This window comes from Hemitrygon akajei, chromosome 26, assembly GCF_048418815.1.
Source record: "Hemitrygon akajei chromosome 26, sHemAka1.3, whole genome shotgun sequence".
NCBI lineage: Eukaryota > Metazoa > Chordata > Chondrichthyes > Myliobatiformes > Dasyatidae > Hemitrygon > Hemitrygon akajei.
The window spans coordinates 21,633,948-21,763,391 of record NC_133149.1 but is presented as its reverse complement, the minus strand read 5'-3'; the positions used below and the strand labels follow the sequence as shown (position 1 = coordinate 21,763,391).

The window sequence follows — 129,444 nt, the reverse complement described above, 5'->3', positions numbered from 1 at the left end:
GGATAGGAGTACAAAGTTGTGAATTAAATTAACGGACTTTGTGACTAAGCTGACTTTATGATGATTACTGTGTAACTCCAGAATAATCTTGGACTCAAATTTTTTAAAGAATGTTTCACAGCCAGATCTCACTTAAGGTCACTTAAGGTAATGCACCCGAACTGCTCATGATGCTATTTCACTTCAAATCCTGCTGATGGTCCTCACTGACAAGTCTACAATGGATTAATTTGATGAAGTGAACTGGTTTCAATTCTTTCATTGTATGGTAAGACTGCTTTCAAAGTCACTGGTATGCAGTGACTGTCATTTGTTTATTGTGGTTGCTCCGCAGCCTATCTACAAGTCAAGAAGATAAAAGAAATTCTTATTTGTTCCTTGTGAATTTCTCAACAAGCTCTCAGATCAATTAGACACACAATACACTTCCTCATTGTTGTTGTTTTTTTCTATCGATTGCGGTTGTTCTCCATACTCCAGCTTTCTCTCTTGCTCTTCCAAAGGCAGCAATTCTGCTGAAGAATGGCGTTACTGTGTTATTCTTCTCCAAGCATCAGCACCTTGTCATGGTGGAGAGGCTTGTGATTTCCTGGCTCCTGGCAGGGTCACCCATGGAGCTAAGGTCAAGGGGGTAGGTCCCAGGCAAAGAACAACCCAATCAAGAACTCAATAGTGGAGCTGGTGGAAGATGATAACACATCACAACAGCAGTGAAAGAGGAGGAAGGTTGAAGCAATGAAAGGTCCCTAGTCATCTTGGATGCCATGCCACTGGGCCCTAACCCTTATCTGTCAAAGACCATGCGTTGACCTCCCCATATTAAATAAAATCATGCACAGGCGTCCTTCATTAAGGGAATAACCCCTTGAGAGAACATCATACTCAACTCATGTGATTACATTAATGCTCTATTGGCCATGTCTGTCCTTCCTGTAGGTGTCTTATTCACCAAGTATGAATGTGTGACTCTACAAAGTCTGCCAAGTCTGTTTAAAATTTAACGTCATTAAATGAGATGACATTCTATTTTTGCTTTTATTGATTATTTGTGTTTAGGAATAAAATGCAAACTGGTTTGGTCTGCAGAGCTGGAAGGTTTAACATAACATAACTTGTGCATGCAGTTGGAATCAATGTACACTTAGAGGCCACTTTATTAGGTACACCTGTACACCTGCTTGTTAATGCAAATATCTAATCAGCCAATCATGTGGCAACAACTCAATGCATAAAAACATGTAGATATGGCCAAGAGGTTCAGTTATTGCTCAGACCAAACATCAGAATGGGGAAGAAATGTGATCTAAGTGACTTTGACTGTGGAATGGTTGTTGGTGCCAGACAGGGTGGTTTGAGTATCTCAGAAACTGCTGACAGGAATGTGACAGTAACATGCGCAGAAGAGCACTTCTGGACACATAACACGTTGAAACTTGAAGTGGGTGAGCTACAGCAGCAGAGGACCATGAACAGACGTTCAAAGTGATCACGTTATTAGGTACAAGAGATGCCATAAAGTGGCAACTGAACGTATGTCAATGAGTGAAAAAGAGGTTAGAAAGCAGGTGAAAGAATAAAATAGTGACAGACATGTTCAGTGAATGTGATTTTTTAAAAACTTGTTTAACAAGAACTAGCAGTATTGATGGATTTAGTGCTTCAAGGTTCTCACCAATGTAGAATGGCAACTGAATAAGCAAACCTAATAGTTGAACTTTAAAAGTACAAATAAATAGAAGCTATAAGCAATGACATGTTCATGCTGTGCCCAAATCTGGGCACTAGGGAGCAATATTAGGACTGGTAGAAGGAGCAGCTACAAGAATCTAAAGGTGGAGTATGGTGTGACTGGAGTCCTGAGTGGTGTATATTACAATGCAAAAAAGGCAGGTGAGCCCAGGGCATGGATCAACACAAGGAATTATGATATTGTAACCATTGGTGAGCTTAGTTGCAGGAGGCCCGGGACTGTCAGCTCAATATTCCAGGGTTCCTCTGTTTTAGACACGACAAAGCAGGAGGGATTAAGGTGCCATTACTAGTCAGGGAAAATGTCACAGCAGCGCTCAGTCAGGACAGACTGGAGAACTCGTCGAGTGAGGCGTTATGGGTGGAACTGAGATATATGAAAAGTATGACTACGTTAATGGGGCTATATTACAGACCACCCAACAGTTGGCGGGATTTAAAGGCACAAATTTGTAAAGAGGAACTCAGCAGGCCTGGCAGCATTTCTACCAGTGGCAGCATCTTTCAATATGTAAATAGAAGCTCACCAGGCCTCTGACCACCAGAAGACTCTCCCTGATGGTACTTAGACATGACAGCCACATTCAAATAATTAAATTTGTTTCAATGTTTATTAAACACTTTAATTTATGGATTGCAAAAATACTGCAAACAGTGTGGGGGGAACGCTGCTTTCCAAGTGGGGCGGTTGAAGGTTACTATAATGAACATTTCTATTTAGAGTTGGCAACCCTAGCAGCAAATGGCTTCGGTAAGAGCCCCACTGATTGGCTCCTGTCATGAATAGATCTGCAATTTGTTCCGTGTCCTCCAGGATCATTGGTACCATGGCAGACTGTTATATTGTACTGCACTAAATTGCTGTTTACATCAGTAAGCTAAATGAGTTGAGCAGTATGGTTAAGTAATTGTGTTTACCTGTATCTGCTCAATATTCTGACTACCACTTTCCGGACTCTAGTTAAGATTCATTTTCCAATACACTGATCTATGCTGCAAGATTTGTAGCCAAAATCTATCCCACTGTGTCATTTAATTCGATCCTAAACAATTGTACTAAAGCCAGTGCCTGTTAGGTGAATGTGCACTGGAAGAATATTTATAAAACTGTAACCTTGGCTGTCACTCTTGCAAATGTATAACACAGCGAGGGCTTTGATTTTATTGCAGGGTTTGTGGAAACATGGCATCTGATGATACATTTCTCACAGCACCCATCCAGCATCAAAGTGCACAATGGTTGAACATGACAAAAACTGAAGGGGGCCTTTTGTCTCTTCTGCCAGTTAATATGATCATGTGTGATATTTTACACCTGTACCACTCGTAGAGTTCTACAGCACAGAAACAAGCCCTTTGGCCCATCTAGTCCATGACAACCTGGTCTTCTGCCAAGCCCCATCAACCCACACCTGGTCCATAGCCCTCCATACCCCTCTCATGCTTGTACCTATGCAAACTTTTCTTAGAAGTTACAATTGAACTAGCATCTACCACTTCTATTGGCAGATTGTTCCACACTCACACCTTCCTCTGAGTGAAGAAGTTCCTCCTCAGATTCCCATTAAATATTTCACCTTTCACTCTAGTCCTATGACCTCTTGTTCTGCTCTCTCACAACCCTAGGGGGAAAAGCCTGCAAGCCTTTGCCCTATTTATAAGCCTCATAATTTTGTATAAGAGTTTCCCTCATTCTCCAGCGTTCTTGCTGATTCTCGAGTTGGAGTTGGAGAACTGGGGTGGGGGAGGGAGTGACATGGAAGACTTTAACATCGCAAATTACTAAGTTGTTAGTCTCCCCTCTTGCCGCGTGACACCGCTCTTCCCCTTTATTAGGGAGAGCGAGAGAAGTCGAATTGTCTGGGGACCGATTGCTTTTGTTGTTGTACTGCAGATCATGGCCTTTCCTGGGGGCTGTGCTATTGTTGCTTGGTGGGTGGAGGGTGCTGATGCTTTTAGCTGAAGTAAGTGGGGAGGGGAAGGGCTCATGCTTGCTGCTGCTTGTGCAAGGGAGGGGGGAAAAGAGGGGGCTTTCAGGTTCTAATATTTTTTCTGTTACTCATTCTTTGGGATACCCTTCTGTTTTTGTGAGTGTCTGCGAAGAGCAAGAATTTCAGGTTGTATAATGTATACATTCTCTGATATTAAATGAAACTATTGAACTATTGAATAAAGCCCTAACCTATTCATCTTTCCCTATAACTCAGGTCCTTGAGTACTGGCAACATTCATATCATTTTTTCTCTGAATTCTTTCAAGCTTATTGATATTTTCTGCATGAATTCCAAATCCCTCAATTTCCCTAGCATCTAAGATTCTTCAGTCTCTCTCTTAATATAATAATCCTCTCTAGCCTTTTTTTCCCTCCCATCTCCCATTGAACAGAAGATGCATCAACTTGGGAACATGTGGCCCCATGGTCAATGTCATTTTTTATTCCATAGTTATAAGAGTCTTAAACAAATCTCTTATTCAATAAAAATGATCCTCATCTCTCAATCTAGTTTGTCAAGAGTATTGCTTTTCAATTGCTGCCCACGTTGCACTTTCTCTGTAACTGTGACACTATATTTTGCATTCTGCTTCTATTTTACTTTGTACTATTCCCTTGTTCTTGTGTATGAAATACACTGTTTGGATAGCATGCTTATCCACTATACTTCAGCACGTGTGACAACAATAAACCAATTCCAATTCCTTTGGATCAAGAATTCCCTAGATTTACTCCTGTCTGGGTAGAGAGATTTCTTCAACACTATCATTTTAAAAATGTAGCTCCTGGTTCTTGACACCCCAGCCAGGGGAAGCAGCGATTTGTCATCTACCCTGCCAAGTTCTGTATGAATTTTCTACAGTACAGTGCAGCATCTTGCCAAAGCTTCTTCAGGAGTGCTTGGGAGACTTGTGACCTTTGGCCTTGGAAGACTAAGATAATGATGCATGGGAATAATACCAACAGTTGGCTCCCCTACAACTCACTCTGCATCTTGACCTGGAAATATATCACCATTCCTCTAATATCACTGGACCCATCCTGCAATGTTTCCCAACGACAGGAGGGAGACGATGGCTATGCTTCATTAGGAGTTTGAGGAGATTTTGTATGTCACCAAAGAGTCTGGCAAGTTTCTACAGATGTACTGTGGAGAGCGTTCTTACTGGGTGGCGTCACCTTCTGGTATGGAGGCTCCAATGCCCGGGATCACAAGGGGTTAAAGAGGGTAATAGACACAGTCATTTCCATCATGGGCATTAGCCTCCCCACCGTCAAGGACAAGTCCAATAAGGTGGCATCCATCATTAAGGACCTCACCACCCAGGGCATGCCTCTTCTCGTTACTACCATCAGGTAGAAGGTAGGAGCCTAAAGATACATGCTCAATATGTTAAGAACAGTTTCTTCCCCTCTGCTATCAGATTTCTGAATGGTCCCTGAACCCATGAACGCCACCTCACTATTTATTTATTTTATGCTTTTACTGTAAGTTACATTAAGTCTTTGTTCTACACTGCACTACTGCCACAAAGCAACAGCTTTCATGACGTGAATATGCCAGTGATAGTAAACCTGATTCTAATTCTAATGAGTACAAGAATTCCAGGGGCTCAAGATATTAATTCATTACCACCCTCTCAGGAGAAATCAGAGGTGGCCATTAAATGTTGACCCTTTGAGAGGTGCACTCACTCAGTGACAGAATGCATGTCACTTAACCAGTTATTAAGCTGTCCGTTGTTTAACTATATGGTGCTGGTAGGGCACAAGTGAGCAAACACTGACTGCATTAGAATAGCTGACTGCTACATACAGCACTGACTTCCATCTTTATACATAGACACTATCGTTTTACATGGCTGTGTCAACATTGAATTATTATTATTATTATTATCTAGCATTTGTCTCTCACTCAGAACTAAAGACAGGTAATTTTGTATTTTATTATATTTTGTCTAATAAAAACATATCAAAGTGTTCTTACAAAAGCACAATCAAACAAAATATGACACAGGAAATTAGGATGTAAAGGCAACTCAGGGCTCATTGGGTCAGAAGGGCGTGTTACCGTATTGAATCTCTAAATAAATAAAATAAGTTTTTTTCTGTCTTTTTATTACCTCCTGAATTGCCTAGTTCTAATTTTCAGGACAGGATCCCAGTCCTAGATTTGACATCCAGGAGAACTTGTTTCTCTTTATGCATACTTTCAGTTCCATATCTTAAGTGAAATTTTCCTTTAGGCCTGGAAATCCTTAGTTTGAAGATTCTATCTTCATAAAGTAACAATGGAGAGGCGAGCGGTGGCGATGGCAGAGGCGCAGGTGAGAGATGGCCGAGGAAAGGAGAGGCCAGTGGTGGCGGAGGTGCAGGAGAGGCATGGTCGAGGCAAGCGAAGGTGCAGGAGGGGTCGAAGCAGAGACATGGTGTCCCCGAGCGTGAGAAAAGTCCAGATCTCTGATCGATCTAAATGCCGGGGCAAATTGGAAAGGTCGCGTACAGGCTGAATCATGGTGGTGGGGTTCAGGCCCAGGAGTGGCTCAGTAGTGAGGAACAACCCGAGTTTTGGATGATTTAAGCACCGGGCCATATTGAAAAGGTCAGGTTGTTGGGACTGGAGCCAGTTCTGTTTGCTGCTCTATGACATTTACTCGGCTCTGTGATGAACTGAGGCTGAAGTGATGCCTGGCTTTGTGCCTTTTGTAAGACTTCAGTTCTGAATGCTATTTGCTTACTTCTATTGTTTGTATGATTTTTTTCTCGTTCTCTCCAGTGTTTGACATTTTTTAATGGGTTCTTTTGAGGGTTTTGTTTTGTGGCTGCCTGTAAGGATACGAATCTCAAGGTTGTATAATGTATACATACTTTGAAAATAAATATACTTTGAACTTTGAGCCTTTGGAGTCTAGTTGTCATTCTGGTATTCTGGGCAGCTTCATATTCCAATGTGCAACGTCGTTCTTCATACCCTAGCATTCATTATCACAGAACATACAACAGTACAGCACTGGCCAGGCTATTTAACCCACAATATTGTGCTGATCTTGATGACAATTTATACTAAATGTTCTTTCCTTCTCTATCATCTGTATCTCTCATACCCTTCATAATCATATGTTCATCTAAGAAGCCTCTTAATCTTCGCCAAACTGCCTGTTTCCACTATTACCCCAGTAACCAAAAATCTCTGTGTTTTTAGAAACAAAACATGACCCACACATCACTTTTAGATTCTAGCACCCCCCCCCCCCCCCCAACCTTAAATCATGTCATCTGGTGTTTGACATTACTATCCTGGGGAGCAGATTCTAATTTTAAAACGCTCTATCCTGTCTCCCCTCAACTTCCAATGATCTAAGGAGATCAACACAAGTTTGTCCAACCTTTACTCCAAGCAGCATCCTGGCAACCATCTTCTGCACCCTCTCCACAGTCTCCACATCCTTTCTATAATGGGACAACCAGCACGGCACACAATACTCAAAGTGCGGTCTAACTAAAGTTTTATACAGCTGTAGAATGACTTCCTTACTCTTATTCTCAACAGCATTACCAATGAGGGTAAGCATTCTATGTGCCTTCTTTACCATCTTATCACTTCACACTTCTTGTTACTCATCCACAAGGTGTGCTGCCGCAAGAAAGCGGCACCCATCATCAAGGACCCCACCATCCAGGCCGTGCTCTCTTCTCACTGCTGCCATCAGGCAGGGGGCACAGGAGCCTCAGGTCCCACACCACCAGTTTCAGGAACAGTCCATACCCCTCAACCATCCTGAACCAACGTGGATAACTGCACTCACCTCAACTCTGAACTGATTCCACAACCTATAGACTCACTTTCAAGGACTCTATACTCCTATCCTCAGAAACATTTATTTACCTTTTTTTGTGTTTGCACAGATTGTTGACTTTTGCACAATGGTTACTTGTCAAGCTGTTGTGTGCAGTTTTTCATTGATTCCACTGTATTCCTTTGTTCTACTGTGAATGCCTGCAAGAAAATGAAGCTCAGGATATCATATGGCAAAATATACACTCATCGGAGCCCGATGGCTGAAGCCTGGAGAATGGAGGCCAGAGACCTGTCCTGGAGTTGGGGTCTGTCTGTGTGTGTGAGAAGGAGGGTGGGAGGGAGGAACAGGGCTTGCTTTACTGTTGCTGTTTTGTTACTTGTGTTCTGTCTTGTTCTGCTGAGCCTTTTGGACATGCCATGTTTGCACTGTGGTGATTTTGCTGGGACTTGAGGACCTGAGTTCTAGGAAAGGATGAATAGGTTACAACTTTATTCCTTGGAACGTAGAAGATTGAGAGAAGATTCAACAGAGTATACAAAATTATGAGGGGTGTAGATAGGATAAATGCAAGCAGGTTTTTTTTCCCCACAGAGGTTGGGTGAAACTAGAACTAGAGGCCATAGTTTAAGGACAAAAGATGAAAAATTTAAGGGGAACTGGAGGGGCTGGTGAGTGTGTGGAATGAGCTGCCAGCAGAAGTAGTGGATGCAGATTCAATTTCGAGGTTTAAGAGGATTTTTGATAAGTACATGGCTGGGAAGGACATGGAGAGTTATGGTCCAGGTGCAAGTCGATGGAACTAGGCAGAACAATAGTCCAGCACAGACTAGATGGGCTGTGGGGCCTGTTTCTGTGACTCTGACTTGTGGGCTGCCCCCAGCACATCCCTAGGTGTGTTGGTTATTAATGAAAACCGACATGTCCATTGTACGTTTTGATAAATAAATCTGAAACTGAATCAATAAAGGGAGAGGTGTCACACCTCCAGTTAATGGGGAATGTGTCACAGGACAGACAGGGGTTGGTAGGGAGGGAGAAGTTGACGGGAGAGTCATTGGAAAAGTGGTCCCAGCGGCAAGCAGAAAGGGGAAGACGTGCCTGCTATTGGGAGAATGTGTTCGATACGGATGCCACTGGGGTGAAAGGTGAGGACTAAAGCAACTTGGTTGTTGTTCTCCCTGGGGGGAGTGGTGGAGATGGGGGTGTTGGAGTAGGCAAGTGGCAAATTGAAGAAATATGTGTGAGGGCTTCATTGACAGAGGAGAAGCCACGCTTCCGAAGCTTTTTTGTTCTAGATACCAAATCCTAATCAGAATCAGCTTTATTATCACTTATATGATGTGAAATTTGTTGTTCTGCAGCAATGCCTGCAGTCTCTTTTGTCTTCCATGTTCTGCTGTCTAGATATGTAACCCTGACTAAACAACCTCTGAACATATTTTACTTTTTACACAGTGCTGAAAAAAGCATTTCAACACTGCTACGAGACACACAGATCTGGTACTGGAAGCAAGTGACAACATGCCAGTAAACTGTGCATACTCCACACTGTACTGTCTACACTTCTTTTTTGTTCACTCTGTTTCTTTGATTTCTGTTATGGATTAATGACCACCTCAAAAAAATAAATCCAACCTCAAAAACTGCAATTAATAAAGGGGAAAGTTATGACATCATCATAGCTCAGGCAAAACCTGACTCCCTGCCTGAAGGTACATAACGCGGGGCAGTGATATCTCACTTGGGCCATGGGCTAGAGAAATGTGGTCAAGGCTATTTGAAATGGCAGATTCTGACCTTTACCCCGTTGAATGTCATACCTTCATTCACAGGAGTTACATCACTGTGTGACAAAAGCAGGGGAATCATACTAGCTAACAATGTACTACAGTCGTGAACAGGAATAATGTGCGGACCAGGCCCAGAAATAACACAATTTCTTCAGTCCAGATTTCTCATGATATACCACATTGCTTTTCAACAACTTCAGTGTGCTTCAAGCAAATTCTAAGAGATCGGTGTATTAGTAAGAAATGAAATGATCATTGTAGTCACTTATGAGGCACTGAGGATCAAATGCTTATAATAAGTAATTCATTTCTTAAACTCAGCCTGTAATCCCTCTGCTGCCCCCCTTGCTACCAATCATCCCTCCACCACCACCATCTTTACCTTTACCGCCCCCTTAGAAATTTCCACCAGCCCCGTGAAGGTGAATATAGCCTACTTTGCTAATCGCTGGTATAGATCGTACTCAAAGGATGACCTAGAAATGGTGGGCCGAAGGGCCTGTTCTGTGCTGTGGGAATCCAAGAACCTACGACTTCTTTCCCATTTTTCATTGAATTCCTTTGCTGATCAAATAATCAACACTACTCTCTGTTCAACAAAAATTTCATTTAGACCACTCTGGATCTCAGTGTAAATCGCTTATTTTATAATAGCTGTCCAAGCTGCGCTCAAGATAAAGCCACAACTCAGCTATCTGCTTTCAAATCTAAGGAAGATTTGATGGGACCGAATCCACATCTAACATCAAGCCCTGCTTCTACTCATCCCTCACTCATCCTATTGTGTTATCCCCACCTTCCAATCGATGTTCCCCACATTCTACCACTCACAATCACACTAGGTCCATTGGTCTACACAACTTGCACATTTTTGGGAACGTGGGACGAAACCTGGGCACCCAGAAACACCTACTGAGTCACAGGGAGAACATGCAAACTCCACATAGACAGCACCTGAGATCAAGATTGAACACAATCTCTGAAGCTGTGTGGCAGCTACTCTACTATAATCTATTAAAGGTGAGTAGATCTCAGCTCCACTCCCTATTCCTCCCCCAAACGGTGGAATCTGTCTTGTCATCTTACACCCCTCCTTATTCCACCAATTAAGTTCAAAGTTTCAAAGTAGATATTTGTCACCAGATGCTACCCTGAAATTCATTTTCTTGTGGGCAATGACAACAAACTGTGCAAATAAAGAGAAGAGAATAAAGTAATTATAATAATAAATAAATAAGCAATAAATATTGAGAAAATGAGTTGCAAAGTGCTTAAAAGTGTGTCCATGGGTTGTGTAATCAGTTCAGTGTAATTATCCCCCCCTGGTTCAAGAGCCTGATGGTTGAGGGGTAATAACTGTTCCTGAACCTGATGGTGTGAGTCCTGAGGCTCCTGTGCCGCCTTGCCCATGGTAGCAGTGAGAAGAGAGCATGGCCTAGGTGGTGAGGATCCCCGATGATGGATGCTCTGTGTAGATGTGCTCAGTGGTGGGGAGAGCTTTACCTGTGATGGACTGGGCTGCATTCCACTACCTTTTGAAGGCTTTTCTGTTCAAGGGCATTGGTGTTACCCTACCACCTCAGACTCCTGCCTGACCATTTCTCTCTTCTTTACACTGGCCAACTCAACTCTGTCCTCAGTCCTGGTGGAGGGTTTTAACCCCAATCGTCGACAGCTACTTTTTTCCCCACAGATGCTGCTCGACCTGCTGCGTTCCTCCAGCAGTTTGTTTATGGCTGAGAGGGGAAAGGGGTGTTTGTTCACCTACTTTATGTAGTTGGGTCTCAAATTTTGTTATAAACACTCTTGAAGTCTTCTGGGATGCTTTAAGAAATTAAAGGCCCTACATAAATGCAATACACACAAAATGTTGGAGGAACTCAGCAGGTCAGGTAGTATCTATAGAGGGAAGTGAGGAGTTTACATTTTGAGCTGAGACCCTTCATCCGGACTGAGTTTCAACCAGAAATGTCAGCTGAGTTCCTGCAGTGATTTGTGTGTTGCTCCAGGTTCTCAGCATCTGCTGTCTCTCTTGGATCTACACGAATGCAAGCTGTTTCTTTTTGTACCTAACTGATCCTCCAGATTGAAGAAGGAGTAGTTTAGTGTTTCTCCTCTTGTCCATCATGCAGTCACCTTCATAGGATGTAGAGGGAATACTGGGAAGGTCACTATGAAAAGCCTCCCTCCAACTTGTCAAAATCATGGGCGTACAGCCGATGAGTTTATCCTGTGCCCCACAGATTAGGATGAACATGAATGGGTTTATGATGGAGGGTGCGGACAGTGTGCAGTTCCACTGGTTTAACTCTCTCCTGTGGACCAGCACTCTACCAAGGCAAGGAGAGATCAGAGGGGAAAATTATTGAAAAGGGCAACGAATAACCTGCAGGAAGAACTCAGCTGGCCGAGCAGCATTTGTGGGGAAAAAGGAAAGTATAGATGTTACTCGACCCTCTAAGTCCCTCCAGTAGATTATTACTCAGATTCAACCATCTACCGTCTCTCATATCCCCTAATTATGAAAAACGATGGGGACCAGAGGAATAGATCTAATGGAATTGCTCTCCTGTGAGCTGGCATGGACCCGATGGGCCGAAAAATCTCCTTCTGCTCTGTTACCGGGGATGGGTTATGGGTTTGGGGGAGAGATGTGAACTCCCTGCTCTTTTTTTCTGGAGCGGAGATGATCTCACCTTCTCCAATGCGCAGTCTCTCCGCAGTCCTCCGCTCCTGAGCACTCGCCTCTCGCTCTCCGGTTCGATGGCAGCTCCGCTCGTCACCCTCGATGAAGAATGGCAGGATTTCTACGAGCTGAAACCCGACCGAGCCGGGGGACGGGGGCAGCTGGAAGAGGAGAACCTGAACGAGTTGGGATCGGTGAGAACGGCGGGAGTCTCCCACTTTGAAGACCTAAGCGAGCTGGACAATTTCACCACGGAAATTATGAGCTTCAAATCCATGGAGGATCTGGTGAACGATTTCGATGAGAAACTCAACGTTTGTTTCCGAAATTACAACGAGAAGACGGAGAATTTGGCTCCGGTAATAAAGCAGATGGCGGAAGAGGAGGAAGAATTAATCAGGGATGATGAGTAAGTGGTTTGTAAATTCTCAACAATATAATTAACAATGAGCAATTGAGACAAAAAATCTGAGCATTTCGATTAATCACAAAAGTGAAATGAACGCCGCTGTGGCGGATTTTATTTTTAAATGTCCTACAAAATGATTTTATTGTTGATTCATCCTTGCAGTTGAATTTAATGAAGCGGCGTTTGCTTTATGTAAGAATGAAGCTGCTGCGCGTTGTTACAGGGATACCTTTTGTTAGACGTTTTCGCAGTGACCCGACACTCAGCTCCATCACCTGCAGAACACTGCTGGATTTCCTCTCACTTCTCAAAAGGTTTGACCAAAAAAAGACCCACACCAGAATGCACAAATTCACATCACAAAATCCTGATCCTGACCATTATTGCAATGGGATTTCAGTGTTTTAGATTAAAATACTGGGCAGGATAATTTAAATATTGTGCAGCCACGGAAGTCTGTTTTCTAAATTTTAAAAAAATTGAGTAGGTCTGGACCAGAAGGTCCAGGGTTGTTGCTGCATTTGAAGGTGCAGTAAAACACAAAGCTGTTCGAATGGATGTGGATGTGGAGAAAGAGAGATGAGAGCGATTTCAGGGATAATTACTGCACCAGGCAAACCCAGTTTTTCCCATAGTCCATCATGTAATGGTCAAAGGATGATGCCCTGATTACCCACGAGGCTATTTTGCTACCCGAACGGCGATCACTTCCCATTATCGTTGGTTGCCACTGTCTTCAGCTCAGGCACTTGAGGCAGGTTCCGCAGAACTGGACCTGGTGCTGGGGTGGCATTCGCAACGAAAGTGCAATGTTGTCACGTGCATCTAATCCACAATGGCCAGATGTGTCCACATTCATATTCACTGGGAAATCTGTGCCCTCAGTCTGGGGCATGTTGCAGTCCTGCCCGTGGTTCTGTACATATTCAGATGTCTCCAATTAGTGGGAAATGATGAGAATTAATGGCTCAGTGAGCAAGTACATTACTGAGTAGAGTACAGCACTGAGCATATCACCCAGAAGACTGCTTGGCTTCATTCCTGTGTGGAATTAGCTGGTTTCACCTGATGCTAGAGTAAAGTAGACATGGTTGTCCCCGAGCCTTTTGGATAAAGTGTCTCTTCGTGTGTGTGTGTGTGTGTGTGTGTGTGTGTGTGTGTGTGTGTGTGTGTGTGTGTGTGTGTGTGTGTGTGTGTGTGTGTGTGTGTGTGTGTGTGTGTGTGTGTGTGTGTGTGTGTGTGTGTGTGTGTGTAAACACGCATACCCCTCCCCACCGCCAATTCAAGTGCTTTGATATCCACAGGCAAATTGACCTGTATTGTCATGGTTTAACCATAGGTTTGTGATACCACAGAGAGACCATTCAGCCCATCAAGTCAGTACCATTTCTCTGCTCTTTCTCCATAGCCCTGCAATTTCCCATCAGAAATATATCCAAGTGAAAGCTACAATGGAATTTGCATCCACCACACTGTCAGTGCACACTAATTATTTGCCATGTTAATAAAACATATTTTTCTCATCTTACTCCAATGTTTTAAATCTGTGACCTTCTCTGCTAATGGCAATAGCTTCTCTCTCTCTCTCTCTCTCTCTCTCTCTCTCTCTCTCTCTCTCTCTCTCTCTCTCTCTCTCTCTTATTTATAAATATATATATACATATATATACACACATATATATATATATACCTGCCTTAATTTTTTATGTCTTATCTTCGGAAGCAGGATGTCACCAGAACCTAAAAATTGTTCCTTGAGGAAAGATAGGAAAAGCTGAGATTGGAAAAAAAGCCACTGAGAGAGATTTACTTATGGTGAATAACATTCTGAGGAGAATAAATAGGAAGTAGATATTTCCTTGAGTAAGAAAAGCAGGGAATCATCTGCTAAAGGCTAGATCTATGGCATTCAAGTCTGGTAACCCAGGCCTGTAGTAGAAAAGCAGGTATGATTTGCGGAGGGCTATTTCAAGGGTGAAGAGACAATTTTGAATGAGGATGGATGCGTCATCAGATGCATGGCAACTCTGACAGGGTTTGCAAGACATTACTTCCTACAAAGTGAAAACCAATAGTATGAATGACAGCGATGCTTCACTACCAGATGAACTCAACGCCTTCTATGCACACTTTGAAAGGGAGAACACAACTACAGCTGTGAAGATCCCTGCTGCACCTGATAACCCTGTGATCTCTGTCTCAGAGGCCGACGTTGGGCTGTCTTTAAAGAGAGTGAACCCTCGCAAGGCAGAAGGTCCCAATGGAGTACCTGGTAGGGCCCTGAAAACCTATGCCAACTAACTAGTGGGAATATTCAAGAACATTTTCAACCTCTCACTGCTACGGGCAGAAGTTCCCACTTGCTTCAAAAAGGCAACAATTATACCAGTGCCGAAGAAGAATAATTTGGGCTGCCTTAATGACTATCACCTGGGAGCACTCACATCAACAGTGATGAAACACTTTGAGAAGTTGGACATGACTAGACTGAACTCCTGCCTCAGCAAGGACCTGGACCCATTGCAATTTGCCTATCGCCCCAATAGGTCAATGACAGATGCAGTCTCAATGACTCTCCAAACAGCTTTAGACCACCTGAACAACACAAACACCTACGTCAGGATGCTGTTCATCGACTATAGCTCAGCATTTAATACCATCATTCCCACAATTATGATTGAGAAGTTGCAGAACCTGGGCCTCTGTACCTCCCACTGCAATTGGATCCTCGACTTCCTAACTGGAAGACCACAATCTGTGTGGCTGACAATCAACACTAGCACACCTCAGGGGTGTGTGCTTAGCCCACTGCTCTACTCCCTATATACACATGACTGTGTGGCTAGGCATAGCTCAAATACCATCTATAAATTTGCTGATGATACAACCATTGTTGGTAGAATCTCAGGTGGTGACGAGAGGGTGTACAGGAGTGAGATACGCCAACTAGTGGAATGGTGCCGCAGCAACAACCTGGCACTCAACGTCAGTAAGACGAAAGAGCTGATTGTGGACTTCAGGAAGGGTGAGACAAAGGAACACATACCAATCCTCATAGAGGGATCAGAAGTGGAGAGGAAGGTCCCGGTGGAGTACCTGGTAAGGCTCTGAAAACCTGTGGCAACCAACTAGCGGGAGTACTCAAGGACATTTTCACTGGCGGAAGTTCCCACTTGCTTTAAAAAGGCAACAATTATACCAGTGCCTAAGAAGAATAATCTGAGCAGCCTTAATGACTATCGCCCAGAGGCACTCACGTCTACAGTGATGAAGCGCTTTGAGAGGTTGGTCATGACTAGACGGAACTCCTGCCCCAGCAAGGACCTAGCCCCGTTGCAACTTGCTTATCACCACAATAGGTCAATGGCTCTCCACATGGTTTTAGACCACCTGGACAACACAAACACCTTTGTCAGGATGCTGTTCATCGACTATAGCTCAGCATTTAATACCATCATTCCCACAATCCTGATTGAGAAGTTGCAGAACCTGGGCCTCTGTACCTCCCTCTGCAATTGGATCCTCGACTTCCTAACTGGAAGACCACAGTCTGTGCAGATTGGTGATAACATCTCCTCCTCGCTGATGATCAACACTGGTACACCCCTGGGGTGGGTGTTTAGCCCACTGCTCTACTCTCTTTATACACATGACTGTGTTGCTAGACATAGCTCAAACCCCATCTATAAATTTGCTGATGATACATCCATTGTTGGTAGAATCTCAGGTGGTGACGAGAGGGCATACAGGAGTGAGATATGCCAACTAGCAGAGTGGTGCCGCAGCAACAACCTGGCACTCAACGTCAGTAAGACAAAAGAGTTGATTGTGGACTTCAGGAAGGGTAAGGCGAAGTACCAATCCTCATAGAGGGATCAGAAGTGGAGAGAGTGAGCAGCTTCAAGTTCCTGGGTGTCAAGATCTCTGAGGATCTAACCTGGTCCCAACATATCGATGTAGTTATAAAGAAGGCAAGACAGTGGCTATACTTCATTAGGAGTTTGAAAAGATTTGGCATGTCAACAAATACACTCAAAAACTTCTATAGTTGTACCGTGGATCGTATTCTGACAGGCTGCATCATTGTCTGGTATGGGGTGGGGGGGTGGGGGGGCTACTGCACAGGACCGAAAGACGCTGCAGAGGGTTGTAAATCTAGTCAGCTCCATCTTGGGTACTAGCCTACAAAGTACCCAGGACATCTTCAGGGAACAGTGTCTCAGAAATCGGCGTCCATTATTAAGGACCTCGAGCACCAAGGGCATGCTCTTTTCTCACTGATACCATCAGGTAGGAGTTATAAAAGCCTGAAGGCACACACTCAATGATTCAGGAACAGCTTCTTCCCCTCTGCCATCCGATTCCTAAATGGACATTGAATCTTTGGACACTACCTCACTTTAATATACAGTATTTCTGTTTTTTGCATGTTTTTCAATCTATTCAATATACAGTCGGCCCTCCTTATCCGCGGGTTCCGCATGCATGGATTCAACCAACTGTGGACCGGGAAAACCCGGAAGTTCTCTCTCCAGCACTCGTTGTTTAAGCATGTACAGACTTTTTTTTCTTGTCATTATTTCCTAAACAATACAGTATAACAACTATTTACATAGTATTTACATTGTATTAGGTATTATAAGTAATCTAGAGATGATTTAAAGTATACAGGAGAATGTGCGTAGGTTACCGCGGATCAGGAATCGAAAAAAATACCCGAAGTTCTCTAAGTTGGAATGAGGAGGGACCTCATAGAAACATTTTGAATGTTGAAAGGCATGGACAGAGTGGATGTGGCAAAGTTGTTTCCCATGGTGGGGGAGTCTGGTATGAGAGGGCATGACTTATGGATTGAAGGGCACCATTCAGAACAGAGATGCGAAGAAATTTTTTTAGCCAGAGGGTGGTGAATCCATGGAATTTGTTGCCATGGGCGGCAGTGGAGGCCAAGTCATTGGGTGTATTTAAGGCAGAGATTGATAGGTATCTGAGTAGTCAGGGCATCAAAGGTTATAGTGAGAAGGCGTGGGAGTGGGACTAAAGGGGAGAATGGATCAGCTCATGATAGAATGGCAGAGCAGACTCGCTGGGCCAAATGGCCGACTTCTGCTCCTTTATCTTATGGTCTTATAGGTAGATCCGGTATTATTTAGTGTCAATTAGTCAAACGTTTGTCTCAGTATATTTTACCTTTCTATGCATCTAAAACACTTAAGAAACGTATGTATTTCAATAATTAAACCACTGCGTTGCTTAGTAATAATTGTAGCTTTCATCGGGGCAGGGCCTTCAGATGCTGCATTATTCTTACTTTATCCTTTAAGATTGTTCTGATCATTGACCGACTGTAGCCTAACGCTTTTAGATAGATAGTTCAAATCCATTTGCACAGTGGAAGTCAGTAATGATGTTTAGAATATTTTGGAAAGTGTTCTGTAAATTTATCTCCTGCGATCAAATTCAAAGTGGTCACTTGAAGGTTCCTGGCAGTGCAATAGGTGGTTTGAAGCTTCCTGAGTTAATCAAGCATTAACATCACTTCCAAAAAAAAAACTATGCAATTACCTACATGCCATCTAATGTGAACTGGCTTGGTTCAGTCGGTAGCTTTAATTTCCTTAAGTCAGTAGGGTTAGATTCATGTTGATTTTACTATCCAATATGAGGCCTTATATGGTTAGAGAAAGTATCCTTCAAATGGATCAGGCACACCTATCTCTTCCAGTTGTTCAGCAAAGGTCTCAGAACTATTTAAAAAAGAACAGTTCTTACTAGGTGGCCTGACCAAAAGTCCATTTCCAAAAAGAACTCACTAAGTAAAAATGAGACCCATCAGTGCAAGAAGAATTGTGTTCTTTGTTTGCTCGACCAGGTTTTGGTTTTAGTTTATTACATGTGCCAAAATACAGTGAAAAGCTTGTCTTGGGTACTGTTCATGCAGCTCACATCATTACACAGCGCATTGAGCTAGAACAAGGTAAAACAATAACCATGCAGAGTGAAGTGTCAAAGCTATCAAAAGAGTGCAGTGCAGTGCAAGATTGAGAGGTAGATTGAGAGGCCAAGAGTCCATCTTATCATACAAAAGTCTGTTCAAAAGTCTTATAACTCCCTTTCTTTTTGATTTGGCTGTAGAGCCTCTGGCTACTGCATTTCTAAGCTGTCCTGAATTGACAGGGATCCGAAGGGGAGGTGTTGAGCATAAAGTTTCTCTTTATGCTGATGATCTATTACTTTTTCTTTCAAATCCATCCACATCCTTACCTCCAATGTTTTCACTTCTTGATCAATTTAGCCAGTTCTCTGGCTATAAACTTAATTTACATAAGAGTGAACTTTTCCCAATTAATAAAGAAGCACAATTATTAGCATTTTGCGACCTCCCCTTTAAAGTAGTTGATAATCAATTTACCTACCTTGGTATTACAGTTACAAGGAAGTTTAAAGATCTTGTTCGTGAAAATTTTGCTAATCTTTTGTACTCTACAAAACAGAGTTTGTCACAATGGTCACCTCTATCTATGTCCTTGGTAGGTCGTATTAATATTATTAAAATGTATGTTCTCCCTAAATTTTTATATTTATTTCAATCTATTCCAATTTTCATTTCTAAAACCTTTTTTGATTCCTTAGACTATTATTTTGTCCTATCTGTGGAAGAGTAAGCGTTCTAGAATTAATAAAGTTTATCTTCAAAAATCTAAAAAAGAGGGTGGCATGGCCTTACCTAATTTTCGTCTATACTACTGGGCAGCTAACATTCGTTGTCTTATCTTCTGGTCTTTTTTCCATAGCCAGTCTGACCGCCCTAAATGGGTAGCAATGGAGCTGAATTCCACTAAAGATCTATCTATTTCTGCACTTCTTGGTTCTGCACTCCCTAGTAGTTTGTCTAGACTAATTGTTAATCCTCTAGTTAGACATACTTTGCGAATATGGGCCCAGTTTAGGAAATTTTATGTTTTTTATGGTTTTTCCCTTTCTATTTTACATAATCATCTTTTTCTACCTACTATGTATGAGTCAACATTCTATGATTGGTATAGGAAGGGCATTAGGTATTTTGAAGATCTTTTTATCGATAATCGCTTCGCATCCTTTCAACAGCTCTCTGCTAAGTTCAATCTACCTAATGCCCATTTCTTTAGATATCTCCAAATTAGACATTTTATCAATCCTTTATTTCCCAACTTCCCTGAAATGCCCAAGAAAAATGCTATGGACTTATTTCTTTCTATTAATCCATTGGGTAAAGGTTTAATATCTTCTATTCATGATAAATAAGTATCCTTACGGCGTGCCCCTGTGGATAAAATCAGAATGGCTTGGGAGCATGACTTAAATATCCCTTTATCTGATGAGGTTTGGGACTCGATTCTCAAATCGGTTAATTCAACTTCTCTTTGTGCTCGCCACAGTCTTTTACAGTTTAAGATAGGGCCCATATGTCCAAATCTAAACTATCTCGATTTTACCCTAATATTAGTCCTCTTTGTGATAAATGCAAAAGTGGCGAGGCTTCTCTTAATCATATGTATTGGGCCTGTCCTAGTCTAGAGAAATTTTGGAGAGATGTTTTTATAACTTTATCCTGTATTCTGAATCGCCACTTAGAACCTAACCCTTTAATTGCTCTGTTTGGTTTCTTGGGTGAGACAGATATACGCTTGAGTTCGACTAAATGTCGAATATTATCTTTTGCTTCTCTCCTGGCTAGACGTCTAATTCTTCTTAGATGGAGAGATGTTGCCCCGCCCATGCATGTTCAATGGCTTAACGATATCATGTCCTGTTTAGACCTTGAAAAAATTTATTATTCAATTCTTAATTCGGATATAAAGTTTCATAAGGTCTGGGGACCTTTTATTGAGTATTTTCATAACTTTACTTTTAGTTAAGTTTTTTTTCGGTCCCTTGCTTTCAGCTTTTTTTGGTAGTAGGCATTATTATCTTCTGTTTTCAAGTGTATTTACAGTTTTGGGGGTTTGAATGTTCTGATTTATATTTTCTACATTTTGTTTTGGTTGGTCTGGAGTTTTTTGTGGGGTTGGGGGTGGACACTAACTTTACACGACTTCGACTTGGGTGCTTTTTCAATTATTTTATTTTGTATTATATTACTATTGTATGCTTATCTTGCACTGTACTAATTTCCTATTTTGTTTTTGGGTTTTTTTTTGTTTGTAGTGTTGTAGAAAATGCATAAAAAACAATTAAAAAAAAGAACAAAAGTCTTATAACTCGGTTTGAAGCTGTCCTTGAACCTGATGGTAGGTGCTTTCAGACTGCAACTGCTTTCCTGTCTGTTCTCTTTAAAGCACATGATAATGGCAGCAGGTGTGGAATAAACTGGGTCACATCCTTCACCATCCAGGTATTCACTGCAGAAATTTGAACTATTTTGACAGGATCGTTTTATGGCTAGTTTGGCACCAGATTTATATTCAGCTAAATTAGCATTGAGTAATATTATGTGGATTTAAAACTGGTGTTCTATCTGCTCCTGTGGGTTATCTCCATGCCAAGCTCGATTAAGTTTACTCCATCTAGTAATTCATTTGATAATCAGAATGATGTGGGGCAACACAGGTTAGGAATGCCCTGATTAATAATCTGAGCTGTTGGTTCATCAGTGAGGTGAGAGTATTAGACATCCAGGGCTGGGTGACTAAGTTATCTGGTTAAACTGAACAATCGAATGATGCAAAATGTCCTATGAACAAATTTTGAAGAAAAAATTGGGAATTTAGCTTATTCACATTCCACATCAGAAACCAATGACTTGGGCAATGTTACAGTGTTAGCACTGGTGACATTTCACAGCAAAACCTTCTATCAAATGGTACAAGGTGCCTTCAGATGTGCCTAAGTCTGGAGACGTGCTATATAAATGCAACTCCATTTGTTTGCTCCAGAAAGAAAAATGGAACTCTCCCTATAAAGCCTGTTATCCCTTTTTAGAAATAAACAGAACAGAGATATTTCAAGTAATCTATACAACTTGATATTAATATGATGTTCACTAAACACTTAAGTTTTGTCCCTATCATTTATGATGTTATTTCAACTCATTATGCCCACATTCCATCTCATAGAGTCATAGAACATGACAGTACAGAAACAGGCCCTTCAGTCTATCTAGTCCATGCAAACCATTAATCTGCCTAGTCCCATTGATCTGTACCCAAAACATAGTCCTCTATACCCTCCCCATCCATGTACCTATCCAACTTTCCCTTCAATGTTGAAATAGATCCTGCATCCACCACTTATGCTGGCAGCTGGTTCCACACTCTCTCCACTCTCTGAAAAAGTTCTCCCTCATGTTCCCCTTAAACCGTTCACCTTTCACACTTAACCCATGACCTCTAGTTCTAGTCTCACCCAACCACAATGGAAAAAGCCTGCTTGAATTTGCCCTATCTATATCCTTTATAATTTTGCATGCCTCTATCAAATCTCCCCTCAGTTCCAATAAATAATGTCCTAACCTATTTAATCTTTCCTTATAATTCAGGTCCTCCAGACCCGGCAACATCCTTGTAAATTTTCTCTGTACTCGTTCAACCTTATTTACATCTTTCCTGTAGGTAGGTGACCAAAACTGGACACAATAATCCAAATTGGGCCTCACCAACATCTTGTACAACTTCAACATAACATCCCATCTCCTGTACTCAATACAGTGATTTATGAAGGCCAGTGTGCCAAAAGCTTTCTTTAGAACCCTATTTACCTGTGATGCCATTTTCAATGAATTATGGACCCGTATTCCCAGATCCCTTTGTTCTACAGCATTCCTCAGTGCCCTACCACTCACTGTGTAAGGCCTACTCTGATTGGTCCTTCCAAAGTGCAACACCTCACACTTGTCTGCATTAAATTCCAACCGCCATTTTTTAACCCATTTCACCAGCTGGTTCGGATCCCACTGCAAGCTGTGATCGTCTTCTTTGCTGTCCATTACACCCCCAATCTTGGTGTCATCTGCAAATTTGCTGATCCAGTTAACCACGTTATCATCCAGATCATTGATATGGATGACAAACAGCAACGGACCCAGCTTCAATCTATGTGGCTCACCACTCAGAGGCCTCCAATCAGAGAAGCAACCATCTACTACCACTGTAGATTGGCTTCTTCTGTGAAGCCAAAGTCCAATCCAATTTACTACCTCATCTTGAATGTCGAGCGACTGAACTTTCTTGACCAAACTCACATGCAGAACCTTGTCAGATGCCTTGTTAAAGCCCATATAGACAACATCCACTGCCTTGTCTTCATCAACTTTTCTAGTAACTTCTTTGAAAAAACTCTGTTAGATTGGTTGGATATGACATATCACACACAAAGCTATACTGACTATCTCTAATCATGCCATGTCTATTCAAATGTGAAAGCCCATATAGACAACATCCACTGCCTTGCCTTCATCAACTTTCCTGGTAACCTCCTTGAAAAACTCTAAGATTGGTTAGACATGACTTATCATACACAAAGTCCTGTTGACTAACCCTAATCAGTGTCTGTCTATTCAAATACTTATATATCTGGTCCATCCCAATAACATTCCCACTTACTGATGTCAAGCTCACCAGCCTATAATTTCCTGACTTACTCTTAGAGATTTTCTTAAACAATTAAAGAACATTAGCTGTCCTCCAATCATCTGGAACCACACCCATGGCTAAGGATGTTTTAAAAATCTCTGCTGGGGCCCCTGCAATTTCAGCACTAGCCTCCCACGGGTTCCAAAAGAACACATTGTCAAGCCCTGGGGATTTATCCACCCTAATTTGCCTCAAGACAGCAAACACCTCCTCCTGTGTAATCTGTATGAAGTCTATGACCTTGCTGCTGCATTGCCTCATTTCTATAGACTCTGCATCTGCCTTCCAAATGAATACAGATGCAAAAATCTTGGATCTTGGACCTCCAGAAAGTGCCCACAGCAGGGGTGTTTGATAAGTTTGTGGCCTAGGTACCTTTCTAGCCTTTTGCTTTTAATATATTGGTAGAAGCCCTTAGGATTCTCCTTCATCACCTTGTCTTCTAGAGCAACCTTATGTCTTCATTTAGCACTCTTAATTTCCTTCTTATGCGTTCTCTTGCATTTCTTATGCTCCATAAGTCCTCGTTTGTTCCTACCTGCTTCTACCTGCTACGCACCTCCTTTTTTCTTAACTAGGGCCTCAATATCTCTCAAAAATCAAGGTTCCCTAAACCTGTTAACTTTACCTTTTATTCTGACAGGTACATGCAAGCTTTGTACTCCTAAGATTTCACTTTTGTAGGCCTCCTACATACTAAGTACACCTTTGCCAGAAAACAGCCTGTCCAGATCCTTTCTGATACCATCAAAATTGGCCTTTTTCCAGTTTGGAATCTCACCTCGAGGACCAGACCCATCCTTTTCCACAATTACCTTGAAACTAATGGCATTATGATCACTAGATGCAAAATGTTCCTCTACACAAATTTCTGTCACCTGCCCTGTCTCATTCCCTAATAGGAGATCTAGTACCATACCGTCTCTGGTTGGGACTTCTATGTACTGATTATTTCCTGAGTACATTTAACAAACTCATTCCCATCCAGCCCTTTACAGTATGGGAGTCCAAATCAATACGTTCATTCATTTTGTGCTGCGTTGAAAAAATCAATATGTGGAAAGTTAAAATCACCTGCTATCACAACCTTGTTTCTTGCTACATTCTGCGATCTCTCTACAAATTTGCTCCTTTATTTAAAGTGTATTTTAATGTGTTGTCTATAATCCCATTATCGTGATCATACCTTTCTTATCCCTCAGTTCTACCCATAAAGCTTCACTAGATGAGCTCTTCAGTCTGTCCTGTCTGAGTACTGCTGTGACATTTCCCTGACTGGGAATGGCCCCCTTCCTTCTTGAATCCGTCCCACTCTATCATATTTAAAACAACGGAACCCTGGAATATTGAGCTGCCAATGCTGCCCCTCCTGCGACCAAGTCTCACTCATGGCTACAATGTCATAATTCCACATGCTGATCCATGCCCTAAGCTCATCTACTTTTCCTATAATACTCCTGGTATTGAGATATATGCAGCTCACAACATTAGTCCCACCATGCCCAATCTTTCAATTCCTGACTTTATATGTAGGCTTAGCAACATCTTTCTCCATTACCACTTCAATATCCGTTCTCGTGCTCTGGATCCCATCCTCTTACAACTCTAAGTTAAGCACCACCGTTGCAGCACTAGAAAACCTTACTGCAAGGGAAGGTTTATTTCTGTGCCTTTATTTTTGAGTTATATAATGTGGTATGTCTTCAGTTCTCTGCTGCAGTTATGTAAGAGTTAATTCCATTAGTCCAAAGTCTCAGTCAATGTGAATGAAGACAGATGAATGAGTTAGAGGTGGCTTCCTATTTTCCCTGATTTTCCCATTTATTTCTTCGCATGATGGCATTGCAGAATTGTTGAATTTCACCATTCACACTGATTAATTCACATTGATAAGATTGTATTTCTATATTATATTGACTGTCGTGGTGTACATACTATTTATTACAAATGACTATAAATTGCACATTGCACATTTAGACAGATGTAACGTAAAGATTTTTACTCCTCATGTATGTGAAGGATGTAAGAAATAAAGTCAAGTCAATTCAATTCAACAAAATACTAGCAGGAGCAGAGATGTTGAAATGTAGCTTTTGGAACAACATGAACCAACAAAAGTGTTGCCAAAAGTGAAACAGGCTGTGTTTATTATTCATGAGTGGAATTTTTGATCAATTATTTTCATCTGTACTGGCAGCAAATTATAGGTCTTTCATCTTCACGGCTAACATTTGTATTGTGCCTTTAATATAGTAAAGCACCATCAAATGAAATCTGATATTGGTACATAAGGGAGGAAGAACAAGCGATCAATAGCTCTGACAAGATTGGGAAATGACCTAGATGGAGAGGGGGAGAGAGGGTGGGAAGGTCTTTAAATGTCAAAAAAAAAATGATTCAGAACAAGAAGGCAGCAGGAGAGCATCTAAGAATTTCCAACGGGAAGACATTTTGAGTTCTTGGGGGAAGAGAGAGGCCAGACTGCGCAGGCGCGTGACGTCCACCGATTGAGCGCGAACAGTTTAAAAAGTGCAAGGAATCTACAGAAGTTTTTGATTCAGAACAAGGAAGGCAGTGGGAGAGCATCTAAGGATTTCCAGCGGAAAGACATTTTGAGTTCTCAGGGGAAGAGAGAGGCCAGAGTGCGCAGGCGCACGTCAGCCAGTTGAGCGCGAACAGTTTAAAAAGGGCAAAGAATCTGCAGAAGTTTTTGATTCGGAACAAGGAGGGCAGCGGGAGAGTACCTAAGGATTTCCAGTGGGAAGACATTTTGAGTTCTCGGGGAAAGAGAGAGGCCAGACTGCGCAGGCGCGTGACGTCCGCCTGTTGAGCGCGAACAGTTTAAAAAGAAAGGCAGCCATATCCAGCGGGCAGCAGAGTGAAAGGGCTTTGGCTCCATGGGCTTCGGCAGTAACAAGACGAGGTGAGGCAGTTGTTCATTGCAAAAGGAGGTAGTGTGTGTGAGGCCAGTTTTCTGCAGTCGGTGTCAGGTGTGGGAGGTCCTGGAGTCTCCCGGCGTCCCGGACGGCCACATCTGCACCCGGTGCATCGAGATGCAACTCCTAAGGGACATTATTAGGGAACTGGAGCTGCAGCTCAATGACCTTCGTCTGGACAGGGAGGGTGAGGAGGTGATAGAGAGGAGTTACAGACAGGTGGTCACTCCAGGGCCACGGGGGACAGAGAAATGGGTCACAGTCAGAAGAGGGAAGGGGAAGAGTCAGGTACTAGAGAGTACCCCTGTGGCTGTACCCCTTGACAATAAGTACTCCTGTTTGAGTACTGTTGGTGGGAACACCCTACCTGGGGGAAGCAACAGTGGTCACGCCTCTGGCACAGAGTCTGGCCCTGTGGCTCAGAAGGGTAGGGAAAGGAAGAGGAAGGCAGTAGTGATAGGGGACTCTATAGTCAGGGGGTCAGACAGGTGATTCTGTGGATGCAGGAAAGAAACTCGGATGGTAGTTTGCCTCCCAGGTGCCAGGGTCCGGGATGTTTCTGATCGCGTCCAAGATATCCTGCAGTGGGAGGGAGAACAGCCAGAGGTCGTGGTACATATTGATACCAATGACATAGGTAGGAAAAGGGAAGAGGTCCTGAAAGAAGATTACAGGGAGTTAGGAAGGAAGTTGAAAAGCAGGACCTCAAAGGTAGTAATCTTGGGATTACTACCTGTGTCACGAGACAGTGAGAATAGGAATGGAATGAGGTGGAGGATAAATGCGTGGCTGAGGGATTGGAGCAGGGGGCAGGGATTCAGATTTCTGGATCATTGGGACCTCTTTTGGGGTGGGTGTGACCTGTACAAAAAGGACGGGTTGCACTTGAATCCCAGGGGGACCAATATCCTAGTGGGCAGGTTTGATAGAGCTGTTGGGGAGGGTTTAAACTAGTTTGGCAGGGGAGTGGGAATCAGAATGTGAGTGCAGGGATTAAGGTAGAAGGACAAGGGCATGATGCTAAGAGTTCTGAGTTGATGAAGAAGGACAGGCAGGGGACAGAACATAAGTTTTTTTACACAGAGGGTTGTGAGTGCCTGGAATGACTTGCCAGGGATGGTGGTGGAAGCTAAAACATTAGGGGTATTTAAGAGCCTCTTGGACAGGCACATGGATGAAAGAAAAATGGAGGGTTATGGGGTAGTGTGGGTTTAGTACTTTTTTTTAGGGATTATATGGGTCAGCACAACATGGAGGGCTGAAGGGCCTGTTCTGTGCTGTAGTGTTCTATGGTTTTGTTTTCCCCAAAATCTTTCTCCCAAAGGGCAGTGGTAGCAGCATTTTTGATATTTTTAAGGCAGAGTTAGAGACTTGATAAGAAAGCTTAATGTGGGTGGCAGGATTATAATTAGATTAACCATGATTTTATTGAATGGCGGAGCAGGCTTGAGGGGCTAAGGGGGCTACTCCTGCACCTAGTTTGTAAATTCACGTGTTATCCACTGCCATTGACTGGATGTGGTAGGATTGCAAAGCTTTCGTCTGATCAGTTGCTGCTGCGCTTGCTATTTAACACACACATCGTCCTGTGTTGTGTGGGTCTGGTCAGTGCTTGCATACGTGCACATGCTCATACACGTGTCTGGGAAGTAGAGCCTCTTTCCTCTCTTTGCCATTGGATCAAGACCTTCCTCTGCCAAACCTATGTGGTACCTGGTGTTCAATAGCCACCAAACGTTAAAATAACTCAGATATGGGCATCTTCCACTCTTCACAGCTTGTATGGATGCAACTCATCCCTGAGCCAAATACACTAGTCGAAAGGTGGTGGTCAGGTATTAATAGAAAGTTTTAAAGGTGCTCCATTAGTAACAACATCTCCTCCACAATGACCATCAGCACATGGAGAACGCACAACAGTGCATCTACTTCCTTAGAAGTTTGCAAAAATTCAGCATGACATCTAAAACTTTGACAAGCTTTTATAGACATATGGTGGAGAGTATATAGACTGGTTGCAATATGGCCTGATATGGAAATACCAATGCCCTTCAATGAAAAATCCGACAAAGTGTAGCGAATACAGCCCAGTCCATCGCGGGTAAAGCCCTCCTCACCCGTGAGCTCATCTACACGGAATGATGGTGCAGGAAAGCAGCACCCATCATCAGGGACCCCCACCACCCAGGTCATGCTCTCTTTTCTCTGCTGCCATCAGGAAGGAGGTACAGGAGGGACAGGAGGAGGAGTATAGGAAACTGATACAGGACTTTGTGATATGGTGCAACTCAAACTACCTGCGTCTCAATGTCACCAAGACCAAGGAGATGGTGGTGGACTTTAGGAGATCTAGGCCTCATATGGAGCCAGTGATCATTAATGGAGAATGTGTGGAGCAGGTTAAGACCTACAAGTATCTGGGAGTACAGTTGGACGAGAAGCTAGACTGGACTGCCAACACAGATGCCTTGTGCAGGAAGGCACAGAGTCGACTGTACTTCCTTAGAAGGTTGGCGTCATTCAATGTCTGCAGTGAGATGCTGAAGATGTTCTATAGGTCAGTTGTTGAGAGCGCCCTCTTCTTTGTGGTGGCGTGTTGGGGAGGAAGCATTAAGAAGAAGGACGCCTCACGTCTTAATAAGCTGATAAGGAAGGCGGGCTCTGTCGTGGGCAAAGTACTGGAGAGTTTAACATCGGTAGCTGAGCGAAGGGCGCTGAGTAGGCTACGGTCAATTATGGAAAACCCTGAACATCCTCTACATAGCACCATCCAGAGACAGAGAAGCAGTTTCAGCGACAGGTTACTGTCGATGCAATGCTCCTCAGACAGGATGAAGAGGTCAATACTCCCCAATGCCATTAGGCTTTACAATTCAACTGCCAGGACTTAAGAACTTTTTTAAAGCTATTATTAATGCTTTTTGAGTTAGTGATTTAGATGCATATCATATTATTACTGAGTTAAGTATTGTATGTAATGAGTTTTTGCTACAACAAGTGTATGGGACATTGGAAAAAAATGTTGAATTTCCCCATGGGGATGAATAAAGTATCTATCTATCTATCTATCTATCTATCCAGCAGGTTCAGAAACAGTTATTACCCCTCAACCTTGAACTCTTGAACCAGAGGGGATAACATCCCTCAACTTCACTTGTCTTGCCCATCATTGAAGTGTTCCAACAACCTATGGACTCATTGTCAAGAACTCTTTGTCTCATGTTCTTGTTATTTATTGCTTATTTATTGATTAGTATTTCTTTTTTCTTTTGTATTTGCACAGTTTGTTGTCTTTTGCACATTGGTTGTTTGTCCACCCTGTTGGATGCAGGCTTTCACTGATTCTCTTATGGTTCTTGGATTTGTTAAGTATGCGCACAAAAAATGAATTTCAGGATGGTATGTGGTGACATCTATATACTTTGATAATAAACTTACTTTGAACTCTTCTTTCTCCGGCATTTTGATATGAGCCTCAAGCTGTTAAAATTCAAGCCTCCACATTAAAAATCCAGCAAGAATAACAATCAGCATTTGTCCCTTAGTATCTCCAACATAAAGGCTGGATGTGTGATGTTCTGGGATATTAGCAAAGCCAGCAAAACATATTGGGGCATATAATCCTGTTGTCCTGCATGGGAGTATTGCCCAATATAAAATCTGGCTGTCGGATCACCGATCTGTAGTCTATATATCCCAGCAATTCAGGGAAAAGAAAATCTCATCGAGCCTTTATCTTACTTCTCTGTTTATACTTCTCCCATTAATGTAATCATCCCAGTTGATAAAGGTAGTTTGACATGACCAGGAGAATATAGTGCTTTAATTGGTCTAATGGATGTCAATCCTTGAGACTCCACTGTGCAAAGTTTAGCAACAAACACTTAATGCATGAAGATACGTTGGCCATTATTTTAATGGATAGCAGAAAAGAGTCAGCATCTCCATCAGATTTGAGGACAGAGGGACAACAAGTAAATGCAATAGCTTCTAAAGCATTATTTTAAATAATCCAGCTCCTGCTGACTCACTGTTTCTATGGCCTCCCGATAATGTTTCCAAATTATAACCATTCCTAAGTAAATCTGATCAAGTGCTTGCTATTCCCTGGTGCACAAAGAATGGTGGGCGAACCAATTGAAAGGATTTGATAGGAAAAATGCAGATAATTCTCTGTTGTTAATTTACAACTAAATAAATGCACTCTTAAAATTAGAGCCAGGTCATTTAGGAAGACCGTATGAATAGACCATAAGGTATAGGAGGAGAATTAGGCCATTCAACCCATTGAATCTGCTCCATCATTCAACCATGGCTGAATTTTGTCAATCCCATTTTTCTGATTTCTCCCCATCAATCTTAAGTCCTGTACCAATCAAGAACCTAGCAGTCACTGCCTTAATACATCCAATGACTTGGCCTATACAGCCCTCTGAGGCAATGAATTCCATAGATTAATCACTCCCAGCTGAAGAAATTTCTCCTCATCTCAGTTCTAAAGAGATATCCCTTCATTCTAAGGTTGTGCACTTGGATCCTAGAGTTTCCTACTAACAGAAATATCCTCTCTATATCCACTCTATCCAGTTCTGTAGTATCTGGTGAATTGTAATAAAGTCCCTGCTCATCCTTCTGAAGTCCATTAAGGATAGGCCTAGGCCCAGAGACATCAAATGTTAAACCTTTAATTCCTGTGATAATTCTTGTGAACCTTCTCTGGATCCTCTCCAGGGCCACGTTCCTGCTTAGGATATGGAGCCCAAAATTGCTCAAGATATTCCAAATGTGGTCTGACCAACACCTTCTAAAACTTATTAAGAGTCAAAGAGAGAAGATTGTCCGTTGTATTTGATGATAACTGTTAGATCTGTGCATTTCTTCTGTTCTGCATTCGAAGGTAGCTTTTGAATCCAAGTTTGCGAGCAACATGTACGTCCACAATAAGGTCATGGAAACTTTTAAAATCAAAATAAGCTTGATTCATAATAAAAAAAATTTACAAGACAGTACAATGCCTTTTCATCCTTACATTCATAGTCAATGCTTTAAGCAGAGTTTTATTACATTCCTTGAAACCAATAAGACTGTTGCCATACATGTGGCCCACTGGGGGTGGAACACTACTAGAATAATTGAGGGGCTTCCTCACCCAACCTGACCCCTGACCCTGCTGTAGTGGATGAGCCCTGTACTGTAGTCTTTTCCCACCGAGTCCTTGTGGTGGCTGCACCAAGCTTCAGTGCGTCCCTCAGCACGAATTCCTGCAGCCTGGAATGTGTCAGTCGGCAATATTCCTCCACAAAAATATTGATGTTCTGGCAGACCAACAAGTTTCAAGTCGAACCAAAGGGTGTCTTTCACTGAATTGATGACCCACCAGCAGCTTGCCAGCCACTCTGGTCTTGCGCACTGCTCCAGCCATTTGGGAACAAGTTTATGGGTGCAATATTAGCTGTCGTGCAGTGAGCTGCATGAAGAAACCTGCGTGGGAGAATTTTTAAACTGAAAAAGCCACTCACACTAGGGCAGTTCCACTCTCTTGGCCACAGAAGTCTGGGTCCAGTGGTACAAATCGTCTGCACAACTGGGGCCCTCCTTGGGTGCAGAGGATGGTCATCGCTTCTCTGTGCCTTGTCATGCCTTTCCCTCTCCATGAGGTGCTGTAGAGCTGCCTTCCTGGCTGTTGGGTCATCTATTGATCGCATCCTCCCAGTCCGCCGGAATTGACTTCGCTTGCTACGACAGGCATGCCCCTGTCTCGCCAGGATGTGAGGCCTGCTGGCGACCTTACCTGGTTTAGCCCACCTATCACAGTGATGTATCGGGATGTGGCTGCTGTTGCACACAAGCATCTACTTGGAGCCACGAGTAGAGAGATACAGCACAGAAACAGGCCCTTCAGCCCACTGAGTCCATACGGACCATCAACCGCATATTACAGCAATTCTAATTATTCTCATTTTTAACTCACTCACATTCCCATCAGATCCTCCATGATTCTGCTACTGATCTACACATTAGGGGCAATTTATGATGGCCATTTAACCTACTGACTACTGTGTCACTTGAATGATCAGCAGGAACTGAACACCGATCTTATAGCTGTTGTTGTAAAGTGATTGTGCTAACCACTATGCTACCATGCCACCCCTTCATTGTCTGCTCCTTACACATACCCTGACCAGTCTCATGATTTTTCTGCCCTCTACTGCTTACGGACTGCCCATTACACCGCTGGGATTTAGGGCAGCAATAAAGGTCCTCCATCTTTGTCTGCCCTTGCTCGTCTTCTCTTAATGCCCCAGGTGTGGTTCAGGGTCCTCATTTCTCCCTCTATTGCCAATTTGTCTTTGGTCTCCCGCATTTCCTCCACCCTTCAGGGGTCCAATGAAGTGCTGTCTTGATGATGGAGTTGGCCTCTTTTGCCGTTCACAGATATAGAACGATTCTTAACTGCTGTTTCCATAACTATTTTTTTTGGACCAGTCAGGGTTGTTAGCCCTGAGATGAACCCTCAAACCTGAAGGACTGGTGGACCATTCTTAGTTTGGCTTCTACCCTTTGACTTGTTTAGCATGGGTCACCCTACCAAGAGCCAAAGCACAAGGTCCTGACTCCAGCCAACATACCTCTCTGGGTCAATGAGGTAATTTTACTCCAGTTTCTGCATTTTCAATCCCTGACAGGAGAACAGGTACATATTGTGGTGTTTTGGGCTTTTCCATTAGGCCGTGTGCTTCCAATCCAAGGAAAAAGGATGGGTGGAGAAGTGACTCCATCCCTCCTCTCCCAGAAACATTGGGATTTGTGCTGTGTAAAATTTCAAGTCCATGTGAGGTGAATCCTCTTCCTGGCTTTGAGATCAGACCTGACAAGACCTGACTATGTATATGTCAACACACAAAATTTTGGAAGAGTTCAGCAGGTTGGGTAGCATCTATGGAAAGAAATGCATAATTGCCATTTTGAGTCAAAACCCCTTTGTCAGGAATGTTGAAAAACCTCAGTGTGAAACACTGACTGTCCATTTCGCTCCATAGATGCTGCCTGACCTGTTAAGTTCTTCCAGAATTCTGTGTTTTTCTTGTGACTTTCTTTTGGTGTCAAGTTTGGTTTGGCTTAGGTATTTATTCATATTTGAATTAAGTTGGGGCATCCTGTGCTGGTCTGTCTCAGTACTTTATCCAGGTCAGGATGCTTTGCTTAATAATATTGGCATATTGTGTGTGTGTGTGTGTGTGTGTGTGTACGCCTCCGTTAGTCTCGATAGACCATGGATTTACACCTTGGAAAGTTTCCAGGGCTCAAGCCTGGGCAAGGTTTTTTTTATGGAAGACCGGCAGTTGCCCAAGCTGCAAGTCTCCCCTCTCCATGCCACCAATGTTGTCCAAGGGAAGGGCATTAGATTGGCATATTAATAGTATGCTTGAGTTGTTACAGTTATGTTGATGGTTTCATTGGATTAGATCGGGAAAGGATTCTCACAGCATTTGGCTTGGATTGAGTTGTTTTGGCTTTGGTTTGGTTTGGGGAGTTTTTTCTAACCAAGCAGATTTCTATCTTTTATACTGAGTACTTGCTTAAAACTTCTTCATTCCTATTATTTTCCTTATTCTGATATGACTATTAACCTGAAATATTGGGTCAGTTTTTTACCTCCAAAATATGTGAGTTTCAAGAGGTGACTAAAATGTTAAAAGTTGGAAACAGGTTTCAGCTTTCCCCAAATGTCCCCATTGTAACAGAAAATGGATGTAGGATGATTCATTCTCTGCAGGCTGTGTTTTCTGAGTTCTCGACGTTTAGGAACTGAGGAGGTACAAAGAAAGAGGAAGGTCCAGTCTATTACTTCTGCTTGTAGGTCAGTATTCCACAGCCCAATAGTACTTCCCTTATCTTCACAATCTCTCTCCCAATACATCCCAAATCACAGACCTAAGCACATCCTGTGACTAGTCCATTCTGAGTTGTCTAAAGGCATTTCTCTACCAGTGTCTTTAAGGTAGTCTTTATTTTCAATATTTTTATTAATTTTCACTTAAAAGAATACAGAGTACATGAGGATATGTATTATGATTCAAAAAAAGATAGAATAGTACCGAATACATTATATTTAAATCATGCTTACAATCGCAGTACCCTATATTCATAATCAAACATTCATTAATTAAATTGTAATTTGAATTATAATAATTTTATTATAAAAAAAGAATCTAAACCCACTACCAAAGTCGAAGCTGTTTGGTAAAGAAAGAAAGATAGAAAAAATTCCTTATCACATAGTGATTTACGTTATTAGCCAACATCTGTACTTTAACACCAAATCAAAGGTTTTGAAAATAGTTCAAGAATGGTCCCCACAATGTTTGAAAATCTTGGTTAGAATCAGTAATTGCACAACGGATCTTCTCTAAATTTAAGCATGACATAACATCACATAACCATTGAGTGTGAGTAGGCGGAGCAACGTCCTTCCATTTAAGCAACACCATCCCAGTAGCTATAAGAGAAATAAAAGCCAATATATGCAAATCAGATGTCTCCAAAGTTATGCCTTTTTCTCCAACAATACCAAACAAGGAAGTCAAAGGGTTAGGCTTAAAATTCACTTTAAAAAGTACAGAAAAAGTTTGGAATACTTCCAGTATTTTTCAAGATTCGGACATATCCAAAACATATGGATTAGTGAAGCCTCTCCATTGTTACATCTATTGCAGTAGGGAGATGTATCCGGATAAAAACAAGATAGCTTGTCTTTGGGCATGTGGGCTCTGTGGACCACTTTAAATTGTAGGAGGGAGTGGTGAGCACATAGTGATGGAGAGGTAGTCTTTTGTTGGCCTTTGCTGGCAATCCGTTTTAAACACAGCCACACCCATGATATCATTTTCAGAATAACAAACTTAGCAAACCACAGAAAAACAACAAATTAAAACTGGCCATATGATCAATTTAATCATCTGTCTCAGGGCAGCATTAGGAACTTCAGAAAAAATCCTTTGTTAGTACTTTTTAACAAGTTCTCACACCAGTCTGCTGCCTATCATCTTCTCTTTTCTAATGTCTGGCATATTCCCCAAACCTTGATCTCTCCCACCAATCCTCACCACCCCATTTTCTCTTCCTAATCACCCGTGATCTTTAATCAAGGGATCTCCTCATCAATCAGCCTTGCGTTTCCTCCAAATTTCCCGCAATATCTCCCCACCCAATCCTAGCCCCGACTTTCCTACCCTCTCCCAGGTTCCTGCCTCATACCATAAAAGCTCCAGGACCAGCTTGCAGCAAAGCCTCTTAAGCAGGTCAAAACTGATCAAAGCTGTCCAGGTACTTCAAACCCTAGTAGTAAATTATTTTTTAAAAAAAGCTCCTCACTGGGAGGTTTACATCCTGTAGTGTAAGTCTTTCAACCTACCCTGGAATCTTGCTCTGATAAATTATTAAGGTAAAGTGGCTATAGATGTCGGAACCTGTAGTGCATTTGCAGCGTTTGTTGTGTCTGCTTCAAGTCAGACATTAGCAATTGCCCTGGATTTGCCATTGTTAACATGATACCATCTAAGCCCATGTGTGTCGAGAGCTTTTCCGAATATCCACCTCTTGGTCGCTTTGCTGTCCGTGATATGAGACAGACGGTGGCTGTTGGTGTTATCAAGTCAGTTACTAAGAAAGATATTGCCACAAAAACCACCAAGCGTTAAGCAAGAAGTGGATGTTACCACTGGCCACCAAGATCCAGCAAATCTTGAGACTTGCACCAAAATGTTTATTCATTACCAGCCAAATATATATATTAATAACTGGGGATTTACCTTGAAAAGAATCGCGCAATGCCACTGGGGAACTACGTTCAAGTGCACATGTGACTGAACCACACTGACAAAGCCAGGTAAAGGATGACAGTTACTGGTGGGATTCAGAAATCTTATACTAGACACCCAGGGGACAGAATCAGCATACTTATTAGATGAAATTCTAATCAGCCCTTAGGGGCCTATTACAGTGGTCTTGAAAAGATAATTAATGTAGAAACCAGGTCAGTGTGTTGAAGTCTGTCCCACTCCAGGATTTAGTTCAAAATCGTAGAGCAAAATTTGAGACCAGTGTTAATAATACTGAAACACTTGGAGGAATTTCTGACAGTGGATTCTGCAGGAGTTGCCCTAACTGGATCAAAGTGAAAGAATCATTGTGTCTCACTTCACAAATTAACAATTTGTTTTCGAAGAGACAGACTTGTGATCTCATCTCCTGACTCATCTTGATGAGGGAAACGTGCAGAGAAGCAGAATTTTTTTTTAATTGCAGAGTTGAACACGTCCAAGGACTTGTTTGAGAGGAATTACAACAGGTACTGGAGTTGCAGAAGGACCTTTTGTCAACACCTTGGATAGAATAAATAAACACTGTCAGGAACTTGTTAAAAAGGCACTCACAAGGGATTTTTCCTGGAGTTCCTAATTGATCATATGACCAGTTTAATTTGTTATTTTTCTGTGGTTTGTTGTTATTCTGAAAATGAAGGTATCATGGGTGTGGTTGTGCTTAAAAGAGATTGCTACCAAAGACCAACAAAAGACTACCTTAAAGACACGAGGTAGAGAAATGCCTTTGGACAACTCAGAATGGACTATGTGGTAGAAGGGAAGGAGGTATCTTATGCCTGGAAGAAGGGGCTAATCCTTCCCATCCTCAAGCTGCCTGTCAGCTTGAAGCTCATAGGCTATGAACAAAGATAGATCTCTGCCTCAGCAGGACTGACTACAGGATTTAGTAAGGCTGTAAAGAATATCTGCAACAATGGTAAGTGCATAGGGAAAGATAGGGGAGTTAAAGTGATTTTGGGCAGAGTTGGGAGAAAAGGAGACTACTGCAGAGAGAGAGATTGGGTCTGCGACAGAGAGAGGGAGATGGACTACTGCAGAGATGAGCCAGGGAAGTTACAGAATATCAGTGAGGAGCTGAGAGAGACAGAGGGTGAAAAGGGTGATTGGGAGGGGTGGATCAGGAAGTTGGCTTTTGTTATCTATGAGCTGTTAGTCACCTGATAGAGTTTATAGAACCAGGAGAAGCATTGATAGAGTAAACTGTAAGAATGTTGCCCTTGGTGCAAATGTCTAGAGCTAATATACATGTATTTAAAGCAGTGGGGAGGGGGAATGTGCGGAACACATTTTTTACACAGAGTCCTGCCAGGGTGGTGGTGAAAGTAGATACAATAGTGGCTTTGAGATAGAAACATGAAATGCAAGGAACGGAGGGAGATGGATCACGTGCAGGTGGAAGGGATTTAGATTGGCATTGTGTTCAACATAGACGTCATGGGCCGAAGGGCCTATTCCTGTGCTATGTTCTGTACAATCTTTCCTCCTGATTATTGTACCTGGGATTTGGGTGCACCTGCACACTTTGAATCACGCAGACAAATGCCCCTGACAGTCAGCTGGTTCATCAGATTAAACATGCTGATTGTTAGCCTGTGGGTCAGATGCAGCTCCTCTGTGGAGTGACAAAGGACATTTGTACTCCCAGCTGGAGGCCGGGCATCAGATGGGCTGTGTGCTGCTGACTACTAACAATGACCTTTCTCATTCCAGGATCTGGGATGCCCTAACTGACAACTACATGACAAGCACAGCTGAGGAATGGAGGGCAGCACGTCTTCAGGAGCTCAACATGAACCTCTCCAACATGGAGGTAATGTCGAAAACTCAGGCAAGGCAGCATTTTATACTTCCAACTGTGTTGCACTGCAAAATATTATTCTGAAAAAAATGGAGTTAATCTTATGTTAAAGGTTATCTCTGGCTTCATTTTGTGTGTCATATCCCTCCTGGATGCTAAGAATCAACAAGCTCCTTTGTGCAAAAGATATGGGCAGTGAAAAATCCTGAACTAGCTCATTAACTGAGTGATCAGATCTATAACTAAAAATTTGGAGGAGAGTAGCTTTTCCTCAGTAATGGAATCTTGCTTCTGAGTCAGAAGGCCATTGGTTCAAGCATTACCTCAGAACTGTGCTGTGCATTAGCAAAGAGGTGCCACACACACTGAAGTGCCTGAAAAATTGAGGCCCTAACCATCCTCCCAGTTGCCCAGTGTCCAGCATTGAGCTTGTCGTCATAGAAACATCTCCAAGATGAGGAGGGACAACGGATCGCACCGCCTCCAACAGGTGGGTGATGAGAGAAACTGTAGGATCTGGGTGGTCTGTCAACATTTGGAGCAGGTTCTGCCAGGGCCCAGAAAAGCCTGCATTCACTATGCCAGCCAGGCTGTAGCCCTGAGCCCCTCATCTCTGCTCTATGCATCCAACACCAGTCCTCAGATGTGGCCTCTGCATATTACTAAAGTGCTACTGAGCAGTGATGGGATCACCATATCCTTGCTTCAGGAACGCCAGGTTCATGGCATAGCAGTTCGCAAATTGGGAAGATGTCTTCTTTCAAGTGTAGTGGGGTGTATACCTGTGAGTGTTCAGACTCCTCTCTAGCAAATAGACAGCCTGTGAGGTAGGACAACAGCATAAAGAACATAGAACAGTACTGCTCAAGAACAGGCCCTTTGGCCAACATTGTCTCTGCCAATTCATCCCCCTGCACCTGATCTGTATCCTTCCATTCTATGCCTGTTTATGTGATACTTGCTCGAAAAGAGTATCATTGTTGTAAAATAAAACTGTCAGTGTAACATCTTTCTTGACGTACTTAATGCACATTAATATCTACAAAGGTTTTTGAAAGCTATAATTAGGAATATGACAATATACGCTGATGGTTCTCAGCCTTCTATTTCATTCTCTTGCCTGTTCCTGGTAGTGGTGACAGTGTAACACTAACCTGTACGGGCCAGAAGCAGCTACTGTCCCACCAGAGGAGTTTGGATGAGCGTTAACTCCTACAACAATTTTACTGTTGAAAGGCTCAGACTAAAGCAAGGTCTTCAACAGGTGTGGTATTGGGGCTATCACATTGGGAGGGGGATTTGTTGCAAGGCCATTTCCTTCCATCCAGGCACTTGAGGGGTTTGCTTCCTCCGACACCTCGAAGGTCACTGGGTGCAGTAATGTGAATGAAGGACTATGGGAAAAATATGGCCACCATCTCCTGCTGGTATTTACACGGGATAGGGAAGTGGGGCCTTCTGCCAGTTACGTGGGAAGCAAGTTGTAATGAAGGTGAGAAAGTGCTCTTCATTATGTTGGCTAACGTGAGGCATTGCAGAATATTGTAAGTATTTACCCTACGGTGGTTGTCAATTATGTATGATGTTACGAACCCCGTAACTGGGTATCTTACCAGCAAAGATAGGAGTATCCGTTGAAGTCTGATGGTACTATTTTTAACAGTATTTATTGATAAAAATACACAAAAATAATATCAATGCAAACATACAGATACTATACGTCGTCAAGACTAAACCTAAAAGTGCGGGAATAATAATAATCAATAAGAAATAAGCTCTATCGTTGTCTAGGGGATAATGAATTGTCCAATGGAAATATAAAGTTCAGTTCAGTTCATGCAGGCTGCGGTAGTTGTTGGTCGCTGTGTTGCCATTGTTGGAGAGAGAGCGAGTAACAGCTATTGACTTGCCGACTTTCCTTTTCGATCTTGATCCGTCGATGCGTTGTTGTTGTGGCCATTCACGTATGACCCCTCCGTCTTTTAGCTAGACCGTTCTCCCGTGGCGGACTCGTCACCCAGGCAAGGGTGGACACACACACAAGCCTCCACCAGTCTCGTAGCGTCTCTCCTGGTGCGTCTGAGGGGTGTTCCCCAGACCTTACTTTTATCCCCACTCACGGGGTCTCAGGTGCCAATCAGGTTGGGATGATGCAATCCCTCAACCAGACCACTCTGGCTGCCCCCTGAGGGGTTTAAATGAATAGAACAGTACTCAATACACAATCCTTCTCCAAGAGGCAATAGCAGTAATCAGTGGTTCCGTTCCGCTTTTGTTAGGAGGAGACATTCCACTTTTGTGTATCTCTGCATTGTCTCTCTCTCATTTCCTGGGTATCAGACCTGAAATAGTAGCAATTTTGCGATTCTCAAAAAGGGGGGGGGGGGCGACTTTGCACCCTTCTGCCCATCAGAGTTGCTCCTCATTCGTAACACTGACAATGACAGGAAACCTGTGTGGGAGAGCTTTAAAGTGATAAAGCTGTTGTACTAGGGCAGTTCCACTTTCTCGACCTCAGGCGTCTGGGTCCAGTGGAATGAACAAGCATTGTCATGTTCTTTGATCTCCATGAAGTGTTTCAGTACCACCTTCCTGGCCGTTGGATCTCACTGTAGATCTCATCCGTCCAGTCTGCCGGAGCTGACTTCACATGCTGGGACAGGCGTGTCCCTAACTCATCGGGGTATGAGGCCCCTGGCTACCCTCACCTAGTTTAGCCCTCCTATTGAAGCAGTGTACAGGGTCTGACTGCTGTCACATGCAAACAGCTACTTGGAGCCACAGGTGAGAACTGAGTGTCCAGTGGACACCAAAGGTTGGTGAGCTGCCCTGGAATGGACACTAGCCCCTTCACCAAAGGTGCTGCCCCTCCCTGGACACTCCATACACCCCATTTACCCCAAATCTCCAGGCTATAGTGTTAATGTTTTTAAGAAAAAAACAACTGTTTTACAAATGAGGCCCTATGTTGAGTGGGTCAACCATGAATGTTGCGTCCCAGCTGTCTACATGATACGTGAGCCAGGGCAGTACGATATGGAGAGCAAGCTGTTGCCCATGCAGCTGACTCCCCATCTCCATGCAACTGATGAGCCCAAAGGAATGGCAGAGAGCGATACAGTTTGGTACCAGAGGCAGCGTAGGGGTTGCCAGTCAGCATTGAACTCAACATAGAACTGCCTTAAGGATTCCAGCTCCGGATTTTTCCCTCGGAGTTTACTCCCCAAGCGTTCCTCATGAACAGGTACAGCCACAAGGCAGTGGAGGTGTGAGATCAGAGCTTTCTTTCTCTTAGATGAGCTGCCAACCATGACTGACAAGCCCTATTTGCCCAAAGCGTCTAGTTTTATGGCACCAATAACCTGCCTTTGCCCCTTCTCTTGTCAGTAGAAACAGTTCTGCCGAGCTTAGTAGCTAAGCCACACGAGAAGACCAGAAGCTGGACATGCTTGTCAGAGGCTATTTGAGACACATGTCATTGGGAGCCTTTAATACGCAGTGGGAGCTTGTCCCTGTTACTACCAGCAGCTATAACAACCTCAAGGAACCAGTTTCACAACTAGAAATGGGAATATAACAGCTCCCATTTATTGACTTGCCTGTTGACATTTCATCCTGGCATTGTTAGAAGCAGATTACGGTAAGTTCTGAGCTGGAGCCGGTTACCCATTTTCTCCTGTATTGGTTCATGGTTTGAGTATGGTTGTGGGTATCTTTGATGTGTAAAAGGTCTGGGTAGTTAATCGAGGTTCAGGGACGTACAGACTCCTTTCCTTATTCAATATCCGTGTGTCCGAGGAGCAGCAAAGAAGCCTGCCCAGTTTTGTCCTGTGTCAGCAGAGGGGTGGCAAGGACACTTGCAGAGAGTAAATGTTTCTGAGGCAAGCTACATGATCTCAGCATGCCCCTGAATCCTTTACTGAAATAAAACACATCTGAGGTGTAGTCTATACAGCAGTTTATTTGCATACAGGGGAATTCCACCAATGGTAATGGCCTCAGAGTTTCAAAGTCCATTTATTATCCAAGTACTTATACAGTATACAACCCTGAGATTCATCTTCCCACAGACAACCGCAAAGAAACACAATAGCACCCATTTAAAGAAAAACCTCACAGAACAAGACCATCAAACCCCCAGCGGACAAAAAAAGAACAAATTGCGCAACTAGCAAAAAGCAAGCAGGTAACACAAAGAACCTTCAAACATCAAACCTGCCCCTTCACCAAAGGTGCTGCCCCTCCCTGGACACTCCATACATCCCATTTACCCCGAATCTATAGCGTTTGTTACATTGATAGCTGGGAGGGCCATTTTATTGAAGTGGAAGGATACGTCGACTCCCACTCTGTCACAATGGTTCTCTCAAGTGATGTTATTATGTCTTTGTTTGGAGAAAATTAGAAGTCAAACCTTCAAACCTATGTTTGATTTTGAGAAAAGATGGGGTTCATTTGCTCGTTACTACCATTTGAGTTAATTGATAGATTTCCTCCATGACGTAATTGTAAATTTTGGTTTTTTTTTTGCTGGTGGTTTTATGTTTATCTTTAGAAGCTTTTTGTATGATGCATGGCTCCGGGGTTGAACACCTAATGGGTTATTTTTTTTCTCACTTTTCTTTGCTTTAGTAGGGTTTTTTTTTCTCTTTTCTTTTTTTGTGTCACCATATTTTTCAATCTTTTAAACATTTTTTTTTCCTTTGAGACATTGTAAGTGTTACCTACTTCGATGTACTCTTGTTATTTTGGATAATAATAAAAAAAGATTTGAAAAGAAAGAAAGAAATCAACTTCAGCAGTGATAAGACATGGGAATTTTATTTTTAATCAGCTGACAACCAGAAAAAATAAAATATTAACATCTTAGGAGGATGTTGAGAAAGCTATCAAACAATTGAAACAGATAGGAAATGCTAGCTGTAATTGAAAACATGTATGACACTATTATATAAGTTACCGCTTTAAACTATTGAAGACTTTCAGCAATGTTAAGAAAGATGAGATGTACCCTCACAAACCTGAGCATTCAATATTCATCAAATTAAGTCTCTGTTACATGCTTATTTTGTCAGATCATCCACTTACACAAGAGCATCCTCAAAGATGCTTCAATTAATGACTGTTCACTGTTATTTCTATTAACAAAGGAAATTTGAATTATGTTAAGTAACATATTGGAGCAATTGAACTCTTAGATGCCTAGATTTCCAAAATAATATATAATATAATAAAGGGAGTCCACGAGCCAATGAAGCAGGTGAAGCCAGTCCAGAAGGCCACAGCTACCGAGTCAGTCAGTTCATCTCTGTGGACCCAAGGCTTCTGTATCTTCTGCCAGAAGCAGTGCGAGGGAGACCAGTGAAATGTGGGCAGATGGCGCTGAACACCTGCTCTCATCCTCATCAATTTTAATCTTGCTCAACGTTTTAATCGGCATGGAGTAACGGAGACAACAATGGGTCTGCGTTCCGCCATTAGGAACTGATGGCTGCCCCTCTCATTCTTGCTGAATCCCCCAGGAGGTCGCAAAAACGCCAGATCTTTTAGTTGGCTCAGAAGTTCATCCCTAAAGTGGAAATTACAGGCTGCAATCAGTCATAATTCAGAAGTATATCTAGAAGAAGAGTATCTAGTAGTTTTGTGAGCTGCCTGCAGAATTGCACCATCTTACCAGATAATATGCTAAAGGTTGAGTAATTTTTTGGTACCATTCTTGACGCTGTGGCCGAGAGTGGGCAATGACCAGGCTGGACGGGCAGTCAAGCCCACAACATTACTGGACTCAACGGGATGACGTTTTATTTTCAGTTGTGGGATAAAACAAGTGATATTAGATCAGTTGCCATCCTAACTGAATCAACATTACACACATCCAGTGTCACAGCAGAAGTTTTCTATGCTCCAGGTAATCAAGGGAAGTAGAGGTCGAATATACATACTGTAGGGAGTGTTATGATGTGTGTGTGGGGGGGGGGGGAAGGTTCTGGTAATGTTTTAGTTACTGATACAGTGAAATGGATGAAATATGAAACACCCCAATTAAATCCTAGTAGGGTTACATAATGAATATTTCCTGTAGCTATTGTGCCTCCTAGTGTAGAAAACCACTTCGACTGATCTAAGTGACGGAGCTACTGTATGTTCAAAATGTGAAGAGGTCAAGAAGGTAGGGATTCTGGCCAGGGCGAGTAAACCCTGAAATTCGTTTACAATTGAATAAATTGTGTAAAGGGGACCAAGTAATAATGGTGTATTGAATCAGAATCGGAATCGGAATCAGGTTTATTAGCACTGACATACGTTGTCAAATTTGTTGCTTTGTGGCAGCAGTACAGTGTGATACATAAAATGTTACTATAAACTCCAATACAAAATATATAAAAATTCAATAAGTAGTGCAAAAGAGAGCAAAATAATGAGAATGCACACAGTATACAACCTGAAATAATTAGTCTTCACAGACATCCACGGAAACAGAAGAACCCTAAGAGAATGAACGACAGAAAAGTGTCAGAACCCCAAAGCCCCCTCTCCCCCTGCACGGGCAGCGGCAAAGCATTAATGCATCAACCTCCCCTTCCCCCTGCCCACTTCAGCAAAAGGTGTCAGCACCCACCAAGCCCCCAAAAACTGCATGATCTGCAGGCAACAAAAACTATTTTTATTATCTTTGCTATTGTTATTCAGTGTAATATTTATTCAATCATTTGCTGCATACTGAAAATAAATTGTACAGTGCAACGTTGCTACCAGGGGGCAGCAGATAACTTTAGCACCTTTATTATAAGTTGCTAATGTTATAAGTGAATCTATCATTTACCTAATTATGGAATTCACCTTTCTTCAAAGATCTGCACAGAAATTCCATGTTTATGATGTATTCTATATTCCAGTGGGAAGAACATAAGCAATAGCAAGATGAGGTGATATAGTTCGTGAAGCCACGCGGCTAGTTAATTAGATCAAAGTTGATCATGTTCCTTAACCCATCCGAATTCATCATCAAGCTTCAAGACCTGGGCCTCTATGCCTCCCTCTCAACTACCTTATCATCAGATTTCACTCAAAAGAAGATTGGTCATGACATCTCCTTCTCACTGATTATCAACACTTGTGCACCTCAAGGCTGCATGTTTAGCCTCCTTCTCTATGCTTTATACTCAAATGCCTGTGGTTAAACACAGCTCCAAAGCTACTTTCAAATTCACTCAAATACTACTGTTGTTGAGCGAATGACGTGTGGCGGTGAGTTAGCTATGGGAGCAAGATGGGATTCAAACAATGCTGTACCAACTCTAAGACAAGTAAATCGTTTACCAACAGGCGCAACACATTTCTGAAGATGTGGTCTCACTAAAGCCCTTCACAACTGCAGCAGGACCTCCTTCCTCATAAACTCCAACCCTCTTACAACAAAGGTCAACATATTATTTTGCCCTTCTAACAGGTTGCTGGTTCTACTCTCTGCTTCCTGTGGACCAGCACACCCAGACCCCTCTGTACACTAACGTTTGGTCATTTTTCACTGTTTAAAAGAACATTGTTTTACCATTTCTTCTCCAATATACTTCACCTGTCATCTTCTTAGCCAGATACTTGACCCCGCGTCTACCTTTGCATCTTCCCCCATCACTCTTGCCAATAATAAATGAGAAAAATGAATATATATTTTATTGCCCATATTTTCATCCAAGCTATTTCTAAATTATGAATAGCCAGTGCTGCTCCCTCTGGGGCATCTCTAGTAATTGTCTCCTATGCTTAAAAATCCACTGTTTTTGTCCTGTCAATGCCAAAAAGTATGCATAATGCATGAGGTGTCCTTTTTAAATAAGTTGTTTTTTTGTGATCAGGAAGGTGGGAACAGAAGGTCAAGGCTTCCAAAAAGGAATTGGACAGGTATTGATGTTCCTCACTGTAACAGTGATTGTCAATGTGACTACTAAGCTCAGCTACAGGTTTTTGCCTCTGGGTCAGCTGGGAACATGTGCGTGATCTTGCGGAGGCGACTTTGTTAAAGATGTCAGCTATGGTATGTCAACCTTTCCTGCCACAGCTTGGGTCACAGTGAGGCAGAGCTTAGATCTGTAGCTCTGGACAGCTTCCTCGGGTTAGAGCACATTATGTGAAGACTGAGAGAGCCCAGATAACTCAGGAGTATCCGTCAACTGCAACAGCTTCCAGACGCTCCAACTCCGGCTGGTATGCAACTAGAAAGGCACTATATAAATGCAAGCCCTTCAAGTGCTTTACAGTATAGCCTTTGATAAGGTTCCGCATGGTAGGCTGGTTTGGCAAGTTAGACTGCATGGCATCCAGGGTGAGCTAGTTAATTGCATATGCGATAGGCTTGATGATAGGAGGCAGAAGTAGATGGCAGAAGGTTGGTTTTCAGACTTGAAGACTGCCTGTAGTAGTATAGCCCAGAGGCCAGTTCTAGGCCCACTATTATTTGACATTAATATCAATGATTTAAATGAGAATCTACAAAGTCTTGATGGTAAGTTAGACACTAATATCATTCATTAGTTCTCATTTTCCTTGATGCAGTACAACACTGCTGTTGCTGACTACCCTGACCACATCCATCCATGTTACCTTGGTCTCAACTGTAGGCTTCACCCTTCAATCAGTGAGGGGGGAACATCTCACTGCAGGCCCCCGCACTCCCAATAGGTATTGACAAAACCAGATGAGGCCTTTTCAGATCTTGACAGCATATTATCAGCACTATGGCTTCAAATTTAATTTGTATGTTTGGCTTGAGCTTGTATCTTTAAGCACTGCAGTTGAAATGAGTCCTGCTGTAGGGACTCGGCCTGAAACGTCGTCTATACTCTTTTCCATAGACGCTGCCTGGCCAGCTGAGTTCCTCCAGCATTTTGTGTGTGTTGCTCGGATTTCCAGCAGCTGCAGATTTTGTCTTGTTTGTGGTTGAAGTGATCTGACCACTTTGCCTCTATGCCAAAGGAACTGAAGATGGTCATGAAAGGAGTGTGTTAAAACTGGCCTATGGAGCACTTGCTTCCTGCTGCCCAATTTAGCTGAAGGTTCTTTAACCAGAGAATGGTTTAAACATGGAACCTGGCATCAACGTGGAGTACTGGGGCATATTGCACGTTTCTGTGCTGTAAGTTCCATGTAACATTTCACTTGAAAATGAATGAGATATTCGGGGACAAGTTGTAATCCACTTCCTTAATTAGGCCACAATAACTTAACTCCAAGGAAGGAAGTGAACATCTCAATGAACAGACTGTCTTATATTCTGGCATTATCTTTCTGTCAATCAGCAACACTTGATGTGTGAAAGTATTTCATTCTCACTCACTTTCAGTTGAGCGAGGAGAGAGGTGAAAAGCTGGCCCATCTGGAAGACAGAATTTGGAGAGAGGCCGATCATCCATGGATGGTAGGGCTGGTCCAAGAATGTTTTGCAGCCTCCACAAATAATTTCCAGGTCACCACTGTAAGCAATTCCAGGAAAACAAGATCATAGGGACATTGGAAATATTATTTATATATTTCAATTATAACAGTTTTGAATGAATGAATGAAATTTTATTTCGGTCAGTAGAAACATAACAAAAAGCATCATTTTCAACGATGATTTCATAAAACAAAATTAAATAATAAAAATCTTTAAAACAGACCAAAAGGGTGTAGGCTGAAGCTACAGCTTATTATGCCTACCCCTCTTCCTTATACAAAAACTTCTTTGGTGTCAATCATCACATCAAAACAAAAAATATCATAATCTTTTAATACAAAATCCAATTCTAAGTATCATTTATTCACATTACTCCCATTCATTTTAAATCATGTATTTTATATTTGTTCATTAAATTATTTTTAAATAATTTTTTAAACTTAAGTGTGGTGCATGTTTTTTAAATTCTCACTACAATTGTTCCATAGATTCATCCCTCGGACTGAACTACAATGATTTTTTACATTTGTTCTTATCCCTTGTTTTTGAAATATACATGTTCCTCTCAAATCATGTTGACTTTCTCTCATTTTAAACAATCTTCGGATACTTTGTGGTAACTGTCCATTTTTTACTTTATACATAATTTGTATTATTTTAAATCTACGAAATCTCTGAATTTTAAAGTACTTAGTTGAAGAAGTAGTGGATTGGTTGGCTCGTAATAACTTGTCTTATTTACAATTCGTATGGCTTTCTTTTGGAGTAGAAAAATAGAGTTTGTATTTGTTTTGTATGTATTTCCCCATACCTCTACACAGTAAGTCACGTATGAGACTACAAGTGAACAGTATAATGTATGCAAAGATTCCTGATTTAAGAAATCTTGCACTTTGTACAGTATTGCAATAGATTTTGAGTGCGGGTCAGTGGGTCTAGGTGAGAGTAAGTGTTCGGCACGGACTAGAAGGGCTGAGATGGCCTGTTTCAGTGCTGTGATTGTTATATGGTTATTTTGACATTTTTGCTTTGACATAATTTATATGTGGTATAAATTATGCTTTGACGTAATTTATATGTGATTTTGTAATAGGATACAGGTGGTTTAATAAGAATCTAGAATTAACCGGTTATCTCCTGATGTATAGGACTTTTGCAATTGCATTTGAAGATGACATGCTGCAAAGTTGGTGTCCGGTGGAAATTTGGCAATGAGGTGGTTGCAAGATTTGAGATTATGATACCTCCCAAAATCAACAAGAGTCAGCAATGTGGTTTCCCTTTGGAAAGTACATGCAGTTATCTGCTTGGTCTTATTGTTCTGATGGGTGGTACCCACTTTACTATGCTCAATGTGGTTTCAAAGTTATAGAGGTCTATTCAGTGTTTTTCTCACTACAGATGCTACATGAATAACTGAGCATTTCCAGAATGCACTTTTACATCACATTTTCAGCAACGATAGTGTTCGGCATCCAGTATTGTTGCATCCTTTTCTCTAACTGCCCTGAATGCTCCAGGCTTCCTGAGGGGGAAATTGTGCCCATTCACAATCTTTGTTTCCACTGAATCACGGACATTCTCCACTACCAAATCAATACTCCACCCACTCCTCCAATCACGGCTTAAGCCATGTCTCATTTTCCAGTTTCCAGTTCTGATCAAGATTCATTGGCCTAAACTCTCTCTCTGTACAGACACTGCTTGATAGGCTGAGTATCTGCAACATTTCCTGTTTTTATTATATACACAGAAGTTGTGTCCAGTAATGACAGATGGACTGTGAGGCCTTAGCCAGTTTCTTCAATATCATTATTCCATAGGGATTGAAATAGCTTCTCTAGTTATAATAGTTATAACTTTAACCCTTCCCCCCCCCCCCCCTTTATCTGATACTTTTAAATTAATGAACTAATGCTGCCAGGAAAATTTCACTGGAAATCATCAGTACATATGAATTACTCAGGGTGTTATTTCACAGCTATGGAGGCGTTATTCACCAATCTGTTCTGTTCAAAACTCTGCACTGAATGAGTAATAATTTCTCCCCGAAGTTAGGAAAAGACCCAGGTACTTCAGACTTCTATGGAATGATTGGAATTCATGCTTTCTGGATTACTAGCCCACTTCACAACACGTGCAAATGAAGAGCTGAGAAGATAAAAAATATCCTTGATTTAGGGAGAGACTTGGTGCTGCTGCAAGACCAGTTATGGACTCAAACCCCCTCGATAAAACTTCACAGATTATCTGATTTTCACCTTCCTGTCTTTCCACTCACATCATTGAGGGAAGCCTTCAGAACAACCATGGGTTGTTTTCTCTGGAACCATAGAACCATAGAACATTACAGCACAGAAACAGGCCTTTTGGCCCTTCTTGGCTGTGCCGAACCATTTTTCTGCCTAGTCCCACTGACCTGCACCTGGACCATATCCCTCCATACACCTCTCATCCATGTACCTGTCCAAGTTTTTCTTAAATGTTAAAAGTGAGCCCACATTTACCACAACATTCGATGCTGAGGGATAAAGTTATGGGAGTTATAGTTAGGGTAGATATTGTCTTTTTCCTAGAGTGGAAATGTCAATTACTTGATTTAAAGTTCAAAGGATATTTATGAGGCAAGTTATTTTACCCAGAACATGGTGGAATGCCCTACCAGCAGAAGTGATGTTAAGCGGAGACATCAGAGCAGAATTAGGGTAATTGAGTCTGCTCCATCATCGCTGATATATTAGCCCTCACAATTTCCTAGTCCTATTCTCCTGCCTTCTCCCAGTAACCTTTGACACCCTTACTAATTAAGAACTTCTCCTTTAAATATACCCAATTACTTGGTGTCCATAGCTATCTGTGGCAATGAATGGACGTCCTTCTATTCTGGGGCTCTGCCCTCAGGTACTAGACTTCCCTACTACAGGAAACATCCTCCCCACGTGCACTCTATCTAGGCCTTTCAACAGGTTTTAATGAGATCCCCCTTCATTCTTCTAAACTCCAGTGAGTACAGGGCCAGAGCTGTCAAATGCTCATCATAGATTAACCCTTTCATTCCCAGAATCATTCTTGTGAACCTCCTCTGGAACCACTGCAATGCCAGCACATCTTTTATAAGACAATGGGCCCAAAACTACTCACAATTGTCCAAGTACAGTCTGACCAATAACTTCTAAAGCCTCAGTATTACATCCTTGCTTTTATATTCTAGTCCTCTCGAAATGAATGACAACATTGCATTTGCCTTCCTCACCACTGACTCGACCTGCAAATGAATGTTTAGGGAATCCTGCATGAGATCTGCAAGTCCATTCACACGTCTGATTTTTGAATTTTCACCTGTTTAGAAAATAGTCTACTGTAGCGATGTGCTACACACAGCGCTGAAATAACGACACGCAGTCGGTAAGTCGTTTCTAGACTAGTTTATTCAAGCTTCGCGGCGCTGGCATTTAAATCCCTAGCACCCGCCCTCTCCGGGCGGAAATGACATCAGAGGTGCATTACCAAAGTCTCCCCCCCGCACGCTGGCTATTTGTGAGCCGGTTCACCTGCGCAGAAAGTGGGTCACCACATAACCCAACCCCCCCCCAGAACCGGCGATACATCCCCCAATGTCCACAGTCTGGATCAGCCTCTGTTTGGGAGGTCTGCCTCTGCGCCGCGGTGCCTGAACCTCGACCGGCTGCGCCAAGTCCACATGGGCTGGTTTGAGTTGGTCCACCGTGAAAACCTCCTCTTTCCCCCCAATGTCCAGAACGTACGTGGACCCGTTGTTGCTGATCACCTTGAACGGCCCCTCGTACGGCCACTGTAGCGGTGCCCAGTGTCCACCCCTTCGTACAAACACAAACTTACAGTTCTTTTTTTTTTAATTTTTTTTATTAGTTTTTCAAAACATTTTACAAAATTAAAAACCCCAAATCCCAGTGAGGAGCATTAATACAGTGCAAGATTAAGCATACAATAACAATATGCTACACAGGAAGAGAATTTAACAAAAAAGCACCTAAATTAAAGACAAGTGAGCTTAGTGTCCTCCCCAAACCCCACAACACAAGAAAAAAAACAACAACTCCAGACCAACCACCACACAGTATAAAGAGTATAAGTCCGGACAGTCAAACTCCCAGACTGTGAATACACTTAGCAACAGAGGATAATAATGCCTACTACCAGAAAAAAAAAGGGAGCTGAAAGCAAGGGACTGAAAAGAAAAAAAAACCCTAGTCAAGAGGAAGGTTATGAAAGTACTCGATAAAAGGCCCCCAGATCTTATGGAACTTTAAATCCGAATTGAGAACTGAATAATGAATTTTTTCGAGGTCCAAGCAGGCCATAATGTCGTTAAGCCATTGCGCATGAGTGGGCGGGGCAACATCTCTCCATCTAAGGAGGATCATGCGTCTCGCCAGGAGAGAGGCAAAGGATAGTATTCGGCATTTGGTCGGACCCAGACATAAATCTGTCTCGCCCCAAAAACCGAACAGAGCAATTAAGGGGTTAAGTTCTAGGTGCTGATTCAGAATACCCGATAGTGTAGTGAAGACATCTTTCCAGAATTTCTCCAAGCTAGGACAGAGCCAGTACATATGGATGAGAGAGGCCACGCCCCTCTTGCATTTATCACAGAGCGGACTAATGCCAGGGTAGAATCGAGATAGTTTAGATTTAGACATATGGGCTCTATGAACAATCTTAAACTGTAAGAGACAATGGCGAGCACAAAGAGAGGTTGAGTTAACCGATTTGAGAACTGAGTCCCAGCTCTCCTCGGATAAGGAGATATTTAAATCCTGCTCCCAGGCCATTTTAATTTTATCCACAGGGGCCCATCGTAAGGCTGCTAGTTTATCTTGGATAATTGAAATTAAACCTTTACCTAGTGGATTAATGGAGAGAAATAGGTCCATAGCATTTTTCGCAGGCATTTCAGGAAAGTTAGGAATTAAAGGAGCAGTAAAGTGTCGGATTTGGAGATATCTGAAAAAGTGAGCGTTGGGCAGGTTGAACTTAACAGAGAGCTGTTGAAAAGAAGCGAAGCGGTTATCAATGAAGAGATCTTCAAAATGTCTAATGCCCTTCCTGTACCAAACATGGAATGCTGAATCGAACGTGGTAGGTAAAAAAAGGTGATTATGTGCGACAGGGCTAGAAATGGAAAACCCCTGGAAACCATAGCATTTCCTGAACTGAGCCCATATACGCAAAGTGTGTCTAACCAGAGGATTAGCTATTGATCTGGGCAGACTGCTAGGGAGTGCAGAGCCAAGAAGTGCAGATATAGATAATTCTTTAGTGGAGCTCAACTCCATTGCCACCCAGTTAGGGCACTCAGGTTGACCGTGGAAGAAAGACCAGAAGGCAGCACAACGTATATTAGCTGCCCAGTAATATAAGCGAAAGTTAGGTAAAGCCATGCCATCCTCTTTTTTAGATTTTTGGAGGTGGATTTTATTAATTCTAGAGCGCTTATTCTGCCACAGATATGACAAAATAATAGAGTCTAAGGAATCAAAAAAAGATTTAGGAATAAAAATTGGGATAGATTGAAATAAGTATAAGAATTTGGGGAGAACATACATTTTGACGACATTGATACGACCTACCAAGGACATAGATAGAGGTGACCATTGTACCAGACTCTGTTTTGTAGCATATGAAAGGTTGACAAAGTTTTCACGAAAGAGATCTTTAAACTTCCTTGTGACTGTAATTCCAAGATAAGTAAATTGATTATGGACTACTTTAAAAGGGAGATCACGAAATATTAGTTCTTGTGCTTCTTTATTAATTGGGAAAAGTTCACTCTTATGTAAGTTGAGTTTATAGCCAGAGATCTGGCTAAACTGGTCAAGAAGTGAAAACATTAGAGGTAAGGATGTAGACGGATTTGAGAGAAAGAGTAATAAGTCATCAGCATAGAGAGAAACTTTATGCTCAACACCCCCTCTCCAAATCCCGGTCAATTCAGGACAATTTCGAAATGCTATCGCCAGAGGTTCTATAGCCAAATCAAAGAGAAAGGGACTTAAGGGGCATCCCTGACGGGTGCCACATTTGAGATTAAATACTTGGGATTTCTGAAAATTAGTTAGAACAGAAGCAGTAGGACACAGGTACAGCAATTGGATCCAAGAGATGAAACTTTGGCCGAGGTCAAATTTTTCTAAGACTGCAAAAAGGTAGTTCCACTCTATACGATCAAATGCTTTCTCCGCATCAAGGGAGATAACACATTCTGGAGTCCCAGTTGGAACTGAGTATAAAATATTAAGTAGACGCCGAATGTTAAAAAAAGGGAGACGGTTTTTAATAAAGCCTGTTTGGTCATCAGAGATAATGGAGGGAATAACGGTTTCTAATCTATGAGCCAACACTTTAGCTAAGATCTTTACATCAACATTGAGCAGAGAGATCGGCCTGTACGAGGAACACTCTGTTGGGTCTTTGCCCTTTTTTAAAAGAAGAATAATAGATGCCTCATTGAAGGAGGGTGGCAATTTGCCATAGTTAAACGAATCAGATAATACTGAAAGTAACTGAGGAGAAAGAAGTGAGGAGAATGATTTATAAAATTCTACAGGGAACCCATCAGGTCCAGGAGATTTCCCTGAGGACAGTGCAGAAATTGCAAAAGATATTTCTTCTAGTGATATAGGCACATTAAGTTTGGCTTTGAAATCAGATGAAAGTGAGGGGATATTCAGATTCTGTAAAAATTGATCCACAGAGATATTGTCATTCAGGGATTCAGAGGAATAAAGCCGAGAATAAAATTTTTTAAATGCGTCATTAATTTCTAAATGATCCGATGTAAAGTCTCCGTTCTCCTTCCGGATCTTTGTAATATGTTGTTTGGCTTTAGAACGCCTCAGCTGATTGGCTAGGAATTTACCAGACTTATCCCCATGAATGTAAAAGCGGCTCTTGCTTTCGAGAAGTTGGCGTTCGACAGGTTGAGTGGACAGAAGGTTAAATTTAGTTTGGAGTTCAACGCGCTTCTTGTATAATTCAGGGTTCTTAGTTTGGGCATATAATTTATCCACATCTTTAATCTGGTTAATGAGGTCTGCTCGATCTGCACGGGATCTTCTGTTGAGATTTGCTGTGTAAGAGATTATTTGACCCCTCAAATATGCTTTTATGGCATCCCAGACAATCTGGGATGGCACTTCAGGTGATGTATTAGTGTTAAAATAGAAGGTTATCTGGTCTTTAATAAATTTTACGAAATCATCATCCGATAATAAAGTTGAATCGAACCGCCAGTGTTTGATCCTCTGAGGGAGACCGGGAAAGTTCAGAGAGAGGGTAATTGGGGCATGGTCAGAAATCAGTATACTCTGATAGTCACAAGTGTGGGCAAATGGGATAAGTTGGTAATCGAGTAGGAAATAGTCAATTCTAGTGAAGGTATGGTGAACATGTGAGAAAAAGGAATAATCTCTCTCCGTAGGATGGAGGAAACGCCATATATCAGAGATACCAAAATTAGAGAGAAACGACTGAATAGCTAAGGCAGATTTGGTAGGTGATCTGGTAACAGAGGACGATCGGTCCAGTTTAGGATCCAACCAACAGTTAAAGTCACCACGCAATATAAGAGAGTATGAGTTTAAGTCTGGTAGTGAGGAAAAAAACCATTCAAAAAAGTTAACATCATCAAAGTTGGGGGCATACAGGTTTGCTAGTGCAACTTTAGTGTTATATAGTTTACCAGAAACAATAATAAAACGGCCATTTGTGTCCGATATTTTATTATGGAGTTCAAAAGGAATATTTGAGTTAATAAGAATGGAGACTCCCCTAGCTTTAGCGGCAAAGGATGAGTGAAAATGCTGACCCGCCCACTTTGACAGAAGCCGGGAGTTATCGAAACAACGAATATGAGTTTCTTGGAGGAAAACAATGTCAGCTTTGAGTTGTTTAATATGTGCGAATACCTTCCTCCTTTTAACAGAGTGATTCAGTCCCTTTACATTCCAGCTCACGAATTTAAGTGCACTAGCCATTATCAATTACTAATGCATAAAAGGCAGCAGGCATATAAAAAATCAAGTGGTACAATAGCAGTCTGGGAGCAGAGATGTAAACATAGATTCGTAAGGTCAAAATATAAACATGTCCTAAACAATAAAGAAATGTTGGAACTGGAAAACCCACCCCACCCACACAACCCCAAACTAGACGGCTACCAAAACAAGTAGCTAGCTCTACCAGAAAAATTAACCCAAATACAACTTCCAGATCTGTGTCATTGACAGCAGTTCCGTATAAATGCTATAACAAATAGTAACTAGTTTATGCACTAGAAAACATAACTACAGATTAGAACACCTTCTGCCGAGATATACAACTTAATACAGAGCGAATCGGAAGAAAACCAAAACTAACCTACCCGCAAAATATTATAGAAGAATAAAGTAAGAGAAAGGGGAAAAAAAGGTAAGAAGGGAGAAGAGAAAAAAGAGGAAGGGGAAAATTATAAATTCAAGACGAGTATTTATCAACCGTTTACCGAGAAGGGAGAAAAAAAACATTCAGAGAATGGAAAAAAAAAGGGGATGAAGAAAAGAAAAAGATAAAATAAATAAGTATTTAAAACAGAGGAGAAATAAATCAGCAGTTGAACTGTGAACCGACAAACAGGGAGGCCTTCACTAAAGACTTCAAACCTCCAAAACAGGTTAGATTTAGTTGTAGAACTCTGTAGGTAAAGTTATACAGAGGTAAAAATAGATTACACACACACCAAATCCCGGGAGAGATTGTCAACAGCCTTTAGAGTTTCAGTGAATAATGTCTGAGTGATTCAAGTGAATTCCGAGTCCAGAGAAAGTAATTTTACTACGAGGAGTACTTATCCACCATTTTAGGAGGTCCGATCAGATTCCGAAGATGACTGGATAGCCGGAAGAGTTGCCACAAACGCTTCAGCTTCCCTCGCTGATTTGAACCACTTGAATTCCCTGGTATTAAACTTGATTCTTAGGTCAGCAAGATTACGAAAGGAAGGTTTGAAACCACGATCAAAAAGCACTTTCATTACGCCTTTATACTCAGCGCGCATCTTTAAGGTCAGGGGTGCAAAATCTTCCACAAAGCGAATGGTTGTATCCTGGAAAGAAAAAGAGCCTCTGCGACGTGCCTCCACAATCAGACTGTGTTTTACCTGGTATTGATGGAAACACAAGATTACTGGTCGCGGGCGGGATCCCAGAATTCCGGGAGAGACGTTAACTCTGTGTGCCCGTTCGAGCTCGGGCGGGTTTGGAAGCAGATCCTTCCCGAATATCTCACAGAGAAACTCGGCGAAAAACTTCACGGTTGGTCCCTTTTCAGTCGCCTCTGGTAATCACAGAATTCTGATGTTGCAGCGTCTGCTGCGATTTTCGAGATCCACCATTTTGGAAAGAAGTTTATTAGATTTTTCCTCTAAGCTGGAACAGAGAGTCTCCAAGTATCGAACCCGACTTTCTAAAGCTTCAGAAGTCGAATCGATGCGAGATAAGTGTTTAGCATGTTTGTCCACTTTATCGTTGATCCGATCCAGTTTCTCTTCTAACTGTTTGAAAGCGGTTTTAATTTGCTTTAAGATTTCGTCTCGGAGATTTTCAAGCGCCTCCATCGTCACGTCCGACGAGGTCGTAGTTTCTTTTCTCCCGGATTTAGAACTCTTGCTAGACATTGTAGGTTAGATATATTCACAGGCAAGTAAGAGATACCGAAATAATTCCTAACTAAGCTTTATAAAATGGAGACATTTAGTGCAAAGGTAGCGACAGTAACGGAACAAAAGTTCGGAGCAGCTAAGCGATCGCCATCTTACCGGAAGTCCCCCACAAACTTACAGTTCTGCAGGTCTTTGGGTACATGGGTCGGGGTCCGTCCGTGCTGTGAAGTCGGCACGGGGGCCAGGTTGCCGAGCCTTTCACATAGTCTGTCCAGGACTGTTGCGGGTTCTTCCTCTTGCCCCCTTGGGGCTGGTATGAACTCTCCTGGGACGGCCAGGGGTGTGTTGTACACCAACTTGGCCGACGAGGCGTGCAGATCCTCTTTGGGCGCTGTGCGAATTCCAAGCAGGACCCAGGGAAGCTCGTCCACACAGTTAGGTCCTCTCAGGCGGGCCATGAGAGCCGACTTCAAGTGACAGTGGAAGCGTTCCACCAGTCCGTTCGACTGTGGGTGGTAGGCAGTTGTGTGGTGTAGCTGTGTTGCCAATAGGCTGGACACAGCTGACCACAGGCTGGAGGTGAACTGGGTGCCTCTGTCAGAGGTAATGTGGGCCGGTACCCTGAAACGTGCTACCCAGGTTGCAATCAGTGCTCGGGCGCAGGAATCGGCAGATGTGTCGGTGAGCGGGACTGGCCAGCTCATGAACCGGTCTACCATAGTTAGGAGGTACCGCGCTCCTCAGGACACTGGTAGGGGGCCCACGATATCCACATGAATGTGGTCGAACCTCCGGTGGGTGGGTTCGAACTGCTGCGGCGGGGCTTTAGTGTGCTGCTGCACCTTGGCTGTTTGGCACTGCGTGCACGTTCTGGCCGATTCACTGACCTGCTTGCGAAGTCCATGCCACGCGAACTTGCGGGAGACCAGCCGGATGGTTGTCCTGATAGATGGGTGCGCCAAACCGTGTATGGAGTCGAAAACTCGCCGCCTCCAGGCTGCCGGGACGATGGTGCGAGGTTGGCCGGTAGCCACGTCGCACAAGAGGGTCCTCTCACCTGGGCCTACGAGAATGTCCTGCAGCTGCAAACCCGAGACTGCGGTCCTGTAGCTGGGCATCTCGTCATCTGCCTGCTGCGCCTCCGACAGTGCTACATAGTCCACCCCCAGGGACAGGGCCTGGACAGCTGGTCTGGAGAGTGCGTCCGCCACGACGTTGTCCTTTCCCGAGACATGCTGGATGTCTGTCGTGTACTCGGAGCTGTAGGACAGATATCGCTGCTGGCGAGCCGACCAGGGATTGGACACCTTCGTGAACGTGAAGGTCAATGGTTTGTGGTACGTGAACGCGGTGAATGGCCTGCCTTCCAAGAAGTACCTGAAATTTCGGATTGCCAGATACAATGCCAACAGCTCCTGGTCGAAAGCACTGTACTTGAGTTCGGGTGGTCGTAGGTGCTTGCTGAAAAAAGCCAGGGGTTGCCAGCGCCCCTCGATGAGCTGCTCCAGCACCCCACCGACTGCTGTGTCAGATGCGTCCACTGTGAGGGCGGTCGGAACGTCTGTTCTGTGGTGCACCAGCATCGTGGCATCTGCCAAGGCTTCCTTGGCTTTAACGAAAGTGCCCACAGCCTCCTCGTCCCAAGTAATGTCCTTGCCTTTACCCAACATCAGGGTGTACAAAGAGCGCATGATATGGGCTGCTGAGGGGAGGAAACGGTGGTAGAAGTTCACCATACCAACGAACTCCTGCAGGCCTTTGACCGTGTTGGGCCAGGCAAAGTGGCGGATCGCGTCTACCTTGGCGGGCAGAGGTGTTGCCCCGTCTTTGGTAATCCTGTGGCCCAGGAAGTTGATGGTATCGAGACCGAACTGGCATTTGGCTGGGTTGATCGTGAGGCCTAAATCACTCAGGCAGGAGTAGAGCTGGCGGAGGTGGGACAGATGCTCCTGGCGACTACTGCTGGCTATAAGGATGTCGTCCAAATAGATGAACGCAAAGTCCAGGTCGTGTCCCACCGCATCCATTAGCCGCTGGAACGTCTGTGTGGCATTTTTCAGGCTGAACGGCATTCGGAGGAACTCGAACAGGCCGAATGGGATGATGAGTGCTGTTTTGGGGATGTCTTCAGGGTGCACCGGGATTTGATGGTATCCCCGGATGAGGTCTACTTTGGAAAAGATTCTTGCCCCGTGCAGGTTTGCTGCAAAGTCCTGTATGTGCGGCACCGGGTAGCGGTCTGGAGTTGTAGCCTCGTTCAAGAACCTATCAATCTCTGTCTTAAATACACCCAACGAACTGGCCTCCACAGCTGCATGTGGCAACAAATTCCACAACTTCACCTGGCAAAGAAATTTCTCCACGTCTCTGTTTTGAAAGGGTGCCCCTCTATCCTAAGACAGTGCCCTCTTGTCCTAGACTCTCCCACCATGGGAAATATCCTTTCCACATCTACTCTGTCTAGGCCTTTCAATATTTGAAAGGTTTCAATGAGATCCCCCCTCATCCTTCTGAATTCCAGCGAGTACAGACCCAGAGCCACCAAACGTTCCTCGTATAATAACCCTTTCATTCCTGGAATTATCCTTGCGAACCTCCTCTGGACCCTCTCCAATGCCAGTACATCATTTTCTTAGATGAGGGGTCCAAAACTGTTCACAATACTCAAGGTGAGGTCTCACCAGTGCCTTACAAAGCCTCAGCATCACATCCTTGCTCTTGTATTCTAGACGTTTTGAAATGAATGCTAACATTGCATTTGCCTTCCTCACCACCAACTCAACCTACAAGTTAACCTTCATGGTTTTCTGCACAAGGACTCCTAAGTCCCTTTGCATCTCAAATTCCTAGATTTTCTCCCTGTTTAGAAAATAGTCCGCACACTTATTTCTACTACCAAAGTGTATGACCATGCATTTTCTAACATTGTATTTCATTTGCCACTTTCTTGCCCATTCTTCTAATCTATGTAAGTCCTTCTGCATCCTACCCATTTCCTCAATATTACCTGCCACTCCACCAATCTTCGTATTATCTGCAAACTTGGCACAAAGCTATCTATTCCATCATCTAAATCATTTATGTAGAGCATAAAAAGAAGTGGTCCCAACACCGACCCCCGCGGAACACCACTAGTCACTGGCAGCCAACCAGAAAAGGATCCTTTTATTCCCACTCACTGCCTCCTACCAATCAGCCAATACTCTAACCATGTTAGTAACTTTCCTGTAATACCATGGGCTCTTAACCTGGTAAGCAGCCTCATGCGTGGAACCTTGTCAAAGGCCTTCTGCAAGTCCAAATATCCAACATCCACTGCATCCCTTTTATCTATCCTACTTGTAATCTCTTCAAAGAATTCCAACAGGTTCATCAGGCAGGATTTTCCCTGAAGGAAACCTGTGTCACCAAGTACTCTATCACCTCATCCTTAATAATTGACTCCAACATCTTCCCAACTGCTGAGGTCAGGTTAATTGGTCTATAATTTCCTTTCTGCTGCCTCCCTCCTTTCTAAAAGAATAGAGTAATGTTTGCAATGTTCCAGTCCTATGGCATCATCCCAGAGTCCAATGATTTTTGAAAGATCATTTATGATGCCACCACAATTTCTAACGCTACCTCTTTCAGAACCCTAGGGTGCAGTTCATCTGGTCCGGGTGCTTACGTACCTTTCGGTCTTTCAACTTTTTGAGCACCTTCTCTCTTGTAACAGAGACAGCACCCAATGGGTTAATGGCCATTTAACCCATTCTGTCTGTGTGAGATCTTTGAAGAAATTATTAACTTAGTCATAATTGTCTGATCTCTCTATACTGGCTTCCAAATATTTTTGTACAATATACAGTATATAGAAATATATAACTTTGACATCTGTGACCGATTCAGACTTCATATTCAATTCCATCATGGTTAGGGCACAGCCACCCTCAGCTTTCCAGACATGATCTTTCGAGAGGTATTTGAAACTAAGCGGTCTCTTTCAGTGTCACAAGAGAAAAACATACCTGTAAAAAAAAATCTAAACTGCTGGTGGTTTCTGCCACAGCGCACAGCGCTCATGGCTCCCAAACTACACACTCAAGGAGACATTTAATTTATCTTTCCCTCAAAGCACAGGAACAAGCAGAGGGGAGCATAGGTATTTGCCTGCATTCTAAGTGTCTCCATGAGATAGTCAGAGACTGCACTTGCATCATTGCAACCTGTCAGCAATACTAGAGAGTCTCCTTGCTGCATGCTTATGTCCTTCAATACACCTGAGCATATTCTCCCACCCTAGTCCCATCAATGCAGAATTCGTTAAATCATTACAGGCTCCTCTGTGGGGTCTGAAGAACATTGCTTCTATTGTGTTAATTCCCTTTAAGGTTCTGTTTAGAGCCATCACCCCTGCAGTGATTCATGCAGACGAATGTGAGAAATGGCAGCACAACAACAGGGCACACTGCACTGAATCAGGCGACGCCCGCTTCAACACAAGCCTACACAGAGAAACTCAGCCGTGCTGTTCTTTGAATCGTGCAATTAAGATTCTTGCTCTTTATGTGCCATCCACAAACAGCAAGGAAAGTGACCTACTCTGCTGTTTTAACACCAGATAAGTGGGTGGATCACTTATTTCTAGCTCTTTTATAGAGAGGTGTTTTTTTTAGTTCGGTTCAGCGCTTTAAATCTTCAGATTTATTGTCTTATGTCAACTCCACTATGGACAGTCCCAAGTCCAGCTGCGAAAGGAGGAGGGTTGGGCATGGGGCTAGCAACCCCCTCCCATAAAAACCCAGAGCTACAGAAATGCCCACAGAAGCTCCAAAGACCTCATCCCTGGGAGAGGAAGGATCTTCACCAAGAAGACACTAAGAAAACGGGGAGCTGCTGTTGGCGGCTTATGCCCCAGTAGGGGTGATGGGGCAAAAGAAGAAGAAGAATTGTCTTATGTCACCAATGACATTTGTTTTCTTTCATTATCATCTGACTTGTACATATCAGAATGGGTTAATTGGGCTTTAATCAACCACAGGAGAAGTATAAGAAGAGAGAGAGCTTCAGTGTTTGCAGGGTTTTCCCCCCTTTGTGTAATCCTGGAGAGATATTCTGTACAAGTTATGTTGGATGGGGAAGAGAAGTCCCAATTATCTTTGGGATCTACTAAAATTGAAACTCTGAATGCAAAAGGAATCAATGACCTGGAATTTCCTGGAGGCGGTTCCCTCTTTTTCCCTTGAGCCTGTCTACACACGTCTCAAGATGCCTTCGTACATTGTGCAAAGTGACAGCAGCGGAAAAGGAGCCATCAAACGCCCCTTGTGCATTAACCCTTTCATTCCCAGGATTATTGTCATGAACCTCTTCTGGAGCCTCTTCAATGGCAGCACATCCTTTCTTAGATAAGGGGCCCAAAACAGCTCACAATACTCCAAGTGCAGCCTGACCAATGCCTTATAAAACCTCATATTCATAATGACAACGCTGACCTTTCTCCAGAATCCATTTGAGGCTCTGGTTTTGCATATTGGTTTCAGTGAGGTCAGGTTTGGACAACACATAGCAACACTGCGCTACCTCAATACTGTGTATCTAGTGTCTATGGGTGAAGATAAATTTCTAATCTACGGTTTTCTTTTGCTATTGTTACTACCTGTCTCAGATTTGGAAAACAAAACAGAAGAAAAAAAGATGCTGGCAATGGGAAACAAAAATAAGGATAGATGGAAAAAAAATCAGCAGAACAGGCAGCAACAGTAGAAAGAAAAACCGTCAAAATATTTGGATTTGCAACCCTTCTTTGGAACTGGAAATGAGAGAGGAGAGAATGTGAGGAAGGGATATGTAGTGCAAAGGGACTGTGATAGAATTAGTTGAAAGGAATTAATGGTTGTAGGTTCCAGCACTTTAAACTTCTGGGTCTGAGTAATGGGTTGTTAATTGTAAAATGGTGGGGCCTGCCCAGCAGACGTGATGTGAGGAGTAGGATATGAAAAGCTGAGTGAACATTAAAAAAAAACAGAAAATAGAAAACGCAGGAGGAACTAAGTAGGCCAGGCAGCATTTGTGGAAAGAAAATCAGATGTCTGTAGTGGTCGATGAGACCATTTAAAAGAGATCCTTGACATTATGAATAAGGCATTCAATTTGAGCTTAACTTTTATAAAACATGAGTCCTCGGCGAAACGATTGCAGCCAATTTTTTGGAACTGCCCTTTGGAAAGCATATCAAGACCTTGGAGAGGATGCAGAGGGGATTTACTATAATGGTACAGAGTTGAAAGACTTTAGAAAAGCTGTAAATGCAAACCTTGATGGGACAATGGAAACAGATTCATCATCAGTTTTGAAGAGGTATACATTCTGGAAATGGAAAAATTTACAGAGCTATAGGAATTGGAATTAAATATTATTACAAAGTTCTCTCAATGTGATCTGAACCTCTGCAAACCAGCAATCGATTCAATCCCCGGGTGTTAGCCTGTTACCTGCTGACTTAGAAGCAAGGGTAACCACATTGCTACTGATTATTCCTTTTATCAATCTCAGTCACTCCTGAAGTTTAGAAATGAAGCTCCCACATGCTATTTACTTTTCCTAAAAGTCTGAATGAATGGAAAAAAATTTATAAGTTAGGGTACGATGAAATAAGTAAACAAAGATTTGAATTAGAACATCAACAATATACAAACATATTGGATAGAAGTCCTGTTTTCGTGTTTTAGAATATCAAATCATACACGTAGTGGCCACTTTACATCTGTTTGTTAATAGGAATATCTGATCAACCAATCATATGGCAGCAACTCAATTAAAAAAAATATGAGGTTCAGTTGTTGATCAGGCCAAACATCAGAATCAGAGAAACGTGTGACCTAAGTGACTTTGACTGTTGGTGATAGACGGAGTGGTATGTGGTTCTGAGAAACTGCTGATCTTGAATTTTCACACACAATTCTCGAGAGTTTGCGTTCAATGGTGCAAAACAACCACAAAGAAACATCCAGTGAGCAGCAGCTCTGTGGGCAAAAACGCCCTGTTAGTGAGAGAGGTCAGAGGAGAACGGCCAGACTGGTTCAAACTGACAGGAACTCAAATAACCACGCATTACAACAGTGGTGTGCGCACAACATTTCAAACCTTGAAGTGGATGGGCTACAGCAGCAGAATGCCACAAGCGTACACACAGTGGCCATTTCAGTAGGTATTGTACCTGGTAAAGTGGCCATTGAGTGTATATGCGCTGTTGCAGACTCACTAGCATGTTAAATATTAAAGAGGCAGAAAAATATTTTTAGATTTATTTTGATCCATTGCAAACGAGATCAGATCATCGCTCCCCAAATGACAGCAGCAGGATGGGATTAGAAAGGATACATTGTCCTGTGAGGAAAAGCAGAGCACAGTAAGGCCAGCTGTGCAGCCCCAGCACATGGTACAAGAGCCACACCAATTAGCATAGAATTTATTTAGCATGAGATTAGCACAAGGCTCTCTAAGTGTATCCCCATCACAAGCTTCCACCAGAATTCGATTAGGAAGAGACAGAAAGTCGTGTACATTCTGGGCAAGAAAGTCGAAACCAAGGAGGTGGACTTGGGATCCCAGCTTTAAGGCAAGTCTGAAAATTGCAAATATTACATAAAATTGAGAACGATTGTGAAAGGGAACCTGGAACAGGGCCATTCTACTCATTTTCCTTTAAGTGTTGTATCAGCCTCAGTAACCGGGTTGAACACAATCTGGCGCTTTGACGTAACACTGCTGCATTTAGGCTGTTGGTTTCAGCACCTCGAAAGTTGGCTGTGCAAAATCTCTGGCTTGTGTGTTTGAGCTCACATGTTACTCAGCAGGCGAGTGTACTTCCTTTAATTTTGCATTATCTGGAGCATTCTCATCATATAATCATTATTTTATGTTAATTTAAGTCTATATTAACCTATATTTATCATATACAGTACTGTGCTGCTGCTAAAAAAAAGCTCATTTTCATGAGATGAGAATTGTCAACAGTTGACAATAATAAGCTAGAACTTGAATTCTTTCACAATACAATGACTCCAGAACATATAAACCTTCAGCACACATACTGTACTCAGATTCCACGGTGTTCATTCTGATGCGACTTCCACGTCTGCTCGCTGATTGAAATAAATGAGGCGCGAGAGTGAATTCCTTTCTTGCTGTACTGGATCAAGTTGTGTTCATTCAGCAGCGTTGTGGAAACACTTTAATAAGTAGTCGCTCAACACTAGCACGTTGCACAACCTTGCAACGACTCTACAGCCAATGAAGTACTGTCACAGTGTGGCTGCTGTTGGTGCAGAGAAAGACCCGACAAGCAGCAATGTGATTATCACGGTGTATTTTGTTTTAAACGCTTTGGTTGGGCAGATATGCTGATCATTTCACTTGTGAGAGCTGATCCATTTTGCTGAGAAAACGTTCCGTTGGATATTTAAAAGACACCTAAGGGAGAAGACATAACCTTGGTTTATCGTCTCATCATCAGTAAAGCTTTCCCTTAGCATTGCACTGTGGTGACAGCGTAGGACAAGCACGTGTTTTTCATCTTATAAAATGTGGCCAGCACTGACGAGGACAGCTTTGATTGTTAGACCATAAGACATAGGAGCAGAATTAGGTCACTCCACCCTTCGAGTTAATTAATTAATTGATTAATTAGCCCTCTCAACCCCATTCTCCAACCTTCTCCCCGTAACCTTTGACACCTTTACTAATCAAAAACTTACTAACCTCCGCTTTATATACCCAGTGAATTGGCCTCCACAGCCTTATGTGGTAATACATTTTGCAGGTTCACCACCTTCTAGCCAAAGAAATTCCTCCTCAACTTTGTTCTGAATGGATGTCCCTCTATTTTGAGGCTGTGCCCTCTGATCCTGGACTCACCCACTATAGGAAACATCACCTCCACATCCACTCTATCTTGGCCTTTCAATATTCTATAGCTTTCAGTGAGATCCCCCCTTGTTCTTCTGAACTGTACTCAGTACAGTCCCAGAGACATCAAATGCTCCTCATATGTTAACGCCGTCATTCCCAGAATCATTCTCGGGAACCTCTTCTGGAATCTCTCATGTCTTTTCTTCTATCAGGGGCCTAGAACTGCTCACAATACTCCAAGTGCAACCTAACCAATGTCTTATGAAGCCTCTGTTCTCCCTTTCTCCCTCTGTGAGTAGTGAGCAGCAGGTTTGCGAGGTAACTGTTGGCATGGCCGAGGTGGCTGCCTGTGACATATTTAGCACATTATACTTATAGCAGCTAAGGTGAGCTGGTAGTGGAGTCAATTGTCAATTGGACTGCCTTGTCCTGGATGTGTTAATCTTCTGGAAGGCAGGTTACTGTACTTGCCAAAATCAAGGTGCTGGAAGGGTCTCAGCTTGAAATGTCGACTGTGCATTTGCCTCCATTGATGCTGCTGCCTGGCTTACAGGTTCCTCCAGCATTTTGTATGCATTGCTCAAAATGTCCAGCATCTGCAGAATCTCTTGTGTTTGAGGAACTCAGCGGGTGAGGTAGCACCTGTGACCATGGCGGGAGAATAAAGGGTGTTAATGTGTGAGTGAGGGAATAGATTACAGGGGAACGAAAGGGGGAGTGGTGTTGATGATTTTTGCCTTGAGAGCCCTCACAGACTCAATGAGCAAACGGTCCCCTATGTTGTAAGGAAATACGGGAAATTGCCTAAACAAATATAGAACACAGCCCACTGGTTGTGAGATCACAACTTTGTCTATTGCAGGCTGTTTTCCAACATTGCAGTTTCATCAGGTTAACAGCTCAGTTTTACATATGCCTGGAGCTGTTTCCAGCATGCCCTTCTGCATTGCTAGTTGGACCAAGATCTCCTCGGCTGAAGATGGTGCAGTGGTAATTACACAAGGTGATTACGCACAGATGTCCCAGCTAAACAGTTGTAGGTGTGGCCAGTCTGGGTTAATCACATGACATTCTTCTTTGCAGTAATGCTGAAGGAAGGTAACTGACATTGTCCCAGTGATGCTTCAAATACTGCAGTTAGTTTAAAGTTCAAAGTCAATTTATATCAAGCTACATACAGGTATATGTCACCATATACTACCTGAGAATTCATTTTCTTGCAGGCATTCACAGTAGAACAAAGAAATACAACAGAATCAATGAAAAGCTACGCACCAAGACTGGCAAACAACCAAAGTGCAAAAGAAGACAAACTGTACAAATACAAAAAAAACAAAAAAAATTAGGCATTTTCTGGGGCAACTCCCTGAGCTCACTATGGATTTGTCTAGCTTTAAACCTGCTCTCTAATTTACTGAATCAGATGAAAATACTGTATCAAATCAGAGACAACCAAACAAATGACACCTTGACACATCTTCTATAAATGCATGATTTGAAATTATACAGTAAGGCTCAAACAATTAATTCAAGTAGTAGAACTATTTTCTGAAGATATAAACATGAACTTTGGACTAGATTGGTGAGAACATTAAACATAAAGAAAGATGCAATAGAGCAGCAGGATACAATACAACCGATGGATGAATATGAAGCATATAAGTATCTGGGATAGAAACTCGCAAAGAAGATGGATCATACTGCAATAAAGGGAAAACTTCTGACAGAATTTACTTCAAGGCTTAAGAAAATCTGCCAAACAAAGCTCAATAGTAAAAATCTAACAAAGGCAATAAACACATTCACTATACGCATATTAACGTATTCTTTTGGTAAAATACATTGGTCCAAAATGATCTGGAAAATTTACAAAGAAAAATAAGAACTGAAATGACAAATTTTAGAAAACACCATGAACTCTTGAACACCCTTAGATTAACACTACCTTGGACAGAAGGAGGAAGAGGAATACCAGACATTAAAAATGTGCAGAACAGGCGGGTAAAGCTTCTAAGGGTATATTTTCATCAATGAAAACAGGATTCAGCATTCCGCTCGAGAATATGCAATTCTGATAAGAAGTACACAGCACTAAATTTAAATGAAAGCACAACCCAGAAAAATGAAGAAATTATCACTATAGAAGAAAGAGTTAATCAATGGAGAGCATATACTCTTCCATGGAAGACATCCGGACAATTTGAGCAGACTAGATGTCGACAAGGGAACGTTGAATGCCTGGCTCAGAGCTGGAGACCTCTTCCCAGAAACAGAGGGTTTCTTGTGTCAACACAGGACCAGGTGGTCAACACAAAAATATTGGAAGTACGTAATAAGAGACCAGCAAATTCAAGATGATAAATGCAGAAAATGTCAAGAGAAACCAGAAACAATCCAACATACTACAGGATCCTGTAACAGTTTAACTCAATCTGATTCCTTACACAGGCACAATCATGTGGCAAACATCATCCACCAAAATCTTGCTTTGAAATACAGACTCATAAAAGACACCATAACTTACTATAAATACAAGCCTGATACAGTTTTAGAGTCAGAATCCCACAAGTTATATTACAACTGATCCATTGTGCAGATAGGACAATCCATGATAACTGTCTGGATTTAATATTACAAGATAAACACACAAGAACAATTACTTAATAGATATAACCATTCCAAACACACATAATATACAGGAATCAATAAGTGAAAAACACCAGAAATATGCTGAATTAAAAGAAGAAATTGAAAGACTTTGGAACATGAACTGGATATACATTGTCCTGATAGTGATATCTACAAATGGTGTCATCATCCCAGAGTCACTACACAAATAGCATTAAACAATTAGACCTATATCATAATATTTATGTAAATTTCCAGAAACCCACAATACTAAACACCACTAGAATAGTCTTAGAGTTCCTAGCAATTGACAAATGAGTGTGCTTGGCTATGCCAGTACCTCGGTTTTTACCAGCTTGATCTGGGAAATTTTAAAAAAAAGAGTAAATAAATAAATAATTCTGAGAACATGAGTTGTAGAATCCTTCTAGGTGAATCCTGAAGTTGTGTTCAATGATCATTTCAGCGTTGAGGTGATTGAAATTATCCACGCATTTGTCTTAGCATCGTTGCAGAGAAAATCAAAGCAAGGCTTTGTCAGTTTTCAAAAAAAAATTAAAACTATATTTATTTGTCGCAAGTACTTTGAAACATACAGTGAAATGTGTTTTATTGCATTAACAGCCAACCAATGATATGCTGGAGGCAGCCCAGAAGTGTCACCACACATTCCAGTTTTGGATATCCCTAGAGTCTTTTCAGCCCATGAGAAACCTTTCTGAGTGTAACGCCTGTTGTAATGCAGATAACATTCCAGTTATTTTGTGGAGAAGCATCTTCCATAAACAGAGATGTGATCAAGAGTTTTTTTAATCTTAGTTGAAAGATTAATATTGGTTGAGACACCAAGAATTCCCTTTGAAATTCTTTGTGGTGGTGTCATAGATAGAGAAGGTGAGGCCTTGGTTAACCACCTCATTCGATATCAGAATCTCTGCTGGTGTAACATGCTTTCAGTGATATCCTGATGTGCAAAACCTTAAACTCAGGTCCCTAAAATGCGTCTAAAAACCTTCCACTTCCAATGCAATACTTTATTAACATGTGAAAGGGAAGTAGTTAATTAGGTCTACACTGTAGAGTTGTTTTAATACAGTAATTGGCAACTGGTTAATCATCATTATATGTTCCAAGATATAGTGAATAGCTTTGGTTTGCATGACAAATTATTCCATATTTAGGTACATCGATGTAATACAAAAAGGATAAACAATAACAGATTTCTGTATATAGCATAAACACAAAAGATTCTGCAGATGCTGGAAATCCTGAGTAATGCAGGAGGGACTCAGAAGGTAGGGGTGTCTATGGAGAGGAATAAACAGTCGACGTTTCAGGCCAAGACCCATCATCAGGACTGTATTTAGTGTCACATTTACAGAGAAAGTGCAGCGTACTTGGACAACCAAGGTGCAAACAGACAAAGTGCACAAGGAATTCACATGTTCTGGGAGAAGGACTAGATCAAGTAAGCCTTAATTCATGGGATGAAGAAAGTTTAGGTTGAATGATGACAGCGAATAGTTCTACTTTACCTCTCCTTTTGCATCTTACAGGTGAGTGACAAAGACAGCATCACTGAGGATGGAGAGTTAATTGAGAAGCTGGACATCATCGTGTCTTCCACAAGCGAGGAGCCTCTCTTCACAGCCGAGCAGGTAGATCTTCAGAGCCAATAACAAGTGCACCCACAGAGACAAAATGAGACGACAACCAAATATTGCCAAATTTTCAGGAGAAATCACCCACATCAAATGCAGCTTTAGTTCATGTGTGCAGCCAGATTCAATATTGCCCATCATTACAATCTGTCCTTCAATTCAAAGCCCCAGCTGATGCTTCACTCTTCAATCTATGAGGTTATAGGCATAGTTGCTGGTGTAATTCAAAGGCCTGGATGTCTAATATCTGAAGATAGTTTTAAATTCAAGATTCAAGGTTGTTTACTGTCATTCTTCAGTATACAGATGTAAAGAAGAGTGAAGTGATTGATACTCCAGATCTGATGCGGCATTTTAAAAAAAGCACAATAAGCAGAAAGAACACAATAAATATAAATACATAAGATTATCTTATATACATAGGCTGGTTGTATGTACATAAAGGGATGCTGGGCACAGGAGTGTCTGTACATAAGATGATTCTGACAGGAAATGATAAAGTAGTGGTGGTTACAGGTGTGGGTTAGTGGCTGGAGATGTTGATCAGCCTAATGGCTTGGGGAAGTAACTGTTTTTGAGTGTGGTGGTCCCACTATGGATGCTACGTAGCCTCTTCACTGACTGGAATGGGACAAACATTCAATGAGCAGAGTGCGTGGGATCTTTTATGATATTGCTGCCTTTTTCCGGCACTCCTCTGTATATATGTGTGAGCAGACTGCTGCTGGTGGTGTGCTGGACAGCTTTAACCACCAGTTGTAGCGTCTTCCTGTCCACCACAGTGCAGTTCCTGCACCGTGCAGTGATGTAACTTGTTAGGTGCTCTCAAATGTGCATTCGTAGTTGGTCAGGCGTACTGATGGGCATAGTCCAGCAATAATCCCACCACAGCAGCTTGGACTCTAAAGTCAGCGAACTGAATAGTCTGTCATGATAAGATTTATAATGGTGATGATGATAAAATACTGTTGTTAAATATAGAGTGGTTGTTAAATATCCAAAAGGGAAGAGGATCTGCTGCTCTAAGTTCAAGCCACTGAGTTGAATATTAGTTTGGGGTCGATATAAAATGCTGGGCTAAATAGTAACAACCACATGCTATGAAGAAGTGATAAGAACCCAGTGAAGCGTCACTTTCTCTGAAAGCTGGAGGTGGGACAGAAATACTACTCAGCCATCATTGCTCATGAGATTGGCATGTGAGATGGAGGGTTGATGCTGGTGTATTAATGGAATTCCATCCTCGGTCATTAACTAAGAAGAGGAAACAGCACAAGGGCTGAGAATGGCAAACACAAGAGAAGTCCAAAGCAACACACACAAAATGCTAGAGGAACTCAGGTCAGGCAGCGATTGTGGAGGAAATTGCTTCATCAGGTCAGGGCAGATAAGAAGCCTTTTATATATGCACAGTGGAGAGTTTCCTGGCTGCTGGCATGGAAACAACATGCCTAAGAATGGAAAAGCCTACAAAAAGTAGGTCCTACCACCGAGCACACCTACAGGGAGTGCTGCTACATGAAAGCAGTACCCTTCACCATGGACCCACACCATCCAGGCCATGTTCTTTTCTCACTGCTGTCATTGGGAAGGAGGTACAGGAGACCGAGGTCCCACACCACAAGGTTCAGCAACAGTTGTTAACCTTCAATCATCAGGCTCCTGAAACAACATGGGTAATGTCACTCAGCTCAACTCTGAACTGATTCCACAGCCTATAGACTCTCTTTCAAGGACTCTATAACTCATGTTCTCAGTATTATCTATCTATCCTCCAGCATTTTGGAAGTGTGTTGCTTTGGATTTCCACAATCTGCAGATTTTCTTGTGTTTGGTATCTTGCTATTTAAAGTTCAAAAAGTTCAAAGTACATTTATTATCAATATACCGTATGTATACTATGTACTGTACAACCTTGAGATTCGTCTCCTTACAGGCAGCCACAAAACCAAGAAACCCAATAGAATCCATTAAAAAGAAGACCAGCAAACATCCAATGTGCATGGGAAAAAAAACCAAACCGTGCAACCAATAAAAGTGAATAAATAACGTTCAGAACTGTAAACGAGTCCACAGCTACAAAGCCAGTCACAGCCAATCCAGGAGCCTGTTAGACGGAGGCCACAGTCTTAGTTCAGCGCAGAGATGAGTAAACGTCTCTGAGCAGTGAGCTGAAAACTAGCTCAATGCTCTGCTCCGGTCCCGACACCCCTGACCTTTTCAATCTGGCCCGGCGCTTAAATCAGCCAAAAAGCAGGTTGTTTCTCACCCTCAGACTCGAACCCTGCTGCTTCGATATGCTCTCAGGCCCGGGACCCACCGCCTCATAGAGTCATAGAAATGTACAGCACAGAAACAGGCCCTTCACCCATCTGGTGAACCATTTAAGCTGCCTACTCCCATCGACCTGCACCAGGACTATATCCCTCTATACCCCTCCCATCCATGTACCTATCCAAAGTTCTCTTAAACGTTGACATTGAGCTCGCATGCACCACTTGTGCCAGCAGCTCATTAGACCTCTATTAGATTGGTTGGATATGACTTACCATGCACAAAGCTATGCTGACTATCTCTAGTCCATGTCTATTCAAATACTCATATATACGGTCCCTTAGAATACCTTCCAATAACTTTCCCAACATAATGTCAGGCTTACCGGCCTGTAATTTCCTGGATTATTTTTAGAGCCTTTCTTAAACGGCGGAACAACATTAGCTCTCCTCCGGTACCTCACCTGTTACTAAGGATAATTTAAACATTTCTGCTAGGGCCCCTGCAGTTTCTGATCTTGCCTCTAACAGGGTCCAAGGAAACACCTTGTCAGGCCTTGGGGATTTATCTGCCCAAATTTGCCTCAAGACAGCAAACACCTCTCTTCTGTAATCTGTGTGGAGTCCATGACCTCACTGCTGCCTTGCCTCAATTCTATAGACCATTTCCCAAGTAAATTCAGATACAAAAAAATCCGTTTAAGATCACCCCCATCTCTTTTGGCTCCATGCATAAATTACCATTCTGATCTTCTAGAAGACCACTTTTGTCCTTTTTTATCCCTTTGCTCTTAACATATCTGTAGAATCCCTTAGAATTCTCCTCCACCTTGTCTGCTAGGGCAACCTCATGCCTTCTTTTAGCCCTCCTGATTTCTTTCTGAAGTGTTCTCTTGCATTTCTTATACACCTCATTTGTTCCTACCTGTCTATACCTGCTATGCACCTCCTATTCTTTTTCTTTCCCAGGGCCTCATTATTTCTCAAAAACCAAGGTTCCCTAAACCTGTTAGCTTTACCTTTTATTCTGACAGGTACATACAAGCTCTGTGTTCTCAAAATTTCACTTTTGAAGGCCTCCCACTTACCAAGTACACCTTTGTCAGTAAACAGCCTGTCCCTATCCACACTTGCCAGATCCTTTCTGATGCCATCAAAATTGGCCTTTCTCCAATTTAGAATCTTAAACTGTGGACCAGGCCCACCTTTTTCACATTTAACTTTGAAACAAAGGGTATTGTGGTCACTAGATGCAAAGTGCTACCCGACACAAACTTCTGTCCCCTGCCTTGTCTCATTCACTAACAGCAGATCAAGTACTGCACACTCGCTTGTTGGGACTGATTAAGGAAACTTTCTTGAACATATTTAACAAATTCTATCCCATCTCATCCTTTTACAGTATGGGAGTCCCAGTCAATATGTAGAATGTTAAAATCACCTTACGTTTCTTGCAACAGTCTACAATCTCTCAACAAATTTGTTCCTCCAAATCCCATAGACTGTAGGGTGGTCCGTAATATAGTCCCATTAACATGGTCATACATTTCTTATTCCTCAGTTCCACCCATAAAGCTTCACTAGTCGAATTCTCCAGTCTGTCCTGACTGATCACTGCTGTGACATTTTTCCTGACTAGTAACGCCACCCCTCCCTCTTTAATCCCTCCCATTCTGTCGTGTCTAAAACACCAGAACCCTGGAATATTGAGCTGCTAGTCCTACCCCTCCAGCAACCAAGTCTCATTAATGGCTGCAATATCTTAATTCCATGTGCTGGTCCATGCCCTGAGCTCATCTGCACGTCCTACAATACTTGCATTGAAATATACACAGCTCACAACATTAGCCACACCATGCTCATTCCTTTGACTCCTGACTTTGACTGAGGTCTTAACAACATCTGCCTCCACAACCTCTCCACTATCTGTTTTGGCACTCTGGTTTAATCCCCCCCACCCCATGTACCACCAGCAAATCTTCCGCCTTGATATTAGCCCCCCCTCCAGTTCGGTTGCAAAGCGTCCCCTCTGTACAGGTCCCACCTTTCCTGGAAGAAAGCCCAATGATCCAAAAGTCTGATGCTTTCCCTCCTATGCCAATTCCTTAGGCACATGTTAAACTGTATGATCTTCCTATTTCTGGCCTCACTAGCACATGACGTGCTTAGCAATCCTGAGATCACTATCCTGGAACTCCTGCCCTTTAACTTAGCACCTAACACTCTGAACTCCTCATGCAGAACCTCATCCCTCGTCCTACCCATGTCGTTGGTACCTACATGGACCATGACCGCTGGCTGCTTGCCCTCCCACTTAAGAATGCTGAGGACTCGATCCGAGATGTCCTGGAACCCTGGCACTTTGGAAGCAACATGCCATCTGGGAATCTCGATCTTGTCTGCAGAATCTTCTTTTTGTTCCCCTAACACATCCCCTATCACCACTTCTCGCCTCTTCTCTCCCCTTCCCTTCTGAGTCACAGAGACAGTCTCAGTGCTGGAGACCTGACTGCTGTGACTTTCCTCTGCTAGGTCACCGCTCCCAACAGTATCCAAAGTGATATACATGTTGTTCAGGGGAATGGCCACAGTGGCACCCTGCACTGGCTCCTTAACCCTTTTCTCCTTCCTGACTGTCACCCAGTTTCCTGCGTCCTGCATCTCGTGTGTGACTACCTCTCTATATGTCCTATGTATCACCCCTTCAGCCTCCTGAATGATCCGGAGTTCATCCAGTTCCAGCTCCAACTCCTTAATACAGAGTGTTAGAAGCTGCAGCTGGATGCACTTCTCCCAGATGTAGTCGTCAGGGAGACTGGAGATCTCCCTGCCTTCCCACATCCCACAAGAGGAGCGTTCAACTATCCTGCCTGGCATCCCTATTGTTCTAACTACAAATATAACGAAGGAAGCAATAAATTAACTGGGGGTAAAATATCTACCTACTGCTTTTTTGCCTCTCCTCGCTGAAGCCTGTCAAACTTCCAGTCACTGATTGGCTGCTGCGCAAAACACCAAACTGCTGCAAATCGATGCTTTATGTACTCAATCGGTGAACCTGAGTGAACTACGTCTTCTCATGCTTCTCATCGCTGATCGCTAAATTGCCGCGAATTGATGCTTTATGTTCACAATCAGTGAGCTATGTCCTCTCAAACTTTGGGTCGCTGATTACCGCTGTTCAAAACACCCAAACGCCGTGAGTCGATGCCTTACGTACTCAATTGGTGAAAGTGAGTGAGCGATGTCTTCTCACGTTTCGGATCGCTGATTGGCGCTGCTCAAAACACCAAACTGCCGCGAATCGATGCCTCGTGTACTTAATCGGCATACCTGAGTGAGCTACATCGTCTCACGCTTCCGACCGCTGATTGCCGCTGCTCCGTGTAGTGTTTCACTGATTCTGTTGTATTTCTTTGTTCTTCTGTGAATGCCTGCAAGAAAATGAATCTCAGAGTAGTATATGGTGACATATATGTACTTTGATAATAAACTTACTTTGAACTTTGAGGTCATAGGTTGTCTTTGGTGTCCATGATGTGGCTGTGGAAGAGGCTTGTCACTGTCATATTGGATGGCTAAACTTATTTTGCTTACATTTGCTCAGGTCATAGCACAAGGGTGAGTAGTGTCTCATTGAGAGGAACACCAGAAGAAAAAAAGAGCTCTCGAACAACTATAGACAAAATGAAAATAGAGGGACAAAGGCTCATGGCTAGAATCTTGAAAGTAAAATTCTAAGTGATGATGTGAGACTTTTGTTAAAGAAACCACTGTAGTACAACTTTCATTCCAGCACAGGATTAACTGGAACTAGAATGCATATAACTCTGCCTGGGTCCATAGCACACCTGACAATACATCTACTCATTGACCTCGCAGTCAACTTCAGAAAGTCACAGAGTTCTTTGAGAGGAATAAGAATGACAATTGACAAAGGTTGCAGAATCTCTGGGATTAGCATCATGTGATCACCCCACAGGTCATTGAGGAGATTGAAGAAATGATGCAGAATTCCCCTGACCCTGAAGTTGAAGAGACTCCATCACAATCCGACAAGCTCTCTGTCCTCTCGCTGGAGGTCCAAGCATTGAAACCATCCACCTGCAGTAACAATAACATTCTGACAGAAGGTAAGGTTTCAGCATATTGATGTTACATTGGAGATGGGGGCAAACCCCCATCTCCCATGATTTACTGAAAATTGGCCAGATTGATAGGTTAAGAGTAGTCCAGGTGTACACACCTCACTATTGCGGGCTCCTTTCATGCTGCATATGTAGGCAATTTACTCACATTTTGCTCACAGGGAGTTATAGAATAAAAATGTAAAATAGGAGGGACCATTTAACCTAAGCCTTGTTCATTAGATTCAATGAGACCATAGCTAATCTGCATTTTATCTTATTATTTCCTGTCTCTTAATGCCTAGCAAAAGAGAAATGCAAAAGCCATAAGGATGAACACCTTCAAGGTCATCAGAACTAATCCTTAGTCCACTTTGATCAGTAGGGAAGTTTCAAACTAACAATGGAAACAGCATGCCTCATATGGGAGAAGTGCTTGAGAAAGTTTGATCCCTTCTGTTTTCATAAGGCAGAATTTAAAAAAAATTAATTCTATTTACATCCAATTTTAGGACACTTTTCTCACATCTGTGTGTTTGAAGCAAAATACCATCGAGTCCATTCTTTTAACAAAATCAGAATGCTGTAAGTACTCAGCAGATCAGGCAGCATACCAAGAGTGAGAAAACTTAACACTTCAGGTCAAGGGCATTTCACCCGGGAGATGATTATCGCTGAGACACATTAACGCTGCTTCTCTTCCCACAAGTGGTACTTGACCTGCTAAGTGTTTCTGGCATTTCTATTTTTATTTCAGATTTCCTGGATCTTCAGTATTTTCTTGCTTTTCAAATACCATGTAACCCATCATGCATGATTCTGTAGCTAGGTCACTCCGTATCCCTGTGAAGGACAACACGATTAAGGTATAAAGATGAGGGAAAACATTTAAGAGTTCTTGGCTCCAGGTCAGAATGTAGATGTATGATGATGTACACTTCCCAGAATGATCTGGTTACTGTGAAATTTGAATGTGTGCTATTGCTGTTTCACACTTAGGTGATCTCATCTTGATGGAAATCTCCATCTTATAAGGGTTAAAATATGATTGAGGAAATTCGTACATTTTATACAGAGAATTATTGGTGTCCAGATGCGAGTTACTGACTAGAGTTTGACTGAGTGATCATAACACCACCTGAGCTAAGGAACGCATCACAGATGAGCATGTAGTAGAACTGCTCAGCAGCCTGGGTTCACCCTACACACTACCATTCACCTGCACACCATCCGTGGTAGCCAAGTACCAACCAACATATCTTTGGGATGTGGGAGTGATCCAGGAACCCTGGAAGGCAACTGCTCTCCCTGGAATTCTGATCTCCTCCCACATTCCAAAGACATGCATGTTGGCTGCAGTAAATTGTCCCGAGTGTGTATGGAGCTGAACAGATGTGGGAGGAATAAAACGGAATGGGAGGAGGATTGTCGTAAATGTTCAGTGCCGACTTGGCAGGCTGTAGTGTTATATTGTGTAACTTCAAAACATTAAACTAATTCAAAGGAAAACAACACAGCCGGGAACGTGAGTCCAACTTCGAGTTTACTTTAAGCGGTAAACTCGGTAAACGGTACTCATGTGGTACCGTGAGGACGTATGCAATTCGCGTATTTATGCATATAACCTGTAAATTAATTATTTAAATGAATAAGAATATTTAATGTAACAATGCATATGTAAGATGACTGAAATATTAAACACACAACACTCCTCCCTGTTTAGCAATAAACTCCAACTCAATGGAGAATGCATCTCAACTATATACACAGTATACTATATAATACAACCACTATGTACAGACATCCACAACATAGTAAATTTTAAATTGTCCCATTCAGGTCTAAAGACTTAATTGGTGTGGTGGCTTTCTAACTCTTGTGGGATAATGTTTTTCTTGATGGGGAGAGGGGGGATTACTGCTTGGCAGGTGAGACTTGTGGCTGGGAAACAATCTCATGTTCTGGGGTCTCCTCCATGGTGGTTGTAGGAGTTGACACTGAGATCGAAAGAGTGCTTCTGGCAGCGGTAGGCACCTTTCTTCTTCTTGCTTTTTTTTCTAGTTTGTGCGATCTTGATCTTGGGAAGGTGTTTAGTTCACTGGATGATGTGGATCATAATGTGTCAGTTCATGGTCTTACCTTTACCTTTTTGAAAGCCACTTCACACTGCCTTGTTGATTAGCATTTCTTTTCGATCTGCAGTAATGAGATCAAGGGTCGAGTATAGTAACCAGGTTTGCCAAGAGCCTGTTATAGTAGTTGACAAATTCTAAAAAGGACCACAACTGTGACACATCCTTTGGCCTTGGGGCATCCATCACTGCTAAAATTTTCTCAGCACATTTGTGTAATTCTTGTGTGTCAATAGTGTGACCACAGTAGGTGATGCTTGGTTTAAAGACTTCATGCTTTTTGTGTCATACTCTGAGTCCATAATCTAATCTTTTTAACACTGTCTTGAGATTTATTTTGGAGATGTTCCCTGTCATCCTTACTAGTAAAAAGGATGTCATCCAAGTGACACTGAGTGCCTGGCCAGCCTTGCAGCACCTGGTCCACAGCTTTCTGCCAGAGAACAGGTGCTGATGCTACTCCAAAAATAAGCCCTTTGTGAGTGTTTATAGTAATGTAGCGAGCATTTGGTCCATAATGACAGATGAGGAAGCTCTTTAACTCAACAATAGTTTTTATTGTGATAAACACAAAACAGACCAGTCACCATGACCCAGAGAGGGAAACCAATTAGTCTCACACTGATGGGAGAGGTGACCATCACACACCCAGTTACAGTTAGAGTGACCCACAAATACACAAGCAAATTACGCAATTTGTTAATGCAGTTTGTTTGGCCAGACCAGTTAAAGTTTAGATGTTGCAATTTTGTTCACGCTCACTTTCATTCCTGACTGCAACTCAATTGCATCTCTGTCTGTTGTTTCCATTGATACTGCAATTTCAGCTGCTCTTTTAAATGTGAGTTGTGCTTCAGTTAGGAGCCATTTTGAATGCTTTCTTGTAAGAATCCACAACTAATCAATCTCTCAGTGTATCATTAAGACCATTACCAAACTGACAATGCTCAATCTCTTCAATTCAGCCACGTACACTGAAATGGACTTCTCTTCCTATTGATTCTGCTTATGAAACCTGAAGTGTTCTGCAATCAACAAGGTTTTGGTTTTAAATACTCCTGAATTATTTTCACAATATCAGCAAAGCTTATTTCCGCTGGTTTGGTTGAAGCAGTCAAACTTCAAAGCAAACTGTATGCCTTTAAACCCAATGCACTTAGCAAAATTGGTAGCAGTTTCTCAGTGACTATTTCATTTGCTCTAAAATACTGTTCAATTAGCTGAGTATACATGAGCCAGTTACCCATTGAGCAATCAAACGCATCAGTCTTTCCGATGTGGCCAGCCATTTCTGATCTTTTTTTCTGATTATTATCACCCGGTACTCACTCTTTATGAACCTATGAATTCTTCCATCTACTGCCTTTTTTCATTCAATACTCGGCACAAGCTGCACTGTCTTTTTGATTTGCCCTTCCTCACTGCGCTTTTCTTTGTAACTCGCCATTCCTCGCTGCACTTCAACAGGTTGGTAGCCATCTCAAACTATATTTACTCTCGGAGTATGTATGCAGTATTACAACCCTGAGGTTGGTCTTCCCACAGACAGACATGAAGCAAAGAGACACCATAGAACCTGTTCAAAGAAAACACCAAACGCCCAACATGCAGAATAAAGAACAAATTGCGCAAATGGCAAAAAAACAAGCGAAAGACAGAGAAAATAAAACATCAAACCAGTCTAGGAATATTCAGTTCAATTCAATTTAGCACTGTGTCATTCATTGACTGCAGGCCGCAGAGCCAGTCCACCCCAATCAAAATCACACAAAATAGTAATTAAAAAAAGAGTAACCAGAAACGTAAAACATGAACTGCAGAGTCCAATGCTCAAACCATGCCCGTATCGAATACCCAAGATTCAGACACTGTCAGCAGTGAGTGAGTCCGGTCACAAGCAAGCACCTTCTTCCAGCAGCAGCAAATGAGAGACAGACCAATCAAACACAGGCAGCCAGCGCTGAACAGCCGTTCACCTTCTGCTTTCATACTTGTTGATTTCAATCTTGCTCGAAGCTTTGCTCAGAGAGATCAGCAAGAAATGGAGTCAATCATGGGCTTGAGCCCCACCTCCAGGCTTCTTGCCCTCCGGGCTGCACACTCCGCTCGAAACCTCACCGAACTCCTGCAGAGCCAGCCAAGTGCTAGATGGCTCAATCAGCCCAAGAATACACCACCAAAATGTAAATAACAGGTTCCAGTTGTAGCAGAATCATATTTGAAAGAAGAAGAAGAAGTAATAGAAGTAGTTTCCTGAACTGTGTGAAGGACGTTGCCATGGTCGCATTGCTAGCTGTCGCCATCTTCTTCCAATACATTTGTTTTAAAAATACCTCATTGCCACTGTTCAGCTTTGTAACTTCAGAACATTAAATTACTTCAAAGGATGACACGGGAGTCCGAAATGTGAGTCTAACTTCGTGTTTTACTTTAAGCGAGGTGCACGCGTGTCACGTGGCAGCGTGATAACATATACAATTCATGTATTCATACATATAATCCATAATGAATTATTTAAGAGAACAACAATGCTTTATCAAACAATATGTATACAAGATTACTCAGATATTACTGAACTATTAACTGCACAGCATGTGGGACAGAATGTCTTTATGAAAATGATAAACTAGGTTGGTCAAAGGGACTGGCTTAAAGAAAAGCTTTGAAGGGTGATAAGGTGGAGGTGGAGTTATAACTCATGGGGCCCAGATGACTGACTCATCTGTCAATAGGGAAACTTATAGAGGGGGTGGCAGTGAGTAAGGGGGGGAAAGCATATGAAGCCAGTGAGAATCGACTTTTATGATATTAAAATTGGAGTTAGGGATACATACAAACACAAGAAGACAGTAGAAACAGGGAAGGAGGAATGAGGTAGCTTCAGAACACAAAACCTCAAACCCTGTCTTTTTGTGTTTTACATGTGCAGATGTGAAACTAATGTCGGAGGCTGAGATGGGTGAAATGTTGGTGCAAATTGAATTAGCCATTAAAGATTATTCAGAGGAGCTGATACAGCAGCTGGCGTTGCGTGATGAGCTAGAGTTTGAGAAGGAAGTGAAGAACAGCTTCATCTCCATCCTCATTGAGGTGCAGAACAAGCAGAAGGAGCACCGGGAATCAATGAAGAAGAAAAAGAAGGACAAAGGCGGGGTTCCACCAAGCATCCGACAGGAGAAGGCAAACCGCATGCCTGTGAAGGTGAGACCTTGATCCCTATATGTCAATGGCTGTTCAATTCCAGCCAATCATTATTGATACATTGAAAGTCATATATGTTTTGCAGTTATGTGATGTTGTAGAAGAGAGGGAGGTTGTCATTCTGTAATTCCAGCTCAGTTTCTGCTCTGTGATGTTGGGCTCTATTTTGCTTCCATACCATTATTCACATACGGAGAGAAAATATGAAAGATATATTCCTTTCTGACATGCATTTCTTCCAAGTCAGCTTAAAATAGGCCAAAGTCAGCATGGTCTCCTTGCCTGACAAATCTGTTGGAATCCTTTGAGGAAATAACAAGTAGGATAGCCAAAGGAGAATCAGCGGATGTTGTTATTTAGAATTTCAAAAGGCCTTTGACAAGGTGTTGCACATGAGGCTGCTTAACATGACAAGAGCTCATGGTATTACAAGAAAGGTACCAGCCTTTTCTGATTGGCTGCTGGTGACTAGTGGTATTAAATAGGGTTCAGTGTTGGGACCACTTCTTTTCACGCTGTATGTCAATGATTTTGATGATGGAATTGATGGTTTTGTGGTGAAATTTGTGGACGATAGGTCGTGTTGAGGAAGGAGGGAGCCTGCTGAAGGGCGTAGACAGATTGGGAGAATGGGCAAAGAAGTGGCAGTTGGAATATCATGTCACAAAGTGTATGGTTATGCACTTCGGTAGAAGGAATAAAAGCATAGATTATTTTCTAAATGGAGAAATTTCAAAATTTCAAAAATCCGAACTTGGGAGTCCTTGTGCAGGATTCTCTAAAGGTTAGGTGGTAAGGAAGGCAAATGAAATTTTAGCATTCATTTCAAGAGGACTAGAATATAAAAGCAACATTGTAATGCTGTGACTTTATAAGGCACTGGTCAGACCACACTTAGAGCTTTGGGCCCCTTATTTAAGAAAAGATGTGCTGGCTTTGGAGAGGCTCCAGAGAAGTTTAACAAGAATGATTCGGAGAATGAAAGAATTTACGTATGTGGAGCATTTGATGGCTCTGGGCCTGTACTCGCGAGAGTTTAGAAGAATGATGGGGGAATCTCATTGAAACCTATTGAATATTGAAAGGCCTAGATAGAGTAGATGTGGAGAGGTTCCTGTGGTAGATAGATAGATAGATAGATAGATAGATAGATAGATAGATAGATAGATAGATAGATAGATAGATAGATAGATACTTTATTCATCCCCATGGGGAAATTCAACATTTTTTCCAATGTCTAGGACCAGAAGGGACAGCCTTATAACGGACAGGTGTCCATTTAGAACAGAGATAAGAAGGAATTTCTTTAGCCAGGAGGTAGTGACTCTGTGGAATTCATTGGCACAGGTGGCTGCAGAGGCCAAGTTATTGGGTATATTTAAAGCGGACGTTGTAAGTTTCTTTCTACTGCCCTCGCAGTGCATTGAATACAAAGCTATACAGGGAGTTAAATACCTCAAAAATCACCAAGCCAGAAGCTTTCTTCAGGTTTTTATGAGAAAACTTCGTGAAACTGCAGAAAGTTAAGTAAAACATTTCTTAGATTCAATACAGAATCATCGTTCACCTAAATATATGAATATTATTGATTATTCTGTGTATTATTGGTTATACACATATGCAACATTCTATAGCAATGCCGTGGACTAGAGTGAACTCGTGGCGCAATGATAGCTTAATAGTGATGAATGCCAAACGTAATACTTCTTTCAAAGTACATCTACTAAATGGCTACCAATACCAAGATGCTCAGGATTCACAGATATTGCTGTTTCAATGGCATATAAAGAGTGGATGGAGATGAATGTCTTTCTACCATGTGTATTTCAATTGAAATCCAAATTAATCCACGCAGGAAATGATGTAAAAACAGCTTATAAACAGGAAGTGATGTTTGTATAAAACAAACTGCATACTAAATGAATACTCCCCTCCTCACATCCACAATGTCAAACTTAACTACTGAAAATGAAAGTCAAATAATTGTTTCATTACGTCTTTGGCAACAGAATGGACAGTCTCAGAGACTAGACTTAACTAGTCTTACTGCACAGTCTTTAACCATTTTTGCTTTGAAAATGTCGTCCTTGAAGACATACTTGTCTGATGAACAGACTGGTGACACGGTGCTCACTCAGAATGATGATTGGCTGAGGTACCTCTGAAATGAGCTGTGTTCTCTTAATACATCCTCCAACTCGCTAGAAATGAGGAAGTACAGGTGACAGAAGTGTGTATAGGGGATCATTTTGGATCTAGTGATCATAGTGCCATTAGCGTCAAGATAAAAGTAGAAAAGGATCGATCTGGTCCTCTGGTTGAGATTCTGAATTGGAAAAAGGCCAATTTTGATGGTCTATGCCACAACTATGGATTCAGCAGCGCAACAGATACGGCAATTGTGCTCGTGAATATGCACATGTCAGCTAATGTGATGGTATTTAACTCCATTCGTTGTGTCGTAGCACTTGTCGAAACTTGAGCAAAGCACAGCAACATTTTGCTGACTGTTTACATTTGGCTTTGCCTGAGAAATTGGACTGTTGAGTCAACTGACTCTGAAGACTAGCGGTATTCATTTTACGTTTAGTTATTCCTTTCAGCCGCAGCGTTGGCTTCATTTTCTATTTGAGAGTTTTAGTTAATGGTCCTGTTTGGCCTAGCATTTGTTGTTTTCTTTTCCCTTTAACTCTGATCGCATTAAAGTCTGTGAATTATCGGCCCACTTCAGTGTCTCTCGCTCTGCATGTGGGCCATATCCGAACGTAGCGACAGTATCAGAAAGGATCTGGCAAGTGTGGATTCGGACAGGTTGTTTTCTAGCAAGTGAAATTTTGAGAGTATGGAGTTTGTATGTTCCTGTCAGAATAAAAGGCAAAGATAACAGTTTTAGGGAATCTTGGTTTTCAAGAGATATTGAGAGCCTGGTTAAGAAGAAGAAGAGACATAACAGATATAGGTAGGGAGGAACAAATGAGGTACTTGAGAAGTAAGAACTGCAAGAGGACACTTAAGAAGGAAATCAGGAGAGCTAAAAGAAGGCCTGAGGTTGCCCTAGCAGACAAGGTGGAGGAGAATCCCAAGAGCTTATACAGATGTATTAAGAGCAAAACAATAGCAAGGGACAAAATTGGTCTCTTGAAGATCAGCGTGATCAACCATGCATGGAAAGAGAGGGGGGGAAATCTTAAATAAAACCACAAAACATAGGAGCTGATTTAAGCCATTCAGCCCATTGTGGCTGCTCCGGCATTCCATCACTGGTAATTTATTATCCCTCTCAACCCCGTTCTCCTGTCTACTGTTTGTAATCTTTGATACCCTGGCTAATCAAGAACCTATCAACTCTGCTTTAAATATACTCAATGACTTGGCCCCCACAGCCATCCATGGGAATGAATTCCACAGATTAACTACCCTCTGGCTCAAGAAATTCCTCCTGAGCTCCGTTCTGAATGGATGTCCCTCTATTCTGAAGCTACGCCTTCTGGTCTTAAACTATTGGAATCATTCTCTCCATGTCCACTCCATATTGGCCTTTCAATATTCACTAGTTTTCAATTATGTCCCCCCTCATCCTTCTAAACTCCAGTGCATACAGGCCCAGAGCCATCAAATGCTCCTCATACATTAACTCTCCATTCTTGGAATCATTTTCATGAACCTCCTCCAGACACTTCCCAAACTTTTTCATGAGCTGAAAACTGCTCACAATACTCCAAGTGCGGTCTGACCAATGCCCTATAACGCCTCAGCATCACATCCTTGCTGTTATATTCTAGTCCTCTTAAAATGAATGCTAACATTGCATTTGCCTTCCTTAGCAATGACCCAGCCTACAAGTTAACCTTGAGGAAATCCTGCACGAGAACTCTGAAGGATCCCAGAATAAACCACAGAAGGAGCACATCACTAAATACCCAACCACCAAAAGCCAACCCCTTTTTCCATGCTTTGAGGTGTCTGATGTAGGTAGTCCATGACTTAGCAAGGTAGCTTCTCCATGAGCTTTGTGCCTGGCTTGCGATCTCCTGCCCCACATATGGCAAGCTCTACAAGTATCCCATTAGTCTCATTTGCTCTCTCAGAAAGCCAGAACTGGAATGGAAGCATGCCATTCTCAAATAATAGATGTTTCTTTATGAACTGGTGTATTTCCATAAGACTACAAGATATAGGAGCAGAATTAGGCCATTTGGCCCATCGAGTCTACTCCGCCATTTTATCATGTTGTATTTCCTTATGATTTGATGGCACAGTGACATACCTAGTAGAGCAGCTGCCTAATAGAGCAGTAGACCTCCAGTGATCCAGGTTCAATCCCAATCTCAGGTGTTGTCTGTATAGAATGTGCATGTTCTCGTGTAACTGTCTTAGCTTCCTCTGGGTGCTCCAGTTACCCCACCTCCACATCCTAAAGATGTGTCATTTGATAGGTGAGTGGGCTGTAAATTGCCCTTACCGTGCTGTAGCGGTAAATTCTGGGGACATTGATAAGTATATGGGAGATTTTTTGAGAAGAGGCCATTTGGCCCATTAGGTCTGAGCCTGCCCTTAGACGAGTGCTATCCCCCCCAACTTACTTCCTTGCAATCTATTCTTTCATATGTGACCATTAACCCCTATTTCCCACAATTCTCTGACCAGTCATTGACACTGATGGGTGCAATTTCCAGTTCTCCTCATGGACTGGGGCTTGGAAGCCGTGGTGACACTGGGCAGTTATGATAGTAACTCATGCCTGCAGGTAACTTTACTGCGATGGGCAATACCCTCACTTGATGTCAGCATATTTACTCTGCGTACAATGACTAGAAAAGGAGCCTTATGCAAGAGACACTTACTCAGCATTGAATTCATCCTCAAGGTGCAATCGTCTGATTTTCTGCATTTCTTAATGCAAATATTTTTACCTTTCACCCTTTAGCATTATGTCTATCGACTGTATTCAAATGAAAGACTTTCCCACGCGCTTCCACTCAGTAAATTCCTCCCGTCAGTGAGGGCTGCCCAGGTAAACATCAGCCTCACTGGGAGGGATGTGACACCAAGGAACATCAGATAACCTGTGTTGTTCTCTGATGCTTTATAATGGCATCAGCCTGGGGAGTAATAGAAAGTTCAGCACACCAGCTGGGAAAGGTAAGGGTAAGCAGGATCTTTAAATCTTTAGTGATCTTTAAAGAAACAAACAGATTTCAGTAAAAATGCCTTTGACAATATATGGGTGTCTTAAGGCATTCACAGACCACAATATGCTTTTATCAACTTAATCAGTGTTCGTAATTATAGTCACTGGAGTTTTTAATTTGTATGCAGCATACTCCCACAAACAATAGTGAAAAATATGACTGGACTCTTTATCTGTTGATTGTGGGATCATGTTGCTCAAGATGACTGGCATAGGACTTCTCATGTCCACGAGAGCTGACACTGAAGGGAGAGCCTTAACATTTTTTGAAAGACAGTGCACCCTCAGTAGTTGTCAAGTTCAGACTTTGTGTTCACATCCTACTCTTGGCACAGCTTAATGGATGGACAGAATAAAATAATCTGGAAGACAGTCCCTGTAGCACTTGCAAACATGGGCACCTGAGCAGCAGAGCAAGTTTCCATTATGTTAGTTTCTGGCTTAATTAGATTTTGTTAAAAAATGACATTGAGGTGGTTGTGGTATCAGGTGACTCTTTCCACATTGTGACTACTGATTGCCTGTGATAAGTTTGCTCAGGCAAACTAATTATTGGCCATACAAGTTAATAGTATGAAAGTTAAATTATATATGATTTGGGAAATCAGTCATGGCTTGAGTTGCAAAGTCATTGATCATCGTGGATTTTTATTGATCCACCATTCATGGGGTACCTTCAGCTGCCAAGGCCCAGAATTCTGGTAGAACTTCCCTAAACATCTCTGCCTTGCCTTTTTCCTTTAGTGCTCTTGACGCATACTGTTTTGGTCAGTATTTGGGGAATTTGCATTCAGAATCTCCTTGTGTGACTCAGTATCAAAATGATTTGTGTAACAACTGTGTAGTGCTGGTCTTACCTCGTGTGACTGGTCGTGGCACTCTTGATCAGAAAATGAAATTACATAGTAATACACTAGGTGCTAGTAGTCATCAGAAGCTCTAGGTGTCAGAAGGAGGCAGTGAATAGAACACACTCTTCTGGAGGCAAGTTTTATTTTTAAGAAAACAATATATACAAAATATTTACATGAATAAGAACAAATCAAAATTCCAACATTATGTTTAGGTTTTAAATCTCAGATATCAAATGAAACCCAAATTCCTTGTTCGTTAGAATCAGTGAGATTCATTAGAATAACCTTTATTACTTCGATTTCTCTAATTAGATCTAGTGTTATTCCCTGTTTAAAGGTTTACAGACTAACTTTTCCTTTTTATTTATCCCTAGTTAGTTAAAAAACTAATTAAATTCCTATTCTTAAGTATTATGGTTAACTTCAGTTTCAGTTCCAGGTCAGTGTGTCTACAAATTGAAATTCAAATTAAAAAATTTTATATATACAGCTTAACTCCTGTCACGACAATTCTCCAACATCACAACTTTTAAACAAGGTAAATCTCATTCAGTCACTTATCAAAGTCTTTTTAAAAAAATAATCAGTTCTTGCAGAAAATCAAATTCAGATCCTTTGAATGAAAACTTATACATCCAACCATATTAAATCCTCCACATAATGAAACATTTTGTTCCCACGCTGGTTCTTCGATCTTGGGTGGCTCACCATCTTCTTTCTTGGTTCATTGGGTGAATTGGTGGGTCATCCACAGAAAGTTGATTCACAATACTGTACTTACACAAAAAAAAACTGACCAAATCCATTGGTATGATTTAACAAAACTAATTTTTATAATACGGTAGAGATCTTGGACACTCGTCTCTGTTGATATTGTCTTATTGTAGCTGCTGCTTGTTACAGCCATAGCTTCACTAAATCTTTTATCACTATTGTCTCTCCTCCAGGGGTTTCACCCTGAGGTTTTCAAGTAAGTAGGGTAGAGATACTCACTACTAATTCCACTTTTAACAGTTTATATCTTTAGTTTCTCACAGTTTGCTTCAATTCTCTCACTTGTCCACACCTGCATCAGTAACGCCTCATTCTCACATAGTTTTTTTCCCCCAAGTTCTCTTTTATTTAAAATTCAGTGAACCTCGTTTTCATCCCTCCACAGGTGGAGCTTTATAACATTACATCTTTTGGGTTTAATTAGCCTGGGTTACACCCGGGCTGTGCTGTTTCTATGGTAAAGGTAGAAGGTGAATCCACTGTTGCCATTATTGTGTGTCGCCTGTAAGTTCTCCTGATGACCTCCACTCCTCTATCAAACAGCGTTTCAGCATGGAAGGAATCTCCAGTGTCATCCAGAGTGGCATTCGGCAGACCTTTGGAAACTCGGGCAATGACAAACAGGTAACTGCCTTTAGTGCCATTTCCCTGTTATATTGTCCAAATTTCCCATTGAGCTAGATTTGTGAACCCGTAGAAATGGAGTCTCCAAGAATTAGAGATCGATTTTCTCCCACAAGCCGGAAGAAAAATCTTAAAAATAATAAAAGGTAGATTATCATTCTCATTTTTCATAAGTGACTAAAATGCTAATTAGTGACTAAAATTTTGAAGACAGGGAAAAGATGCCTGTTTGAGTGGGCAAGATGGTTGGAGGTGGAAAGTAAATTTATCCAACAACTCCATAACATTGGATGATAAAGAAAAATAATTAGATTAGCTGAAACTGCAGCAGTAACCAATATCTTTCAAAGAGGCAAGTTTATTGATTCTAACTGCATGTAACATTTGTTGACATACTCAGCAGTATTATATTGTGGGGGTGACTCCAAGGAATATCTGCTTATTCTCGAATTGAGTCGGTCCAAGTTAAAGCCACTCTTCCAACAGCAGAATGTAAATAGAATAAGTGCATCATAAACACAAGCGATTTTGCAGATGCTGGAAATCCAAAGTAACACACACACAAATGCTGGAGGAAATCAGCATCTATGAAAAGGAATAATCGGGCAGAAAATTCAAAAATCCAAGGTGCAAAGGAACTTGGGAGTCCTTGTGCAGGACTCCCTGAAGGTTATCTTGCAAGTTGAGTTGGTGGTGAGGAAGTCAAATGCAATGTTAGCATTCATTTCAAGAGGACTAGAGTATAAACACAAGAATGTAATACTGAGGCTTTATGAGGCACTGGTTAGGCCTTATTTGGAGCATTATGAACAATTTTGGGCCTCTTATCTCAGAAAGGATGTGATGGCATTGGGTTCAGAAGACTTTCATGAGAATGATTCCAGGAATGAAAGGGTTATCGTATGAGGAGCATTTGACAGCTCTGGGCCTGTCCTCGCTGGAATTTAGAAAAATGAAGGGGGTCTCATTGAAACCTATCAAATATTGAAAGACTGAGATAGAATGGAGAGGATGTTTCCTATAGTGGGAGAGTCTAGGACCAGAGGCCATAGCCTCAGAATAGGGGGGGACGTCCATTTCGAATGGAGGTGAGGAGAAATTTCTTTAGTCAGAGGGTGTTGAATCTGTGGAATTCATTGCCACGGGCAGCTGTGAAGGCCAAGTCATTGAGTATATTTGAAGCAGAGTTAATAGGTTCTTGATTAGTCAGGGTGTGAAAGGTTATGGGAGAAGGCAGGAGAATGAGGTTAAGAGGGAAATGGACCAGCCATGATGAAATGGTGGAGCAGATTGATAGGTCAAATGACCTGATTCTGGTCCTATCTCATATGGTCTTATGGTCTTAAAAGGTCGATGTTTCAGGTCAAGACCCATCATCAGGACTGTATTTAGTGTCACATTTACAGAGAAAGTGCAGTGTACTTGGACAACCAAGGTGCAAACAGACAAAGTGCAAAAAGAATTCACATGTTCTGGGAGAAGGACTAGATCACGTAAGCCTTAATTCATGGGATGAAGAAAGTTTAGGTTGAAAGTGAATGATGAAAGCGAATGTTTCTACTTTTACCCACCTGATGAAGGGCCTCGGCCCGAAATGTCGACTGTTTATTCCTCTCCATAGATGCTGCCCGACTTGCAGAGTTCCTCCAGCTATTTGTATGTAGAACAAATGATAGTTCACTATCATTGTTGTTTCACTCTTTACATAATTGAAGCAGGGTATTGGAAGCTTTACAAAAAATATGTGTCCCATTTATTTCTAAACACCAGCTTTACCATTATAGTGAAAGCATAGATTTGTCAGTTTGTTTGAAAGAAATCTCAAGTGTATATATGTTTGAATATTTTGTAGGTACGGTAGCCATTACTGGTGTGAGACTTTTGACTTGGGATGATGAGAATCCCCCCAGTTGTACTTGGACTTCCCTTCTTGTCACTTTGGGATGGTCCAGTTATAAGGAGTTATATGATAAAGCAGATCCTTGGCTAGTCGTGAGATGGAGAAAAGCAATGATGTTTCTTTCACTTCATTAATTGTGCTTGTTTCCTGTATCTAGTACCTAACTACAGTGATTCCTTATGAAAAAAAGAGCACTCCTCCAACTGTTGAAGATCTTCAAATACTGACCACAAGTGAGTAACATGAAGTTCAGCTGCTAGCTTCACTCTATTTGGATAGCTTTCTTTGGTCAAATTGGCATCCAGAGGTTTTGGAAGCGCTGCCTAAAGGCCTTGTAAAGATTGAGGCATGAGGTTCTCCGTCGTCTAGTAATTCAATGGCAGAAGGATCAGCAAATAGAGGATATGAAGGTGATTGTAAAGCATCTGCAGGTGACATAAGAAACCACATTGAATTCTTCTACACTGTTTGAAAGAGTCGTGTGGGCAGATTCAATTGTGGCATCCAAAATTATTAACTGCAGGGGTAATATGTCAAATATGCTGGGCCATGGATCGATAGTTGGGAAATGTGATTAGCCTGAAGTCAATTTGATGCCAACGTAGATACGATGGGCTGAATATCTTTCTTCTATTCTACATCACAAGTTTCTATGATAAATTATCCAGTGTGATAGTAATTTGGTTGCTACTCTAAAGCATTATCACAGGGGTAATGGTCAGCTTCTGTGGGTTATCATTCCACATTTCCATCATGTAGCTGGTGATATCAGCATGATAAACAATGAGACATCTGGCTCTTCCAGTTTTAAAGTAAGAATTCTAGTAGCCGCTGTACATCTGGCAAACTCCCACAAACAGCAGCATCATATTAACCAAATCATCTATTTTAGTCGTATTAGAATTGTTACAGCAAGAAAGGTCATTCACCCACTGAGTCTATTCTGGATTTTAGTAGAACAACTGTACCAGTCCCCTTCCTCTCCTGATTGCCTGTGGCCCTACAAATTATTCACTCTTGATTCTGTTTCCCCTACTCCTAAGGGAAGTGAACTGCAAATCACCTGCCAAAAGTTTAACTGCTATTTCCCTTCTTATTACTATTCTCTTATTAGCTGAGGACATTTACCACAACGATGGAAATTGTTGGCACCCACAGGAAAAGGCAAAAGGGTCTCCATTTAGCAACTCATCAGAAAGATGGCACCTCTGGACAAGTTGTGTTCTGTCACTCTGAAAGAGCAGAACTCCTTCAGAATTGCATTAAAAGGACAGCCGGGATTTGTACTTTCAGGAGTTGGGGGCAAAAAGCAAATTTAAAACAGGAACACAAAGTAACAAGGGTCCAGAGAAATTATGGCAAATGTTTTGGAAGTCTGAATGTTTGAAGTCACTAATCAAACTATATTTTTCTATAGTTCTTCTGGCTATGAAGGAGGATAGTGAGAAGGTTCCAGTTTTACTGACTGACTACATTTTAAAAGGTAATTGTTTAAGTTAAAATACAGTATATATATATATATGTCTATGTTGCTTACACAATGAACAGTGGACTGGCCTATTTCAAATCTTCTTTCTTGTTTTCTTCATGACAATTGATTGAATGTATGTATTAGGGAAACTGGAGGAAGATGGCAGCCTCACTCATGGGGATGGTAACAATTCGATAAGAGAGCAATTAAATTCTTCTGGAACAGCAGAGCAGGCTCATAGAGCCAAGGAGCCTTCTTCCCCTACTTCTGCTATTCTTTTTGCTCTCTCTGACCTTCATGAGTGCTTTCCCTTTCAGGAACCCAAACATCGGTGATACCCTGAGCAAGTGTGCTTCAAAGTGACCAAATATAACCTGGGATGACATGATCTTCGTTATCCCAGGAAAATGTTCAGCTGTAGTGCTGATCCTTTAAAGATGGAGACAGCTTGATTTCTGAATGATCATTAGTGTTGACGAATACCAGACCAGTTTGTATGGCACATGAAACTCTCTGGTTTTCTCAACTCCAATCTGAGCCACTCTCTCAGTAATTGAGACACTGCAGCGTGTTTCATCCTCTCCACTTGGGCCACGTCTCCTTTATCGACCGCTGAGCAGCTGCCACTTCCACAGGACTCAATTCCTGTAACTGGTTTGTCTTCAGAGCAGTCAGGTTACAGTAAACTTGTGGAATGGCATCATCAGAAGCTCCCAATTGATCTACCGCTCGATCCTACCTTTGCCTTCCATCTGCCTTCACCATGATGGCAAACTGGCACATGGCTTTCACTCCTAGGGCAGAACGCTCTCCACTCCTCGTCCCTGTCCAGCCCCTCATGCGCACATCAGGACAAAACATCAGCATCAATGTTCCTGCTTCCTGGCCGGTACTTCAGGCTGAAATCATACGCAGACAACGCTGCCAACCACCAATGGCCTGTGGCATCCAATTTTGTCGAGGTCAGGATATAAGTTAGGGGATTGTTGTCTGTCCTCACCTCAAGCTTGGCACCATAGAGGTAGTCACTCAACTTATCCACCACAGCCCATTTTAATGCCAGGAACTCCAACTTGTGCGTGGGATAGCTTTTAACAGAGGGTGACAGACTCCGGCTGACAAACGCAATAGGTCTCAACCTTGTGCCCTGATCCTGATACAGGATGCCTCCTAAGCCTTCTCTGCTGGCATCCATGTGCAGTACCTATGGCAACCGGGAGCCTGCAAAAGCCAGCATCGGCACCTGGGTCAGCAGCTTCTTCAGCGAATGAAAGGCCTCTTCACATTTCGCATCCCACCTCAGTCCAAAAGGCTCTGAAGGGCTAAGATAATCTTTACCCTCCTCCCTTTCTTCCCCAAGGGAGGGTAACCACACAGAAGCTGATTCAACAGGTGACTCACTTTTGCGTAGCCCTTCAGGAACCTCCGATATAACCACAGAACCCAAGGGACGAGCGCGAAGCGCTCACAGTCTGGGGCCTTGGCCATGTGGTCATCACCTCTATCTTAGATCGATCTGTAGCTACTCCAACCCGTGAGACCTAGTTGACAGACGTCTTGCAGATCTGGCACTTGTCCAGGGAATGTTTTAACCCTTCAGCTTTCAGGCGGCCCAGCCCCTTCAGTAGCCTCGCTTCATGTTCGTCCAAGATGGACCAGAACGCTATGAGGTCATCCAGATACACCAATACCTCAGGCAAGTTCATATCCCCCACCATTTTCTCCATGACACGCTGGAAGTTTGCAGGAGCTCCTGAGATGCCCTGGGACATCTTTTCCAACTGAAAGTATCCCAGTGGACATATAAATGCCGTCTTTTCTTTATCAGCCTCACTCATGGGGATCTGGTAATATCCACACCTCACGTCCAGCACACTGAACCACTTCACACCACTCAGACAGGCCAGCGCGTTTTCGATCCTGGGGAGTGTATACTGGTCAGGTACGGTACACCTGTTCAGAATCCTATAGTTCACACACATCCGTACCTTCCCATTCTTCTTCCTGGCCACTACTACTGGGGACGCATAGGGGCTTCAGGACTCAGTGATGATCCCAGCTTCCTCCAGCTTACACAAATGCTGCCGAACATCTTCCACCTCTGCAGGGGCCAGTCACCGTGACCTCTCTCTGAACGGGGTGTCCTCGGTCACCTGGATAGTGTGACGAGTGCTCTTGGAACAACCCACATCAAACTGGTCAGTGGAAAAGACACCTTCCAGTTTTCCCTATGAACCTCATCTTCCAACCCACAGGAACTGGGAAGTCCCTGAAGTTGAATGACTCAATGGTTAACTTCCCCCTTTTCCAGTTAATTTCTCCCCAGTGTGTCTCACAGGGACAATAGACATTACCGTCACCGGGAAAAGATGCACCAGGGGCATCCCCCGCTTGAAGGTGACCTCCCTCTTCGTAGTGTTCCTGACAATCACTGCCATCCTGCTCGCCTGTACAACTGAGGGCTTCTGCAGTTCGAGCCTCACCAGTACCCCAGCAGGAAATTCTGACTCCTCCTCTGGTCTTCTGGAGCATCCACCAAGGGGGCCTCGCCCTCAGGGATTACAGGAAATTTTGGGGTGCCCGTCACTCTCACTACTTCCCCAGGCCGTAACATGATTGGTTTTGACTGGGTGAACCACATAGTCCCTCGTCTAAACTCAGTAATTGGCTCAGAGTGACCACGTACTTCCTCGAAAGCAGCTCGAAATACCAGGTGAACAGGCAATGTTCTCAGAAAGCTCTCTCCAGCTCTCTCCTTGCAGGGTCCCATGAGCCTCCTCACAATAGGAGTGTTGGTTCCCACAAGGATTGAAACTCCACCCTTCTCAACAAGGTCAGGACAAACCAGCGATAATGTATCAAGGACCTCAGCCACTCCAACATTGGCATCCGAAAACTCCAGCTTCAATGACAAATTACCTTTGCACGGATAATCACCTGCACTAACACACCAGATCTCTAGTGCACTGAGTGGCGTCAGTGGTAAATGTGTCAAATACTGGCTCTAAAATGGACGGTACAGCAAAGTGACCTGTGAGCCTGTGTCAAGAATGGCTCTAGCATAAATACCCTCTATCCATAGCGATACACTGGAGCTTGGCCCCACTAACCCTTCAGGAATAGGGTTTTTTCTTTAGAGTGTTCCTTGATATACTGCTGGAAATGTGTTCCCCCTGATATGCCAGGCCGTTCCCTCACTGGGTCTCTTCTAAGTTTCCTGACGTCTCTCTCTGCGTAGGTACTCGGGGGCTCACTCTCCACCTGAAGTGTCCCTCTTCACCACAGTTATAACGGACGATACCAGTCGCTCCCCTTCTCCTGGGACCCCAACCACTAGTGGCCCTCCGCGTAGCCCGTCCCCTTAGGGTGGTTCACCTCCCTATCAACTCCATCATACCGGGGTTGGGGTGGGGTGGGGTGGCACACCCACCGATAACAACCGGAACATCTCAGTTCCCAACTCTGCCGTAATCACTCTTACCACTCCCCGGGGCAGGCTATCCATGGTCACTTCATTGCAGGGGGCTACTACCAAGGACTGTACCCTGCTGATGGAGCCCCCCGCCTCCCGCGCCTCCGACACATTCTCCTCCTCTCGTACTTCTCTGATCAGCTCAACAAATGATGGAGGGGGGCACATCTTATGAGACAGTCGGAGACCCCATGTGATCGGGTCCTGGGATTGGGCGCCTTTCACTATTTGGTCCATTATTAACTGATCCACTTCAGCCAACTGAATGGCTCCTCTATGCTACAAGCAATTGAGCTGCCTACATTTCTCATAAGGGTTACCAAGACATCAGCACAAATGTGTGTTCAGCACACATATTAATAATGTAGCTCTGTAAGCTGTACCCTTTGAATCTTGTTTCCCTCTTTTACCATGACATCCATTGGCCTTAATGACTTTACAAGTTGAGGAGAGGTGAGGGCTCAAAATATTGATGCAATTACAAAGAAGGCATGACATCGGCTATCTTTCATTAGGAGATTGAGGAGAACTGATGTGTCACTAAAGGCACTCGCAAAATTTCTGCAGATGTACCATGGAGCATATTCTAACCAGTTGCATCACTACCTGATATGGAGGGGCCACTGCACAAGATCAGAAAAAGTTGCAGTATGTTGTAAACTCAGACAGCACTAGCCTCCCCAGCATTGAGGACACCTTCAAAAGGTGATGCCCCAAAGAGGCAGCATCCATCAGTGAGGAGCCCCCTCAGCTAGAACGTGCCCTCTGCTCACTGCTACCATCAGGGAGGAGGTACAGGAGCCTGAAAACACACACTCAACATTTCAGGAACACCCTCTTCCCCTCTGACATCAGATTTATGACATCAGACCATGAACACTACCTCACTATTTTTTCCTCTCTTTTTGCACTAGTTATTTAACTTAATTTTCTTTGTTTATATATACTTATCGTAATTTATAGTTTTTTATTATTATGTACTGCAATGTACTGCTGCTGCAAAACAACAATTTTCATGCCATATGTCAGTGATGTTAAATCTGATTCTGATTCTAAGACTCATAAATAGTAACAATAACCGTTAAAGTATTGTTGTCTGTGATGAGCAACGGGCAACTGTTTGAAAGGGAAGATCTGGCCATCATTTTTCCACATCATCGAGTTCTGCATGCAGGTGGTTGTAGGTGGGAGCGTGAGGTGAGCTGGAAATCAGATCTAGAAGATTGCAGTGGTTCAAGGAAAAGGATGGATGGAGAGGCAATAAGCACTGGCCCTTCCAGGAATGCACTAAAAAACTAATAATTTTTGAAGTCTGGCAGTAGAGTTTTAAAACACAAGAAATAGAAGCAGGACTAATCCATTCAGCCCCTTGTGCCTGTTCTGTCAATCAGTAAGACCAGGGCTGATTCTTCATCAAAGATTCACTTTCCTGCACTAATTCCAATTACATTTCCCTTAATATCCACGTAAGAGGCTCAACTGCAGTGAAGGGAGGGGGGTCTCATCACAGCAAGGGACCCAATCAAAACATGGTCACAGTTCAGAGTTTGATTAGCCTATTACAAAGAATTGGGAGCCTCATTACACTCCACTCTACTATTTCTCGCTGCACCTTTCCCAGTTTCAGCAGATTCCAGTATTGGGGTTCAGTTGTGTCTCCATGCGTTGGCTCAGGCTGCTTGTAAATGGAGGAAAATGACCAACCCAAACTGGTGATCTGCTGATCTCTGACAGCAGCCTCTCAGCACGCCAAAATTGTGCAAAATCCAATTTAGAGCCCTATGGGCCACAAAGTCTGCGCTGAACACAATACCAAATTAAACTAAATCTCTTCTACCTGGCCCTGACCCATATCCCTCCATTCCTGCATATTGTCTATCTAAAACCTTTTTTAATATCACTACCATATCTCCATCCACCCATTCCAGGCACCGACCACAGTCTCTGTGTAAAAAGCTTGCCTAGTACCTCTCCTTTAAACCTTTCCTCTCTCGCCTTGTAATCTTATAGTACATGAAAAGATTGTGTCTACTCTATCTATGCCTTTCGTATCTTATAAACTTCTATCAGGACTCTCCTTCGCCCCCAATGCATCAGAGAAAACAACCTCACACTCTCTAATCTAAACAGCTTCCTGGTAAACTTCTTTTGCACCCTTTCCAAATCCTCCACATCCTTCCCTTAATGGGGGGGGGGGGACCAGAATTTTATATAATACTTCAAGAACAGCCTAATCAAAATTTTGTATCGCTACCAACATCACTTCCTGACTCTTGCCCCAACCAATGAAAGCAAGCATGTCATATGCCTTCGTTAGCACCCTGTCTACTTCCATGGCCAATTTCAGTGAGCTATGAACTTGGACCCCAAGACCCTTCTTTACATCAATGCTGTTTATCATTCTTCCATTTAGAAACACAGAAAACCTACAGCCCAATACAGGCCCTTTGGCCCACAAAGCTGTGCCGAACATGTCCTTACCTCAGAAATTACCTAGGGTTACCCATAGCCCTCTATTTTTCTAAGCTCCATGTACCTATCCAAAAGTCTCTTAAAAGACCCTATCATATCCGCCACCACCACCGTCGCCGGCAGCACATTCCACACACTCACCACTCTCTGAGTAAAAAAAACTTACCCCTGACATCTCCTCTGTACCTACTTCCAAGCACCTTAAAACTGTGCCCTCTCGTGTTAGTCATTTCAGCCCTGGGAAAAAGCCTCTGACTATCCACACGATCAATGCCTCTCATCATCTTATACACCTCTATCAGGTCATCTCTCATCCTCCATCGCTCCAAGGAGAAAAGGCTAAGTACACTCAACCTATTCTCATAGGTACACCCTCAAATCCAGACAACATCCTTGTAAATCTCCTCTGCATCCTTTCTATGGTTTCCACATCCTTCCTGTAGTGAGGCGACCAGAACTGAGCACAGTACTCCAAGTGTGGTCTGACCAGGGTCCTATATAGCTGCAACATTACCTCTCGGCTCCTAAACTCAATCCCATGATTGATTTCTTTGTAATATCTCAAACTGTACTGTGACTTCTCTGTGTAGACTGAAACATCAGTCCATATTATGTAGTTAGGTTTTTGAAGCAGGCCTCAAAGGCACAACAGTGTTAACAAAAAGCGAAAGCTGATATCAGTACTGAACCTCATTTTACTTAATGGCATAGAAGAAGGCTGGTTGTGAATAATGGCTGGTAAGTTCATGTAACAGTGATTCTGCTAAGGTTGACAGCCAAAATACATGCAGGCCAGAAACTCCCCTGAGACAGAAAAATAAATACAACAGCAGTAACAGGAAGTTAATATTAATGTCTAATGAACAATGGGGTTTTGTAGTCTCCTGGGATGGTGCTCAGAAGGTATGTGGAGCTTTATCGGCCATTCTCGGGTCTGTGTGTTAAATTTTTATACATAGTTCATGTGATGCCTGTCCTTCACAGCTCTATTACATTTTGATTTGTCTTTTGCATTCCAGTTCTGTGCCCAACATAGACCATTGCATTGTCCCCATGGAAGCCAGGATTAGCTGGGCTGCCAGATTCTCGCTTGCAGACTGCACTTCAAGGCCAAAATAATGTCCAGATATGCTAACCACATGAAAACTGTCTCCATCAAGAAGAAGAGAGGGCTCAGCCAATTTGAAAGACATGTGGTCTCTTCAGCTTTGGGAAAGGTTTTGTAAATAATTTATTTTTAAGCATCAACCGATGTTGGAGTTGACATTAATAATCCAATATCGGAAAATCATCAACAAAAAATGGAAACTAACAAGAACAATTTAGCTGTACTTAATCTGTCATGGCTTCATCATTGGGTCGTTGTGTGCTGGGGTAGTGGAAATCCAGGCCTGTGTATAATTCAATGGCCCTTAGTCCGCTCCTGGTTTGGGAGATTTCCGGTAAGAATTGCTACAGTTCTATCCATGCAGAGTCAACTCCACTTACTAGGAGGAATATGCAGTGGGAAGGAGAAAAGATTTGGCAATCTTTCCAAAAGCACTGGGCCACCATTTATAGCTTTTACAATGCATTGCAGTCCTAAAGTAGCAAATAGAAGTCCTCACTAAGATAACATGAACTATTACTGGGAAGGGTAAACAGACCAAATAATAGTATTACAAGGGGTTTCTCAGTAACAATTGGCAACTACTATTTAATGACATCGTTGCCAGGAAAAGACACGTTTAGTAAGGTAGATGGAAATAAAAATGTTTTAAAGGACAGTGTTTATTGATTCCGATCCCTAATGGTGCCAGCTGTTTGTTGGTGTCGTGCTGACTATGCGTGTACCTGATCACGCCTTGGAATCTTTAAACAATGATTAATTGAATTGCTTACGAATTCAGATTAATGATCTCCAGTGGCGGGATAAAGGGCCTTGCTAAAACGGTAGCTCTGCTAAATCATGGTGTCAAAGTGTACATCATCTAGTATTTATGCAGTCTTCATGATTGCTCATCAAGCACAATGTACGTCAAGCCACGCCCTTAATTATAGACGCATGAAGGGAATAATCAGCCAATCAGAACTGCTGATAACTGCAAGAAGAAATCCACATGCAGCATCATTTAATGCAGAATTCATTCCAGGTCTTTCCCTGGTCAACACTGCCCTCAACTAATTCCCTGTTAACCTACTGCAGTCAGCAGCCACCTCTATGTGGTTATTCCAATAAAAAGCCTGGTCTCTAAGCATGTTTTATTTGCTTTGCAATACTTCAACAGCTATTAGCTATTTTCTCTGTTATATAGCCTGCAATAAAGTGTCATCTTAAACTGATCTTCCTGTATAGTGCCATGTTTATAAAGAGCACTTTTTAACTTGTCTTCTCTCTCTCTCGCTCTTTGATGCCATGTATGTGAGGAGTCCTCTTTACATCCTGCCTTCACCATCAGCAGCCCCTCACTGCTGGGCGGCCTTTCCTTGGCCTGGTGTCGCTTTGTAAGTCACTCTCCCTCAACTCTGGGTTCTCTGTTCTTCTGAAGTCATCTTTCAGTTAATGTTAGATTTTAAACAAGAGCAGCGACAAGCACGGTCAACTTTTTCAGTCCTCCAGCTGGCATTAAACCCTGAATTCCAGTTCGACAGTATAAGCCAGTCCAAGATTTTAACCCAGTGTAAACTCAAGAGGAAGTGGCCTTTTCATCAGGGTAATAATGTAGCACTTCAAGCCACAGCTCCCTCTCATTTCAAGTGGTTTCAATGCAATGCTTTGATTTCATTGAAGAGGTTCCCTTCATAATCCAGGCTGAATGAGACGACTGTTTATTTTACAATAACCATGCACGTAACAGCGTTGCCACAGTATCAAAGCAGCAGGATGGTGGTTGCCAGGGAGGATGAAAGGAAATGTGCCAGCTTTACAGCTTCCTACTTCCTAACTCGTGTGATGGTATTATTTCACACAGGGCTGGGTTGACGAGCAATATTGATGCCACCCACACCTAGGAGGAGTCACACTGTGGAAATGCTGAGACTGATGCAAGTGGGAGAGTGGAAGGGCTCCATTCAAACAAATTCCATCAAAAGGAGCTGTTGCTTTCTGATAGCCAGCCCCTGTTCCTCAACTCCTATTGGTCACCTTCTTGCCTAAGATAAAAATCATCTTTTAAGTCATGTCCCTGCCTTATTATATCATCTAAAAGATGACACAGGTTGTTTAGCACATGACAGATTATGTAAATATCACTTGTTTAGTGCTTCACAAGATATAGGAGCAGAATTAGGCCATTTGGCCCATCAAGTCTGCTCTGCCATTTAATCATGGCTGATCCAATTTTCCTGCCTTCTCCCCTTATCCCTTCACGCCCTGAATATATCAACCACTGCCTTAAATATACATTGTTCAGGACTGGAGCACCAATGTGGTAATATTGAACAATGAGCAGGATATTTGGTGCTCTGATCCAAATGATTGATGTATTTATTGCCAAAATGAATGCAGTTGATACTAAGAAGGGAAGGCAGCACGTAGACAGTAAATTTACAGCACATGGGCCTTTGAAAAGTCTAATCTTGCAATCTACATTATTCACTCCAGGTCAGCTCCCTACTTTGGTGTGTTTTCCTTCAAACCGAGTGTCTCAATAACCTTTAAAAAATGTTAAGGTGCTGCATTACTTCTCTGTTTAAATCTTTCACGAGACAGACCTGGAATATGGATTCTACCCACCCCCAGCCACCAAGAAGCTACTGAGGTTGGATCCAAAATCCAGTATTATTCTGACAGGCTAATCAAGATCTGAAATGAGCCAACTGACTGATCTGCTGCTTGTAAATGTGGCGTACGAAGATTCATAGTGCCAGTATGCCTTCCTCACTGAAACAAGCTTTCAGTTGCTATCCACAGTCAGATTGAGACAGTCGCCCCTTTGATAAGGAGGCACCATCAGTTTCAGTTCTTGGTCCTATCCTCATGCGAAGATGAATTTCCAAAAGGCTCAAACAGTATTTTGATTAAACGTTGCTGCAAAGCAAAGTTAAAACGTTAAACACTATACTTACTGGCAGCAGTTTAGAATTCAGACCTTGCAATGAGAAGGGAATGGATGGCATGTTGAGGGTAATTTTGAATGTCTCTCCACACCCTATTTCAAATAGTTTCTTTTACCTGCCTGGAAGGAACGTGTGTCCAACATGGAATTACACTACACCCCACTGCCTTTGACAAGCACAATCAGGAGTGCATAGGCTGTACATAATACGTTTTGTAGACAGGAGCCAACACTTAGAATGAACAGTGGGGACCTGCTCATAACCTTGAGCTGATATAGCGCTTCTGGACAAAAGTACAAAATTTGAAATGTTATGAGGAGGGAGGGAGGCGTGGAGCGGCGCAATTTTTTATGAAGAGTAGTGGTTGTGTCACTCTGCATTTTCCGGTGCAGTTGCTGTTCTGGAAGTGTAAAAGGAGTTATCATTAGGTTTGTAACCTAAGCTGTCCCTGACCTGAGCCCAGTGTCCAAAAATAAAGTGGGTGCTCCTCCAACATTGAAATCAATGACGAGGCAAAATTCATACGAAGAGATATATTGGTTACAAAACCCTGTGCCAATCCTCAGTCCCACAGTCAACGTGTGACTTGTGATTTATCCTATTCTAAGTGACTTCATGCAATTTGTAGCATACCCCATATCATTTGAAAAGGTCGGCTGTTGAAAAATGGAAGGCATAGGAGACAGTCACTACAATAATCTGATCACCAATGATGGAATCCAAGTTAAATTGCACGTACAATAAATAGGTAAAATCCATACAAGAAAACAAAGAATGAAGTAAAATGAAGTCAGCATTTCGGATGTCAGACCTCCATGGTATGAACTTCCATCCAAAAGTCTGTACTAAATTATTAACTGATTTTTACAGATACTGGGCAATTTAATATGTCACTACAGTAGGTTCTATTTTCATTTCTGAAACATACTGTAGGTGGTTATCATCAGTGAAGAGTGCAGCAATTGTGTAAACAAGGCAGGAAATATATCTGGATTGGCTATTAGGCACTTGTATTTCTTTGATAATGAAGAACAAACATTAGTATTGATCAATGTTCTTTTTATAAATGGTGGAAGAATGGAACAAGTGTATGCCTTACTAAATTCCTGTGGCAAAATGTACACAAATTCCCTGTTCTTTCTTTAAAGAGAAGATATCCATTGATCATAGTTTTTTCTTCTCTTTGTTGAACCATTCTCTCTCTTCCTGCTTCATATTGTTGAATTATTTCACACGGTAGGATGCTGTACTGTCCACGCACATTTTGGTGCCACCTTTCACTTGACGCAAGAGAATTTTGCTACAGTCGTGTCTGTGGCAGATTCCCTTGGACATCAAAGCTCATAGAGACGACTGAAGCATCAGTGCATCAGTTATTAAGCTATCATTTGCTTGACATTTCACCAGAGATACCTCTACCCCATTTCCTTCCCTCACAACTACCAGCAGCTGTGTGGCTGGTCAGTTTAAGCTGTTCAACTCTGTTTGTCCTTCAACTCTCAACTCTGGAGTATCATACAAAGAGCTCCTGGATCAGTCAGTGATTGGCAGTATTCAACAGCTATTCTAACAGGCTGAATGGAGTGACAAGCGGGCCAGATAGACCTCGATTAAATTATGAAGTGTTTACTCTCTCAACTTCTGTCTTAGTATTGTAGATAAATTAGTTTAAATTTATTTGTTGATAAGGATGCAATTCTGTACCATATTTCCCATTTCCTGGATAAGAGCAGCAGCTATTATGTGGGGAAAATAGATGGAACACATATTTCCATTTCAGAAATTAAACTTGATTTGTTGGATAGCAAATCATCCTATCATAGATGGAGCTGATGGATTTTAGCATTGCCAATTGGGGTCATCCAAGAAAAATAAAACAGGACTACTTGTTAAAGCCACTAGGAATAGATTTAAATCCAACTTTGCCATTCAATGACAAAACCACATTATTTCTTTAAAACATTGTTCTGTGACTAATGTATGCCAGTTTATTGCAAAGTATGAAGTTGTAACTGAAAATGCTAAAATAATTGACAATAAAGGTTTGCAATGTTTTATATACATGGAATGTTGCAGTTATTTTTAAATCTAAAGGGAAAAGTTGAACAGGTTAGGATTTTATTCCCTAGGGCATAGGAGATTGAGGGGAGACTTGTTAGAGGTATACAAAATTATGAGAGGTATTGATAGGGCAAATTCATGCAGGTTTTTTCCATTGAGGTTGGGTGAGACTAGAACTAGAGGTCATAAGTTTAAGGTGAAAGGTGAAATATTTAAGGGATCTCATGGACACTTCTTCACTCAGAGGGAGGTGCAAGTGTGAAACAAGCTGCCAGTGGAAGTGGTGGGTATAGGTCCAATGGTAAGAATTAAGAGAAGTTTGGATAGTAAATACATAGATGAGAGGGGTTGGGGGGGGGCAGTTATTATCCAGGTGCAGATAGATGGGACTAGGCAGAACATAAGAACATAAGAAATAGGAGCAGGAGTAGGCCATCCGGCCCATCAAGCCTGCCCCGCCATTCAATAAGATCATGGCTGATCTGTTGGTAAACTCAGCTCCATCTGCCTGCCTTTTCCCCATAACCCTTAATTCCCTTACTATGTAAAAATCTCTCCAACTGTATCTTAAATATATTTAGTGAGGAAGCCTCAACTGCTTCCCTGGGCAGAGAATTCCACAGATTCACCACTCTCTGGGAAAAACAGTTTCTCCTCATCTCCGTCCTAAACCTTCTAGGCAATGTCCCCTAGTTCTAGTCTCACCTACCAATGGAAACAACTTTCCTACTTCTATCTTATCTATCCCTTTCAAAATTTTATATGTTTCTATAAGATCCCCTCTCATTCTTCTGAATTCCAGAGAGTATAGTCCCAGGCGACTCAATCTCTCCTCATAGGTTAACCCCTTCATCTCTGGAATCAACCTGGTGAACCTCCTCTGCAAAGTCTCCAAAGCCAGTATATCCTTCCTCAAGTATGGAGACCAGAACTGCACACAGTACTCCAGATGCGGCCTCCCCAGTACCCTGTACAGTTGCAGCATGACCCCCCTGCTCCTGAATTCAATCCCTCTAGCAATGAAGGCCAACATTTTGTTTGCCTTCTTAATAACTTGTTGTACCTGCAAGCTAACTTTTTGTGATTCAAGGACAAGCACTCCCAAGTCCCTCTGCAATCTTTCACCATTTAAATAATAACCTGCTCCTCTATTATTCCTTCCAAAGCAGATGATCTCACATTTACCAACGTTGTATTCCATCTGCCAGACCCCAGCCCACTCACTTAACCTATCTATATCCCTCTGCAGACTCTCCACATCCTCTGTACAATTTGCTTTTCCACTTAGCTTAGTTTCATCAGCAAATTTTGCTACGCTACACTCAGTCCCTTCGTCCAAATCATCAATGTAAATGATAAACAGCTGCAGGCCCAGCACCGACCCCTGCAGTACCTCACTCACCACCGACTACCAACTGGAGAAACACCCATTTATACCAACTCTCTGCCTTCTATTGGTTAACCAATCCACCATCCATACCAATACATTTCCTCCGACTCCATGCATCCGTATCTTATTTACAAGTCTCTTGTGCGGCACCTTATCGAATGCCTTCTGGAAATCCAAATATATGACATCCACCTGTTCCCCTCTACCCATTGCACTCATTATGTCCTCAAAGAACTCCAGTAAGTTTGTCGAACAGGACCTGCCCTTTCTGAATCTATGCTGCGTCTGTCTAATGGAAACACTCTTCTCTAAATGTTTCGCTATTTCCTTCTTAATGACAGCTTCAAGCATTTTCCCAACTACAGATGTTAAGCAAACTGGCCTATAGTTGCCCGTCTTTTGCCTACATCCTATGTTAAAAAGGTCAGGTCAGCATGGGCTAGATAGGCTGAAAGGCCTGTTTCTGTGCTGTAGTGCTCTATGACTCTAAAACTCTGCACAAGGAAAAATCTTGCCATGTTGCAATGTGTTTTACCTAATTTCAGCTGTGGCATCTGAAGATTATAGCAGCAAGCCCCAAAATAAGTCTTTCTTAAATTAACCATGTGCTTCACTAGGCTTGCCTCCATCTGAGGTTCATTTTTGTGTTAATAACATCTTTTACAATAATCAACAAGGTGCTTACAAGTGGAAAGAGATAGAAAGATCCCATATTGCTGCTCGTTCAGTCCACTGACACATTTCCTGGAGATAACTTCAGCATTGCTCTATAGTCACAGATAGACTTGCTATTCAATAATGATGAATATCAACCAGTAGAGGTCCTATCAGAATAGACACTATGCACATGGCCTGGATTCTGGTCTCCTATTTTCTAAGTCATGTTTTCTCGAAAGAATCCCTTCCAAATGCTTGAAATATTGAACAATATGCTAGAAAAATTGGAGCTTATACAATAAAGGAACACCATCAGAATGTTATACACAGGCATGAATGCAACATTTGCTGAGAATTTTCAATGGAATTGAGTTGAATCATCAGCGAATATTGTCAAGTCAAACGTTAGAAGGCAAGACCATTGATAAACCTGGTGTATATTTCCTGGGTTTAGGATACTACTCTATTGAATTTTTCCAGGCATAGGATAACTGGCTTCCAACATTAACAGTCATCTTTCTAAGTGAGATGTTTGCTTCCAGCAGGTGAAATACTGATTCCAACCGACTACAGTTTTACCTGGCTTTTGCTTTCATGATCGATCTGCCATTGTGGCTTTGTCAAGTGCTTTGTTAAAAACCATGTACTATAGAACTGCTCTGTCTTCATGAGCTAGAAATTCAATTGTTGATCAGACACAGCTGCACTTTACAATTCCATGCTGACTGATCGTGAATAATATATCTCTCTTTATTCTGCCCCTCAGAACGTTTTTCAACAATTTGACACTATAAGTATAGGTGTACTAGTTTGTATTTACTCAGACTGTCACCTTCTCCCTCTCTAAACAAGATCACTCTATCTGCACTGCATCTAAAGTCAAGGGAACTTGACACTATCCACAACTGCAATCATCTCTCCCTCCACTACTGGCGTACTTTGATTGTGGGGTTTATGATCTATATCTGACCAAGCCACACCATCTGTTTGTCCAGATCCATATTTCCCAACAAGAAGGGCATGGGGATAACTCACACATTATCCTGACTTGGAAATATACTGCAAGTCCGTCAGCACTGGGTCAAATCTTAGAATTGTTTACAGAGTGGCACTGAGGACTGCAGCTGTTCTAGCAGGATGCACAGTGCCAGGGGGTTATCAGGGCTGGGTAAGAAATGTTGCCCTTCCATTGATGGCTGCATCACATAAATTAACAACAGAAATACATCCTTTCCATATTTCCACACTTTCCACACAAGAAAACCTGTAAATAAAACCACATCTTTAATATATAATGCAAGTGTTTATCCTCGGTAGTGAGTTTTACTTCAGAAAGCAAATTTTAATGTTTTTATTCAGAGAATCTCAAAATGCTTTGCAGCCAATTAAATACTTCTTTGTGACCACTAATGTAGGGAACACAACAGCAAATTTTCACATAGCAAGATTCCACAAAATGATACCAATTGTATAATATTTTATTGTTAATATTTAAATATTATCTTGGACGACATGATGTCTATCCTCAAACAAGAGAAAGTCTGCAGATGCGGGAGATCCGAGCAACACACACAAAATGCTGGAGGAACTCAGCAGGCCAGGCAGCATCTATGGAATAAAGTACAGTTAACGTTTCGGGCCAAAGCCCTTCAGCAGGACTTAGTGTCTGTACTTCGAAGTAGTGAAATCTCCGATACCCATCAAAGAACAATGATTGAACCACAGCTTACTGCCTCATCCAAAGGATGTTAACTCCAACACTGCAACATTCCCTCCACTCTGCGATGAACTACTAACATGGATTTTGTGATCAAATCATTGAACCGGGTCTTGAACACACAACATTCTCTCCCACATTGCTGACAGCTTTGAAGAGAAGGAAAGCATAAGTTTTCTTTCCCTGAAATACAGACTTCAGGTAAGTACAGTACAGTACTGTAAGTGTTCAGTCCTGACCAGACTGCATGTGATGAGTGATGATGGACTACACTGTTACATCAACTTACAACCTGTTACACTTATATCCAACATCACAAGGCCCAAAAATTAGTTCATCTCTGCAACTGGCAGACAGCCTGTTAAAATTACGATACACTGTAGTTAAAGTTTTATTTGTTTTGATGGTGCTTGAATAGATAAGAAGAAATAACTTGTAACGAGTTCAATGTATTAAGATGGTAGAACAATGGAATAAACAGTATCAACTGAATTCAGACCAAGAACCTGTAAGTGCCTCTGAGAAAGACTTGTTGGTGCTCCAAAATAGAGAGGATTTGAGCAGCTTTACGTCCATTGTATCACCAAACACTGTGAAATTTTATAACGTCAAGGAACGCCCAGTTGCTGAAAATGGAATGCAGGTATATGAATTGCAAATAGGGCAAGACAAGAAGGTGATAACAAGTCACGAGGATGTAAAGGTAAATGAAGTGAGGAAGTACTCAGTGACGTGTACTTATCAGAAGGAAAAGGTGGGGGGATTAAATGGTGGTGAGTCTGAAGATTTTACAATTGTAAAGAAAATTGGCGACATTGAGGCACAGATCTGCAGGATGGATGCAAGCACTGAGACAGCGGCTGAGCCAATCATTCTGATCTGTCAAAAGGCAGATCATTTTGGTGGCCCACTCAGTTCAAGGGGAGACAATGACTCCCTGTCAGCAGCCAGTGGCAGTCCCATCTTTTCTATTGATCAGGACCTGGCCCATTGGTCCATCCTGTGGGACCTTCCATCAGAACCTGGGGCCCTGAAGCAACTAAATGGGGAATCTTTACAGCTGCTGCCCAATGGGAGGTCTCGATTGAAACTGATCAATCGCTTAGAGACTTGGAGTGCAGGGCTGAAGAAAAAGTTCAGAAGTCAATTCCATTTGTTGACGCAGAAGGTGAAACCTAAAGGAAGATCACCAGACCAAATGAAGAGTGAAGAAGATGATTATCAATGGGAAGGCCACATACAGGATGATGGATTTATTGACATTCCACTTAGTTAATTACTATATTCCATTGAGATCTTCATAACATTTTTGTATAAAAATAATTAAAGAATTTCATTTTTAAAATATTATATGTTATCTACCAGGCATTGGCTAAATTCTTTGAACTCTGAAATCTCCTGCATAAACTTGGCTAAGGCTTAGCACCTGTTTGGAAGGAAGCTTATTATTTGTTCATTTATCACAAATTACATTTTGGACTGAGTTAATTCTAAAGGGTGGGAGGGCTGAGGTAATCAAAGCAGTGGCGATGCTCAGCAGTGATGGGACAAGAAGTCCAAGTTCACTGCCCCTAATTACAAGAAGTTTCTACGGGCAGGTGTTTAAAATTCATTTAAGTGTAGGGAAATCACAGGCTTCCAATGCACACAAACAATTGTGATTGAAAATTATTTCCAATTTTCAGGTTCTTTGACTTGTACACTGAATAAGTTGTTTGTATAATCATGTTACTATAGCTCGGGAATAGTAAGGCACATCTAGTTCTCCTCTGGCTCACTTCTCCTCCACAGAGTGAGATGTCTATGTACTCAGAATCAACATCTGAGTTATACAGATCAATTACATGAATAGGACTCCAGAAGACCAGGCATTTAATTTGACATACTTAGGAGAACAGACGTAGTAGATAGGGAGAAATGATAGATAATGGTTGTAAGTCTGGGATGGATACAGTATAAAAATTGGACACATTATAACCATATAACAATTACAGCACGGAAACAGGCCATCTTGGCCCTTCTAGTCTGTGCCGAATGCTTACTCTCACCTAGTCCCACCTACCTGCACTCAGCCCATAACCCTCCATTCCTTTCCTGTCCACATACCTATCCAATTTTTTTTTAATGACAAAATCGAACATCATGAGAGATGTTAAGAAATGATTCTGTGTGCAAAGGGTAGTATAAGATTCTCCCTGCTACATCATAATAGGAGAAAATTATCAGTCCAGATGGAGGCTCTCAACCCAAAACATTGACTGTCCATTTCCGTCCATAGATGCTGCCTGACCTGCTGAGTTCCTTTGGCTTTTGTGTGTGTTGCTCCATTTTCCAGTACCTGCAGACCTCTGCGTCTCAGGAAAATTATGGAAACTTCTATAGTTTATTTTATTTAGAGACACAGAGTGGAACAGGCCCTTACAGCCCAACCCAGCAACCTACCCATTTATCACTAGCCTAATTACAGGACAATTTATAATGACAAATTAACCTACTCACCAGTAGGTCTTTGGACTGTGGGAGTAAACCAGAGCACCCGGACAAAACCTACACGGTCACGGGGAGAACATACAAACTCATTACAAATGGTGTCGGAATTGAAATCCAAACTCCGACACCCCAAGCTGTAGTAGCATGGCGCAAACCACTATGCTACCATGACGTGTGAAGACAAGAAAGGATATTTCCCATCAGAAGCAGCTGGCCGTCGGGTCCTAGGTTTAAGTAAAGAAGGACTGATAGGGTCATCAGAATGAACCAAAATGGAGCACAACAAAATAGTGGCAGTATCTAATTCTAATTCTCCAAGAGGCCATTCTTTACTCTGCTCAAATGGAAGTTAATCTGGTGTGGTAAACAGGAAGAGAGACTATTTCTCCTGACTTTGAAGTCACTCAGTTTGCAACTGAGCTCCAGTCATAGTCCCATGTTCCTAGCATGAGCATGAGGAACTTTCATCCCTTGACCGAACCATTGAAGATTTAAACTTTGCAAAGGGAGTGTTGCTCAGAGTTCTGTATTCAGTATTTAACGGGCTGGGGATACACATGAACTTGCCATGATACTGAAATTAGAGTGAAGTTCCGTTAATCCATTATCCAATTATGTGAAAATCTCAATGATTTGGCATCACCAGAGATGTTTGTCGTGCTCCTTCCAACTCGCCAAATCCTTGCTTTCCACACTCTCTTTAAACTTTATTTCCTGCAATTTTAAGTTTAACAAATTCATTGGAAAAGTCTTTATAATACTGGGTAAGATTTTAAAAAAGTGCATTAAAAGTATGTTGGGGAATTCCAACATCCAATAATACAGAAAATCAGCAAGTCCAGCATCATCAAATCCCAGAGCATGCCAAATTATTGTATTATTTCTATTAATATGTACAATATCTACCAGGATTCTATTTAAGTAGATATTGATACAATACCCAAGGAGTCCTGTAGAGGTTACATCTGATGATGCTATGCCATTGTTACAGTTCATGATGTCAGCAAACATCACAATGAACTCAAGACCTGCTTAAAGTGTGTGCAATTAAACAGGCTGTCAATTCACTAAAGACCAGAAGGGAAGGAAGATCATGATAGCCACAACATGGTTAATTTACCTTTTAGGGCAAAGAGTATATGATTGGACAATATCATTCATCGTAAAACAAGCATCAGGCATATTCGCATCCTTCAGAAGAGGCAAGAATGATCAATTATACTTTTAGTCTGAGAATGTATTTGTATTATTCTGCACTCTTTCAGGTTTTTAAACTTAATTTTGATAATATTATTAAGAAGGGGCTTATGGTATGTAAATAACACACCAAGTATGAAATCTTTACTAAAATCCAACAAATTGGCAAGTGCACCAACTCCATATTAGAGAGCTTTAAAGGGCAGAGTAAAGCAATCAAGGAGGAACTGCTCAAGTCCACAATCCACTAAGGCATGTTTTGAAATTGAATTCAGTAAAGTTAGGAAGAAATGGATTAGACACACAACACGCTGGAGAAACTCAGCAGGTTAGGCAGCATCTATGAACATGAATAAACAGTCGACGTTTTGGGCCGAGACCATTCATCGGGACTGGAAAGGAAGGGAGAAGCCAGAGTAAGAAGGGGGGGGGGGAGGAGGGGAATGGGAAAAAGCTAGAAGATCATAGGTGAAACCAGGTGGGAGGGGGAGGTGTATGAAGTAAGAAGCTAGGAGGTGACAGGTGGAAAAGGTAAAGGTCTGGAGAAGAAGGAATCTGATAGGAAAGCAGAGAGGAACATGGGAGAAAGAGAAGGGGGCACCAGGGGGAGATGATAGGGAGGTCAAGAGAAGAGAAGAGCTAAGGAGTTGGGGGCAGGGTGGGGAATTAAGGAAGAGGGAAGAGGGAGGGGAAAAATTACCGGAAGTTGGGGAAATCTATTTTCATGTCATCAGGTTCAAAATTCAAAAGTTCAAAGTAAAATTTATTATCGGAGTACATACATGTCACCACATACAACCCTGAGATTATTTTTTTCTGTGGGCATACTTAGCAAATCTATAAAACAGTAACTGCAAACAGGATTAATGAACAACAAACTGTGCAAATGCAGATATAAATAAATAGCAATAAATTATGAGCATGAAATAACAAGATAAATGAGTACTTAAATGAATATAGTTACCCTCTTTTGTTCGAGAGCCTGATGGTTGAGGTGTAGTAATTGTTCTTGAACCTGGCGGTGCAAGTCCTGAGGTTCCTGTATTTTCCTCCTGATGGCAGGAAGTAAGGATCTTTGATAATGGATGCTGCTTTTCTACGGCAATGTTTCATGGTAGATGTGCTCAGTGGTTGGGAGGGTTTAACTCGTGATTTACTGGGCTGAATCCACTACCTTTTGTAGGATTTTCTGCTCAAAGGCATTGGTGTTCCCATACCAGGCCGTAATGCGGCCAGTGGGCTGACTTTTACCACATATCTATAGAAGTTTGCTGATGACATGCCAGACCTCCACAAACTCCTGAGGAAGTAGCGGCGCTCTCATGCTTGCTTTATAATAACACTTATATGATGAGTCCAGGACAGGTCCTCTGAGATAGTGCCACCCAGGAACTTAAAGTTACTGGACCTCTCCACTTCTGAACCTCCGATGATTACTGGCTCATGGTCCTCTGGTTTCCCTCTCCTGAAGTCTACAATCAGTTCCTTGGTCTTGCTGACATTAAGTGAGAGGTTGTTATTATTACACCACTCAGCCAAATTTTCAATCCTGTGTGTTGGTTCATCACCCCCTTAGTCACAGCCCACAACAGTGGTGTCATCAGCAAACCCGTATATGGCGTTGGAGCTGTACTTATTCACACAGTCATAGGTGTAAAGTGAATAGAGTGAGTAGGTTGGGGACTACCCAGACAAAATACGAGATGTTGCTCCTCAAACCTGATAATGGCCTCATCATGGCAGTAGAGGATGCCGTGAACAGAATGGTTGGCCACTGGGCCACTGCTTGTTGCAGATGGAATAAAGGCGCCCAATCTATGTTGGGTCTCACCAATATAGAGGATACCGTATCAAAAGCATGGATTTCTTTTATGCCATGGACCCCTACCATTAACCGAGGGGTCCATGGACCCCAGGGTAGGATCCCCTGCAGTAGACGATCCAAACCGATTTGCAGGTGAAGTGTTCCCTCATGTGGGTGAGGGCAGCATCAATGGTGGAGGAAGGGAAACCCTGCTCTTTGAAGAAGGAGGACATTCCTGATGTCCTAGAAAGGAAAGCCTCATCCTGGAAACGGATGTGGTGAATATGGAGCAACTGATAAAATGGTGCCACAGATGAAAAAGGATCTAATGCTTTCCCCGCGTATATGACGAATAAACTCTTCTTGGGCTTCTTGTATGTGGCTGGAAGCCTGAGAAGAGTTTATTCAGTGTCACTGATACTCCCTTTGTACTATATATTCCTCCCAATCCTCTCCGCAACTTCAAGCTATGTTTTCTCCCATTACCAGTCCCGGTGAGGGGTTTTTGACATGAATTATTGACTCCATTTCCCATTCCACTGATGCTGCCTGACCCGCTGACTGCTTCCTGAAGTTGTTGTTATTAATTCACATTTTCAGTTTCTGCAGTGTTTTTTTAAAATTTTCAATCATTGTCTGTGAAACCCAGCAAAAATTAATTTTAAAATGCATCTTTTAAATGCAAGGCAAATATTTGCACCCTAAGCAAGTATGATGGCTTGCAAATATTTGAAGAAAAGCATCTCACCTGAAGTTCTCATTGCAAAACAGCTATTAAATCAAGACTTGGTAAATAAACTGACTGCATGCTCAGTTAAGGTATTTGTCAAATGAGTTGGAGACAACGTGAAGAGAATGTATTTTCATTGTTATCTGGAATGTATGACTGAAAGGATGTGGCAGATACACTTAATGGCAACTACCAGTAGGGATTTGGATAGACATGAGGAGGAAGCAATTACAGCACAACAAAGAAATGGCTTGGAAGTGGATTAAGTTGAAATATTGGCCAACTGTTATGCACAGGCATAATATCTACTTTCTTTGCTCTGTCAGACAACAATTCTATGATTATATATTGCAGTTAATGATTCGCCTCAATAGTCTACACAATTAAGTGTGGTTTTAGCAAATTAATAATCCCTGAATAAATACCACCTCAGTGTACTGCAAACTCAATTTTCAGTAAAATAAATACCAACTTCTCATTCACTGTGCATAGCAATCCCTTTAATCTTGCTTTAGAGTTGTGTTAAAATATGACTTCTTAATTACGACATCCGTACCTCTAGGTGTAAATAACAACAAACCCACAGGGATTACAGCATATATAGGCAAGGATATAATAGCTGATCAATGGGCTAGATATTCCATGTCCTGGCCAATGTATAATTTTTAGCTTAATGATCAACCTTTTTCAGGGAAGATCAAAGAGAAATATGGAGTCCTGCATTAATATCATACAGGATTATTAATTTCTCATTTACAAACACGATGTCGCATCCAAAGACACCTGTCAAACCTCAGTATACATGACAAAACTATACACAGAATGTGGTGAATTCGCACTGGTGATGCCAATCCACCTTTGATGCCCACTTGGTGGATGGCTTATGAAGCTGAATTAAGCATCCATTAATAAGGACCGCCATCAACCAGGACATGCCCTCTTCTCGTTGTTACCATCAGGTAGGAGGTACAGAAGTCTGAAGACACACACTCAGTGATTCAGGAACAGCTTCTTCCCCCCTGCCATCCGATTCCTAAATGAACACTGAACCCATGAACACTACCTCACTTTTTTATATTATTTCTGTTTTTGCACTATTTTTAATTTAACTATTAAATATATATATATATAAAATGGTGATATTAAACATGATTCTGATTCTGATTCTGATTGTAATACCATGGGCTCTTCTGCTAAGCAGCCTGAATGTGGCACCTTGTCAAGGCCTTCTGAAAATCCAAGTAAACAACATTTACTGACTGTCCTTTGTCTTTCCTGCCTGTTATTTCCTCAAAGAATTCCAACAGATCTGTCAGGCAAGATTTCCCATTGAGGAAATCATTCTGACTTGGGCTCATTTTATCAAGTACCTCCAAGTACCCTGAAACTTCATCCTTAATAATGGATTCCAACATCTTCCCAACCACTGCAGTCAGGTCAACTGGTTCATCATTTCCTTTCTTCTGTCTCCCTCCCTTCTTAATGAGTGGAGTGACATTTGGAATTTTCCAATCCTCTGCAACCATTCTAGAATCTAGTGATTCTTGAAAGATCTTAGCTAATGCCTCCAGAATCTGTTCAGCCACCTCTTTCAGAATCCTGGGGTGTGCACCATCTGGTCCAGATGACCAGTGACCTTCAGACATTTCAGCTTCCCACATAACTTCGCCTTAGTAATTGCAACTGCACTCACTTCTGCCTCCTGGCACTCGAATTCCTGGCGTACAGCTTGTGTCTGCCACAGTGAAGACTGTTGCAAACTACTTAATCAGTTCATCTGCCATTTCTTTGTTCCCCCATTACTACCTCAAGCGGCATTTTCCAGTGGTCCGATATCCACTTTCGCCTCTCTTTTACTCTTTATACTGTATATCTGAAAAAAAGCTTTTGATACCCTCTTTTATATTTTTGGCTAGCTTGCCTTCATATTCCATATTTTCTTTCTTTATGGCTTTTTTTTAGTTGCCCTCTTGTTTTTAAAAGCCTCCCAATCATCTTGCTTTCCACAGATTTTTGCTATATTATATGTCCTCTCTTTTGATTTTATGACTTCCCTTGTTATCCACTGTCACCTCATCATCCCTTTAGAATACTTCTTCACCTTTGGGATCTATCTATCTTGTGCCTTCCGAATTGACCCCTTTGACCTTTGAACATTTACCTCATACCAAGCAAGGAACATAATCCAACTGTTTGCATTTTATTTAGTTTGTGGTTCAGCTGGCGTAAGATAGTGGAAGTAAAACCCCGAACTTGTTTATATTGTAAGGGTAAGTTCGGATATCACAATATGGTATATTCTGATTACACATTTTCCCAATTTTCACTTCCTTTGTATTCGTTCTCTTTTCTCAATACTATTCTACCTCATTTCTTAAGTTTAAATTCACAGCCTCCAATCTTTACACTGGAGATTAATGTTTATTCACACACTCCTTTACATTGTGGCAACCACAAGTAAACAGGAAGTACACAATATATCATTTGACCAGCATTTATGCAGCAATTGTGATTGGAAGTATGGTAAAGATCAAGGTAATTTATAATGATTGAGTAACAGGTCAGATAATTGAGAGATTTGCAGGTAAATTACTATTTTAAGGCCAGGTAATATTCTGAGGGCTAATTAACACTAAAATTAAATAACTTGTAAGATGATAATAGCTACAGTTTCAAAGGTCAAAGGTTCATTTATTATCAAAGTATGTATCCATACACAACTCTGAGTTTTATCTTCTCCAGATAGCCACAAAACAAAGAAAGAACATGAAAGTCATTCAGAGAGAAACATCAAAATCCATCCCTGTACAAAAAGCAACACAATCAACCCCCAAACTCCCCTTGCCCCACACAAAATGGAACAAGAATATCGACCCCAAACCCCTTCCCTTCACACAAAAAAAAGGAAAGAAATGGGCAAAAAGCACAGAATATAAAAACCATATCACTGAGAAAGTCCACAGTCGATAAACTCAATAGTCAAATCCATAACACAGAACCACAGTAACATCTTCCTTTGTCAACAAAGAGAGAGACACCACTCGAACACAAAGGCCTACCCCACCTGCTGCGGTGAACCTTACAGCGATAGGCCACTCACAGACACCTCAGCAGCGATCAAAAGGAAGGCAGTCGGCACTAAACTCTCGCTCGCCTTCGGCATTCGCCTCAATGTCTCAATTATTTCAACAGATGAGCAAGGAATGTGTTCATGATATTTAGCCAAAAATTGGCATCATTCCTGGTAACTAGTTTTAACTCACCATTGGTGCTCACCTTAATCATTTCCTCCTGTTTGCAGATCCCATCAGTTCCTCAAGCAATGTCTTATCAGAAGGTAATGATTTTAAATGAAGCTGTGAAATTTGTAGTGATAACTAAGAGATAATTTTGTATGCACTGAGGAGCTATCAACCATCTGCAAGTATAATAGGTTTAATCAGGAATATTACTCCCAAGCACCAGTTTGTCAAGCTGTTCGACATACTTGACTCTGAAACACAGGCAGATATGTAATATCCAGTCTCTGTTTTCCTATAATACCATGCAATGCGATTTTAATGACTTGAAGGCAAACTTCTAATTGTCATATTAAGTGTAAGACCCATTGAACCGTGAGGACTACAGATCACACTTAGTAATACAAATCAGCATACAATGGCCTTTTACTTCCACCTTGCATTAAATATTCATGGTGCTGCTGTCATCAGTTAGAAGGTTAAGGCCTGCTTTGTCATTGGTTAAAGGAGTTCACACTACTGCTGCAGAATCTGGGGAGTCACCTTACACTCAGTGATAGAGCACAAATCACAGAAACAAGCCCTTCAGCCCATTTAGTCTGTGCCCAACTGTGATCCTCCCTAGTCCCATCAACTCACACCTGGACCATAGCCATCCATGCCACTCCCATCCACGTATTTATCCAACTTTCTCTTAAATGTTGTGACCAGCATCTCTGAGTGAAGAAGCTTCCCCTTATGTTCCCCTTAACCTTTAGTTCTAGTCTCACCCCTCATTTTTCTAACTCTAGGGAATAAAATCCTAACCTGTTTAACCTGTTCGTATAACTCAGGTCCTCAAGTTCTGGCAATATCCTTTAAAATTTCCCTGTACTTTTTCAATCTTTTGGATCCTTCCTGTAGGTACAGTAGGTGACTATAACTCAACTTTGGCCTCACCAATGTCTTCTCTAACTTCAACACAACATCCCAACTCTTGTCCTCAATACTTAGACTTATAAAGGTCAATGTACCAAAAGCTTTCTTTATGACCCTATCTGCCTGTGACACCACTTTCAAGGAATTATGGATCTGTATTCCCAGATCCTTCTGTTCTACCACACTCCTCAGTGCAACACATCACATTTGTCTGCATTAAATTTTATCTGCCATTTTTCTGCCCAATTTTCCAGCTGTCCAAATCCCATAGCAAACTTTGTTAGCCTTCCTCACTGTCCATTACTCCCTAATCTTAATGTCATCCACAAATTTGCTGATCTAATTTACCACATTATCATCTAGATGACAAACAACAATGGACCCAGCACTGATCCCTGTGGCACACCGCTTGTAACAGGCTCCAGTCAGAGAGGCAACCATCTACCACTCTCTGGCTTCTCCTGCTAAGCCAATATTGAATATACAATTTACTACCTCATCCTGACTGCCAAGCAACTGAAACGTCTTGCTTCAGGTTGTTTCAAATTCAACGTAATATTGTTAAGTTCGGACCATGCTACCCCAACTCTGACTGCTGATATTTCTGCCAAATGCCATCTACCATCCATCAGTAACCTTTATCTATCAGAGCACCCACAAGTTATACCTTGCTCCTCTCCATCATTTGCCTAATGCTCAAACGTTCCTAATTTCCCATAGTTACAAGGTGGGTCCCCATTGAATTCTCTGTTTTCCCTCAGTCCTCCTATTTCACCATACGTGATTGCCTGTGCTGAATTCATTTCTACTATTCACTGCCCCACTTCCTATGTTTATTCGCATACTCCACTAATTCCTATTAACTGACACAATTCCCTTCTTTTGTATTTGTTGATACTCTACAAAATTTCCTCCTTTTAAAGTCCCTTCCTTATTCCAAAATTCTGCTCCTAACCATCAGCTTCCTGTCTCCTCCAATGCGCACAGTTTTGGTTTCCCTAGATCTCATTAAGCGGGGAAGAGCGCAAAGGAGATTTATGAGAATGATGCAAGGGCTGCAGAAGCCAATTTACAAGGAGAGGTTGGGGTGGCTAGGACTTTATTCCTTGGAACATAGGAGACCAAAGGGAAACCTTATAGAGATGTATAATATCACGAGAGGCGTAGATAGGATAAATGCACACAGTCTTTTTCCCAAAGAAAGGAAAGAAAAAAGCAGAGGGCATAGGCTTAATGGGAAAGACTGAAGAGATTCCTGAGGGGCAACTTCTTCACCTGGTGCATATATGGAAGGAGATAACTAGGAAAGTGTTTGAGGTAGGTACATTAACAAGTAGATAGATAGGAAAGAATTAGAGGGATACGGGCTAAATCCAGCCAACTGGGACGAGCTTAGGCGGGCACCTTGGTCGGCATGGATGAGATGGGTTGAAGGGCCTGTTTTCATACTTTGTCTTTTATGACCCTTTGACACCCTGATACTGCATTCCTTCAAGTTAGCAGAAGCCATTGGCCAACCAGTGTCTTCCTGTCTGGTGGTCAGCTGCTCCTGTACCTCAGTAACTAGCTGATGGTTATCAACCTGCAGAGCACGTGATCCAGAACACCTTAATCCTAACCCTCTACCTAGATACATCTATTCCTGCCAGCCACTTCTTTAAAATTGGAGATTGAACTTCAAATAATGGATTCAGTATTTCTTAATGGGAATTGGCAGGGCTCAGGAGGGAAAGAAATGAGCTGCAGGATCAGTTATTATTGAACAGCAGAGCAGGGTGGATAATATGACCCAAATATAGCTCAATATGGCCCAAGAACAGCAGAGCGGGGTTGACAATATATCAGGAAGGGCAGGCAGATGATAAGACAAAATTGCAGCCAGCAGGGTGAGTATCAGTGCATTAGGGATGCAGAACCAAAACAGGTAGCAAATGCAGTACTCAAAGTGTTATATCTAAATGCACGGAGTATAAGAAATAAGGTGGATGATCATGTTGCACTTTTACAGATTGTCAAGTATGATGTTGTGGCTATCACAGATGTAATTGGGAGCTGAATGTCCAAAGTTATATGCTGTATCAGAGGGATAGGAAGGTAGGCAGAGGGGGTGGCATGGTTCTGCTGGTAAAGAACAGAATCGAATCAGTAGAAAGATGTGACTTAGGATCGGAAGATGTTGAATCCTTGTGGGTTGAGATAAGAAACTACAAGGGTAAAAGGACCCTGATGGTAGTTATATACAGGCCTCCAAACAGTAGCTGGGATGTGGACTATAGATTACAATGGGAATTAGAAAAGGCGTGTCAAAAGGGCAATGTTATGATAGTCATGGGAGATTTTAACATGCAGGTAGATTGGCAAAATTAGGTTGGAAATGGATCTCAAGTCAGTGAATTTGTTGAATGCCTATGAAATGGCTTTTTAGAGCAGTTTGTCATTGAGCCTACTAGGGGATCAGCTATACTGGATTGGGTGTTAGGTAATGAAACAGAGATGATTAGAGAGCTTAAGGTAAAGGAGCACTTAGGAACCGATGATCACAATATGATTGTTGAGTTCAACTTGAAATTTGATAGGGAGAAAGTAAAGTCTGATGTAGCAGTACTTCAATGGAGAAAGGGAAATTACAGTGGTATGAGACAGGAGTTGGCCAAAGTAATTTGGAAGGAGATGCTGGCAGGGATGTCAGCAGAGCAGCAATGGTGTGAGTTTCTGGGTAAAATGAGGAAGGTGCAGGATAGATGTATTCCAAAAACAAAGAAATGCTCAAATGGCAAAATAGTACAACCATGGCTGACAAGGGAAGTCAAAGCTATTGTAAAAGCAAAAGAGAGGGCATACAACAACACAAAAATAGTTGGAAGATAGAGGATTGGGAATCTCTTAAAAACCTATAGAAAGCAACTGAAAGAATCATTAGGAGGGAAAAGATGAAATATGAGAACAAGCTAGCAAACAATATCCAAGTGGATAGAAAAAGCTTTTTAAAGTATGTAAAAAATAAAAGATAGATGAGAGTGGATACAGGACTGATAGAAAAAGAGGCTGGAGAAATAATAACGGGGTCAAGGAGATGGCGGATGAACTAAGTGAATACTTTGCATCAGTCTTCACTGTGGCAGTGTGCCAGGTCTTGAAGGGTGTGACGGAAGAGAAGTGGGTGCAGTTATTATTACAAGGGAGAAGGTGCTCAAAAAGCTGAAACACCTAAGGGTACATAAGTCACCCACTAGATGAGCTCCACCCTAGGATGCTGAAAGAGGTAGCGGTAGAGATTGTGGAGGCGTTAGTAATGATCTTTCAGGAATAATTGGACTCTGGCATGGTGCCAGAGGACTGGAAAATTGCAAATGTCACTCGACTCTTTAAGAAAGGAGGGAGGCAGCAGGCAGGAAATTATAGGCCAGATAGCCTGACCTTAATGGTTGGGAAGATGTTAGAATCAATTGTTAGGATGAGGTTAAGTAGTACTTGGTGACATAGGACAAGATAGGATGAAGTCAGCATTATTTCTTTAATGGAACATCTTGCCTGACAAACCTGTTGGAATTCCTTGAGGAGATTACAAGTAGGATAGATAAAGGGGATGCAATGGATGTTGTATACTTCGACTTTCAGAAGGCCTTTGACAAGGTGCCACACATGAGGCTGCTTGCCAAGTTAAGAGCCCATGGTATTACAGGAAAGTTACTAACATGGTTAGAGCATTGGCTGATTGGTAGGAGGCAGCAAATGGGAATAAAAAGATCCTTTTCTGGTTGGCTGCCAGTGACTAGTGGTGTTCCACGGGGGTTGATGTTGGGACCACTTCTTTTTATGCTGTATGTAACTGATTTAGATGATGGAATAGATGGCTTTGTTGCCAAGTTTTCAGATGATACAAAGATTGGTGGAGGGGCAGGTAGTGTTGAGGAAACGGGTAGGATGCAGAAGGACTTAGATTAGGAAAATGGGCAAGAAAGTGGCAAGAAAGTTGGAAAATGCATGGTCATGCACTTTCGTAGTAGACATACTATTAGTGCAGACTCTTTTATAAATGGGGAGAAAATTCAAAAATCTGAGATGCAGAGGGACTTGGGAGTCCTTGTGCAGAACTCCCTAAAGGTTAACTTGCAGGTCGAGTTGGTCATGAGGAAGGCAAAGGCCATGTTAGCAATCATTTCAAGAGGTCTAGAATACAAGAGCAAGGATGTGATGCTGAGGCTTTATAAGACACTGGTGAGGCCTCACCTTGAGTACTGTGAACAGTTTTGGGCACCTCATCTTAGAAAAGATGTGCTGACATTGGAGAGGGTTCAGAGGCGGTTCACAAGGTTGATTCCAGGAATGAATGGGTTATCATATGAGGAACGTTTGACATCCTGAATGGAAACAGTGCATTTCACTGTATAGTTCAATGTACATATAAAGCTCATCTTTTGAATTTTGACATACAGCAGTGTGTCCTCTGACCACATAACTCATTGACGTGCATGTAAATATATTACAAAAATGTGTCTTCTCATGCAGCATGTCTTTCCATTTCTCAGTGGTCAGATAGCCACTCTGTTGCGAGCTAGCTGGTGAATAAGGATTTTTTACTTGTTTATAACCATATAACAATTACAGCACAGAAACAGGCCATTTTGGCCCTTCTAGTCCGTGCCAAACGCTTACTCTCACCTGTTGGAATTCCTTGAGGAGATTGCAAGTAGGATAGATAAAGGGGATGTAGTGGATGCTGTATATTTGGACTTTCAGAAGGCCTTTGACAAGGTGCCACACACGAGGCTACTTACCAGGTTAAGATCCCATGGTATTACAGGAAAGTTACTAACATGGTTAGAGCTTTGGCTGATTGGTAGGAGGCAGTGAGTGGGAATAAAAGAATCCTTTTCTGGTTGGCTGCCAGTGACTAATGGTGTTCCGCAGGGGTCGGTGTTGGGACCACTTCTTTTTATGCTGTATAATAATAATTTAGATGATGGAATAGATGGCTTTGTTGCCAAGTTTGATGATATGAAGATTGGTGGAGGGGCAGTAGTGTTTGACGAAACAGGAAGGCTGCAGAAGGACTTAGACAGATTAGGAGAATGGGCAAGAAAGTGGCAAATGAAATACAATGTTGAAAAATATATGGTCAAGCACTTGGGTAGTAGAAATAAATGTGCAGACTATTTTTTAAACAGGGAGAAAATTCAAAAATATGAGATGCAGAGGAACTTGTGCAGAACACACTAAAAATTAACTTGCAAGTTGAGTCAGTGGTGAAGAAGGCAAATGTCATGTTAGCATTCATTTCAAGAGGTCTTGAATATAAGAGCAGAGATATGATGCTGAGGATTTATAAGGCACTGGTGATGCCTCACCTTGAGTATTGTGAACAGTTTTGGGCTCCTCATCTAAGAAAAGATGTTCTGGCATCAGAGAGGGTTCAGAGGAGGTTCACAAGGATGATTCTGGAAATGAAAGGGTTATCATATGAGGGACGTGTGATGACTCTGGGTCTGCACTCACTGGAATTAAGAAGCATGAGGGGGATCTCATTGAAACCTTTCAAATGTTGTAGGGCCTAGACAGAATAGATGTGGAAAGGATGTTTCCCATGGTGGTGGAGTCGAGGACAAGAGGGCACAGCCTCAGGATAGAGGGGCATCCATTCAAAACAGAGATGCGGAGAAATTTCTTTAGCCAGAAGGTGGTGAATTTGTGGAATTTGTTACCACAGGCAGCTGTGGAGGCCAGGTCTTTGGGTGTATTTAAGGCAGAAATTGATAGGTTCTTGATTGGACACGGCATCAAAGATTATGGGGAGAAGGCCGGGAACTGGGGCTGAGGAGGGTAAAAAAAGGATCAGCCATGACTGAATGGCAGAGCAGACTCGATGGGCCAAGCTGCCTAATTCTGCTCCTGTGTCTTATGGTCTTATGGTCTAAATAGTTTCCTCATGGTGATCTGGTTTCCTCCTGCACACCAAAGACATGCAGGTTGGTGGGATAAAGTGTGTAGCTGAGTGGTAGAATCTGTGGGGGTGGCGGGAGTTGGTGAGAGAATCAGGTGAATAAAAAATGGGATTCACGTAAAATGGATTATTAATGGTCAGCATAGACCCCATGTTACTTTATGACTTTATAATATAGCATCTCCTATTTATTATATCAGTGTTAGTTTAATGGTAGACTATTGTTTAAGAAAAAACTATTCTTGACAAAAAGAGCTTAGAAAATCTGTTATTTTTTGCTGGTTGGTATGTCTTTGAAAGAAATTTGCATTTGACTGTTTAGTGAAAAAACAAAGCAGTGGTTGAATTCACAAGGACCAACGTTAGTTTCATTCTGACATTCAGGATGATCATTGAGATTCACGATACATTGTCAATGATTAACTCCTTATATCCTGGCGAGAAAGCTGTGCAGTTACAGTTGCAGAATAGTTAAAGGCAAAGGCAACAGGAGATCATTTCTGAGGCTTTGCAACACTAGTAGTTAAAGGACTTCAGATAAGAAAGAATTTGACAGACATATATATACCTGTCAAGAGTAGGGGACACATATGATCCAGTCAGAAGGAAGAACAAGAGAGGCAAGGTAAGAGAACCTAGGATGTTGAGGGTGGTGATGAACTTATTCAAGAAGAAAAAGGAAAAGTATGTAAAGCTTAGGAAACAGAGCCCTTGAGGATTATAAAGAAGCCAGAAAAGAACTCAAGAAGGAAATTAGGAAAGCCAGGAGGGGCCACGAAAAGTCTTTGGTAAGTAGGATTGAAGAGAATCCCAAAGCATTCTACACCTACATCAAATGCAAGAAGTTAGCTATGGAGAGCGTAGGATTCTTAAGGATCCTCATGCTTAGATGTGGAGGATGTGGGTGAGGTCCTTAATAAGTGGAGGATAGGGAAGTCAGTGTTAAGAGTGTTAATATGCTTTGAAAAAGCGTGAAATATCATCTTTACGAATATAGGTTTCTTGGAGAAAGATTATACGAGTTTTAAGTTTCCTGATATAAGAGAAAATCTTATTTCATTTAACAGGGTTATTTAGACCTTTCACATTAAAGCTGAGTATATTAATAAAAGAATCCATCAAGTATCCTTTAGTAATGTATAAAAGGTAATCACAGACGTGTAGATAGCGAATAAATAAAACAGTAAAAACCTCCAATCAGCTTTCTGGAAGAACCCATTTCCCCCCTCCCCGCCCCCCCCCCCCCCCCAAAGAGAGAAATCAGCCAAGGGAGGCTGAAGACTAATTCTAATGTTCCCAACCCAAAACTCCAGTGGCTCCAAAAAATATATATGCATAGCTGAGCTGAATAAACGATTGTAGATAAATGTATACAAAAACAAAATATCAAAGTAAATAAGTTCACTATTTACAAGAAAAAACCATGGGAAAATATAAGTATTAATCTCGGTAAAAAGGAAAGACAAATAAGGAAAATCAATAAGTAAAACAACATATACTTATGGGTACAAAGAAAAAGAGTAAAGAAACAAATAGAAAATAATTAAAAAGGGAAGCGGTTTAGATAACTTCCTACATGAGTAATTTAAGGCATTCAAGGGAGAAAAAAAAACAAAATGAAAAAATGTAAAATAATGAAAAAACCAAAAACCAGCAATAAGAAATATAGAATATTGTATACTATTGAAAAACAGTAAAAGACCAAAAAGTGTATAAATAATCAAAAGATAGGGAAAATCTGAATGTAAAGTAAAGCAAAACACCCTATAGTTTCATTCCTCAGTAATTACTACATGTATACCCTACATAATTACTAAAAGGAAGGTAAAAAATAAAAATAATGCTGAGAGAATATAACGTTTAAAAAGAGCTGCGAAAAAGTAACAATAGAGGACCCATATAAAGGCGAAAAACAACAAAAGAGAAAATGGATGCAGTCTGCCTGCATATTTTGAATGGTTTGAAAGATAACAAGGTGCCAGTTACTTAATCAAACAAATGATTAAAACTTCGTAAAACCAAGAAACCTTGTTATCAACAAAGCGCCAATTACTTGACTGAACGCCTGAAATTAAAACATTTAGCATAAAGCAACTCAAGATTAAATTTAAGCATGGAGACTATGTAAAAATTTCTTAGCTTCTTCAGGCTTCGTAAACCAAGAAACCTTATTATCAGAAGTAGTAACCTTGAGTTTACACGGATCTCTGAGAGAAAGGCGACAGCCAAGTTTAAACAGGTCAGACATGACCTCTTTAAAAGCCTGTCTAGCTCTTAAAACTTCTGGTGGATAACCGTGAACGATCCGAAACTGTTAATCATGAAATTGTAATATGTGTTTCTTCCTTGATTCACGAAGGATCTGAATTAAAGTGAATAAGTCCCTGAATTACAGTGAATAAGTCAGTGAACCAGGACAATAGACAATAGACAATAGACAATAGGTGCAGAAGTAGACCATTCGGCCCTTCGAGCCTGCACCGCCATTTTGAGATCATGGCTGATCATCTACTATCAATACCCGGTTCCTGCCTTGTCCCCATATCCCTTGATTCCCCTGTCCATAAGATACCTATCTAGCTCCTTCTTGAAAGTATCCAGAGAATTGGCCTCCACTACCTTCTGAGGCAGTGCATTCCAGACCCCCACAACTCTCTGGGAGAAGAAGTTTTTCCTTAACTCTGTCCTAAATGACCTACCCCTTATTCTCAAACCATGCCCTCTGGTACTGGACTCTCCCAGCATCTGGAACATATTTCCTGCCTCTATCTTGTCCAATCCCTTAATAATTTTATATGTTTCAATCAGATCCCCTCTCAATCTCCTTAATTCCAGCGTATACAAGCCCAGTCTCTCTAACCTCTCTGCGTAAGACAGTCCAGACATCCCAGGAATTAACCTCGTGAATCTACGCTGCACTTCCTCTACAGCCAGGATGTCCTTCCTTAACTCTGGAGACCAAAACTGTACACAATACTCCAGGTGTGGTCTCACCAGGGCTCTGTACAAATGCAAGAGGATTTCCTTGCTCTTGTACTCAATTCTCTTTATAATAAAGGCCAACATTCCATTAGCCTTCTTCACTGCCTGCTGCACTTGCTCATTCACCTTCAGTGACTGATGAACAAGGACTCCGAGATCTCTTTGTATTACTCCCTTACCCAACTCTATACCGTTCAGATAATAATCTGCCTTCCTGTTCTTACTCCCAAAGTGAATAACCTCACACTTATTCACGTTAAACGTCATCTGCCAAGTATCTGCCCACTCACCCAGCCTATCCAAGTCACCCTGAATTCTCCTAACATCCTCATCACATGTCACACTGCCACCCAGCTTAGTATCATCAGCAAATTTGCTGATGTTATTTTCATTGCCTTCATCCAAATCGTTGACGTAAATTGTAAACAGCTGTGGTCCCAATACAGAGCCCTGTGGCACCCCACTAGTCACCACCTGCCATTCCAAGAAACACCCATTCACCGCTACCCTTTGCTTTCTACCAACCAGTTTTCTATCCATATCAATGTCTTCCCCCCAATGCCCTGAGCTTTGATTTTACCCACCAATCTCCTATGTGGGACCTTATCAAATGCCTTCTGAAAATCGAGGTACACTACATCCACTGGATCTCCCTTGTCTAACTTCCTGGTTACATCCTCGAAAAACTCCAACAGATTAGTCAAGCATGATTTACCCTTGGTAAATCCATGCTGGCTCAGCCCAATCCTATCACTGCTATCTAGATATGCCACTATTTCATCCTTAATAATGGACTCTAGCATCTTCCCCACCACCGATGTCAGGCTGACAGGTCGATAGTTCTCTGTTTTCTCCCTCCCTCCTTTCTTAAAAAGTGGGATAACATAGCCATTCTCCAATCCTCAGGAACTGATCCTGAATCTAAGGAACATTGGAAAATGATTACCAATGCATCCGCAGTTTCCAGAGCCACCTCCTTTAGTACCCTAGGATGCAGACCATCTGGACCTGGGGATTTGTCAGCCTTCAGTCCCATCAGTCTTCTCATCACTGTTTCCTTCCTAATGTCAATCTGTTTCATTTCCTCTGTTACCCTATGTCCTTGGCCCATCCAAACATCTGGGAGATTGCTTGTGTCTTCCTTAGTGAAAACAGATCTAAAGTACTCATTAAATTCTTCTGCCATTTCTCTGTTTCCCATAACAATTTCACCCAATTCATTCTTCAAGGGCCCAACATTGTTCTTAACTATCTTCTTTCTCTTCACATACCTAAAAAAGCTTTTGCTATCTTCCTTTATATTCCTGGCTAGCTTGCGTTCGTACCTCATTTTTTCTCCCCGTATTGTCTTTTTAGTTAGGTTCTGTTGCTCCTTAAAAACTTCCCAATCATCTGTCCTCCCACTCACCTTAGCTCTGTCATACTTCCCTTTTTTTTTAATGCTATGCAATCTCTGACTTCCTTTGTCAACCACTGTGGCCCCTTTCCCCCCTTTGAATCCTTCCTTCTCTGGGGGATGAACTGATTTTGCACCTTGTGCATTACTCCCAAGAATACCTGCCATTGCTGTTCCACTGTCCTTTCTGCTAGGCTATCCTTCCAGTCAACTTTGGCCAGCTCCTCCCTCATGGCTCCATAGTTTCCCCTGTTCAACTGCAACACTGACACCTCCGAGCTGCCCTTATCCTTCTCAAATTGCAGATAAAAACTTATCATATTATGATCACTACCTCCTAATGGCTCCTTTACTGCAAGATCGCTTATCAAATCCTGTTCATTACATAACACTAAATCCAGAATAGTCTTGTCCCTGGTCGGCTCTCGTACAAGCTGTTCCAAGA

At 42.1% G+C, this 129,444-nt stretch overlaps 1 protein-coding gene across 2 annotated transcripts; it reads left to right on the top strand.

Moving 5' to 3' along the window:
- The first annotated feature begins 12,050 nt into the window (after window positions 1-12,050).
- fez1 (fasciculation and elongation protein zeta 1 (zygin I)) lies at window positions 12,051-104,538 on the top strand. 2 transcript variants are annotated; one of them, XM_073029710.1, is made up of 9 exons: window positions 12,051-12,427; window positions 37,571-37,670; window positions 69,844-69,945; window positions 76,204-76,354; window positions 81,410-81,681; window positions 89,044-89,124; window positions 91,182-91,257; window positions 92,442-92,507; window positions 99,459-104,538. In XM_073029710.1, the coding sequence occupies exons 1-9, from the start codon at window positions 12,096-12,098 to the stop codon at window positions 99,473-99,475; spliced, it is 1,197 nt and encodes a 398-aa protein (XP_072885811.1). In that variant the 5' UTR covers window positions 12,051-12,095; the 3' UTR covers window positions 99,476-104,538. The 2 variants fall into 2 exon arrangements, with proteins under 2 accessions (XP_072885811.1, XP_072885809.1); XM_073029708.1 differs by having other exon boundaries at window positions 37,571-37,688.
- The last annotated feature ends 24,906 nt before the right edge of the window (window positions 104,539-129,444 follow it).

What these genes read in the sequence shown, in the direction of transcription:
- fez1 (XM_073029708.1), top strand. Translation starts at nt 12,096, where the DNA reads ATGGCAGCTCCGCTCGTCACCCTCGATGAAGAATGGCAGGATTTCTAC. An exon ending in CAAACCGCATGCCTGTGAAG is followed by an intron (nt 81,682 to 89,043) that starts GTGAGACCTTGA and finishes TCTATCAAACAG; the next exon opens with CGTTTCAGCATGGAAGGAAT. An exon ending in ACTCGGGCAATGACAAACAG is followed by an intron (nt 89,125 to 91,181) that starts GTAACTGCCTTT and finishes TCCTGTATCTAG; the next exon opens with TACCTAACTACAGTGATTCC.